Here is a 144179-nt window from a genome sequence, read left to right on the forward strand (position 1 = left end):
CCTGTTTGCCTTCCGGACCCTCCTCAGTCATTATTATGACTGAACCAGAGGTGGACCCAGAGCAGGTCCCAGAGGGCTCCCGTGGGGAAGGGACCCTGACATCGCTTCTGGCTTCCCCTAGCCAGGAGTTTCAGGCCGCTCTGCACACAGATGCGAGCCTAGAGAGTTTGAGTCAACTCTCCGGGACGCGCTTCTCCGAGACTGATACGGAGAAGGTGTTCTGGAAAGGAGGAAGGTTGTACCGGGAGACAGTACCCGGAGAATCACAAAAGGAGTGGTTGAGGGAAAGACAGCTGGTCGTCCCGCAGCAATTCCGGGGTGAGTTGTTGCGGATTGCCCATGAGATCCCGCTAGCTGGACACTTGGGGATCAGCAAAACTAAGGCCCGGCTGTCTCAACACTTCTATTGGCCTAAGATGGGGACAGATGTGTCAAACTACTGCCGCTCCTGTGTCACCTGTCAAAGAGTGGGGAAGGCGGGGCCTGCTCTTAAGGCTCCCCTGATCCCTCTGCCAGTGATAGAGGAGCCTTTCCAGAGGATCGCGGTGGACATTGTGGGCCCGCTGGCCATCTCCAGCAGCTCTGGAAAGCGATATATTCTTACTGTGGTAGACTACGCTACCCGGTACCCAGAGGCAGTAGCTCTGTCGTCAACTAGGGCAGATAAGGTGGCGGATGCCCTGTTGGCTATTTTTGCACGTGTAGGATTTCCCAGGGAGATGCTCACTGATCAAGGCACCCAATTCATGTCTCGCCTAATGGAGGCTCTCTGTAAGAAAATGCAGGTGAAGCACCTGGTATCGAGTGCGTATCACCCACAGACCAATGGCTTGTGTGAACGCTTCAATGGTACCCTCAAACAGATGCTACGCATGCTGGTTGAGACACAAGGGCGCGACTGGGAGCGGTACCTCCCACACCTGCTATTCGCTTACCGAGAGGTTCCGCAGGCCTCAACGGGGTTCTCCCCCTTCAAGCTCCTGTACGGCAGGCGAGTCCGGGGACCCCTTGGGTTGGTAAGAGAATCCTGGGAAGAGGAGCCGAACCCTTCTGAAGTGTCCATAGTGGAGTATGTCATGCGCTTCCGTGACAAGATGCAGACCTTGACGCAGTTGGTGCATGACAACATGACGCAGGCTCAGGCTGATCAGAAGCACTGGTACAACCAGAACGCCCGGGAGCGGACCTACCACGTGGGTCAAAAGGTGTGGGTGCTGGTCCCCGTACCAACGGATAAGCTTCAGGCAGCCTGGGAGGGCCCGTACGTCGTCCACCAACAGCTCAACCCGGTCACCTACGTGGTCACGCTTGACCACGCTGGGGGTAGGCGAAAGGCCTTTCACGTCAACATGATGAAGGCTAATCACGAACGTGAACCTTTCGTCCTACCGGTCTGCAGCGCACCCGAAGACGGGGAGGAAGACACCCTCCTGGACATGCTGGCCCAAGCCAAGGCCAATGGGTCCATCGAGGACGTGGAGGTAAGCGCCTCGCTAGATGAACCACAGTGGTTGCAGTTGCAAACCACACTGGAACCCTTCCAGGTCATGTTCTCCAACCGGCCTGGAAGGACTGAGTTAGCCGTCCACGAGGTGGACACCGGGAATCACGCCCCACTACGGCGAACACCCTATCGAATCTCTGACCAGGTGCAGCAGATTATGCGCCAGGAGATCGATGAGATGTTACAGCTGGGGGTGATTCGACGGTCAAAGAGCGCGTGGGCCTCACCTGTAGTTCTCGTGCCAAAAAAGGACCGGACCACCCGGTTCTGCGTGGACTACAGGGGGCTCAACTCCATTACAGCCTCTGACGCGCACCCAATGCCGCGCATCGAGGAGCTGCTTGAGAAGTTAGCTGGCGCAAAATACCTGACAATAATGGATCTGAGTCGCGGATACTGGCAGATTCCCCTGAGCCCCGAGGCGCAGGAGAAGTCCGCCTTTATCACACCCTTTGGACTGTACGAGTCCACGGTCATGCCCTTCGGCATGAAGAATGCCCCTGCCACTTTCCAGTGGATGGTCAACCTCCTGCTTCAGGGACTAGAGAAGTACGCAGTGGCGTACTTGGATGACATTGCCATCTTCAGTCCCTCCTGGGGGAACACCTGCAGCATCTCGAGGAGGTGCTCAGGCGAATTCACCGAGCAGGACTGACTATCAAGCCGGGAAAGTGCCAGATGGGCATGAGGGAGGTTCACTACCTGGGGCACCAGGTAGGTGGAAACACCCTAAAGCCAGAGCCTGACAAAGTGGGCGCGATCGTGAACTGGCCCACTCCCAGGACCAAGAAACAGGTGATGTCCTTCCTGGGCACTGCCGGGTACTATAGGCGCTTTGTACAGCACTATAGTAGCCTGGCAAAACCTTTGACGGACCTCACCAGGAAGAAGCTACCCCACATCGTCAACTGGACAGATGGCTGTGAGGGGGCCTTCCAGGCGTTGAAAACTGCACTGTGCAACGCCCCTGTGTTGAAAGCAGTCGACAGCAGTCGACCGTTCCTGGTACAGACTGACGCCAGTGAATTTGGCCTCGGTGCTGTGCTCAGCCAGGTTGACTCGGAGGACCAAGAGCACCCCGTGTTGTACCTGAGCCGGAAACTTTTGCCGAGGGAAGTGGCCTACTCCACCATCGAGAAGGAGTGCCTGGCCATAGTCTGGGCCCTGCAGCGCTTGCAGCCCTACTTGTACGGTCGCACCTTCACTGTGGTGACTGACCACAACCCTCTGCTCTGGCTAAACGCCATGTGTGGAACCAACGGCAGGTTGCTACGCTGGAGCCTTGCCCTTCAGCAGTATGACTTCACCATTGAACACAAAACGGCCAGGGAGCATGGGAATGCAGATGGACTTTCCCGCCGGGGTGAACCTGTTGAGGTGCGCATGGAGGAGCACCGAGTGGTCCTGCCTCCGTAGCGCACACCAGAAGGGGGAGGTGTGAGGGAAATGTATGTCACGATAATGTAAAAACCATAGCTGACGGATTTTTGCACTTCTGACCATGGTCCCAAAAACACATGGCAGACACTGGGTAACCTGAAGCTTGTGTGTGAAGCTATTCTTCTCAATGCTCTGTCCTGCCCCCACTCCCAGGAAGGTTCATTATGCTTGCATAGGCAAAAATCCCTTAAACCATGCGGTCCTTTGTTCTGTTATTGTAAGATATTAGGCCAACCATGTAAGATAGGAACACGAAAATCTATATTCTTAATCCCCATCGGAGCATCTATCCATCACTCTAAAGACGAGTTTCTAACTCCATCTGGTAAAGAAGTAGGGATTTCTCTGTCAAAATGCATGACAGATAGGACATATTTGATCCCCTTAGAATGCCCACATTAATCCGAGATGAATGCTGGATGTGGTAGGACTATGACATGTTCTGTAGCGAAGTTACGGGCATCAGATATATTTAATGCACAGTTAGGAGAACTGAAGAGGTAGGAGGGTCTGGAATAGCCAGCCCTTTTTGGTGATGTCACCAAGCTGAGCTATAACTGTGTTGGCCTGAACTGATATGAACTAAGAACATGTGAGTTATCTTTTCTCCTTTAATCCTCTTTATGTTATAATTACCTTGTACATATTTGCAATTGTCTCATTTGTAACATCTTTGTAAAATATTTTGATATAAACACTGCATAAACTTTATGAGTATAATATTTCATACTAGTTCATTCTCCATGCTCTAAACATACCCTGTCTCCTGAAGGGTATTACGCTACTGTTTTGGGTTAGCTTCAGACCCGTTTAATCGAAGCTGGTGGCAGCAATACCGTGCAGGCTTTTGGGTGCTGTTGTAGCGACTGCGGCATTGATAATTATTGTTCCTGCCTGAGTGGGAGTAGTTATCGTGTCGCTGCAGCGTGCCCAATAGCCAGTACATAGCAGGCAGCCTTTCTGGCGACTAATTACCCTAGGTGCAGTACTGTTGTGAATTTACCTTTTGGCTCCCTCTAGTGGCTACTAGTGATTTGACTCTGGGTATGTCATTCATCCCTTGTATGCTCACCTGGGTCGTTAGGTCAGGGGTGTTGCTATATAAGCTCCCTGGACCTTCAGTTCAATGCCTGGCAACGTTGATATCAGAGCTAATCTGTAGTGCTCTTGTCTACTGATCCTGGTTCCTGTGTTGATTAAGCTATGTCCGCTTTCTTGCTTTTTGCTATTTTGTTTTTGTTTGCATTTCTGTCCAGCTTGTATATAATCTGTATCCTGACCTTGCTGGAAGCTCTAGGGTGGCTGGTGTTCTCCCCCCGGGCCGTTAGACGGTTCGGGGGTTCTTGAATCTCCAGTGTGGATTTTTGATAGGGTTTTTGTTGACCATATAAGTTATCTTACTACATTCTGCTATTAGTAAGTGGGCCTCTCTTTGCTAAACCTAGTTCATCCCTGTGTTTGTCATTTCCTCTTACCTCACCGTTATTATTTGTGGGGGGCTTGTATCCTACTTTTGGGGTCCTTTCTCTGGAGGCAAGAGAGGTCTTTGTTTTCCTCTTCTAGGGGTAGTTAGCTCTCCGGCTGGCGCGAGACATATAGCGACCAACGTAGGCATGTTCCCCGGCTACTTCTAGTGTTGGCGTTAGGAGTAGATATATGGTCAACCCAGTTACCACTGCCCTATGAGCTGGATTTTTGTACTTCGCAGACTTGCTGATATTTCTGAGACCCTCGCCATTGGGGTCATAACACAGTACCTAATCTGACCTGACAGTAAGGGGGGCGCCAGAGAGCTGCAAGGTTTAAGTGGAACTGTAAGCGGGATATACACAAATCCCTGCAGTTCATGGTATATTGAAGAGCAGTGGGATACCTAAAATAAGCCCCTGCTGTAAACTAAGAGGTCCCTAGCCTTGTGTGTGTTTCTTTTCTCATCACATTGTGGCAGTGGAGGGATAACTAAGATAAGCCCCCTGCACATGTGATAGCCATCTGTTGGTCTAAAGTCACCCCAGTCCGTGACATATTGGTGACAGTGGTCAGGAATCCCTGTGGATTTCGTGACCAATTGGTGGCAGCGGCTAAGGGATCTTGACAGTCACGGTGTGAATCGTGACACCCCCTATACACTCAGTATATACCCCCCTATACACACAGTATATACCCCCTATACACACAGTATATACCCCCTATACACACAGTGTATACCCCCTATACACACAGTGTATACCCCTATACACAGTATATACCCCCCTATACAAACAGTATATACACCCCCTATACACACAGTATATACCCCCCTATACACCCCCTATACACACAGTATATACCCCCTATACACAGTGTATACCCCCTATACACAGTGTATACCCCCTATACACACAGTGTATACCCCCTATACACAGTATATACCCCCCTATACACAGTGTATACCCCCTATACACACAGTGTATACCCCCTATACACTCAAGATACCCCCTATACACACTGTATACCCCCTATACACACAGTGTATACCCCCTATACACACAGTGTATACCCCCTATACACACAGTGTATACCCCCTATACACAGTGTATACCCCCTATACACACAGTGTATACCCCTGTACACACAGTGTATACCCCCTATACACACAGTATATACCCCCCTATACACACAGTGTATACCCCCTATACAAACAGTGTATACCCCCATACACACAGTATATACCCCCTATACACAGTATATATCCCCTATACACACAGTATATACCCCCTATACACACAGTGTATACCCCCTATACACACAGTATATACCCCCATCCACCTCCCCTATGCCATGGACTATAGCCCCCACCCTGGATCTGCCCCCATCCACCTCCCCTATGCCATGGACTATAGCCCCTACCCTGGATCTGCCCCCATCCACCTCCCCTACAGCTCCTACCCAACATCCCCACAGTCCCTATTCCCATTGCCTTTATACACTTGCTTTGGCAAAACTGATGTGTATTTGGTCCTGCCAATAAAGCTTCTTTGAATTTGAATTTGAATATACCCCCCTATACACAGTGTATACCCCCATACACACAGTATATACCCCTATACACAGTATATACCCCCATATACACACATTATATACCCCCCTATACACACAGTATACCCCCTATACACACAGTATATACCCCCTATATACACCCCTATACACACAGCATATACCCCCTATACACACAGTATATACCCCCCTATACACACAGTATACTCCCTATACACACAGTATATACCCCCTATATACACCCCTATACACACAGCATATACCCCCTATACACACAGTATATACCCCCCTATACACACAGTGTATACCCCTATACACACAGTATATACCCCCCTATACACACAGTATACCCCCATATACACACAGTATATACCCCCCTATACACACAGTATACCCCCATATACACACAGTATATACCCCCTATACACACAGTATATACCCCCTATACACAGTGTATACCCCCTATACACACAGTGTATACCCCCTATGCACACAGTATACCCCTATACACACAGTATGTACCCCCCTATACACACAGTATACCCCCATATACACACAGTATATACCCCCTATACACACAGTATATACCCCCTATACACAGTGTATACCCCCTATACACACAGTGTATACCCCCTATGCACACAGTATACCCCTATACACACAGTATGTACCCCCCTATACACACAGTATACCCCCATATACACACAGTATATACCCCCTATACACACAGTATATACCCCCTATACACAGTGTATACCCCCTATACACACAGTGTATACCCCCTATGCACACAGTATACCCCTATACACACAGTATGTACCCCCCTATACACACAGTATACCCCCATATACACACAGTATATACCCCCTATACACACAGTATATACCCCTATACACAGTGTATACCCCCTATACACACAGTGTATACCCCTTATGCACACAGTATACCCCTATACACACAGTATGTACCCCCCTATACACACAGTATACCCCCATATACACACAGTATATACCCCCTATACACACAGTATATACCCCCTATACACACAGTATATACCCCCTATACACACAGTGTATACCCCCTATGCACACAGTATACCCCCATATACACACAGTATATACCCCCCTATACACACAGTATATATCCCCCTATACACACAGCATATACCCCCTATACACACAGTGTATACCCCCCTATGCACACAGTATACCCCCTATACACACAGTATATACCCCCCTATACACACAGTGTATAGGAGTAAGCAGCACTTAACATGAGCTCCTGAATTTCCATCACTTTATACCTTGTAATGAGGCAACTGTAAGACAGAACCTGGAAAAACTCAACTCCGTGGAACATAAAAGTGATCTGGACTGAACTGAACTTTAAATTTTACGAAAAAAGGAAGAATTGGAGGATTTAAAGGTCAAAACAAGAATCTGAAAAACACCAAAAAAGGAACAATTCAAGAAAACACACCAAAAACAGGCAGAGATGCTTACCTGTCTGAATAGGCCTCAATAGAAATGCACAAGCAGGGTGCAGCGGACCCAAATAAAAGAGCAAATGCACAGGTGCAATACCTAATGAAACAGCCAGCCTTCAATAAAGGATTGGCCGTGTGGTACACCAATGAACACGCCACATACAGTTTTTATCTTAGTGCATTGTGTACCACACGGCCAATCCCTGATTGAAGGCTGGCTGTCTCATTAGGTATTGCACCTGTGCATTTGCTCTTTTATTTGGGTCCGCTGCATCCTGCTTGTGCATTTCTATTGAGGCCTATTCAGACAGGTAAGCATCTCTGCCTGTTTTTGGTGTGTTTTCTTGAATTGTTCCTTTTTTGGTGTTTTTCATGTTAGTGTAGGACTGGCAAAAAGTAAGGACCCTTGACGTGGGTTGCCAGCCTCCATATTATGGCCAGAATATCAACCAATACCTTACATATATTTATATGTTTTGTTTTGCACGTATATTTTTTTGCAGGGTGCAGTTGGGCCCAAATGGTTCTGTATATTGTGGCCTCTGATCACACAGGATGCATTGTAGCACTGGGCAGCCCGCCATAGGGCGTCATTAACCCCTTCATGACCCAGCCTATTTTGGCCTTAATGACCTTGCCGTTTTTTGCAATTCTGACCAGTGTCCCTTTATGAGGTAATAACTCAGGAACGCTTCAACGGATCCTAGCGATTCTGAGATTGTTTTTTCGTGACATATTGGGCTTCATGTTAGTGGTAAATTTAGGTCGATAATTTTTGAGTTTATTTGTGAAAAAAACGGAAATGTGGCAAAAAATTTGAAAATTTCGCAATTTTCACATTTTGAATTTTTATTCTGTTAAACCAGAGAGTTATGTGACACAAAATAGTTAATAAATAACGTTTCCCACATGTCTACTTTACATCAGCACAATTTTGGAAACAATTTTTTTTTTTGCTAGGAAGTTATAAGGGTTAAAATTTGACCAGTGATTTCTCATTTTTACAACAAAATTTACAAAACCATTTTTTTTAGGGACCACCTCACATTTGAAGTCATTTTGAGGGTTCTATATGGCTGAAAATACCCAAAAGTGACACCATTCTAAAAACTGCACCCCTCAAGGTGCTCAAAACCACATTCAAGAAGTTTATTAACCCTTCAGGTGTTTCACAGCAGCAGAAGCAACATGGAAGTAAAAAATGAACATTTAACTTTTTAGTCACAAAAATGATCTTTTAGCAACAATTTTTTTATTTTCCCAAGGGTAAAAGGAGAAACTGGACCAGGGACGTTGTTGTCCAATTTGTCCTGAGTACGCTGATACCTCATATGTGGGGGTAAACCACTGTTTGGGCGCACGGCAGGGCTCGGAAGGGAAGGAGCGCCATTTGACTTTTTTAATGAAAAATTGGCTCCAATCTTTAGCGGACACCATGTCGCGTTTGGAGAGCCCCCGTGTGCCTAAACATTGGAGCTCCCCCACAAGTGACCACATTTTGGAAACTAGACCCCCCAAGGAACTTATCTAGAAGCATAGTGAGCACTTTAAACCCCCAGGTGCTTCACAAATTGATCCGTAAAAATGAAAAAGTACTTTTTTTTCACAAAAATATTATTTTAGCCTCAATTTTTTCATTTTCACATGGGCAACAGGATAAAATGGATCCTAAATTTTGTTGGGCAATTTCTCCTGAGTACACCAATACCTCACATGTGGGGGTAAACCACTGTTTGGGCACATGGTAAGGCTCGGAAGGGAAGGAGCGCCATTTGACTTTTTGAATGGAAAATTATCTCCATCGTTAGCGGACACCATGTCGCGTTTGGAAAGCTCCTGTGTGCCTAAACATTGGAGCTCCTCCACAAGTGACCCCATTTTGGAAACTAGACCCCCCAAGGAACTCATCCAGAGGCATAGTGAGCACTTTAAACCCCCAGGTGCTTCACAAATTGATCCGCAAAAATGAAAAAGTACTTTTTTTTCACACAAAATTTCTTTTAGCCTCAATTCTTTCATTTTCACATGGCAACAGGATAAAATGGATCCTAAAATTTGTTGGGCAATTTCTCCTGAGTATGCCGATACCTCATATGTGGGGGTAAACCACTGTTTGGGTGCACGGCAAGGCTCGGAAGGGGAGGCGTGCCATTTGACTTTTTGAATGGAAAATTAGCTCCAATCGTTAGCGGACACCATGTCGCGTTTGGAGAGCCCCTGTGTGCCTAAACATTGGAGCTCCCCTACAAGTGACCCCATTTTGGAAACTAGACCCCCCAAGAAACTTATCTAGATGCATAGTGAGCACTTATAACCCCCAGGTGCTTCACAGAAGTTTATAACGCAGAGCCGTGAAAATAAAAAAATAATTTTTCTTTCCTCAAAAATGATTTTTAGCCCAGAATTTTTTATTTTCCCAAGGGTAATAGGAGAAATTGGACCCCAAATGTTTTTGTCCAGTTTGTTCTGAGTACGATGATACCCCATATGTGGGGGTAAACCACTGTTTGGGCGCACGGCAGGGCTCGGAAGGGAAGGCACGCCATTTGGCTTTTTGAATGGAAAATTAGCTCCAATCATTAGCGGACACCATGTCGCGTTTGGAGAGCCCCTGTGTGCCTAAACATTGGAGCTCCCGCACAAGTGACCCCATTTTGGAAACTAGACCTCCCAAGGAACTAATCTAGATGTGTGGTGAGCACTTTGAACCCCCAAGTGCTTCACAGAAGTTTATAACGCAGAGCCATGAAAATAAAAAATAATTTTTCTTTTCTCAAAAATGATTTTTTAGCCCACAATTTTTTATTTTCCCAAGGGTAACAGGAGAAATTGGACCCCAAAAGTTGTTGTCCAGTTTCTCCTGAGTACGCTGATACCCCATATGTGGGGGTAAACCACTGTTTTGGCACACGTCAGGGTTCGGAAGGGAAGTAGTGACGTTTTGAAATGCAGACTTTGATGGAATGCTCTGCGGGCGTCAGGTTGCGTTTGCAGAGCCCCTGATGTGCCTAAACAGTAGGAACTCCCGACAATTGACTCCATTTTGGAAACTAGACCCCCAAGGGAACTTATCTAGATGTGTAGTGAGCACTTTGAACCCCCAAGTGCTTCACAGAAGTTTATAACGCAGAGCCGTGAAAATAAAAAATGTGTTTCCTTTCCTCAAAAATATTTTTTTAGCCCAGAATTTTTTTATTTTTGCAAGAGTAACAGGAGAAATTGGACCCCAAAAGTTGTTGTCCAGTTTCTCCTGAGTACGCTGATACCCCATATGTGGGGGTAAACCACTGTTTTGGCACACGTCAGGGTTCGGAAGGGAAGTAGTGACGTTTTGAAATGCAGACTTTGATGGAATGCTCTGCGGGCGTCAGGTTGCGTTTGCAGAGCCCCTGATATGCCTAAACAGTAGAAACCCCCCACAAGTGACCCCATTTTGGAAACTAGACCCCCCAAGGAACTTATCTAGATGTGTGGTGAGCACGTTCAACCCCCAAGTGCTTCACAGAAGTTTACAACGCAGAGCCGTGAAAATAAAAAATCATTTTTCTTTCCTCAAAAAAGATGTTTTAGCAAGCAATTTTTTATTTTCACAAGGGTAACAGGAGAATTTGGACCCCAATATTTGTTGCCCAGTTTGTTGTGAGTACGCTGATACCCCATATGTGGGGGTAAACCACTGTTTTGGCACACGTCGGGGTTCGGAAGGGAAGTAGTGACATTTTGAAATGCAGACTTTGATGGAATGCTCTGCGGGCGTCAGGTTGCGTTTGCAGAGCCCCTGATATGCCTAAACAGTAGAAACCCCCCACAAGTGACCCCATTTTGGAAACTAGACCCCCCAAGGAACTTATCTAGATGTGTGGTGAGCACGTTCAACCCCCAAGTGCTTCACAGAAGTTTACAACGCAGAGCCGTGAAAATAAAAAATCATTTTTCTTTCCTCAAAAAAGATGTTTTAGCAAGCAATTTTTTATTTTCACAAGGGTAACAGGAGAATTTGGACCCCAATATTTGTTGCCCAGTTTGTTGTGAGTACGCTGATACCCCATATGTGGGGGTAAACCACTGTTTGGGCACACGTCAGGGCTTGGAAGGGAAGTAGTGACATTTGAAATGCAGACTTTGATGGAATGGTCTGCGGGCGTCACATTGCATTTGCAGAGCCCCTGATGTACCTAAACAGTAGAAACACCCCACAAGTGACCCCATTTTGGAAACTAGACCCCCGAAGGAACTTATCTAGATGTGTGGTGAGCACTTTCAACCCCCAAGTGCTTCACAGAAGTTTATAACGCAGAGCCGTGAAAATAAAAAATAATTGTTCTTTCCTCAAAAATTATGTTTTAGCAAGTAATTTTTTATTTTTGCAAGGGTAACAGGAGAAATTAGACCCCAGCAGTTGTTGCCCAGTTTGTCCTGAGTACGCTGGTACCCCAAATGTGGGGGTAAACCACTGTTTGGGCGCACGTCGGGGCTTGGAAGGGCGGGAGCACCATTTGACTTTTTGAACGCAAGATTGGCTGGAATCAATGGTGGCGCCATGTTGCGTTTGGAGACCCCTGATGTGCCTAAACAGTGGAAACCCCTCAATTCTAACTTCAACACTAACCCCAACACACCCCTAATCCTAATCCCAACTGTAGCCATAACCCTAATCACAACCTTAACCCCAACACACCCCTAACCACAACCCTAACCGCAACACACCCGTAACCCTAATTCCAACCCTAATCCTAACCCTAATCCCAACCGTAACCCTAATCCCAACCCTAACCACAACTGTAACCCCAACACACCCCTAACCCTATCCGTAACCCTAACCACAAGCCTAATCTTAACCCTATTTCAAACCCTAGCCCTAATTCCAACCCTAACTCTAATTCCAACCCTAACCCTAAGGCTATGTGCCCACGTTGCGGATTCGTGTGAGATTTTTCCTCATGATTTTTGAAAAATCTGCAGGTAAAAGGCACTGCGTTTTACCTGCGGATTTACAGCAGATTTCCAGTGTTTTTTTGTGCAGATTTCACCTGCGGATTCCTATTGAGGAACAGGTGTAAAACGCTGCGGAATCCGCACAAAGAATTGACATGCTGCGGAAAATACAACGCAGCGTTTCTGCACGGAATTTTCCGCACCATGGGCACAGCGGATTTGGTTTTCCTTAGGTGTACAATCCGCTGCGGATCCGCTGCGGATCCGCTGCGGATCCGCTGCGGATCCGCTGCCGATCCGCTGCGGATCCGCGGCCGATCCGCGGCCGATCCGCTGCGGATCCGCGGCCGATCCGTGGCGGATCCGCTGCCGATCCGCTGCCGATCCGCTGCCGATCCGCTGCGGATCCGCGGCCGATCCGCTCTGTGTGCACATGCCATAACCCTACCCCTAACCCTAACCCTACCCGTAACCCTACCCCTAGTTCTAACCCTAGTTCTAACCCTAACCCTAGTGGAAAAAGAAAAAAAAAATATTTTCTTTATTTTATTATTGTCCCTACCTATGGGGGTGATAAAGGGGGGGGTTTATTTATTATTTTTTTATTTTGATCGCTGTGATAGAACCTACCACAGCGATCAAAATGTACCTCTAATGAATCTGCCGGCCGGCGGGCGCACTGAGCATGCGCCCGCCATTTTGGAAGATGGCGGCGCCCATGATGGAGGCGGACGGGGACCGGGAGCCTCGGTAAGTATAAGGGGGGGGAGATCGGGGCACGGGGGGGGCGTCGGAGCACGGGGGGGTGACATAGGAGCAGGGGGGGAGCGGGCAGGAGGACGGGGGAGCGGACAGCAGGACGGGGGAGCCGGCAGGCGGACGGAGGGGACCGGACCCTATAACGGAGCACTGGGGGGGCGATCGGTGGGGTGGGGGGTGGTCACTTCAGGTTTTCCAGCCATGGCCGATGATATTGCAGCATCGGCCATGGCTGGATTGTAATATTTCACCTGTTTTTTAGGTGAAATATTACAAATCGCTCTGATTGGCAGTTTCACTTTCAACAGCCAATCAGAGCGATCGTAGCCACGGGGGGGTGAAGCCACCCCCCCTGGGCTGAAGTACCACTCCCCCTCTCCCTGCAGATCGGGTAAAATAGGAGTTAACCCCTTCACCCGATCTGCAGGGACGCGATCATTCCATGACGCCACATAGGCGTCATGGGTCGGATTGGCACGGGTTTTCATGACGCCTATGTGGCGTCATGGGTCGGGAAGGGGTTAATAGGCTGGAGCCAGACGCTTGCATTCCTTGTGTGAACACGCCACATACAGAGTATATATCTTAGTGCATTGGTGTACCACACGGCCAATCCCTGATTGAAGGCTGGCTGTTTCATTAGGTATTGCACCTGTGCATTTGCTCTTTTATTTGGGTCCGCTGCACCTTGCTTGTGCATTTGTATTGAGGCCTATTCAGACAGGTAAGCATCTCTGCCTGTTTTTGGTGTGTTTTCAAAACAAGAATCCCCTGGAGGAAGCAGACTGGAAACAGCTGGCATCATACATCTGACATCCTGATACCTGGACCTATAAAAGGTAGGAGAATTCTTTAACTACAACACAACCTATAGACTTGTTACAAATTCATCTTCTTAGAAATAAGGATTATGATAAACATATAAGGCTACTTTCACACTAGCGTCGTTAGGCCTCCGTCGCTATGCATGCTTGCAGGATGCGTTTTTTCTCCATTGACTTGCATTAGCGACGCATTGCAATGGATTGCCACACGTCGCATCCGTCGTGCGACGGATGCGTCGTGTTTTGGCGGACCGTCGGCACAAAACAACGCTACAAGTAACATTTTTTTGTGCGTCGTGTCCGCCATTTCCGACCGCGCATGCGTGGCCGGAACTCTGCCCCCTCCTCCCTGGACCTTACAATGGGGCAGCGGATGCGTTGAAAAACTGCTTCCGCTGCCCCCGTTGTGCGGCGCTTTCAACGCTAGCGTCGTTGCGTCGGCACGTCGCATTGCGACGTGCAGTGCACGACGCTAGTGTGAAAGTAGCCTAAATGCAAAATGGAAAACACAAATTTAGAACAAGGAAATGAACAAAGCCCAGAGCCAGAGACACAGGAAGGCTGGGGGCAGGGGTGGATTAAGGGTAGCCAGGGCCCCGGGCTGTTCAGACACTGTGGGCCCCCCCGGTCATGTGACGGGGTCATGTGACAGGGGTCATGTGACGGGGGGGGTGTCATGTGACAGGGGGGGTCATGTGACGGGGGGGGGGGTCATATTATACCCGAACCAGATTATTCCAGAAAAATGGCCGGGCCCTACTCTACTGTAACCTATTAAATATTTGTTAAAATCTGCAACATAATTTAGGTATATTTTGACCAATAATATCACATACAAGGAACAAATACCACCGCACCATGTCAAGACCACATATTACCACCACTTGGTGACCAAATAGCACATTCAAGGGACAAATACCACAACACCATTTCCAGACCACATATTACCACCACATAGTGACTGAATACTACAATACTGATCAGTAATAATAATAAAAAAAAACCACAATACTATCACCATAAGTGCCAGTATTCACAGGAGATCTATACTTAGTATGCAGTGTCTGTGTAGAGGTAATACAGAGATCACTGGTGACATTATACACAGGAGCTCTGTATATAATGTATAGGTAATACCGTGATCACTGGTGACATTGTACACAGGACCTCTGTATATAGTATACAGTGTATAGTGTCAGTGTATAGGTAACACTGACTCACCAGTGACGTCTCTAGGTGAAGTCCTTCATCTTTCATCCAGCACAGACCGCCATCATTTCTTCCAGCCAGGACTCGTTTCTGCAGGAAATAACACAGTTATCTCGAGCTCTGCTTGCAGAACACATTACTTAATTTTTCACAACTTCTACATTACACATGGAGAAAAAAAGGCGACATAGTGTCACTCTGCACAGTAACAGGACCGCCCCCCCATTTAAAACAGTGTCCTCAAAAAATAAAATAAATACATCACTGCAGTAATAATATCCCTTAATTAGCCCCTATGGTAATAATATTCCCCACCCTGGCCCCGTGTGTCTCATTCCTGGCTCCTGCCATATGTTCTTCCATCCTGCACTCATGAGTATCCATTCTACCCCATGTGATCTCCCCATCCTGCCCCATCTGTCTCCATCGTATCCATCCTGCCCCATGATCCAATCCTGCCCCATGTCTTTCATTCTGCCCCGTGTCTACATTCTGCCCATGCCTCCAGTCCTGCCCCCAGTGTGTCCAGCAATCTGCCCCAGTGTGTCCAGCATATTACCCCCAGTATGTCCAGCAATCTGCCCCAGTATGTCCAGCATATTGCCTCAGTAACCAGCAATCTGCCCCAGTGTGTCCAGCATTGCCCCCAGACAGTGTCTCCAGCAATCTGCCCCAGTGTCTGACTCCAGCATATTGCCCCCAGACAGTGTGTTCAACAATCTGCCCCAGTATGTCCAGCATATTGCCCCAGTGTGTCCAGCATATTACCACCAGTGTGTCCTGCAATCTGCCCCAGTATGTCCAATTGTCCAGCATTGCCCCCAGTGTGTCCAGCAATCTGCCCCATTGTCTCCAGCATATTACCCCCAGTGTGTCCAGCAATCTGCCCCAGTATGTCCAGCAATCTGCCCCAGTGTCTCCAGCAATCTGCCCCAGTGTGTCCTCCAGCATTGCTCCAGTGTCTCCAGCAATCTGCCCCAGTGTGTCCTCCTGCATTGCCCCAGTGTGTCCAGCAATCTGCCCCAGTGTGTCCTCGAGCATTGCCCCAGTGTGTCCAGCAATCTGCCCCAGTGTCTCCAGCATTGCCCCAGTGTCTCCAGCATTGCCCCAGTGTCTCCAGCAATCTGCCCCAGTGTCTCCAGCATTGCCCCAGTGTCTACAGCAATCTGCCCCAGTGTCTACAGCAATCTGCCCCAGTGTCTCCAGCAATCTGCCCCAGTGTCTCCAGCAATCTGCCCGTGTCTCCAGCAATCTGTCCCAGTGTCTCCAGCATTGCCCCCAGTGTGTCCAGCAATCTGCCCCAGTGTGTCCAGCATTGCCCCAGTGTCTCCAGCAATCTGCCCCAGTGTCTCCAGCATTGCCCTAGTGTCTCCAGCATTGCCCTAGTGTCTCCAGCAATCTGCCTCAGTGTGTCCAGCAATCTGCCTCAGTGTGTCCAGCAATCTGCCCCAGTGTCTACAGCATTGCCCCAGTGTCTACAGCATTGCCCCAGTGTCTACAGCAATCTGCCCCAGTGTCTCCAGCAATCTGCCCCAGTGTCTCCAGCATTGCCCTAGTGTCTCCAGCAATCTGCCCCAGTGTGTCCAGCAATCTGCCCCAGTGTGTCCAGCAATCTGCCCCAGTGTCTACAGCATTGCCCCAGTGTCTACAGTATTGCCCCAGTGTCTACAGCAATCTGCCCCAGTGTCTCCAGCATTGCCCCAGTGTCTCCAGCAATCTGCCCCAGTGTCTCCAGCAATCTGCCCCAGTGTCTCCAGCAATCTGCCCCAGTGTCTCCAGCATTGCCCCAGTGTGTCCTCCAGCATTGCCCCCAGTGTGTCCACTGTCCACCGTTAGCTTATTAAAACACAAAACAAGAAAAACCAAACAGTCTCCTCACCTGACCAGCGCTCCACACGGCGAGCTCCCTCCAGCAGCGCACACTCGCCGGCGACTGACAATGACGTCAGACGCCGGTGACGTGTGCGCTGCGGCCGACTTCAGCTGCCAGCCTCCAATTGGCTGGCTGGCGGCTGTTGTTAACTATTGAGGTGCGGGCGCGCGCACGCACCTCAATAGGAAAGCGCCGCAGCGCCGGAAGGGGCCCGGTGAGCAGATGAGAAGGGGCCCGATGCAGACCCCCTCTCTCTGCCCACCGGGTCTGGGGGGCGGGGCACATAAATGCCGGCGGGCCGGGCATTCAGTCACACTCCGGCGGATTATCAGAGGGCCAATCTGCGGTGGCCCAGGGCCCCCCCTGGCCACTGGGCCCTGGGCTACCGCCCATATTGACCCTCTGATAATCCGCCCCTGGCTGGGGGTCATATCTGGAGATAACACGGGGCAGTGGGGCAATAAGCCCAAGAAGGACTATATTAGAGAGAATCCAGAGACTCTTTATGCAGATTTCACAAAGGAAGAACCGAAAAGATAAAACAATTTATTATTCTATGCAGACCAACTCTCAGCCTGGCACACTGCCCTGTGCAATCGATATAAACATGTATCTAAATGTAACACTAATAATGCCCAGCGGATTAAAATTAACAGCCAAGCCGATGATGACACCAATGTGCTCACCATAAGCCTGTACAACAATGGCACAGTCATGGTGCAGGGGACGGAGGAGATTCTGCAGCAATTTGAAAATTGTTTTTCTTATATCAAAGAGCAGGCACAAACCTATAAAGGACTACAAGCCCCAGCAGCTACTTCTAATGCTCACATAGCGATTCCCAGACAGAGCCGCCTAACCCCCGACACTTCACACCTCTCACCTGATAACATCAGAGACTTCTTATCTCAATTAGAAAGAGACGGTCCAACTGAAATTAGAATGTGAAAGAAACTCACAAAGGAATGCAAATTACCAAGCAACAAACGACAGGGCCCTACAGAAAATAAGGGAAGAAATGGGTGAACTGAAATGTCAACACAAGGCAGCTCTACAGGAAATGGGTTAACTGAAAAAATGATTCCTGGTACTTTCCTGCACGCAACCTCCGCTCCTCACAAGATCTCCTTCTCTACTCCCCTCTTATCTCCTCTTCCCACAATCGCATACAAGATTTCTCTCGCGCATCCCCCCTACTCTGGAACTCTCTACTACAAGATATCAGACTCTCGCCTACCATGGAAACCTTCAAAAAGAGCCTGAAGACCGTCCTCTTCCAACAAGCCTACAACGTGCAGTAACCACCGATCGACCAAACCACTGCATGACCAGCTCTATCCTCACCTACTGTATCCTCACCCATCCCTTGTAGATTGTGAGCCTTCGCGGGCAGGGTCCTCTCTCCTCCTGTACCAATTATGACTTGTATTGTTTAAGATTATTGTACTTGTTTTTATTATGTATACCCCTCCTCACATGTAAAGCGCCATGGAATAAATGGCGCTATAATAATAAATAATAATAATAATAATAATGATAAACTCAGAAAGGAGATTGCAGAATTAAAAGCCCACAGCCCTGGACATCTGAACCAGCAGGGGGCAATGCAAACAAGCCAGAGAGCAGACAACATGGCCACCACTGAACAGAATGTAGAGACACCAAATAGCATTAAAATAATAACCAACAATATGACTGATCCTGAAACCAGAGAGATGGAAGAGAGAAGAGAACCAGCCGCCAGCATCACAGACCCCCGTCAGCAGCACCGTAGCCCACCCAAGACATCACAAAGTCCTGACATTGTCCTTATAATGGACTCAAATGGGAAGTACCTAAATACACAGCGACTATTCCCAGGAAAACAGGTCCTTACAATCCGCTGTGCGAATATTGAACAGGTGGCAGAGGTCATCAGTAAACCACGGTTTACAAACCCAACGCACATTATTATACACACGGGTACAATCTGCCAGACCAGCACCAGCAGATCACAGAACAACTGATCAAACTGGCAAAGATGGCAAAACTAAAATTCCCGGACAGTAAAATCATTCTGTCATCTCTGCTCCCAAGAAAGGACACATCCAGGCAAACCACCCAAACCATCAATACAGAACTGACTGAAAGGATCAAGACTGTGCCAAACGTGACCCTGGCACAACACCTCTCCATAAACATCAGTCACCTGCACGATAATAAGCACCTCAACAAACAAGGGATCAGCCTCCTGGCCAAAGAGCTGAAGGACATCGTGCTAAACAGAGACCCCAGGCCTGGATCCAACAGTGGCCATAATCACACTGAAAGACCCCCGAGAACGAAAGAGCAGAAAACCCCAACGCTACCTCCTGAAGCTGAAACAAAGCTCTTCACCCAGTGTCAGACCATCAGAGGTGGAGACCTCCACGGAGGAGACCACCGAGCCCGCACAGACACATGCAGAGCAGAGATAGGGATGAGATAAAGAACCTGCTCAATGCACTGTGCAGAATTCTAATGTGACTGGATGGAACCAAGCTCTTCTATAAAACAGTCAGAAATACAGTTTGTCCCACACAGCCATACTCATTACAAGGTATATACACACAAAATACACTGAAGAATGTCTTCACTTACAATCAGCAGCTGGAATATCCAGGGTCTCAACGCCTCAACCTTTGGATCTAAAACAAAGGACCCTGATTTTATACAAGTACTGAAAAATATAGACATTCAGATCCTCCTGGAAACATGGACCAGAGCCGAAAACGAATCCCTGGTGCCTATTGGATACAAGGAATTCTCGGTCCATGCCCAGAAAAATAAAAACATCAAACAGGGCCGGGGCTCAGGAGGAGTATTGATCTGGTATAAAGAGGAGCTCCACCAGTACATCAAACCGGTGAAGAAAGGAGGCAGCCACATATGGATCAGAATCAGCAGCTCCATCCTCACCTGCCAGTCTGATGTCCACCTCTGTGCCACCTATATACCACCGCCAGAGTCCCCCTACTTCAATCCAGACTGCTTCGAGATCTTACAAAGAGAAGCCACCCATTATCAGGCCCTGGGCAAAGTTCTCATCTTTGGAGACCTCAATGCAAGGACAGGGAGAGAGAGAGACTTCCTGACCATGGATGGAAACATCTACATACTTGGAGCAGAGAATGACGGCCAAGACCCTGTACACACTGAGAGAAACAGCTATGACAGTACAGTCAACAAAAGTGGCAGAAAGCTCCTGAACATATGTAGAAGTTTAGGACTTCATATCCTTAATGGACGAAGCTAGGGTGACTCCTTAGGAAGGTATACACTAAACTCCCATGTAGGGAGGAGTGTAGTAGATTACGCCATTACAGATCTGAACCTGGCAGATGTCAGCGCCCTCATAGTCACCCCACAAACGCACCTGTCAGACCACAGCCAACTTCTTCTGTACATGAAATCTAGAGAAACCATCCACTCAGAAGCCACAGCAGAGCGGCCTCTTCACCCGGCCTCCATCCTATAAATGGTCCAAAATGTTGGCACTAAAGTATAAAGCAGCTTCCAGCATACCTGAAATACAGCGGATGCTCCACCACTTCTACAACCTCGAGTACAAGCCAAACCCAGAGGCAGTGAGCCAAGCCGCAAAGGACCTCAACAATATATTCTACGCAATGGCCAGACTGTCCGACCTTAAAAAAGTCGACTACAAGAGACCAAAAGAAACACAGGTCAATGGCTGGTTTGACAGAGAATGTAAAGCTGTATGGAAGACCCTGAGAACAGCCTCCAACAAGAAACACAGAGACCCCAACCACCTGGGTCTGAGGGAAGCCTATGACTCCATACAAAGGCAGTACAAAACCATCCTCAGGAGGAAGAAGCAGAGTTACATCTCTACCAAGCTTAACCAACTCCGAGACGCCCTCCAAGACAACTCCTTCTGGGAACTATGGAACTACATGGGCACCAAAGACAAGAAAAACAACACCCATATCCAAAATGGCAACCTCTGGCTCCAATACTTCAGAGACCTCTATAAAGACATTCCAAAGGAAGAACTAAGCCAAGAACAGGAAAACATAATGGCGAAACTAGAAGCAATGGAGGAAAAAATTAAAAACTTCCAAAACCCGGTGGATACACCTATAACACTACAGAAAGTAGCTGAGAGACTCTCCTCCATAAGATGTAGAAAAGCCAGTGGCCTGGACGGAATCCTACCAGAAATGCTGAAGTACAGCCCACCAGAAATATATGCTGCAATGGTTAAACTCTTCAATATTGTGCTGAGTGCTGGCTACTTCCCTAGTACCTGGAAGCAAGGCCTCATCACACCCATCCACAAGAGTGGGGACAGGTATGACCCAGCCAACTACAGAGGGATATGTGTCAGCAGCAACCTGGGAAAACTGTTCAACAGTATCCTGAACAAGAGGATCCTCCCCTTCCTCACCGAGCACAACGTCCTCAGCAAGAGCCAAGCAGGGTTCATGCCGAACCACCTTCACCACTGACCACATCTACACTCTGCACAGCCTCATTCAGAGACACGTCTACAATACAAAGAATGGGAAGATATACGCCTGCTTTGTGGACTTTAAAAAGGCCTTTGATTCAGTGTGGCACCCGGGCTTATTCCTGAAACTGCTGGAGAGCAGAATAGGAGGAAAGACCTACGATGTCATCAAAAGCTCCTACACCGAGAACCGCTGCAGCGTGAGTGTGAACGGCAGAAGAACGGCTTATTTCCAGCAGAGCCGCGGGGTCAAACAAGGCTGCAGCCTAAGTCCAACGCTTTTCAACATTTACATCAACGAGCTGGCTACCGCCCTGGAATCCTCCACAGCACCAGGTCTCACCCTCCACGACGCTCAGGTGAAATTCCTGCTGTATGCAGATGACCTGCTGCTGCTGTCACCAACCGAGAAAGGCCTCCAGGACAACCTGAAAATCCTAGAGAAATTCAGCTCCACCTGGGCTCTACCGGTCAACCTAAAGAAAACCAACACCATGGTGTTCCAGAGGAGAAAGGTGCTGGTCTGATCTTCTCTATCATTTGTCCTCAACAACTGCGACCTCACAGGAACGGACAAATATACTTACCTGGGCCTAGAGATTCACCGGTCAGGGAGCTTCAAACAAGCCATAGAGACCCTGAAAGACAAGGCCTGCAAAACCTTCTATGCCATCCAAAGGAAACTCTACCATCTGAAGCCACCAGTGAGGGTCTGGCTAAAAATCTTCAACTCAATCATCGCCCCAATCCTCCTGTATGGCAGCGAAGTCTGGGGTCCTCACACATACCCATACTGGTCAAGGTGGGATTCCAGTCCAACAGAAATATTCCACCTGGAATTCTGCAAGCACCTTCTCCAGGTCCATCGGACCACCTCCAACAGTGCTTGTCGGGCCGAGCTGGGCAGAATCCCTCTACACCTAACAGTTCTAAAGAGGACGCTGTCATTCCGGGCTCACCTGCATAGGAGCAATCCAAGCTCCCATCACCATAAAGCCCTGATACATGTAGGTGAAACAGAAAAACCAGAACCCTCGGAACAGCCAAGCCAAACCCAACCGGACCAGAACACCAATCATAACAACCTGACAAAAGTCGGAATCAGGAAGATGGTAGACGAAGGCCAGGAGAGGTATGTCAGTGACTGGAAGAATGATATCAACAACTCACAGAAACTGATTATGTACCGGAGCCTACAGAGAGACTACAGACTGGCCCCATACCTGGAGAAACTCCCGGACCCCAGAGATCGCAAGATCCTGAGCCGATATAGACTCAGTGCCCACAGTCTGGCCATCGAATGTGGCCGACACAGGCAGAACTACAAGCCCAGGGAGGAAAGACTGTGCCAACACTGCGATCAGGAGGCCATAGAGGACAAAACCCACTTCCTGCTACACTGCTCCAAATACTCAGCAGTGAGGGACACTCACTTCAGGAGACTCTCACATCTCTTCCCGGACTTCATAACCATGAAGGAGGAAGAGAAGACATATATCCTGCTGGGAGAAGAAGAGAGAGCAGTGGAGATAGCAGCGCGGTATGTGAGCGAATGTCATAGACTGCGAGAAAGAGAACTATGATGCCATGGACTATAGCCCCCACAATGGATCTGCCCCATCCACCTTCCCTATGCCATGGACTATAGCCTCCACCCTGGATCTGCCCCCATCCACCTCCCCTATGCCATGGACTATAGCCTCCACCCTGGATCTGCCCCCATCCACCTCCCCTACAGCTCCTACCCAACATCCCTACAGTCCCTATCCCCTATTGCCTTTATACACTTGCTTTGGCAAAACTGATGTGTATTTGGTCCTGCCAATAAAGCTTCTTTGAATCTTGAATCTTGTATACCCCCCTATACACACAGTATATACCCCCCTATACACACAGTATATACCCCCCTATACACACAGTGTATACCCCCTATACACACAGTGTATACCCCCCTTTACACACAGTGTATACCCCCTATACACAGTGTATACCCCCCTATACACACAGTATATACCCCCTATACACACAGTGTATACCCCCTATACACACAGTGTATACCCCCCTTTACACACAGTGTATACCCCCTATACACACAGTATATACCCCCTATACACACTGTATACCCCCTATACACACAGTGTATACCCCCTTTACACACAGTGTATACCCCCTATACTCACAGTTCATACCTCCTATACACTCTGTGTATACCCCCTATACACACAGTATATACCCCTATACACACAGTGTATACCCCCTATACACAGTGTATACCACCTATACACAGTGTATACCCCCTATACACAGTGTATACCCCCTATACACACAGTGTATACCCCCTATACCCACAGTATACCCCTTATGCACACAGTATATACCCCCTATACACAGTGTATACCCCCTATACACACAGTATATACCCCCTATACACACAGTGTATACCTCCTATACACACAGTATACCCCCTATGCACACAGTATATACCCCCATACACACAGTATATACCCCCTATACACAGTGTATACCCCCCCTATACACACAGTATATACCCCTATACACACAGTGTATACCCCCTATACACAGTGTATACCCCCCTATACACACAGTATATATCCCCCTATACACACAGTATATACCCCTATACACAGTATATCCCCCTATACACAGTATATCCCCCTATACACACAGTATACCCCCTATACTCTCAGTGTATACCCCATATACACACAGTATACCCCTATATACACAGTATACCCCCTATACACACAGTATATCCCCCTATACACAGTATAGCCCCCTATATATACAGTACACCCCCTATACACAGTATATTCCCCTATACACACAGTATACCCCCTATACACACAGTATATCCCCCTATACACTCCATATCCCCCTATACACACAGTATACCCCTATACACACAGTATACCCCTATACACTCCATATCCCCCTATACACACAGTATACCCCTTATAAACACAGTATATGCCCCTATACATACAGTATATCCCCCTATACACACAGTATATCCCCCTATACACACAGTGTATACCCCTATACACACAGTGTATACCCCCTATACACATAGTATAATCCCCTTATACACAGTATATCCCCTGTACACACAGTATATTCTCCTATACACACAGTATATCCCTCTATATACACAGTTGATCCCCTATACACACAGCATATTCCCCTATATACATAGTATATACCCCTATACACACAGTATATCTTCCTATACACACACTATATACCCCCATACACACAGTATATACCCCCATACACACAGTATATCCCCCTATACACAGTATACCCCTATACACACAGTATATACCCCCTATACACACAGTATATCCCCCTATACACACTATATTCACCTACACACAGTATATCCCCCTATACACACAATATATCCCTCTATACACACAGTATATCCCCCATATACACAGTATATCCCCTATACACATCATATCCCCCTATGCACACAGTATATCCCCTATACACAGTATATCCCCCTATACACACAGTATATCCCTCTATACACACAGTATATCTCCTATACACACAGTATATCCCCATATATACAAACAGTATATGTACATGTACATGAGAAAAGAGGTTACGTAAAGGGTTATAGATATCGTTTACAGTAAACAAATTTACAATGACAGACTGCTGCAGAGGGGGATGACCCTGTCCTTGTGGACTTACATTCTACGGTATATCTCCCCTATACACACAGTATATCCTTTCTATACACACAGTATATCCACTGTTGTGAACTCTATTTTTAGGCTCCCTCTAGTGGTCACAAGCGGTACTGTGTAGTGTTGTCTTTCTGCAGGTTGTCTGCATCAGCTGGTTCGTTATCCTTGGTTGGTTTCCTATTTAGCCCACCTGGATACTCAGTTCCTTGCCTGCTATCAATGTATTCAGTGCTCTTCAGATTCCTTGTGTCTACCTTGCTCCCAGCCTCTCCAAGACAAGCTAAGTTTTTGTCCGTTCATTTTTTGATTATCAGCATTCATCATGTTTCTTGTCCAGCTTGCTAAGATGTGATCTCCTCGCTTGCTGGTTGCTCTAGGGGACTGAGTTTCTCCCCCCACACCGTTAGTTGGTGCGGGGGTTCTTGAAATCTCAGTGTGGATATTTTGTAAGGGTTTTTTACTGACCGCATAGACCCCTTTTCTATTTTCTGCTATCTAGTATTAGTGGGCCTCATTTGCTAAATCTGTTTTCACCCCTGTGTATGTGCCTTCCTCTTACCTCACCGTTATTATTTGTTGGGGGCTTCTATATCTTTGGGGATTATTTCTCTGGAGGCAAGAGAGGTCTTTCTTTCTCTCTAGGGGTAGTTAGTTCCTCAGGCTGGCTCGAGACGTCTAGGATTTTTAGGCACGTTCACCGGCTACTTCTAGTGTGTTTGGATAGGTTCAGATTTGCGGTCAGTCCAGTTTGCCACCTCCCTAGAGCTTGTCCTATGTTTGTTACTTAGCTGGAGTATTCGTGATCCTCAACCACTAAGGATCATAACAGTATAGCAGGCCAAAAGAGTGTTTAATGCATCGCAGAAGTGGGATAAAAAGAAGACCTGAGTACATTTTTTTTTTCCTCCCGCTTTTCCTTTGCTGCAGTCTGTTTAGCTTCTTTCATCCCCTTGAACTCTGGGTGGTTTTGAGCTCAGCTGCAGACATGAATGTTCAGACTCTGACTTCTAGTGTGGATCATCTTACTGCACGGGTGCAAAGTATTCAGGATTTTGTTATTCATAGCCCTATGTCAGAACCAAAGATACCCATTCCTGAGTTGTTTTCTGGAGATAGATCTAGGTTTCAGAATTTTAAGAATAATTGTAAGTTATTTCTGTCTCTGAGACCTCGTTCCTCTGGTGATTCCGCTCAGCAAGTTAAAATTGTTATCTCCTTGTTGCGTGGCGACCCTCAAGATTGGGCTTTCTCTCTGGCGCCAGGAGATCCTGCATTGCTTAATGTAGATGCATTTTTTCTGGCTCTTGGACTGCTTTATGAGGAGCCTAATCTTGAGAATCAGGCAGAAAAAGCGTTGCTGGCTATCTCTCAAGGTCAGGATGAAGCAGAGGTGTATTGTCAAAAATTTCGGAAATGGTCGGTGCTTACTCAATGGAATGAGTGTGCCCTGGCTGCAAATTTCAGAGAAGGTCTTTCTGAGGCCGTTAAGAATGTTATGGTGGGGTTTCCCACCCCTACAAGTCTGAGTGATTCTATGGCTTTAGACATTCAGGTTGATCGGCGTTTGCAGGAGCGCAAATCTGCTCATCCTTTGGCGGTATTTTCTGAACAGAGACCTGAGTCTATGCAATGTGACCGAACTCTGACCAGAATTGAGCGACAAAGTCATAGACGTCAGAATGGGTTGTGCTTTTACTGTGGTGATTCTACTCATGTTATCTCAGCATGCTCTAAACGTTTAAAAAAATTCGCTAAACCTGTCACCATTGGTACTATACAGCCTAAATTTATTTTGTCTGTTACTTTGATTTGTTCTTTGTCGTCCTACCTGGTTATGGCTTTTGTGGATTCAGGTGCTGCCCTGAATCTGATGGATTTGTCGTTTGCCAGGCGCTGTGGTTTTGTCCTGGAGCCTTTGGAATTTCCTATTCCTCTGAGGGGAATTGATGCTACGCCATTGGCTGAGAATAAGTCTCAGTATTGGACGCAAATGACCATGTGCATGACTCCCGTACATCAGGAGGTGATTCGCTTTCTTGTTCTGCATAATTTGCATGATGTTGTCGTTTTGGGTCTGCCATGGCTGCAGGCTCATAATCCAGTTTTAGATTGGAAAGCTATGTCTGTGTCAAGTTGGGGTTGTCAGGGAATTCATGGCGATACTCCGTTGGTGTCTATTGCTTCTTCCACTCCTTCTGAGGTCCCTGAGTTTTTGTCTGACTACCAGGATGTATTTGATGAGCCCAGGTCCAGTGCCCTACCCCCTCATAGGGATTGTGACTGTGCTATAAATTTAATTCCTGGTAGTAAATTCCCTAAGGGACGACTTTTTAATTTGTCTATACCAGAGCATGCCGCGATGCGGAGTTATGTAAAGGAGTCTTTGGAGAAGGGACATATTCGCCCATCCTCTTCCCCTCTTGGTGCAGGTTTTTTTTTTGTGGCCAAGAAGGACGGTTCTTTGAGACCTTGTATAGATTATCGTCTTCTGAATAAAATCACAGTCAAATTTCAGTATCCTTTGCCACTATTGTCTGATTTGTTTGCTCGGATTAAGGGGGCCAGTTGGTTCACTAAGATAGATCTCCGTGGTGCGTATAACCTTGTGCGCATTAAGCAGGGAGATGAATGGAAAACAGCATTTAATACGCCCGAAGGCCATTTTGAGTACTTAGTGATGCCTTTTGGACTCTCTAATGCTCCTTCTGTGTTTCAGTCCTTCATGCATGACATCTTTCGAGAATATCTGGATAAATTTATGATTGTTTATCTGGATGACATTTTGGTCTTTTCTGATGATTGGGAGTCCCATGTGAAGCAGGTCAGGATGGTGTTTCAGGTCCTGCGTGCTAATGCTTTATTTGTGAAGGGCTCAAAATGCCTCTTTGGAGTACAGAAGGTCTCCTTTTTGGGTTTTATTTTTTCTCCTTCTACTGTGGAGATGGACCCAGTCAAGGTCCAGGCTATTCATGACTGGACTCAGCCTATGTCTGTTAAGAGTCTTCAGAAGTTCTTGGGTTTTGCTAATTTTTACCGTCGTTTCATCGCTAATTTTTCTAGCGTGGTTAAACCTTTGACGGATTTGACCAAGAAGGGTTCTGATGTGACTAATTGGTCTCCTGCGGCCATGGAGGCCTTTCGGGAACTGAAGCACCGGTTTTCTTCAGCTCCAGTCTTATGTCAACCAGATGTCTCTCTCCCCTTCCAGGTCGAGGTTGATGCTTCTGAGATTGGAGCAGGGGCTGTTTTGTCGCAGAGAAGCTCTGATGGCTCATTGATGAAGCCATGTGCTTTCTTTTCAAGAAAGTTTTCGCCTGCCGAGCGGAATTATGATGTTGGTAATCGGGAGTTGTTGGCTATGAAGTGGGCATTTGAGGAGTGGCGACATTGGCTCAAAGGAGCTAAACATCGTGTGGTGGTCTTGACTGATCACAAAAACCTGATTTACCTCGAATCTGCCAAGCGCCTGAATTCTAGACAGGCTCGTTGGTCGCTGTTTTTCTCCCGTTTCAACTTCGTGGTCTCATACCTGCCTGGTTCGAACAACGTGAAGGCTGATGCACTTTCTAGGAGTTTTGTGCCTGACTCTCCGGGAGTTTCTGAGCCGGCTGGTATTCTCAGAGAGGGAGTGATTTTGTCTGCCATTTCCCCAGATTTGCGACGAGTGCTGCAGAAATTTCAGGCGGATAGACCTGACCGTTGTCCACCAGAGAGACTGTTTGTCCCGGATAGATGGACCAGCAGAGTTATTTCCGAGGTTCATTCTTCGGTGTTAGTGGGTCATCCTGGGATTTTTGGTACCAGAGATTTGGTGGCTAGGTCCTTCTGGTGGCCTTCCTTGTCGCGGGATGTGCGTTCCTTTGTGCAGTCTTGTGGGATTTGTGCTCGGGCTAAGCCTTGCTGTTCTCGTGCCAGCGGTTTGCTTTTGCTTTTGCCTGTCCCGAAAAGGCCTTGGACGCACATTTCCATGGATTTTATTTCGGATCTTCCAGTATCTCAGAAAATGTCTGTCATCTGGGTGGTGTGTGATCGTTTTTCCAAGATGGTCCATTTGGTGCCCTTGCCTAAGTTGCCTTCCTCCTCCGATTTGGTTCCTCTATTTTTTCAGAATGTTGTTCGCTTGCACGGCATTCCTGAAAATATTGTGTCTGTTAGAGGATCCCAGTTTGTGTCCAGGTTTTGGCGGTCCTTTTTGTGCTAAGATGGGCATTGATTTATCTTTTTCGTCGGCCTTCCATCCTCAGACTAATGGCCAAACCGAGCGAACTAATCAGACGTTGGAAACTTATTTGTGATGTTTTCTTTCTGCTGATCAGGATGATTGGGTGACTTTTTTGCCATTGGCCGAGTTTGCCCTTAATAATCGGGCTAGTTCTGCTACTTTGGTTTCGCCTTTTTTCTGCAATTCTGGTTTCCATCCTCGTTTTTCCTCAGGTCAGGTTGAGTCTTCTGACTGTCCTGGGGTGGATTCTGTGGTGGATAGGTTGTAGCAGATTTGGAACCATGTGGTGGACAACTTGAGGTTGTCACAGGAGAAGGCTCAGCACTTTGCCAACCGCCGCCGCGGTGTGGGTCCCCAACTTCGTGTTGGGGATTTGGTGTGGCTGTCTTCTCGGTATGTTCCTATGAAGGTCTCCTCTCCTAAATTCAAGCCTCGCTTCATCGGTCCTTATAAGATCTTGGAAATCCTTAACCTGGTGTCTTTTCGTTTGGATCTCCCAGCATCGTTTGCCATTCATAATGTGTTCCATAGGTCTTTGTTGCGGAGGTATGTGGTACCTGTGGTTCCTTCTGTTGAGCCTCCTGCTCCGGTGCTGGTCGAGGGAGAATTGGAGTACGTGGTGGAGAAGATTTTGGATTCTCGTATCTCTAGACGGAGGCTTCAGTATTTGGTTAAGTGGAAGGGCTATGGTCAGGAGGATAATTCCTGGGTTGTCGCCTCTGATGTTCATGCGGCCGATTTGGTTCGTGCCTTCCACGCGGCTCATCCTGATCACCCTGGGGGTCTTGATGAGGGTTCGGTTACCCTCCTCAAGGGGGGGGTACTGTTGTGAACTCTATTTTTGGGCTCCCTCTAGTGGTCACAAGTGGTACTGTGTAGTGTTGTCTTTCTGCAGGTTGGCTGCATCAGCTGGTTCGTTATCCTTGGTTGGTTTCCTATTTAGCTCACCTGGATACTCAGTTCCTTGCCTGCTATCAATGTATTCAGTGCTCTTCAGATTCCTTGTGATTACCTTGCTCCCAGCCTCTCCAAGACAAGCTAAGTTTTTGTCCGTTCATTTTTTGATTATCAGCATTCATCATGTTTCTTGTCCAGCTTGCTAAGATGTGATCTCCTCGCTTGCTGGTTGCTCTAGGGGACTGAGTTTCTCCCCCCACACCGTTAGTTGGTGCGGGGGTTCTTGAAATCTCAGTGTGGATATTTTGGTAAGGGTTTTTTACTGACCGCACAGACCCCTTTACTATTTTCTGCTATCTAGTATTAGTGGGCCTCATTTGCTGAATCTGTTTTCACCCCTGTGTATGTGCCTTCCTCTTACCTCACCGTTATTATTTGTTGGGGGCTTCTATATCTTTGGGGATTATTTCTCTGGAGGCAAGAGAGGTCTTTCTTTCTCTCTAGGGGTCGTTAGTTCCTCAGGCTGGCTCGAGACGTCTAGGATTTTTAGGCACGTTCACCGGCTACTTCTAGTGTGTTTGGATAGGTTCAGATTTGCGGTCAGTCCAGTTTGCCACCTCCCTAGAGCTTGTCCTATGTTTGTTACTTAGCTGGAGTATTCGTGATCCTCAACCACTAAGGATCATAACAATCCTCCTATACACTCAGTGTATTCCCCCTATACACACAGTATATCCCCCTGTCAGGAAATAGGAAGAAGTTCTGACTATTTCAATTACACATACAGAGCTCTCAGCTGCAGTTTCCTGTGCCTGCGTGTGTAATCTTAAACCCATAATTTCCCCCTCATGAAGAATTTTTATGGCTTTGAGCTGTGACAGACAGGCTTTCCCTACACTACTCATTCCTCCCTCCCACCTGATACTGGTTAAAACTAGTACATACACATGGGATTCTATTGTTCTTTTAAAGTTGTATTTATTGGCACCGATTAGGGCTAGGGATATAAGGATTATATATTCTGGATGTCCATCGAGAGATCTATAACTCCCTGAAATCGCTAGAAGGTAAACCCAACAAGTGCAAGGAGCGGCTTTCTCCATAAGTGGGTCGTATAACTACACCGTATTTACACTTAAAAGAATCCCCCTGACATGGTGCACCTCCTGATAATTGTGTCGTCCGTATACGAGGTTCATACAGCGAGCTATGTCAAAAAATGGTTTGTCATACCTGTGAGAAAAGAGGAGTGCATTTCCTAACTCAGCCCACTCGGTGATGTCACAATGAGAGGGCATATCTTAACCCTGCTGAGTTGTGAGTGGGTCTTTTGTCCGGGGTCTAGCTGTTATACAGGGGTGATGCATCTGGATATATGCTCGCCCTTCCCCCACAGCACACGGTCAGCCATAAGATGATATGACATAATGAAATGTAAGTGTTCTTTTCAACTTTAATCCCATTTTATTTGCAATTGTACTGTATATACGACTTGTTTTCTTTATAATATCTTTTTACCTTTTGTAAACATTGCCTACCTTTTTTTGGAGTAAAGTATATAAAATTACTAGTTTTGTTTCTCCTCACGTTCTTCCCCCCTGTGTCTTACATACTGCCCTGTGTCTCACATTCTTCCCCTCCATGTCTCTCGTTCTTCCCCCCTGTGTCTCACATTCTGCCACTCTGTGTATCGCATTCTTCCCCTTCGTGTCTCGCATTCTGCCCCCGTATCCCCATTGTGCCCCGTGTTGTTCCCATTCCTGCCCCATGTGTTTCCATTCCTGCCTCCTGTGTTGTTTCCATTCCTGCCCCCTGTATTTCCATTCCTGCCTTTTGTATCTCCATTCCTGTCCCGTGTTTCCATTCCTGGCCCCTGTGTCTCACATTCTGCCTCCTGTGTTGTTTCCATTCCTGCCCCCTGTGTCTCACATTCTGCCCCCTGTGTTATTTCCATCCGACCCTGTCTCACATTCTGCCCCCTGTGTTGTTTCCATTCCTGCCCCCTGTGTCTCACACTCTGCCCCCTGTGTTGTTTCAATCCTACCCCATGTCTCACATTCTGCCCTGTGTTGTTTCCATTCTTGCCCCTTGTGTTGTTTCCATTCCTGCCTCCTGTATCTCACATTCTGCCCCCGGATGGCCGCATTCAGTAAAAATAAAAAAAATCATTTCTCCTTACCTGGCAGCGCTCCAGTGCTGACATCCATCCCAGGCATTTCAGCTCAGACTTGCTGGCGAATGACAATGACGTCATACACTGGCGATGTGCGCGCTGATGTCAGCTGCCAGCCTCCGATTGGCGGCTTTAACTGCGGAAATAGAACCTGTGTCGCGGGACCCGGGCTTGATGGGCAGATGAGACAGTGCCCGATGCGGGCCCCCTCTGTCCACCAGGCCCCATACACCAGTCAGGGCAGTAATGCCCTGATGGCGGCCCTGATGGAGAGGGTGTTTTTTTGGGCCCGCCACATCAACAACATCTTCCTGATCTGGCGTGGCAAAAAACAAGGCACACAGGTACATAAGGAGAGAGGACCCTGCCCGCGAGGGCTCACAGTCAGGATTTGTTTTTCCGTGACCTCAATAACAATGACTTAAATACACATTTATCTTACAATTCCAGTTACCATCAAGTTGAATTTTTGGATGTTTTGGTCAGGAGACACCACGATGGTCTCCTGCGCTCCGATGCTTTCCGTAAGGATACAGCGGTAAATTCGGTCCTTCATGCAAACTCCTCACATCCTCCTCATGTAATTAATTCTGTTCCCATTGGCCAATTCCTTCGTATAAAAAGAATAAGTTCGACTGAGGCAGACTTTGAATTTCGTGCAGAAAAAATGAAAAGCTGCTTTTTGGAGAGAGGATACAACAAAAGGTCCATCAAAAAAAGCGTACAACAGGGCTAGAAATACTGACCGTCAGAAGCTCCTTTACTCATCTAAGAAGCAGGAACCTGATAATCAGCTAAGATTTGTAACCCAATACCACTCTCAATGGAGTATGATGGATGAAATTGTAAAGAAACATTGGCATCGTGTCCGTGCGTGAAAATTTACATTAGTCTGACTACGTGGGCTCTCAAAGTGAGAGTGCGGGAGCATGTAAGAGATGTACTGGCTGCCAAGGACGAAGATGACTTTGATTCCCCGAAAAGCATCCCCAGGCACTTTAAGCAATACCACTCATGTGGCCTCCGTGCTAAGGGAATTGACGCATGGATCTTCGGGGTGGGAACTCAAGTCGCTTTCTGGCACAAAAGGAATCTCGCTGGATATGGAGACTCTGAACCCTACAACCACAAGGTTTTAACGAAACACTTAGTTTTGCTCCCTTTCTTTAAATTGCTTGCCCCTTTGTTGTTTGGCCTCGTTTGTGTCTTTGAATTATTTTTATTTACTTTTTATTGTTATTTTTGTGTATCATTTCTTTGTTCTTACATCTTACTTTTTATTCTAGCTGCCAGTTGTACCTTGCTCTGGTGATGTTAAATGGCCTTTGATGAATTTTATCCACACTATGGCACTATTATAGGATGTTTCCACTAACTTGTTATATTTAATAATTCACATATTCATACATTCATTCATGTGACCATGTGGGCGGTCCTTCATTCCCGCATGCATCCGATGATGTCCTTGGTGACGCAGGCTTCCTGGTGTGCAGCGGTGCATGCGACAGTCCATGGCCGGGTTACTTACTACTTACCTGTTTTGAGACACTTATTCCTACATGACATTTAACCTCACCCAGACTCGGTGATTCCACTCCCCTGGAAGAAGGTACTCCAGCCGAAACGCGCGTAGGGGTGGTGGCACCGCAGGTCTGAAGTAACTGCTTACCATCTTTATATTCTCTTTGCCAGTGGGCACTTTACTGCTTTTGTAATGTCTACTGGTGGTCTTATTTCTCACACCGGTCTAACATCCACCCGGTACGGTATGTAGATGAATACATGTGATTATATGTAGGCATTGTGAACCAACCTCTTTTTTTCCTCTGACCTGCAGTTCCAGTCTTTTGGTATTTCTCACTGTCAAATCACCTTTTGGTTTGGATTATAATACTTTTTGTCATTTTTTTACATAATTTTGTTAATAAAACAATATCCTGGTTATTCCTGGTTCGTTCATGTGCACTGTATACTATGTATAGAGCTCCTGTGTATAATGGTATTAATGGTGCGTCACGATAATGTAAAAATGCCATATTATGAGTTAAGTTCTAGAAGGTTCCATGGCACAGACACACTCTGCAGATTCGACCCCCCTTTCTCCCCCACTGCATTCGCTGATACAAAAACAAAGCCCTATGGCAGACACACTCTGTGCAACTTGATACCAATGTGTAGCAGCCCCCCACTGAGCAGTTTAAGGCCTTTAGCTGCGAAAGCCAGCCTCTGTGTAAATCCCTCATTCCCCCCTCCCACCTGATACCAGCCAAAATTGGTACAGAAACTGCACAGGACTCTATTGTTCTCTCAAAGTTATGTATACTAGAGCCGATCCGGGCAAGAGATATAAGGATTATATATTCCGGATGTCCATCGAGAGATCTATAGCTCACTGAAGTCGCTGGGAGCGAAACCCAATGAGCTGCAAGGAGCGGATTTCTCCGTAAGCGGGTCATGCAACTACCCCGTATTTACACTTGAAAGAATCCCCCCAATGTGGTGCACCTCCTGATCATTGTGTCGTTCGTATACGAGGTTCATACAGCACGCTAGGTATAAAAATGGTTTGTCATAACTCTAAGAAAAGGGGAGGATTCATCCTCTGAGGTCACCACAGGGGGAGTATCTTGGTTTTAGGATGGGAAATAAGTGAGTGAAGCATCAGTCTTCCAGTGTCTTTTGTCCGGGGTCTAGCTGCTAGACAGATGTGTGGTATGCATCTAGATGTGTCCCCTGAGCACATGGACAGCCGGGAGATGAAATGATCTGAACGAAATGTAAGTGTTTTTTCAACTTTAATCCCATTTTATTTGTAATTGTACTGTACATACGACTTGTCTACTTTTATAATACCTTTATATACTTCTGTAAACACTGCCTACCTTTTTTGGAGTAAAATATATAAAATTACTAGCTTTGTCTCTCCTTGCTCTAAAACGAACTGTCACATCCTCTGAAGTGAATTACGCTACTAATTTGGGTTGGCTCCGGACCCGTTACTACATAAAAAATCGGAGCTGGTGGCAGCGGATTTGTCCTGTGCAGTTGGGAGGCTTTGTAGCGACTGGCGGCGTTGATAATTATTGTTCCCACCTGAGTGGGAGTAGCTCTATCGCCCTCGCTGCAGTGTGCCCATTAGCCAGTACAAAGAAAGGCAGCCTTTCTGGCAACTAATCATCCTAGGTGCAGTTCCCTGTCTGACCTGAGGGTAAGGGGGCGCCAGAGAGCTGCAAGTTCCAAACCAGAACTGGGAAGTGGGATATAGATAAATCCTCTTCAGAAAGGAACCAGGGGCAACCAAACAACCCCGGTTCATGACAAATTGGTGAGAGTGGTGGGGATTATAAAGGTATCCTCCCCCTGAACCATGACATATTATTGATGGGATCCCTGACATATTGGTGGCAGCGGTGGGATCATAGAGCATTAGTAATCTGGTTTGAGGAATCATTCCTCTCACTAATAACTTGCACAGTTCTTGCGAGGACTTGGCACAAAAAGGTTTTGGAGAGCGAGCTCAGTGTTTACTAGTCCTGAGACAATAGTATGTACTTGCGATTATCCCCTCCCTTTCCTTTCGTTTTTCTATCCTATCTTTTATTTGGCAATGTTGGCCACAAAAAGAGAAGCCTGTTACACCCAGCAGAAGGACACTTTTGTTGGAGTATGCACGTACCACGGCCTGGACCCCCAGGGCAAAACCAAGGTCCAAATGGTCAATGTGGTGCAATGCCTGATGCAATGTGAAGCAGACCAAGCCTGGCCGCAGAGCCCAGTGGCCGCAGAAGCCAGCACCAGTGAAAATGGTGCTGCAGCAGAGGTCCAACCACTGAATGCCGGACCTACTAGCAACCAGGGCGGATCGGACCCCAACCTGCAGGCGGCCTTGGAACAACTCCCCGCCGGCGACCGTGATGGATGTCTGCAAGTGATCCAGCAATACCAGGAGAGAGCCGAGTGGGAGTACAAGCTGGAGTTAGCCCGACTCCAGGGGCCGAGGTTGTCCCAGTCTGGCGGCGAGCCCAACAGTGCTCCGTCCCCTGAAACCCCGGCCAGACGGAACTCTGGCCGCTGCCCTGTGTGAGGAGCCCTGCACCAGTGGGGTCACGGGATGGGCACACTGATTGGCTGCAGCGGTCATATGAGAGAGTAGAGTCAGGTGTGGCGCTGATTAGCTGTCGTGGTCACCTGACATCCCCAGGTAGAAGGCGGAGACCTGCGGGGACACTAACAGCAGCACACAGGAACATCTGGAGGTCCAGTATGTGTCATTTTATTGTAAGACCAGCATGGATCATTACTGCATTAACAAAATCTAATGGACGACCCGTTCTAGTCTTCATTCTGATCACATGATCATCCCCACCAATCACGTCCCTCTGTAATCTGTGAACGGAGCCAAACAGCGCCGGTCACAAGGAAGTGGCCATTCCCGATACTGCAGCTCAGACCACCATCACTTCTGCAGGCGCAAAACTGCAGTACTGAGAACGTCCACTACACAGAGCGTGGCGCTGTGCTGCCCACGATCAGTGCTGATCACGGGGTGTCAGGTCTCACCAATCCTGAAGGCTCAGGCGAGTCACGTGACCCCACATCATCAGATTTATTTTTCCTGTCTCATACACGGTGGGGATATAACCGTCCGTATTCGGTGTCGGTGTGCTTCCATTATCTATATTCTATGCAGAAAACATGAAGTTAAAAAGAAGCGAGCGAATAAACAAGAAAGGTTTCCATTCACTGACAGCAAGCAGGACTATTGTAAGCGGCGGCACCATGCTGCTCCCGGCACTCCGCAGGCGTCAGAGTCTCAGGTTCTCGTACACGTTACTTTCCGAGATGGTTTTCTTTGGTTTCTGTGGAAGGAAATAATCATTGAGTGATAGAAACATGGCGACCATCAGGCCTGAGCCGTCAGCTGCCACAGATGGTGAAGTATGCCGCTCCGCACTGTATACACCGGTAACGCCGCTCCGCGCTGTATACACCGGTAACGCCGCTCCGCTCTATACACCGGTAACGCCACTCTGCGCTGTATAGACCGGTAACGCCGCTCGGCGCTGTATACACCGGTAACGCCGCTCCACACTGTATAGACCGGTAACGCCACTCTGCGCTGTATACACTGGTAACGCTGCTCCGCACTGTATACATCGGTAACGCCGCTCCGCGCTGTATACACCGGTAACGCCGCTCCGCGCTGTATACACCGGTGATGCCGCTCCGCGCTGTATACACCGGTGACGCCGCTCCGCGCTGTATACACCAGTGACGCCGCTCTGCACTGTATACACCAGTGACGCCGCTCCGCGCTGTATACACCGGTAACGACACTCCGCACTGTATACACCGGTAACGCCGCTCCGCACTGTATACACCGGTAATGCCGCTCTGCGCTGTATAGACCGGTGACGCCGCTCCGCGCTGTATACACCGGTAACGCCGCTCCGCACTGTATACACCGGTAACGACGCTCCACACTGTATACACCGGTGACTCCGCACTGTATACACCGGTAACGCCGCTCTGTGCTGTATACACCAGTACCACCTCCTGTACTGTACTCCGGTCACCGGTACCACCTCCTGTACTGTACCCCGGTCACCGATACCACCTCCTGTACTGTACTCCGGTCACCACCGGTACTACCTCCTGTACTGTGTACTGGTCACCGATACCACCTCCTGTACTGTACTTCGGTCACCGGTACTACCTCCTGTACTGTGTACCGGTCACCGGTACCACCTCCTGTGCTGTACTCCGGTCACCGGTACCACCTCCTGTACTGTACCCCGGTCACCGATACCACCTCCTGTACTGTACTCCGGTCACCACCGGTACTACCTCCTGTACTGTGTACTGGTCACCGGTACCACCTCCTGTACTGTACTCCGGTCACCGGTACTACCTCCTGTACTGTGTACCGGTCACCGGTACCACCTCCTGTGCTGTACTCCAGTCACCGGTACCACCTCCTGTACTGCACTCCGGTCACCGGTACCACCTCCTGTGCTGTACTCCGGTCACCGGTACCACCTCCTGTGCTGTATACTGGTCACCGGTACCACCTCCTGTGCTGTACTCCAGTCACCGGTACCACCTCCTGTGCTGTATACTGGTTGTCACGATATGGTAAGAAATATCATATAAGTTTAGTTTCTCTTGTCAGCCCAGGATGTGGGCTAAGAAACCCCCCCTTCTCTTTTACTTCAGAGTTGAGCTTGCCTTTCCACTGTACATGGGGGAAGAGAGTTTTATTGACAAAAGGTATTTACGACCAGCATTTCCTGTAGTAGAAAGTGCTCAGCTTTAACTGTTAGAGAAGATTCTAGAACCATGCGGTCCTTTGTTCCATTTTTGTAAGATATCAGGCAAACGATTTAAAATATGAACACAAAAATATATCGTCCTAATCCCACTCGGAGGATCTACCCATCACTCTAAGCATCAGCGTCTAACTCCATTGGGTGAAGAAGTAGGGATTGCTCTGTAAATAATAGGACATATTTGATCTCACTAGAATGCCAGCGATAATACGAGATGAATGCTGGTTTTATTACGGCTATGAGATGTTCAGCAGCGGAATTACAAGTCTTAGAAAGATTTAGCTTATACTTAGTCAGAATGTAGAGAGAGGAGGGTCTGGGATAGCCAGCCCTTGTGGTGATGTCACCGAGCTAAGCTATAACTGTTTTGGCCGGACTCCAGCAGTCAGTCTGTTGCTGGAAGAACATGTGGGTCTGACCTGAAGAGCTGTACCTCATGCATTGGGATTTTTGGGAGCCCCTCCCCCTAGCATGGTGGTTGCCTGAACTGATATGAACTAAGAACATGTGAGTTATCTTTTCTTCCTTTAATCCTTTTATTTTCATAATTACCTTGTACATATTTGCAATTGTCTCATTTGTAACATCTTTGTAAAATATTTTAGAAACACTGCCAAAAAATCATTTATGGGGTATAATATTTAATACTAGTTCGTTCTTCCTGCCCTAAACCGTACCCTGTCGCTGAAGGGAATTACGCTACTGTTTTGGGTTAGCTTCGGACCCGTTTAATTGGAGCTGGTGGCGGCACTACCGTGTGCAGGCCTTTGGGTGACATTGCAGCGACTGCGGCTTGATAATTATTGTTCCTGCCTGAGTGGGAGTAGTTATCGCGTCGCTGCAGCTTGCCCAATAGCCAGTACATAGCAGGCAGCCTTTCTGGCGACTAATTACCCTAGGTGCAGTACCTAATCTGACCTGAGAGTAAGGGGGACGCCAGAGAGCTGCCAAGGTTTAAGTGGAACTGTAAGCGGGATATACACAAATCCCTGCAGTTCATGGTATATTGAAGAGCAGTGGGATACCTAACATAAGCCCCTGCTGTAAACTAAGAGGTCAATAACCTTGTGTGTGTTCTTTTCATCACATTGTGGCAGTGTAGGGATAACTAGGATAAGCCCCCTGCACATGTGATAGCCGTCTGCTGGTCTAAAGTCACCCCGATCCGTGACATATTGTGGGCAGCGGCTAAGGGATCGTGACAATTGGTGACAGTCACGGTGTGAATCGTGACACTGGTCACCGGTACCACCTCCTGTGCTGTATACTGGTCACCGGTACCACGTCCTGTGCTGTACTCCGGTCACCGGTACCACCTCCTGTGCTGTACTCCGGTCACCGGTACCACCTCCTGTGCTGTACTCCGGTCACCGGTACCACGTCCTGTGCTGTACTCCGGTCACCGGTACCACCTCCTGTGCTGTACTCCGGTCACCGGTACCACCTCCTGTGCTGTACTCCGGTCACCGGTACCACCTCTTGTGCTGTACACCGGTCACCGGTACTACCTCCTGTGCTGTACTCCGGTCACCGATACCACCTCCTGTGCTGTACTCCGGTCACCGGTACCAACTCCTGTGCTGTACTCCGGTCACCGGTACCACCTCATGTGCTGTACACCGGTCACCGGTACCACCTCCTGTGCTATATGCCGGTCACCGGTACCACCTCCTGTACTGTACACCGGTCACCGGTACTACCTCCTGTGTCATGATCTCAATGGCAAGAGAACATAGCATAAGCATATATAGGAACTAGCTCTTGGAAGATGGGAACTGAGCTGACCATGAACTAAACCTAACGCACAACTAGCAGTGGCCGGGTAGCATGCCTACGTTGGTTCTAGATGCCCAGCCCAGCCGGAGGACTAAATAAAGCTAGCAGAGGAAAATATTAGTCCTAGCTCACCTCTAGAGAAATACCCCGAAAGGAGACAGAGGCCCCCCACATGTATTGGCGGTGAGTTGAGATGAAATAACAAACGTAGTATGAAAATAGGTTTAGCAAATTTGAGGTCCACTTACTACATAGCAGAAGACAGAAAGGACACTTTCATGGTCAGCTGAAAACCCTATCAAAAAACACCATCCAGAAATTACTTTAAAACTCTGGCATTAACTCATAACACCAGAGTGGCAATTCCCGTTCACAAGAGCTTTCCAGACACAGTAACGAAACTACAGCTGTGAACTGGAACAAAATGCAAAAACAAACATGGACAAGAGTCCAACTTATCTAGTAGTTGTCTAGGAGCAGGAACAAGCACAGAGAGGCTTCTGATAACATTGTTGACCGGCAAGCAACTAACAGAGCAGCAAGGTTATATAGCGACTCCCACATCTTGATGGGAACAGGTGAACAGAGAAGATGAAGACACCAGTTCAATTCCACCAGTAGCCACCGGGGGAGCCCAGAATCCAAATTCACAACAGTACCCCCCCCTCAAGGAGGGGGCACCGAACCCTCACCAGAACCACCAGGGCGATCAGGATGGGCCCTATGAAAGGCACGAACCAGATCGGAGGCATGAACATCAGATGCATTCACCCAAGAATTATCCTCCTGGCCGTATCCCTTCCACTTGACCAGATACTGGAGTCTCCGTCTGGAAACACGAGAGTCCAAAATTTTCTCCACAACGTACTCCAACTCACCCTCAACCAACACCGGAGCAGGAGGCTCAACGGAAGGCACAACCGGTACCTCATACCTGCGCAATAATGACCGATGAAAAACGTTATGAATAGAAAAGGATGCAGGGAGGTCCAAACGGAAGGAAACAGGGTTAAGAATCTCCAATATCTTATACGGGCCGATAAACCGAGGCTTAAACTTAGGAGAAGAGACCCTCATAGGGACAAAACGAGAAGACAACCACACCAAATCCCCAACAGAAAGCCGAGGACCAACACGACGGTGGCGGTTGGCAAAAAGCTGAGTCTTCTCCTGGGACAACCTCAAATTGTCCACCACCTGCCCCCAGATCTGATGCAATCTCTCCACCACAGCATCCACTCCAGGACAATCCGAAGATTCCACCTGACCAGAGGAAAATCGAGGATGAAACCCCGAATTACAGAAAAACGGGGACACCAAAGTGGCAGAGCTGGCCCGATTATTGAGAGCGAACTCCGCCAATGGCAAAAAAGCAACCCAATCATCCTGGTCAGCAGACACAAAACACCTCAGATATGTCTCCAGGGTCTGATTAATCCGCTCGGTCTGGCCATTCGTCTGAGGATGGAAAGCGGACGAAAAAGACAAATCTATGCCCATCCTAGCACAGAATGCCCGCCAAAATCTAGACACGAATTGGGTCCCTCTGTCAGAAACGATATTCTCAGGAATACCATGCAAACGAACAACATTTTGAAAAAACAGAGGAACCAACTCGGAAGAAGAAGGTAACTTGGGCAGAGGAACCAAATGGACCATCTTAGAAAAACGGTCACACACCACCCAGATGACAGACATCTTCTGAGAAACAGGCAGATCAGAAATAAAATCCATCGAGATGTGCGTCCAAGGCCTCTTAGGAATAGGCAAGGGCAACAATAATCCACTAGCCCGAGAACAACAAGGCTTGGCCCGAGCACAAACGTCACAAGACTGCACAAAGCCTCGCACATCTCGTGACAGGGAAGGCCACCAGAAGGACCTTGCCACCAAATCCCTGGTACCAAAAATGCCAGGATGACCTGCCAACGCAGAAGAATGAACCTCAGAGATGACTCTACTGGTCCAATCATCTGGAACAAACAGTTTATCAGGTGGGCAACGATCAGGTCTCTCCGCCTGAAACTCCTGCAAGGCCCGCCGCAGGTCTGGAGAAACGGCTGACAATACCACTCCATCCTTAAGGATACCTGTGGGCTCAGAGTTACCAGGCGAGTCAGGCTCAAAACTCCTAGAAAGGGCATCCGCCTTAACATTCTTAGAACCCGGTAGGTATGACACCACAAAATTAAACCGAGAGAAAAATAATGACCAGCGCGCCTGTCTAGGATTCAGGCGCCTGGCGGTCTCAAGATAAATCAAATTTTTGTGGTCAGTCAATACCACCACCTGATGTCTGGCCCCCTCAAGCCAATGGCGCCACTCCTCAAAAGCCCACTTCATGGCCAAAAGCTCCCGATTCCCAACATCATAATTCCGCTCAGCGGGCGAAAATTTACGGGAAAAGAAGGCACAAGGCCTCATCACGGAGCAGTCAGAACTTTTCTGCGACAACACTGCCCCAGCTCCGATCTCAGAAGCGTCGACCTCAACCTGAAAAGGTAGAGCAACATCAGGCTGACGCAACACAGGGGCAGAGGAAAAACGGCGCTTAAGCTCCCGAAAGGCCTCCACAGCATCAGGGGACCAATCAGCAACATCAGCACCCTTCTTAGTCAAATCGGTCAATGGCTTAGCAATATCCGAAAAACCAGCAATAAATCGACGATAAAAGTTAGCAAAGCCCAAAAATTTCTGAAGACTCTTAAGAGAAGAGGGCTGCGTCCAATCACAAATAGCTTGAACCTTGACAGGATCCATTTCAATGGAAGAGGGGGAAAAAATATATCCCAAAAAGGAAATCCTCTGTACCCCAAAAACACACTTAGAACCCTTCACACACAAAGAATTAGACCGCAAAACCTGAAAAACCCTCCTGACTTGCTGGACATGAGAGTCCCAGTCATCCGAAAAAATCAGAATATCATCCAGATACACAATCATAAATTTATCCAAATAATCGCGAAAAATATCATGCATAAAGGACTGGAAAACTGACGGAGCATTAGAAAGACCAAAAGGCATCACTAAATACTCAAAGTGGCCCTCGGGCGTATTAAATGCGGTTTTCCACTCATCCCCCTGCCTGATTCGCACCAAATTATACGCCCCACGAAGGTCAATCTTAGAGAACCACTTGGCCCCCTTTATGCGAGCAAACAAATCAGTCAGCAACGGCAATGGGTATTGATATTTAACAGTGATTTTATTCAAAAGCCGATAATCAATACATGGTCTCAAAGAGCCGTCTTTTTTTGACACAAAGAAAAAACCGGCTCCTAAGGGAGATGACGATGGACGAATATGTCCCTTTTCCAAGGACTCCTTTATATATTCTCGCATAGCAGCATGTTCAGGCACAGACAGATTAAATAAACGACCCTTTGGGTATTTACTACCCGGGATTAAATCTATGGCACAATCGCACTCTCGGTGCGGAGGTAACGAACCAAGCTTGGATTCTTCAAAGACGTCACGATAGTCAGACAGGAACTCAGGAATTTCAGAGGGAATGGATGATGAAATGGAAACCACAGGTACATCCCCATGAGCCCCCTTACATCCCCAGCTCAACACAGACATAGCTCTCCAGTCGAGGACTGGGTTGTGAGATTGCAGCCAAGGCAATCCTAGCACCAAATCATCATGTAGATTATACAGCACCAGAAAGCGAATAATCTCCTGGTGATCCGGATTAATACGCATAGTTACTTGTGTCCAGTATTGTGGTTTATTATTAGCCAATGGGGTGGAGTCAATCCCCTTCAGAGGAATAGGAGTCTCCAAAGGCTCTAAATCATACCCACAGCGTTTGGCAAAGGACCAATCCATAAGACTCAAAGCGGCGCCAGAGTCGACATAGGCGTCCGTGGTAATAGATGACAAAGAGCAAATCAGGGTCACAGATAGAATAAATTTAGACGGTAAGGTGCAAATGGAAACAGATTTACCAAGCTTTTTAGTGCGCTTAGAGCATGCTGATATAACATGAGTAGAATCACCACAATAGAAACACAACCCATTTTTCCGTCTAAAATTCTGCCGCTCGCTTCGGGACAGAATTCTATCACACTGCATACTCTCTGGCGACTTCTCAGTGGACACCGCCAGATGGTGCACTGGTTTGCGCTCCCGCAAACGCCTATCGATCTGAATAGCCATTGTCATGGACTCATTCAGACCCGCAGGCACAGGGAACCCCACCATAACATCCTTAATGGCATCAGAGAGACCCTCTCTGAAAGTCGCCGCCAGGGCGCACTCATTCCACTGAGTAAGCACAGACCATTTACGGAATCTTTGGCAGTAAATTTCCGCTTCATCTTGCCCCTGAGATAGGGACATCAAAGTTTTTTCTGCCTGAAGCTCCAAATGAGGTTCGTCATAAAGCAACCCCAAGGCCAGAAAAAACGCATCCACATTGAGCAACGCAGGATCCCCTGGTGTCAATGAAAAAGCCCAGTCTTGAGGGTCGCCCCGGAGCAAGGAAATCACAATCCTGACCTGCTGTGCAGGGTCTCCGGCAGAGCGAAATTTCAGAGACAAAAATAATTTGCAATTATTTCGAAAATTCTGAAACCCGGATCTATTCCCCGAGAAAAATTCCGGCAAAGGAATTCTCGGCTCAGATACAGGTGCATGACAAACAAAATCTTGCAAATCTTGTACCTTCGTGGCGAGATTATTCAAACCTGCAGTTACACTCTGAAGATCCATTACAAACAGGTGGACACAGAGCCATTCAAGGGTTAAGAGGAGGTAAGAAGCAGCTAGACAGCAATTAAGGGCTAGGCAGCAAAACTCTGAGGGGAAAAAAAAAAAAAATTTCCCTTCAACACTTCTTTTTCTCCTGCTTCAGCCCAAACAATTAACACTTTGCGGGCCGGTCAAACTGTCATGATCTCAATGGCAAGAGAACATAGCATAAGCATATATAGGAACTAGCTCTTGGAAGATGGGAACTGAGCTGACCATGAACTAAACCTAACGCACAACTAGCAGTGGCCGGGTAGCATGCCTACGTTGGTTCTAGATGCCCAGCCCAGCCGGAGGACTAAATAAAGCTAGCAGAGGAAAATATTAGTCCTAGCTCACCTCTAGAGAAATACCCCGAAAGGAGACAGAGGCCCCCCACATGTATTGGCGGTGAGTTGAGATGAAATAACAAACGTAGTATGAAAATAGGTTTAGCAAATTTGAGGTCCACTTACTACATAGCAGAAGACAGAAAGGACACTTTCATGGTCAGCTGAAAACCCTATCAAAAAACACCATCCAGAAATTACTTTAAAACTCTGGCATTAACTCATAACACCAGAGTGGCAATTCCCGTTCACAAGAGCTTTCCAGACACAGTAACGAAACTACAGCTGTGAACTGGAACAAAATGCAAAAACAAACATGGACAAGAGTCCAACTTATCTAGTAGTTGTCTAGGAGCAGGAACAAGCACAGAGAGGCTTCTGATAACATTGTTGACCGGCAAGCAACTAACAGAGCAGCAAGGTTATATAGCGACTCCCACATCTTGATGGGAACAGGTGAACAGAGAAGATGAAGACACCAGTTCAATTCCACCAGTAGCCACCGGGGGAGCCCAGAATCCAAATTCACAACACTCCTGTGCTGTACTCCGGTCACCGATACCACCTCCTGTGCTGTACTCCGGTCACCGGTACCAACTCCTGTGCTGTACTCCGGTCACCGGTACCACCTCATGTGCTGTACACCGGTCACCGGTACCACCTCCTGTGCTATATGCCGGTCACCGGTACCACCTCCTGTACTGTACTTCGGTCACCGGTACCACCTCCTGTGCTGTACTCCGGTCACCGATACCACCTCCTGTGCTGTATACTGGTCACCGGTACCACCTCCTGTGCTGTACTCCGGTCACCGGTACCACCTCCTGTGCTGTACTCCGGTCACTGGTACCACCTCCTGTGCTGTACTCCGGTCACCGGTACCACCTCCTGTACTGTATACTGGTCACCGGTACCACCTCCTGTACTGTATACCGGTCACCGGTACCACCTCCTGTACTGTATACCGGTCACCGGTACCACCTCCTGTGCTGTACTCCAGTCACCGGTACTACCTCCTGTGCTATATGCCGGTCACCGGTATCACCTCCTGTACTATATACCAGTCACCGGTACCACCTCCTGTACTGTACCCCGGTCACTGGTACCACCTCCTGTACTGTACTCCGGTCACCGGTACCACCTCCTGTACTGTATACTGGTCACCGGTACCACCTCCTGTACTGTATACTGGTCACCGGTACCACCTCCTGTACTGTATACCGGTCACCAGTACCACCTCCTGTGCTGTACTCCAGTCACCGGTACTACCTCCTGTGCTATATGCCGGTCACCGGTACCACCTCCTGTACTGTATACCAGTCACCGTTACCACCTCCTGTACTGTACTCCGGTCACCGGTACCACCTCCTCTGCTGTATACTGGTCACCGGTACCACCTCCTGTACTGTATACCAGTCACCAATGCCATCTCTTGTAATGTATTCTGGTCACCAGTTCCAAATCCAGATCCCAGTGCTGTGGACCCATATACACCAGTATATGTGTATATGTTGGGTTACTCACCGGTTTGATTGTCGGTTTTTCCTGGAAGGAAGACGCCTTCTCCTGAAACAGAAAGATCAGAATCACCACAGAGATAGTCCATGTCCGAGACAGTCAGCATGGTCACACCATCCTACCTGCACTCTCGCCCTCCTCACTGGGCTCCTGGAGGCCACTTTATGGATTTCCACTTGGTGTTTCTGTAGATTTAGTGAGAATACTACATTATCTCACCTCTAAGCTGCTGCACAACATCATTTGTCATCCTGAGCACCCCCCTCGCAGGCTCTTACCTTTGGACCTCCCAGTTCCTTGGTTTTGGTATCGTCCTCCAGAACGTCATAGACTTCTTCACTTCTCGGCTCCAAGCTCTGTAAGAACATGTAAGAAACACTGAAGAGAGGGCACGACATGAAGACCCCGACCGGAGGACCAACCTTTTCTACAACTTGTCCTATGGCTGTGTCAGGAGAACAGCCGGGGAGGATCACACCGGTATCCCACTGCTGTTACCAAGTGGTCAGAAACCAGCACTCCACTGCCTCCTATCGTCAGGAGAATTGCACAATTGACCAACAATGGATGGACAAGGCCACGGCTGCTTCCACTACTAGGCCGGTTATTGGGGAACTCATATCCAACGCATGGAATAATATATATATTATATATATATATATAAACACCCCGGTATGGTTCTTTGCCAAACTCCACAATGACAAAATTAACTATCCGCAACCACCAGTCATTTATACAGGGCGAATGGACACCCATTACAGGTAGTATATGGCTTCAAGGGTGCGGCTTACAGAGCAAGAGGAACAGAGCTAATACATTTTATATATTTAATCTGAAAAGTAGGCAGTGTTTATAAAAATATGTTACAAAAGGGTACAAAACAATACAATATATAAAATTCCATGGAATAACAAAAGAAATGTACGGTACTAAACCTGATGTCACGGATATGGCTCAGAGCGTAGCAGAGGGAGGTGCTCCTTTTAGGGAAATGCTACAGAACCACAGCAAACTGTGTTTTCCAGGACTGACAATGATTATCATTCAGAATCTGTATTTATTAGTTAAACGTCATGCCCACATACCTACCCTGGGTGACATCAGATTGGGGCTGGTCAATGGGGATGCAGGTAGGTCAAAAATAATTCTGGGATCCTTGATATTCAGGATATCTTTGCCTCTGGAGGTCCCAGGTGGGAGATATTAATGCCATATTTGCTATCATGATTTTAACTTTTCAAAGATAGGAAGCATGGCATATATATTGTCATCCATCTGCCTGATATTAGTTTGGAGCTGACGCGGTGACCGCCCAGTCATGCAAGTAAATTTGTTACGTTCACTACGATTCCAAAAACATGTCTTCCATAAGTAGAGGACCGACATTCTTCACAAAAAATCCCAATATTCATAACTGTACTTCGGTGCCTAATGTCTGATATTCTTGACCAAATGTGGCTTTGAAGAGAGGAAACGTATTTCACCTCCCTGTCTCTAGTATACACTGAGCCCAGACTCTCGTACACACTGAGCCCAGACTGTGTCTGTTCTTCAGCAGATAACCCACTTCAATTACCTGTTCACCCCAGGAGGTCATAAAGCAGATGAAGTGCTAGCTCTTCTTCCTTTTCCAAGTTATAATTAAGCCATGCTTCAATGCTCAATATGAGGGTGACTCGTCCCCTTTGAACAGATCACTTTGTGGATCTATGACAGACTGCCTTAAAGGGGAGCATCAGCACAACCATGCTCTCACGTGCAAGTAGGATTCCAGCACCCCTATCCTGTTCAGATCGCGGTGTATAAATGAAGAGGTGAAATCCATACATTTATTTCCCACCCCCATTATTAACATAGAGACCCCCGATAAGATTACAGAAGGAAGAGTCACTACAGTAGGTTCCTCACCGTATACAGGGAGCTGCCCGCATCCTCCACCACTGGCCGAGAGCTCGGAGGCTCAGACACCACAGAGATCTGTCCTCTCGTCTGAGCTGGAGACCTGTCCTGCAAGAGAAGAGGTACTGAGGATTACATAGGATTATATAGGAGAGGAGAAGTGCTACTGGGCAGCGCATACAGTGCCTTGAAAAAGTCTTCATACCCCGTGAACTTTTCCACGTTTTTTCACATTACACCCACAAGCTTAAATATATTTATTGGGATTTTCTGTGATACAACACAAAGTAGAAAATATTTGTGATGTGTAAAGGAAATGATACAGGGTTTTCTAATTATTTTAAAACTATAGATCTGAGAATTGTGATGTGCGTTAGTATTCACCCCCTTGTTGTCTGAAGGCCCTAAATAAGATCCTGAGTGACCGATCACCAGAAGTCACATACAGGGCCGCCATAAGGGCAGTACACTTACTGGCACATGGGGCCGGATGAGCAGAGGGGGCCTGGACTGGGCCCCCAGTTTTCTGCTTCCGCTCACCAGGCCACAGCGGCAGGACGCACGTTCAGATGATACCAATGTTAACGAATAGTTAACAACCGCCAGCCAATCGCAGTCTCACAGCTGACGTTGATGTGCACATCACCAGCGCGTCCGTGCCTCAGGTGGATTAGGGCGAAGATGCCGCGGTCAGCTACGGAGAGACTTTTTTTGTTTTATTTTAACTTTTTTGTAAACCCGCACTATAGAGGCAGGATGGAGGCGACATGGGGCAAAGTGGAGACAAATGGGGGCAGAATAGAGAAAACTGGGGGCAGAATGGAGACAAATGGGGCAGAATACAGACATGATGCAAAATAGAGAAAACTGGGGCAGAATAGAGACATGGGGGCAGAATAGAGAAAAATGGGGGCAGAATAGAGACAAATGGAGGCAGAATAGAGACAAATGGAGACAGTATGGAGACAAATGGGGCAGAATGGAGACAAATGGCATAATATAGACAAATGGGTGCAGAATAGAGACTAATGGGGACAGAATGGAGACATGGGGGCAGAATGAACACACATGGGGCAGAATGGAGACATGGGGGCAGAATGGAGACACATAGGGCAGAATGGAGACACATAGGGCAGAATGAAAACAAATGGGGCAGAATAGAGACATGGGGGCAGAATAGAGACATGGGGGCAGAATGGAGACACATCGGGGTAGAATTTAGACACTTCGGGGCAGAACGGAGACTAACAGGACAGAATGGAGACACATGGGGCACAATGGGAGCAGAATGGAGACACATACAGTAGGTGTTGTGAACTCTGTTAGTGGGCTCCCTCTTGTGGTCACAACTGGTACTGTGTGAGTGTTGTCTTTGGGCTCCCTCTGGTGGTTTTGTTTATCTTCCTGCGGGTTTGTGGCTGATCAGCTGTCTCGTTATCCACCAGTGAGGTTTTCTATTTAGCTCAGCTGCAACTTCACTTGTTGCCTGCTGTCAATGTGTTCAGACCTATTCTGATTCCATCTGACTACGTTTGGTCTCAGTCTTTCCAAGACAAGCTAAGTTTTGCTTTCTCATCAGTTATCAATATTTGCTCTGTGTATGATGAGTTTAATCCAGCTTGCTAACATGTGATTTTCTGCTTGCTGGTAGCTCTGGGGTTCAGACTTGCTCCCCTCACACCGTTAGCTGGTGTGAGGGGCTCGCGCATTCTCTGAGTGGATTTTTAGAGGGTTTTTTACTGACCGCATAGATCCCTTTTCTATTTTCTGCTATCTAGTATTAGCGGGCCTCCTTTGCTAAATCTGATTCATCTCTGTGTTTGTATTTTCCCCTTAACTCACCATTATTATCTGTGGGGGGCTTTTCTATATCTTGGGGATCATTTCTCTGAGGCAAGGGAGGTCTTGCTTTCTCTCTAGGAGTAGTCAGTTCCTCAGGCCGTGACGAGACGTCTAGGATTTTAGGCACGTTCCACGGCTACCTATAGTTGTGTGTGGTTAGGATCAGGTATGCGGTCAGTCCAGTTACCACCACCCCAGAGCTGGTCTATTGTTTAGTACTTAGCAGGTCAGGTTTTCGGATCCTCAGCCACTGGGATCATAACAGTACAGCCGGCCAAGTGTTAATGCATTGCAGAAGCGGGATAAAGAGAAGCCTGGAGTTTTTGTTTTTTTTCTCCTCCTCCTCTGCTGCAGTGTGTCTAGCTTGTCTAGCTTCTCTCCTCCCCTTAACCTTTGTGTGGCTTTGAGTTCAGCTGCAGACATGGATATTCAAAGTTTGACTTCTAGTGTTGATCATCTTGCTGCAAGGGTACAAAGTATTCAGGATTTTGTTGTTCACAGTCCTATGTCAGAGCCGAAAATACATATTCCTGAGTTATTTTCTGGAGATAGATCTAAGTTTCTGAATTTTAAGAACAATTGTAAGTTGTTTCTCTCTTTGAAACCTCGTTCCTCTGGTGATTCCGCTCAGCAAGTTAAAATTGTTATTACCTTCTTGCGTGGCGACCCTCAGGATTGGGCCTTCGCACTGGCGCCAGGAGATCCTGCATTGCTTAATGTGGATGCGTTTTTCCTGGCGCTTGGAATGCTCTATGAGGAACCTAATCTTGAGAACCAGGCAGAAAAGGCTTTGCTGGCCCTCTCTCAGGGTCAAGATGAAGCAGAGGTGTACTGCCAGAAATTTCGGAAGTGGTCGGTGCTTACTCAATGGAATGAGTGCGCTCTGGCTGCAAATTTCAGAAAAGGTCTTTCTGAAGCCATTAAAGATGTCATGGTGGGGTTCCCCACGCCTGTTAGTCTGAATGATTCCATGACTTTGGCCGTTCAGATTGATCGGCGTTTGCGGGAGCGCAAACCAGCGCACCATTTGGCGGTGTTTTCTGAGCAGAGACCTGAGTCTCTGCAATGTGATAGAATTCTGACCAGAAATGAACGGCAAAATTATAGACGTCAAAATGGGTTGTGTTTTTACTGTGGTGACTCTACTCATGTTATCTCAGCATGCTCTAAACGCACAAAAAAGATCGATAAATCTGTCACCATCGGTACTTTACAGTCTAAGTTCATTTTGTCTGTTACCTTGATTTGTTCCCTGTCTTCCTACCCGGTTATGTCTTTTGTGGACTCGGGTGCTGCCCTGAGTCTAATGGATTTGTCATTTGCCAAGCGCTGTGGTTTTGTCTTGGAGCCATTAAAATTCCCTATTCCACTGAGGGGAATTGATGCTACACCATTGGCCAAGAGTAAACCTCAGTACTGGACTCAGGTGACCATGTGCATGACTCCTGTTCATCAGGAGGTGATTCGCTTTCTTGTATTGCATAATTTACATGATGTTGTCGTTTTGGGTCTGCCATGGTTACAGACTCATAATCCAGTACTGGGTTGAAAAGCAATGTCTGTGTTAAGTTGGGGTTGCCAGGGTATTCATGATGATGCTCCTTTGGTGTCAATTGCTTCTTCCACTCCTTCAGAAGTCCCTGAGTTTTTGTCGGACTACCAGGATGTATTTGATGAGCCCAAACTCAGTGCCCTACCTCCTCATAGGGATTGTGATTGTGCTATAAATTTGATTCCTGGAAGTAAGTTTCCTAAGGGACGACTTTTTAATTTGTCTGTGCCGGAACATGCTGCCATGTGGAGTTATATAAAGGAGTCTCTTGAGAAGGGACTTATTCGCCCGTCCTCTTCTCCTCTTGGTGCGGGGTTCTTTTTTGTGGCTAAGAAGGATGGTTCGCTGAGACCTTGTATTGATTATCGCCTTCTAAATAAAATCACGGTCAAATTTCAGTATCCTTTGCCTTTGTTATCTGATTTGTTTGCCTGGATTTCTTCTGCTCCAGTCTTGTGTCAGCCAGATGTCTCTCTTCCTTTCCAGGTCGAGGTGGATGCTTCGGAGATTGGAGCAGGAGCTGTTTTGTCGCAGAGAAGCTCTGATGGCTCTGTGATGAAGCCTTGTGCTTTCTTTTCGAGGAAGTTTTCGCCTGCCGAGCGGAATTATGATGTTGGTAATCGGGAGTTGTTGGCAATGAAGTGGGCATTTGAGGAATGGAGACATTGGCTCGAGGGAGCTAAGCATCGTGTGGTGGTCTTGACTGATCACAAGAATCTGATTTATCTTGAGTCTGCCAAGCGCCTGAATCCTAGACAGGCTCGCTGGTCGTTGTTTTTCTCTCGCTTCAATTTTGTGGTCTCGTACCTGCCTGGTTCGAAGAATGTGAAGGCTGATTCTCTTTCTAGGAGTTTTGTGCCTGACTCCCCTGGAGATTCTGAGCCGGCTGGTATTCTCAGAGAGGGGGTGATTGTGTCTGCTATTTCCCCAGATTTACAACGCGTGCTGCAGAAATTTCAGGCAGACAGACCTGACCGGTGCCCACCAGGGAGACTGTTTGTCCCAGATAGATGGACCAGCAGAGTTATCTCCGAGGTTCATTCCTCAGTCTTGGCAGGTCATCCTGGAATTTTTGTTACCAGAGAGTTGGTGGCCAGGTCCTTTTGGTGGCCTTCTTTGTCGCGGGATGTGCGTTCCTTTGTGCAGTCCTGTGGGGTTTGTGCTCGGGCTAAGCCTTGCTGTTCTTGTGCCAGTGGGTTGCTTTTGCCCTTGCCTGTTCCGAAGAGGCCTTGGACGCACATTTCCATGGATTTTATTTCGGACCTTCCTGTCTCTCAGAGAATGACTGTCATCTGGGTTGTTTGTGATCGTTTCTCTAAAATGGTCCATTTGGTGCCCTTGCCTAAGTTGCCTTCATCTTCTGATTTGGTTCCGCTGTTTTTTCAGAATGTGGTTCGTTTGCACAGGATTCCTGAAAACATTGTGTCTGACAGAGGATCCCAGTTTGTGTCCAGGTTTTGGCGGACCTTTTGTGCTAAGATGGGCATTGAGTTGTCTTTTTCGTCGGCCTTCCATCCTCAGACGAATGGCCAAACTGAGCGAACTAATCAGACCTTGGAGACCTATTTGAGATGTTTTGTTTCTGCTGATCAGGATGATTGGGTGACCTTTTTGCCATTGGCCGAGTTTGCCCTTAACAATCGGGCTAGTTCTGCTACTTTGGTTTCGCCTTTTTTTTGTAATTCTGGTTTTCATCCTAGTTTTACCTCGGGTCAGGTGGAGTCTTCTGACTGCCCTGGGGTGGATTCTGTGGTGGATAGGTTGCAGCGGATTTGGAACCATGTGGTGGACAACTTGAAGTTGTCACAAGAGAAGGCTCAGCGCTTTGCCAACCGCCGTCGCTGTGTGGGTCCCCGACTTTGTGTTGGGGATTTGGTGTGCTTGTCTTCTCGTTTTGTCCCGATGAAGGTTTCTTCTCCTAAGTTCAAGCCTCGGTTCATCGGTCCTTATAAGATTTTGGAAGTTATTAACCCTGTGTCATTTCGTTTGGACCTCCCAGTGTTGTTTGCCATTCATAATGTGTTCCATAGGTCATTGTTGCGGAGGTATGTGGTGCCTGTGGTTCCTTCGGTTGAGCCTCCTGCCCCGGTGCTGGTTGAGGGAGAATTGGAATACGTGGTGGAGAAGATCTTGGATTCTCATATTTCAAGACGGAGGCTTCAGTATTTGGTTAAGTGGAAGGGCTATGGTCAGGAAGATAATTCCTGGGTTGTCGCCTCTGATGTTCATGCGGCCGATCTGGTTCGTGCCTTCCATGTAGCTCATCCTGATCGCCCTGGGGGTTTTGATGAGGGTTCGGTGACCCCTCCTCAAGGGGGGGGGGGGTACTGTTGTGAACTCTGTTAATGGGCTCCCACTTGTGGTCACAACTGGTACTGTGTGAGTGTTGTCTTTGGGCTCCCTCTGGTGGTTTTGTTTATCTTCCTGCGAGTTTGAGGCAGGATCAGCTGTCTTGTTATCCACCAGTGAGGTTTTCTATTTAGCTCAGCTGCAACTTCACTTGTTGCCTGCTGTCAATGTGTTCAGACCTATTCTGATTCCATCTGACTACGTTTGGTCTCAGTCTTTCCAAGACAAGCTAAGTTTTGCTTTTCAGTTTTGTTTTCTCATCAGTTATCAATATTTGCTCTGTGTATGATGAGTTTAATCCAGCTTGCTAACATGTGATTTCTTGCTTGCTGGTAGCTCTGGGGTTCAGACTTGCTCCCCTCACACCGTTAGCTGGTGTGAGGGGCTTGCGCATTCTCTGAGTGGATTTTTAGAGGGTTTTTTACTGACCGCATAGATCCCTTTTCTATTTTCTGCTATCTAGTATTAGCGGGCCTCCTTTGCTAAATCTGATTCATCTCTGTGTTTGTACTTTCCCCTTAACTCACCGTTATTATCTGTGGGGGGCTTTTCTATATCTTGGGGATCATTTCTCTGAGGCAAGGGAGGTCTTGCTTTCTCTCTAGGAGTAGTCAGTTCCTCAGGCCGTGACGAGACGTCTAGGATTTTAGGCACGTTCCACAGCTACCTATAGTTGTGTGTGGTTAGGATCAGGTATGCGGTCAGTCCAGTTACCACCACCCCAGAGCTGGTCTATTGTTTAGTACTTAGCAGGTCAGGTTTTCGGATCCTCCGCCACTGGGATCATAACACATAAGGCAGAATGAAGACAAATGGGGGCAGAACAGAGACGTGGGGCAGAATTTAGACAAATGGGATAGAATTTAGATAAACGGGGCAGAATTTAGACACATGGAGCAGAATGGAGACACATGGGGGCAGGATGAAGTCACATGGGGCCCGGAATAAGACATGTGGTATCCAGAATGGAGTATATATGGGAGCAGGATGTGGGACATTATTTCTGTGGGGGCTAATTGAGAAATATTATTACTGCTGTGATGTATTTTATTTTTGAGGATACTATTTTCAGTGAGGGGGAGGTCCTGTTACTGTGCAGAGCGACACTGTCGCTTTTTTTTTTCCTTCATCTGATGTAGTGTAGAAGTTGGGGAAAAACTGGAGATTTTTTCTCGAAACGGTGCTCTAACTTATTTCATGTAGAGACAAGTCATGGCTGGAAGAAGTGATGGCGGTCTGTGCTGGATGGAGAAGAAAAGTGAAGATTAAGGAATTCGACTAGAAACCTCACTGGTAAGTCAGGGTGTTACCTGTACACTGACACTATACACTATATAATGTATACAGAGCTCCTGTGTATAATGTCACTGGTGATCCTTTTATTACCTTTACACTTATACTACAGTATATACAGAGCTTCTGTGTATAATGTCACTGGTGATCACTGTATTACCTGTACACTATATACAGAGCTCCTGTGTATAAGGCCACTGGTGATCACTGTATTATCTGTACACTGACAGTATATACAGAGCTCCTGTGTATAATGTCACTGGTGATCACTGTACTACCTGTCTACTGACACTATATACAGAGCTCCTGAGTTAAAATGTCACTGGTGATCACTGCATTACCTGTAGACTGACACTATATACAGGGCACCTGTGTATAATTTAACTAGTGATCACTATTACCTCTACACTGTACACTATATACAGAGCTCCTGTGTATTATGTCACTTGTGATAACTGTATTACCTGTACACTGACACTATATACAGAGTTCCTCTGTATAATGTCACTGGTGTTCCCTATATTACCTGTACACTATACACTATATACACAGCTCCTGTGTATAATGTCACCAGTAATCACTGTGTTGCATTTATATTATATACAGAGTTCCAAAGTATAATATCACTGGTGATCACTGTATTATCTGTACACTGTACACTATATACAGAACTCCTGTGTATAATGTCACTGGTGATCACTGTTGTCAGGAAATATGACGCAATGTCTTATTGTTCGAACGCACACTGAGCTCTGCTGCATCTGCCTGCGTGTGTAAGTGACATGCGATCCCAGACACACACTGGACTTTTTGACGCCCCCTCCTCACACTGCCTGTCAGCTCTGTGTAGACCGACGCCAGCGAGTTTTGCCTCGGTGCTGTACTCAGCCAGGTTGACTCGGGGAACCAAGAGCACCCCGTGTTGTACCTGAGCCGGAAGCTTCTGCCAAAGGAAGTGGCCTATTTCACCATCAAGAAGGCGTGCTTGGTCATGGCCTGGGCCCTGCAACGTTTGCAGCCCTACCTGTACGGTCGCATCTTCACTGTAGTGACCAACCACAACCCTCTGCACTGGCTACCATCTATGTCTGGAACCAACGGAAGGTTGCTGCGCTGGAGCCTTGCATTCCAGCAGTACGACTTTACTATCAAACACAAAACGGGCAGCGAGCATGGCAATGCAGACGAGTTGTCCCTCCGGGGCGAACCTGCTGGGGTTTGCATGGAGGAGTACCGAGAGGTCTTGCCTCCATGGCACAGTCCAAAAGGGAGAGGTGTCAGGAAATATGATGTAATGTCTTATTGTTTGAATGCACACTGAGCTTTGATGCATCTCACTGTGCTTGTAAGTGACATGCGGCCCCAGACAACGCTGTGGGCTTTTTTACCCCCCTACTCACACTGCCTGTAAGCTCTATGTAAACCTACACTCCTTCCCTGTTATGAACTGGTGGTTTAGGAGCAACATGGGACGAGCTCTGGAGGAGGTGGTACCTGTGCTGACCGCAGTTCCTGAGCTTAACACAACACTAGAAGTAGCTGTGGGATGTTCCTGTCACTCCCTAGACACCTCGTCACAGCCGGAGGACTAACTACCCCTAAAGATAGAAACAGGAAAGCTATCTTGCCTCAGAGAAAATCCCCAAAGGATAGACAGCGCCCCACAAATATTGACTGTGAGTGGAGAGGAAAATGACATACACAGAATGAAACCAGGATGAAGCAAAGGAGGCCACTCTAGCTAGATAGATAGAATAGGACAGAATACTGTGCGGTCAGTATTTAAAAAACTAGAAAAATCCACCACAGAGTTTACAAAAATCTCCACACCTGACTAAAGGTGTGGAGGGTAAATCTGCTTTCCAGAGCTTCCAGCTAAACTAAATAAATCCATACTGACAAGCTGGACTAGAAAAAACATAGAAAGAGCTGAACGATAAAGTCCACAAAATATGGAATGCAAAAGAACAATGCAATGACTTATCTTTGCTGAACTGGTCAGAACATCAGGGAAATCCAAGCAGAGATGTGAATCCCACCAGGAACCATTGACAACTGGCACTGGCTGAAGGATAGAGCCAGGCTTAAATAGCCGAGCCAGAATAGACGATCAGTGGAAGCAGCTGCTGAATGCTAAATCCAAGGAGCAGCCATTCCACTTAAAACCACCAGAGGGAGCCCAAGAGCAGAACTCACAAAAGTGCCACTTACAACCACTGGAGGGAGCCCGAGAGCGGAATTCACAACACTTCCCCCCCTCAGGAATGCTTTTGTTTGCAGCCATGCGTCCTCTGAGTTGCGTGAGAATTATTCATGATGAATAATTTGACCTCAGATGGTGACAGAGATATGAAAGTTATATATTTGGGATGTGTGACAATAGGGCTACACACCAGTGCATTTTCTAAGAGCTGCGTCTAGCAGAAACAGATTTCTGCTTAGCCGGGTCATACAGATACTTCATGTTTGGGCTCAAATTAATGCCCACCTCATGCCTGGAAGAATGGTAGTTACGTGGTCGCTATACGGGGTGCCATCCTTGAGCTACGACGGTTAGGAGTTTTCAGTACGCTTCAGACCCTCTGAGAAAAGAGGGGTGCATTCCATTACTCAGCCCGCTCAGTGATGTCACGACCAGAGGGTATATCTTAAACCTGCTGAGTTATGAGTGAGTATTTTGCCCAGGAAAAGAGCTAATAGCTGCTCTGCAAGCTGCTCTGATGCATTTTGATGTCGCCCATCCCCCACCACATGGTTTGCAATGATCTAAAATGATCTGAAAGAACTGTAAGTGTTTTTTCAACTTTCATCCCTTTTTATTTGTAATCGTTCTGTACATGTATAATTGTCTCATTTTATAATATCTTGTTCCACTTTTGTAAATACTGCCTACCTTTTGGAGCAAAATATATAAATTTACTAGCTTCTTTTCTCCTTGCTCTATAACATACTGTCACGTCCTCTGAAGTAAATTATGCTACTAATTGGGTTGGCTCCTGACTCGTTATTGATTTAGGAATAGGAGCTGGTGGCAGCAGACCGTACTGAGCTTGTTGGGTAAAGCTGTCAGCGACGGAAGGAGATTTATAAATGTACTAGCTGTTTCCAGCCAGCTAACGCTCAGCATGCTCATTGCTATCTAATTACCGCTGCTGGTGATTAAAGTAAAGTAAATAATGACAACAATCCTACGATTTAGTCGATATTGTTGTTGTCGATCAGCTACTGCATCGTTGTCCGGATTTTCTTGCGACCTGTGAGATGGAACTGGCGATTCTTCTTGGCTCATTTTGTTTTGGAGAATGCGGATGCAATTAAATGTACGTTTATCTTGGCTGAAGTGGTTGAATTACATAGAAAGGAAGTGCTGCGTGTGGTAATGTGGGGGGTAGAGCCTCGTGTGGTAATGTGTGGGGACGCAGCCTCGTGTGGTAATGTGTGGGGATGGAGCCTCGTGTGGTAATGTGTGGGGACGGAGCCTCGTGTGGTAATGTATGAGGACGGAGCCTCGTGTGGTAATTTGTGGGGACGAAGCCTCAAGTGGTAGTGTGGAGGGACGGAGCCTCGTGTGTTAATGTGTGAGGATGGAGCCTCGCATGGTAATGTGTGGGGACGGAGCCTTGTGTGGTAATGTGTGAGGACGGAGCCTTGTATGGTAGTGTGTGGGGACAGAGCCTCATCTGGTAATGTGTGGGGACGCAGCCTCATGTGGTAATGTGTGAGGACGGAGCATCGTGTGGTAATGTGTGGGGACAGAGCCTCGTGTGGTAATGTGTGGGGACAGAGCCTCGTGTGGTAATGTGTGGGGACGGAGCCTCGTGTGGTAATGTGTGGGGATGGAGCCTCGTGTGGTAATGTGTGGGGATGGAGCCTCGTGTGGTAATGTGTGGGGATGGAGCCTCGTGTGGTAATGTGGGGGGCAGGATTATGTGTGGTAATGTGGTGGGTGGGCGGGATTATCTGTGATAATGTGGTGGGGGGTTGGATTATGTGTGGTGATGTGGTGGGGAGATGGATTATGTGTGGTAATGTGGTGGGGGGTGGGATTATGTGTGGTAATGTGGTGGGGGGCGGGAATATCTGTGGTAATGTGGTGGGGGGTGGGACTATGTGTGGTAATGTGGGAGGGCGGGATTATGTATGGTAATGTGGTGGGGGGCGGGATTATCTGTGGTAATGTGGTGGGGGCGGGATTATGTGTGGTGATGTGGTGGGGGGCAGGATTATGTGTGGTGGGGGGAGGGGGGAGGGATTATGTGTGGTAATGTGGGGGGTGGTATTGTGTGTGGTAATGTGGTGGGGGGGCGGGATTGTGTGTGGTAATGTGTTGGGAGCGGGGTTGTGTGTGGTAATGGGGTGGGGGGGCGGGATTGTGTGTGGTAATGTGTTGGGAGCGGGGTTGTGTGTGGTAATGGGGTGGGGGGCGGGATTATGTGTGGTGATGTGGTGGGGGGGCGGGATTATGTGTGGTAATGGGGTGGGGGGCGGGATTATGTGTGGTAATGTTGTGGGGGGCGGGATTGTGTGTGGTAATGTGGTGGGGGCGGGATTATGTGTAGTGATGTGGTGGGGGGGTGGGATTATGTGTGGTAATGTGGTGGGGGGCGGGATTGTGTGTGGTAATGTGGTGGGGGCAGGATTATGTGTAGTAATGTGGTGGGGGGCGGGATTATGTGTGGTAAAGTGGTGGGGGGCGGGATTTTGATGTGGTGATGTGGGGGGCGGGATTCTGTGTGGTGATGTGGTGGGGGCGGGATTATGTGTGGTGATGTGGTGGGGGGCAGAGCTACTGTGCAGGGGGCGGGATTAGCGAGTAATCACGATGCCTCTTATATATATAGATTGCTCGGCTGCGGATGGGAATAATATCACCTGCACTGCAGTGTGCCCAATAGCCAGAACATAGCAGGCAGCCTTTCTGGTGACTAATTATCCTAGGTGCAGTTCCCTGACCGACCTGACGGGAAGGGGAGCGCCAAAGAGCTGCAAGTTCCAAACCGCAACTGGGAAGTGGGATATAGATAATCCCCTTCAGAAATGAACCGGGGCAACCAAACAACCCCGGTTCATGGCACTGGTGTCAGCGGTGGGTATGATAAAAATATCCCCCCTGTAATTCATGACAGGTACTGTGCAGTGTGTATATACATACAGGACAGGAGGAGTGGTACTGTGCAGTGTATATATACAGGACAGGAGGAGTGGTACTGTGCAGTGTATATATACAGGACAGGAGGAGCGGTACTGTGCAGTGTATATATACAGGAGGAGTGGTGCTGTGTAGTGTATATATACAGGACAGGAGGAGCGGTACTGTGCAGTGTATATATACAGGAGGAGTGGTACTGTGCAGTGTATATATACAGGACAGGAGGAGCGGTACTGTGCAGTGTATATATACAGGAGGAGTGGTACTGTGCGGTGTATTATATACAGGACAGGAGGAGTGGTACTGTGCAGTGTATATATACAGGACAGGAGGAGCGGTACTGTGCAGTGTATATATACAGGAGGAGTTGTACTGTGCAGTGTATATATACAGGACAGGAGGAGTGGTACTGTGCAGTGTATATATACAGGACAGGAGGAGTGGTACTGTGCAGTATATATATACAGGAGGAGTTGTACTGTGCAGTGTATATATACAGGACAGGAGGAGTGGTACTGTGCAGTGTATATATACAGGACAGGAGGAGTGGTACTGTGCAGTGTATATATACAGGAGGAGTGGTACTGTGCAGTATATATACAGGACAGGAGGAGTGGTACTGTGCAGTGTATATATACAGGAGGAGTGGTACTGTGCAGTATATATACAGGACAGGAGGAGTGGTACTGTGCAGTATATATACAGGACAGGAGGAGTGGTACTGTGCAGTGTATATATACAGGACAGGAGGAGCGGTACGGTGCGGTGTATATATACAGGACAGAAGGAGTGGTACTGTGCAGTGTATATGTACAGGACAGGAGGAGTGGTACTGTGCACTGTATATATACAGGACAGGAGGAGTGGTACTGTGCAGTGTGTATATACAGGACAGGAGGAGCGGTACTGTGCAGTGTATATATACAGGACAAGAGGAGTAGTACTGTGCACTGTATATATACAGGACAGGAGAAGTGGTACTGTGCAGTGTATATATATAGAGGACAGGAGGAGTGGTACTGTGCAGTCTATATATAAAGGAGGAGTGGTACTGTGCAGTGTATATACTGTATACAGGACAGGAGGAGCGGTACTGTGCAGTGTATATATACAGGACAGGAGGAGCGGTACTGTGCGGTGTATATATACAGGAGGAGAGGTACTGTGCAGTGTATATATACAGGAGGAGTGGTACTGTGCAGTGTTGTCACGATATTGTATGAAATATCATAAGTTAGTTTTCTTGCTAGCATGCGGGGGCTAAAAACCCCCCTTCTCTCTCTGGTTCTCTTTGCTTCGTTGTGAGTTTCTGAATGTATGGTAGAAGGGGGTTTTATGGCCCGGGCCATAAATTCCAGGCTCGACAAAAGTTACTCGCCCCCTCCAAACTGCGCTAGCTGAAACTGGTAGAGAAGCTTCCAGAATCGATGAGAGTCTTTGTTATAATATTGAAAGATATTGGGCACACGATGTAGGCTAGCAAAAGGAAAAATACATATTGTTATAGTCCATCGACGGATCTCTGTAATTATGCATCACAAATAGGACATATTTGATCTCATTAGAATGCCAACGTTAATACGAGATGAATGCTGGGTTTGTTATGACTATGACATGTTCTGGAGCAGAGATATAGGCATTAGAAAAACTTGTGTGACATTTACTAAGACTGAAGAAAGAGGAGGGCGATCTTAACTCAACCCTTTTGGTGATGTCACAGGCTGCAGCTATAAGTTTTTTGGCCAGACTCCAGCAGAAGTCTGTCTGCTGGAGCCTAGGTGAGCCTGACGTGAAGAGCTGTTCCTACCCAGAGTCCTAATGCACTGGGACAGATGGAAACTCCACTAGCCTGGTTGCCTCAAATGATCTGACCACATGTAAGTGTTATTTCTTATTGTAATCCCTGTTTTTTTTTATAATTACCTTGTACATATTTCAATTGTCTCTTCTGTAACATCCGTGTAATATTATTTATATAAAAACACTGCCTTCTTTCGGAGTAAAATATTTAAAGTACTAGTTCGTTCTTCATGCTCTAAAACGTACCCTGTCTCCTGAAGGGAATTACGCTACTGTGTTGGGTTAGCTTCGGACCCGTTTAATCGAAGCTGGTGGCAGCAATACCGTGTGCAGGCCTTTGGGTGTCATTGTAGCGACTGCAGCATTGATAATTATTGTTCCTGCCTGAGTGGGAGTAGTTTATCGCGTCGCTACAGCATGCCCAATAGCCAGTACATAGCAGGCAGCCTTTCTGGCGACTAATTACCCTAGGTGCAGTACCTAATCTGACCTGACAGTAAGGGGGCGCCAGAGAGCTGCAACGTTGAAGTGGAACTGTAAGCAGGATATTCATAGATACCTGCAGTTCATGGTACATTGTGTTAGGAGTCGAGTTTCCTCTGCTGCACAGGGGGAATCTCGATCCGTCTCTGCTGCAGTCTCCCATTCCCCATCGGCCGCAGTGGAGCCTGCTCAGCGGAGACGTCGGTCCCAGCGTCTCACTGAGTCTGATTCAGTGCATAGGGTTATTGCTGCCTCTCCAGGCTCTACTATTGTACCCTGCACTGATCTACGGCGAACAGGCTTTCCTGGGACTAAGTCCTGCTTTGCACATACTGAGCATGCCCAGGGTAAGATCTCTCACTGGAGATCAGGGGTCACATGTTTAGCTTCTGCAGCCAAGTCCATTGGTCCTTTCAGGAAGGTCCTATAGGTGCTTGGACTAAGTTCTGCTCTGCACACACTGAGCATGCCCAGGGCAAGATCTCTCAGTGGAGATCTAGGGTCACATGCTCAGGTTTGGCGATCTCTCATTGGTCCTCTTCTTTAAGGTCCTATATGTGCTGCAGCTATTTAAGGCTCGCATGACCGCATGGCCATGCGCTAGTATCTTCATATGTCACTTGCTTTGCGCCGTTGTGGTCACTTGTGTGAATGTGTTCAGGGACCCGGCTGACACAGCCCCTAGAATGCTGGCACCTCCGGCGAGGAGTTTGTGTGTGAGAGTATTCAGGGATCCGGCTGAAACAAGCCACTAGAATGCTGGCACCTCCGGCGAGGAGTGTAGTATGCATGAATGACCACTGACTGCTCTTGTCTGGGTACTTAGCCTGTGTCTCTGTGAGAGTTAACAGGGCACAGAGCTTTGTCTTCTTGGCCACTCTGTGAAGCTAACAGAGCTGGTTATTACCGCCATCTTGTGCCGCCATCCACTTAGCAGCAGGATATTCCTGCACAGTGGATCCCGGGTTGCGAACGCACCAATCATCTCAATAAATATATTCGGTGCGTTCCGCAAACCCTAACACATTGAAGAGCAGTGGGATACCTAAAATAAGCCCCTGCTGTAAACTAAGAGGTCAATAGCCTTGTGTGTGTTTTTTTATCACATTGTAGCAGTGGAGGGATAACTAAGATAAGCCCCCCTGCACATGTGATAGCCGTCTGTTGGCCTAAAGTCACCCCAATCCGTGACGTAGGGGTGACGGTCACGGTGTGAATGGTGACATATTGGTGGCAAGGCGGTGGGATATTAGAGCATTAGTGATTTGGTTTGAGTGATTGTGGCGCCCCTAGGGGTATTTGCCACAAAAATAGTTATTGACACAAAATACAAATGTTAAAATAGCAAGACTGCACTACCATCTCCGGCCAGAAGGGGGAGCTCCAGAGACTCCCCTTGATCTATTCTGGTTTGAGAAAAAGATTGGCAGTTGGGTTGAGGAGCTGAAAGTGTGAGGTCGTATAACTGAGCTCCTAACAGCCCTATGACGGATTATAGGCCCGTAATACCGATAGTAGGAAAAGAGGAATAGAGAAAAAGGACATTGTGAGAACCGGGTAGTAATAACCTCTACCCAGAATAGGCGCAGAGATGGATACCGGATCCGTGGCTATATTCATTACATATAATACAGCAACCGGAAGGGAGGTGATATCAGCTTCACCAGGGTAAGACGCAGCAACAGACACAGAGTTCAGCAGTACTCCCAGAGGGGGTAAGCCGACAAAAAGGGACTCGGGTTGCCCGTCGAACCAGAGCACAGAAGAGACAGATTGGGTCGGCAGCCAGTTCACAAACAGCAGCAGGACCATACAGAAACTGCGCATAATAAGAGGTGGAAATCCTGACAGGGTCAAAGTAATTCAGGGTTCTTATACAGACTCCGGTGACAGCATTGGTTGCAAATCCCTTTTTGTTGAAGTAAATTGGTTAAACGTTTCAACGCCTCAGTCTTTCATTTGGACAATAGCCATCGGTCCAGGATCGGGACCATCACAGCTGAGAAGACCTGCTGCTGACCAAGTAAGTGTCTGTTCCTTCATGATATCCCTTACACTGTGCATCGCCTGAGGCCACAGCACCGGGTCAAGCCACTAGTGACATCCCCCTTAAGAGACAGACCTCATTGATCTGGTGCTGGGTATATCGGTCTCCCGGGCGTCACAACTGGCGTCACGAACAGGATCGAGCCAGCCCGTACACCGGGTATTGTGTGCCGTAATTGGAGTCTGAAACTGTGAAAATTTGGATGAAAAATCTTGGAAATTGACTTTGTTAAAGAAAATCCCGTTCCCCATTGAAAACTATTGAAAGTGACTTTTCTCCAGTGGTTATAATGGGGTAAAAATGGCTGCCATCCCCTGAAGTAATCATCTCATAACCGTTAGGCACAAAACTGTTAATTGAGCTACATCATTACCCAAGCCCCAGTCTAACTGAAAAACTTCAAAATCCACCATCACAGAGCATGCGGCAGTTAGAGGCAGCAGGGGGCATGTCACTGTCATCCTGCTGCACAGAGGAACGAATCTACATTATCTAGATGGAAGCTGGGACCGGAGGGGTCTGGATTAACTAAGGGGGTACAGTATGTCGCAGCACGGAGACGCCGCAGCATCCGGCGACGCTAATGCAGCTGAAAGACAGAGTGTCGATAGAGAGCCTGGCAGCGCAGCAGTGCAAGGAGTGGCGCCCATCATGCCGGTGTTGATACCTTATACCCCGGGTAGCCCGTGGCTTCCAATGTATGAAGGTGAACCTAATACCCTTGACGGTTTCAGGGAAAAGATGCTGGCTCATTTTGATATGTTCCCCGTGGGTGAAGCTCAGCGTGTTAGTCTCCTGATGATGCAGTTAAGTGGCCATGCTAAGCGAGAGGTCACGGCATGGGCAACCGATCTAAAAGGTACTGTAGAACGCATATTTGCTGGATTAAAAGCTACATTTGAAACCACTGCCAGCAGCAAAGCTAAAGTACGATTCTTTAATTGCAAACAAAAAGCTAATGAGGGCGTGAGAGATTTTGCCTTAAACCTGCAGGAAGCCCTTAAATCACTTACACTGGCTGAACCCATTTTTAACACAGGAGCCGATAAACTGCTAAGAGATCAATTTATTGAGGGACTCTACACGCCTTCTCACCTGGGGCATGTGAGTATGCTTGTTTTTAAGAACCCTGAATTGACATTTGCCCAATTAAAGGAGAGTGCTATACGTCTCCAGCTGGCAGAGGCACCTCGGGATCAGGATCTCACACAACCCATGGCAGATGCACTTCAGCAACGGGGAATGCCAGTGACATCAGCTACGTCCGGTGTCAGTGCGAAGTCCCTGGGGCCCATTACTAATGAGGCTCTTCAGCAAAAGCTTGACTCTTTAACTGATGTTGTTGCTTCAATGGCTAAAACCATGCAGGAGATGAGAGAACCCAAGATGGAGTTGGCAAACCGTAGAGAGGATGTTCCATGGATGAGGTCCCGGAGATACCCGACATGGAGAGGACGACCCCGTGACCGCTACCAACCGGATGGACAGCCCATTTGCCTCCGTTGCCAGCAGCCAGGCCACTTCGCACGAAATTGTGATTTAAACGGGAATCCCCTGGGAATGCGGGCCGCTTCGCAGGAATGAATTTTCAAGGCCCAACACCCTGGCACGACAGGTACATCGGAGGACGACCTATCATCCCTATCGTGCTGGACGGAATTCCCATCAACGCTTTGCTGGATAGAGGTTCCCAGATTTCATCTATACCATATATCCTTTATAAGAGGTACTGGGCTGAGGTAGATATTGATAAAGGACCCTCTGATGTTGAACTAGATATATGGGCCAGTAATGGTAAGTTGGTACCGAAACTAGGATTCAGGGAGATGACCATAAAGATTGGTAAAGCAGAATTGAAGAAACAGGGTATAAGGCCATGTGCACACGTTGCGGATTTCTTGCAGAAATTTCCTGAAGAAAACCGGAAATTTTCTGCAAGAAATCCGCATTTTTTTTTTGCGTTTTTTTTCCGTTTTTTTCGCGTTTTTTTAGCATTCTGCAAGCGTAATTAGCTTGCAGAATGCTAAAGTTTTCCAAGCGATCTGTAGCATCGCTTGGAAAACTGACTGACAAGTTGGTCACACTTGTCAAACATACTGTTTGACAAGTGTGACCAACTTTTTACTATAGATGCAGCTTATGCAGCATCTATAGTAAAAGATAGAATGTTTAAAAATAATAAAAAAAATAAAAAAATGCTTATACTTACCCAGACATCTCATCAGCGGCGTCCGTTCGTCTTCCTATAGCTGGTGTGTGCGCACAGGGCCTTCTGTGACGTCACGGTCACGTGAGCGGTCACATGACCGCTCACGACCAATCACAGGACAGTGACGTCATCGGCAAGGTCCTTCGCCGCACATCAGCTACAGGAACCGAACGGCAGCGTGCAGCGGTGAGGCGGGAACACTGCGCGGGACATCGAGGGTGAGTATAGGACTATTTTTTATTTTATTTCTTATTTTTTGACCACTTATATGGTGCCCAGTGCGTGGAGGAGAGTCTCCTCTCCTCCACCCTGGGTACCAACCGCACATAATCTGCTTACTTCCCGCATGGTGTGCACAGCCCCGTGCGGGAAGTAAGCAGATCAATGGACTCCTAGGTGTGCGGAATCCCTGCAATTTCGCATTTTTAATGAACATGTTGCTTTTTTTTCCGCTATGCGATTTTTTCGCGGAAAAAATCGCAACATTTGCACAAAAAATGCGGAATACCTTGTAAATAATAGGAGGCATATGTTAGCGTTTTTTTCGCGTTTTTATCACGTTTTTATAGCGAAAAAACGCGAAAAAAACGCTAAAAATCCTGAACGTGTGCACATGGCCTAATTGTCATTGATGTTGACCGACAGAACTGTGAACCAACTGTATTGATAGGAATGAATGTGTTAGAGAACTGCTTTTCCGAAGTTATTTCTGTCTTACAACAAATTGCTGAAACCGCCCGATCCTGCCAGCAGAGAGTTCTCCGGAGGGAAATAAAAGTATTAATGTTAAGGCAACAGATAGAAGTTGCAGGTGGAGAAATCGGCAGTGTGAGGGTGAGTGATCCAACGTCTATTGTAATCCCACCAAAAACAGAAATGCTGGTATGGTGTAGAGCGGCCAATGGTACTAAAGGACTAGACTATCAAGCCTTAATAGAACCAGCGTACACCGACAGCAGGCCCACTATACTCACGGCACGAGGGGTGGTCGAGGTACACCGGGGACGGGTGCCGGTACGACTTTTGAACTGTGGAGAGGAAGAGGTCACTTTGCCAAGGTACGCTACAGTGGCAAAGTTATATACTGTTGACAACAATGCCATCACAACCGTTGAGCCTTTAGAATCGACCTGTCAGGTGGAAAATAACGGCTCAGATGGAGAATCGGAGGATTGGTGCCAACAGCTAGACGTGGGTGTAGATTCAACACCTACCCATCAAAGACAAGGGGTATATAGATTAGTGACGGAATATGAACAGGTCTTCAGTAAACACCCATTGGACTTCAGACGGATAGAAGGGGTGGAACATACAATCCCCACCGGTGACCATCCCCCGATAAAAGAAAGATATAGGCCCATACCGCCCACTCACTATCAATGTGCGAAGGACATGCTGAGAGAGATGAAACAGGCCGGGGTAATAAGAGATAGTTGTAGCCCCCTCTGGTGATTGTCAAAAAAAAGGACAGAACCATGAGAATGTGCGTAGACTACCGGCGGATTAATAACATCACCCATAAAGACGCCTATCCCTTGCCTAGGACAGAAGAGTCCTCGACTGCTTTGAAATCTGCTAATTATTTTTCCACCTTAAGGTACCGTCACACTAGGCGATATCGCCAGCGATCCGTGACGTTGCAGCGACCTGGATAGCGATATCGCTGTATTTGACACGCAGCAGCGATCTGGATCCCGCTGTGAAATTGCTGGTCGCTGCTAGAAGGTCTGCACTATATTTGGTCGCTAGGTCGCCGTGTATCGCCGTGTTTGACAGCAAAAGCAAGGATACCAGCGATATTTTACACTGGTAACCAGGGTAAACATCGGGTTACTAAGCGCAGGGCCGCGCTTAGTAACCCGATGTTTACCCTGGTTACCAGCGTAAAAGTTAAAACAACAAACAGCACATACTCACCAGCGCGTCCCCCAGCGTCTGCTTCCTGACACTGACTGAGCGCCGGCCCTAAAGTGAAAGTGAAAGCACAGCGGTGACGTCACCGCTGTGCTGTTAGGGCCGGAGCTCAGTCAGTGTCAGGAAGCAGAGGCTGGGGGACGCGCTGGTGAGTATGTGCTGTTTGTTTTTTTAACTTTTACGCTGGTAACCAGGGTAAACATCGGGTAACTAAGCGCAGCCCTGCGCTTAGCAACCCGATGCTTACCCTGGTTACCCGGGGACCTCGGCATTGTTGGTCGCTGGAGAGCGGTCTGTGTGACAGCTCCCCAGCGACCAAACAGCGACGCTGCAGCGATCGGCATCGCTGTCGCTATCGCTGCAGCGTCGCTTAATGTGACGGTACCTTTAGACTTAACAAGCGGGTATTGGCAAGTCCCTGTGGCTGAGAGAGATAAAGAAAAAACGGCATTCACCACACCAATGGGTTTAAGCGAATTTAATCGCATGCCGTTCGGACTCTGCAACGCATCCGGTACTTTCCAGCGACTGATGGAATGTTGCCTCGGACACAAGAACTTCGAGACCGTCCTCCTGTACCTAGATGATGTGATCGTCTACTCAAAGACTTACGAACAGCACTTAACAGACCTGGCAGAGGTGTTCGAAGCCTTATCCAAGTATGGTATGAAAATCAAACCATCCAAATGTCACCTTCTCAAGTCAAAGGTACAATACTTAGGGCACATCGTGAGTTCGGAGGGAGTAGCATCGGATCCCGAGAAAATAACTGCCATAAGGGATTGGCCAAGACCTACCAACGCAAAAGAAGTGAGGCAATTCTTGGGATTAGTGGGTTACTATCGTAGATTTATAAAAGGATTTACCAAATTGGCAGCGCCCTTGCAAGATACTTTGATAGGGCAGACGAAGAAACCTTCAAACCGAAACCCTCCTTTTCAGTGGAACGACGAAAGAGAAGACTCCTTTGAACAACTAAAGAAGGCACTAACCGGAGATGAAGTTCTGGCATACCCGGATTACTATCAACCTTTCATCCTCTACACCGATGCCAGTAATGTGGGATTGGGAGCGGTGCTGTCACAAAAGCAAGAAGGTCGGGAGAAAGTCATCGCCTTTGCAAGTAGAAAACTCCGACCTACTGAAAGAAATTTTGAAAATTATAGTTCCTTCAAATTGGAGCTACTGGCAGTAGTTTGGGCTGTGACTGAACGTTTCAAACACTATTTGACCGGTGCAGAATTTATTGTCTATACTGACAACAATCCATTGACCCACCTAGACACGGCTAAATTAGGTGCGTTAGAACAGCGATGGATAGCCCGGTTATCTAATTACAACTTCATGATCAAGTATCGAGCAGGTCGCAAGAATGGAAATGCCGATGCCCTATCCCGGATGCCACACTTGAGAGATGTAGAAGAAGAAACAGGGGAGCTTGAAGAAATTGAACTACCAGCCTTTCATCAGCCCAAGGCAAAACATCGTCAGTCAAATACCTATCAGAAACAACAAGAAGTGAATTTTAATCCGTTAGCACACCATAGATGGGCTGACACCCAAGATAGCAATCCGGCTGTGAAGATAGTGAAGGAACTATTGATGGAGCAAAGTGCATATCCCGGTGAGGATGCCCCAGAAGAGACGCATCAACTCTGGAAAGAGAGAGGCAAAATGTTCCTGTATCAAGGGAAACTCTGTAGAAGATACACCAATCCGAAAACACATGAATTGGTCTGGCAGATTATCGTGCCTAAACAAGATGTGAGGATGGTCCTTGAGGCTTACCACAATGGTGCTGGTCACTTTGGTTGGAAAAAGCTAGAAGTACTTCTGAGAGAGAGATTTTATTGGGTCGGGATGAGAAAATCAATCGAACAGTGGTGTAGAAACTGTGGCCCGTGCAACCTCAGAAGGAACGATCAAAAGAGCCAAAGAGCACCACTGCAGCCCATAATCACCAAACAACCACTCGAACTGGTAGCCATGGACCACGTGAAGTTGACACCAAGCCGGTCCGGTTACGTCTATGCCTTGACCATCGTGGACCATTATTCGCGCTTCTTGGTAGTAGTACCTGTAAAAGATCTGACTGCAAAAACAGCAGCCAAAGCGTTCCAAACGTACTTTTGTAGACCCCATGGATATCCGGAACAGGTTCTCACTGACCAGGGTACAGCCTTTGAATCAGAGATCTTCAGAGAATTCTGTAATATGTATGGTTGCAAAAAGATCCGGACGAGGGCCTATCATCCGCAAACAAACGGCTTATGTGAGAAGATGAACCATATTGTGATAGACCTACTAAAGACTTTACCTGAAACGGAAAGGAATCAATGGCCAGAGAAATTGCCTGACTTGGTGGATCTGTATAATCATGTCCCGGTGAGCTCTACCAACTGCACCCCAGCTTATCTTATGCGTGCAAGACCCGGCCAATTACCAATCGATCTAGAAATGGGAATACTGAAACCAGACGCAGAAGTTCAAGACTCCAATTGGGATGTCATACGGCAAAAGCAGTATCGCCAAGTGCAAGAGAGTGTGGAAAGAAGCCTCCAGCAAACCAGAGAAAGACAAGAGCGAACTTTCAATCAGAATGCTCTAGCAACTCCATTAAGACCGGGTGACCAAGTACTCAAGAGGAATCGTCGAACCAATAAACTGGATAATCAATGGGAAGCCGTACCCTACACAGTTTTACCAACAAGAATGGATAATCCTAAAATGTGTCTCATTAGCAAAAACGGAGGTTTAACATCTGTACTAGTGTCAAGAGACAATCTTAAATTATGTCCGGAAACGTTGAAAGAGCCAGAAGTTGTCCAGCCAGAATCAGAAGTTATTCAACCTATACAGGTTCAACCAGTAAAGGAAAAAGAGGAGGAAATGTATCACACCTGTATAGGAGACTTTCCTAAAACCTTACTAACATACCATGGTGCAGTAGTGGTTCCCATGGTGGCCTTTTATCCAACACCGAATCCAATATTAGAAGTCCCAAGACAGGAAGAGGCTGGCCCCGTACTACAAGAGGTTCCAGGTCAGGAAGAACAGATTCCTGATCAGAGTGATCCCATTCACGGTGGACTTGCCAACCCCATAGTGGGGGAATTATCTTTAGCAGAGAGGGCAGATACTATATCCGCAGTAGACAGTAGTACACCACATAAAGAGACACCGCTATTACGTAGATCTCAGCGTAGTACCCGGGGTCAATTACCGGCCAGGTATGCGGATTACCAACTATAAGACTACAGTCATTGTTATCGTTCTGTAACGTTTAAGCCCAGTACCTACAGAGACTTACCTGTATGAACTTCTTGCATATTCTTGAACTTTTTATCAGCCCGGAAACACTAAATCAAAGCCCTGGAAAGACTGCTTTGTGAACTTTGCTTCCTAGTGCCTTCAAGGATAGAACTGTATTAATGGACGCTATTTGAAGTGACTTTTTACAGAATTCCATTTTTTTTTTTGTTTCTTTGAGTGGTTTTTGAAACTTTTCATTTTTAAGACTCTGTATATATCAATTGTTATTTCAAAATCTTATCGTCCCACAGTCCCGGAGTACTGTTCTTAACTAAGGGGGAATGTGGTGCCCCTAGGGGTATTTGCCACAAAAATAGTTATTGACACAAAATACAAATGTTAAAATAGCAAGACTGCACTACCATCTCCGGCCAGAAGGGGGAGTGTTGTGAATTCGGTTTGTGGGCTCCCCCGGTGGTCTGTTATGGTAGTGCCTCTTATGTGCCTTCCTCCATCTCTGATTACCTGTCGCCACCCTCTAGGGGAGTTTCCTATTTAAGGCTGCTTGGCTGTTAGTCATATGCCGGCCAACAATGTGCTAGTAGCATTCTGTTGCATTCACCTGCCTCAAGTTCCAGTTCAGCTAAGTTGAATTTTGTTTCTTGTTTTTGCTATTTTTGTCCAGCTATCTGCAATGTGACTCTTCAGTGCTGGAAGCTCTTGTGGACAGAAAATTACTACTCCAGTGGCATGAGTTGTCACTGGAGTTTAAAGTAATTTCTGGATGGTGTTTTTGAATAGTGATTTTTAGGTCGACCGTGAAGTAACACTTTCCTGTCCTTCTGCTATCTAGTAAGCGGACCTCACTGTGCTAAATCTGCTGTTCATCCTACGTATGTCATTTCCTCTGAACTCACCGTCAATATCTGTGGGGGCCTACTATCATCTTTTGGGGTTCCTCACTGGAGGTAAGGCAGGCCTGTATATTCCTCTTATAGGGGTAGTTAGATCTCCGGCTGGCGCGTGGTGTCTAGGGCATCGTAGGTACATCCCCCGGCTACTGTAAGTGTTGGGTCAGGTTCAGGTCACGGTCGACCTTAGTTTCCATCACCCGAGAGCTAGTCCGTTTTGTATTTTTATTCCCCTGGTCATTGGGGTAACCATAACAGTTTGGCCGGCCTGTAAAAAATCTATGTGTTAAAATATGCACTAAAGCAGGAAGGAGGAGAAAAGGTTTTTTTTTTTTTTTTTTTTTTTTGTGTTTGAAAGTGCACCTTAGTTTGATCATTTGTATTCCTTGCTTAAACTGCAGTCTTCAGCCTTTTTTTTTTTCTCCTCTCCTCTTAACCTCTGAATGCTTGGGTTACACCCATTTGAATATGGATCCACAGAGTTTAGTTGCAGGTTTGAATAACCTTGCGACAAAAGTACAGAACCTACAAGATTTTGTTATACGTGCTCCAATGTCTGAACCTAAGATTCCTCTGCCTGAATACTTTACCGGAGACAGATCCCGGTTTTTGAGTTTCAGAGAAAATTGCAAATTGTTTTTGTCTCTGAGATCTCACTCTGCTGGTGATCAGACTCAACAAGTTAAAATTGTTATCTCTCTATTGCGCGGCGACCCACAAAGTTGGGCATTTGCATTATCGCCAGGGGATCCTGCGTTGTTAAATGTAGATGCGTTTTTTCAGGCTTTGGGGTTGCTTTATGAAGAGCCTAATTTGGAGATTTTGGCTGAGAAAGCCTTGATAGCTCTTTCCCAAGGGCAAGATGAAGCTGAGATATACTGCCAGAAATTCCGTAAATGGTCGGTGCTTACTAGATGGAATGAGTGCGCTTTAGCAGCTAATTTCAGAGAAGGTCTCTCTGATGCCGTGAAGGATGTCATGGTGGGGTTCCCTGTGCCTGCAGGTCTGAATGATGCCATGAAATTGGCTATCCAGATTGATCGGCGTTTGCGGAAGCGCAAATCTGTGCACCATATGGCGGGGTCTTCTGAGGAAAAATCTGTGCACCATATGGCGGTATCTTCTGAGCAAAAACCTGTGCACCATATGGCGGTGTCTTCTGAGCAAAGACCTGTGCACCATTTGGCGGTGACCTCTGAAAAGGCATTAGAGCATATGCAATGCGATCGTGTTTTGTCTAGAGGCGAACGTCAAAATTACAGGCGCAAAAATGGATTGTGCTTCTACTGTGGAGATCCAGCTCATGTTATATCAGCATGCTCTAAACGTATAAATAAGGTTGATAAAAAGGTTGATAAATCTTTTTCTACAGGTACCTTGCAGTCAAAATTTCTTTTGTCCGTGACATTGATTTATACCTTATCATCTGTTACTGTGAATGCTTATGTGGATTCTGGCGCCGCTCTGAGTCTCATGGATTGGTCCTTTGCCAAGCGTTGTGGGTTTGATTTGGAGCCATTGGAAGTTTCTATTCCCCTGAAGGGTATTGATTCTACACCTTTGGCTAGCAATAAACCACAATATTGGACACAAGTGACTATGCGTCTTACCCCAGACCATCAGGAGATTATTCGTTTCCTTGTATTATATAACCTACATGATGTCTTAGTGCTTGGATTACCATGGTTACAGATTCATAATCCCGTCTTGGACTGGAAATCTATGTCTGTGTTGAGCTGGGGATGTCGGGGTATTCATGGGGATGCACCTTTGGTTCCTATTTCTTCATCTACTCCCTCTGAGATCCCAGCATTTCTGTCAGATTTTTATGATGTCTTTCAAGAGCCTAAAGTTGATTCTCTCCCTCCTCACAGAGAGTGTGACTGCGCTATTGAATTGATCCCCGGTAGTAAGTTTCCTAAGGGTCGCTTGTTTAATTTGTCTGTGCCCGAACATACTGCTATGCGGGAGTATATCAGAGAATCCTTGGAAAAGGGTCATATTCGCCCCTCGTTGTCTCCACTAGGGGCAGGATTTTTCTTTGTAGGTAAAAAGGATGGTTCATTGAGACCTTGTATCGACTATCGACTTTTGAATAAGATTACAGTTAAATACCAGTACCCGTTACCTTTACTGACTGATCTGTTTGCTCGTATAAAGGGGGCTAAGTGGTTCACTAAGATCGATCTACGTGGTGCGTATAATTTGGTGCGGATTAAGCAGGGGGATGAGTGGAAGACCGCATTTAATACGCCTGAAGGCCATTTTGAGTATTTGGTAATGCCTTTCGGTCTCGCAAATGCCCCTTCCGTTTTTCAGTCCTTTATGCACGATATTTTCCGTGAATATCTGGATAAGTTTATGATTGTGTATTTGGATGATATTCTTGTTTTTTCGGAGGACTGGGAATCTCACGTTCAACAGGTCAGGAGAGTTTTTCAGGTTTTGCGAGCTAATTCTCTTTTTGTAAAGGGCTCAAAGTGTAGTTTTGGAGTTCAGAGAATTTCCTTTTTGGGATATATTTTTTCCCCTTCATCTATGGAGATGGACCCTGTCAAGGTCCAGGCCATTTGTGATTGGATGCAACCTACTTCTTTGAAGAGTCTGCAAAAGTTCTTGGGTTTTGCTAATTTCTATCGCCGATTTATAGCGGGTTTTTCTGCCATTGCTAAACCTTTGACTGATTTGACCAAAAAGGGTGCTGATGTTGCTAATTGGTCCTCTGCGGCTGTGGAGGCCTTTCAAGAGCTTAAGCGCCGCTTTTCTTCCGCTCCTGTGTTGCGCCAACCTGATGTGTTACTTCCGTTCCAGGTTGAGGTGGATGCTTCGGAGATCGGAGCAGGTGCAGTTTTGTCGCAGAGAGATCCTGACTGCTCAGTAATGAGACCATGTGCGTTTTTCTCCCGAAAGTTTTCGCCCGCTGAGCGAAATTATGATGTGGGAAATCGGGAACTTCTGGCCATGAAGTGGGCGTTTGAGGAGTGGCGTCATTGGCTTGAGGGTGCTAGACACCAGGTGGTGGTCCTCACTGACCACAAGAATCTAATTTATCTTGAGTCGGCCAGGCGTCTGAATCCTAGACAGGCGCGCTGGTCGTTGTTTTTCTCCCGATTTAACTTTGTGGTGTCATATCTGCCTGGGTCCAAGAATGTGAAGGCGGATGCCCTCTCTAGGAGTTTTGAGCCTGACTCGCCTGGTGATTCCGAACCTACCGGCATCCTGAAGGATGGGGTGATATTGTCAGCTGTCTCCCCAGACCTGCGGCGTTCTTTGCAGGAGTTTCAGGTGGATAGGCCTGATCGCTGTCCGCCTGGTAGACTGTTTGTCCCTGATGATTGGACCAGTAGAGTTATCTCGGAGGTTCATTCTTCCGCGTTGACAGGTCATCCTGGAATTTTTGGCACCAGGGATTTGGTGTCTAGGTCCTTCTGGTGGCCTTCTTTGTCTCGAGATGTGCGCATGTTTGTGCAGTCTTGTGATGTTTGTGCTCGGGCCAAGCCCTGCTGTTCTAGGGCCAGTGGGTTGTTGTTGCCCTTGCCTATTCCTAAGAGGCCTTGGACGCACATCTCTATGGACTTTATTTCTGACCTTCCGGTTTCTCGTAGGATGTCTGTCATCTGGGTGATTTGTGACCGTTTTTCCAAGATGGTTCATTTGGTACCTTTACCCAAATTGCCCTCCTCCTCTGAGTTGGTTCCTCTATTTTTTCAGAATGTGGTGCGTTTGCATGGTATTCCTGAGAATATAGTGTCTGACAGGGGTACTCAGTTTGTGTCTAGATTTTGGCGGACGTTCTGTGCCAGGATGGGTATCGATTTGTCTTTTTCGTCTGCATTCCATCCTCAGACTAATGGCCAGACTGAGCGTACTAATCAGACCTTGGAGACTTACTTGAGGTGTTTTGTGTCCGCTGATCAGGATGATTGGCTTGACTTTTTGCCATTGGCAGAGTTTGCCCTTAACAATCGGGCCAGTTCTGCCACTTTGGTTTCTCCATTTTTTTGTAATTCAGGGTTTCACCCTCGGTTTTCGTCCGGTCAATTGGAGTCTTCGGATTGTCCTGGAGTGGATGCTGTGGTTGATAGGATGCATCGGATTTGGGGACAGGTTGTGGACAATCTGAAGTTGTCCCAGGAGAAGACTCAACAGTTCACTAATCGTCATCGGCGTATTGGTCCTCGTCTTTGTGTTGGGGACCTGGTGTGGCTGTCTTCTCGATTTGTTCCTATGAAGGTCTCGTCTCCTAAGTTTAAGCCTCGGTTTATCAGCCCTTATAGGATTCTGGAGGTTCTTAATCCTGTGTCCTTTCGTTTGGACCTCCCAGCATCTTTTAATATCCATAATGTTTTCCATCGGTCATTATTGCGGAGGTATGAGGTACCGGTTGTTCCTTCTGCTGATCCACCTGCTCCTGTGTTGGTTGAGGGTGAATTGGAGTATGTGGTGGAAAAGATCTTGGACTCCCGTGTTTCCAGACGGAAACTTCAGTATCTGGTTAAGTGGAAAGGTTATGGCCAGGAGGATAATTCTTGGGTGACAGCATCCGATGTTCATGCTCCTGATTTGGTTCGTGCATTTCATAGTGCTCATCCAGATCGCCCTGGTGGTTCTGGTGAGGGTTCGGTGCCCCCTCCTTAAGGGGGGGGTACTGTTGTGAATTCGGTTTGTGGGCTCCCCCGGTGGTCTGTTATGGTAGTGCCTCTTATGTGCCTTCCTCCATCTCTGATTACCTGTCGCCACCCTCTAGGGGAGTTTCCTATTTAAGGCTGCTTGGCTGTTAGTCATATGCCGGCCAACAATGTGCTAGTAGCATTCTGTTGCATTCACCTGCCTCAAGTTCCAGTTCAGCTAAGTTGAATTTTGTTTCTTGTTTTTGCTATTTTTGTCCAGCTATCTGCAATGTGACTCTTCAGTGCTGGAAGCTCTTGTGGACAGAAAATTACTACTCCAGTGGCATGAGTTGTCACTGGAGTTTAAAGTAATTTCTGGATGGTGTTTTTGAATAGTGATTTTTAGGTCGACCGTGAAGTAACACTTTCCTGTCCTTCTGCTATCTAGTAAGCGGACCTCACTGTGCTAAATCTGCTGTTCATCCTACGTATGTCATTTCCTCTGAACTCACCGTCAATATCTGTGGGGGCCTACTATCATCTTTTGGGGTTCCTCACTGGAGGTAAGGCAGGCCTGTATATTCCTCTTATAGGGGTAGTTAGATCTCCGGCTGGCGCGTGGTGTCTAGGGCATCGTAGGTACATCCCCCGGCTACTGTAAGTGTTGGGTCAGGTTCAGGTCACGGTCGACCTTAGTTTCCATCACCCGAGAGCTAGTCCGTTTTGTATTTTTATTCCCCTGGTCATTGGGGTAACCATAACAGGGGAGCTCCAGAGATTCCCCTTGATCTATTCTGGTCTGAGAAAAAGATTGGCAGTTGGGTTGAGGAGCTGAAAGTGTGAGGTCGTATAACTGAGCTCCTAACAGCCCTATGACGGATTATAGGCCCGTAATACCAATAGTAGGAAAAGAGGAATAGAGAAAAAGGACATTGTGAGAACCGGGTAGTAATAACCTCTACCCAGAATAGGCGCAGAGACGGATACCGGATCCGTGGCTATATTCATTATATATAATACAGCAACCGGAAGGGAGGTGATATCAGCTTCACCAGGGTAAGACGCAGCAACAGACAGAGTTCAGCAGTACTCCCAGAGGGGGTAAGCCGACAAAAAGGGACTCGGGTTGCCCGTCGAACCAGAGCACAGAAGAGACAGATTGGGTCGGCAGCCAGTTCACAAACAGCAGCAGGACCATACAGAAACTGCGCATAATAAGAGGTGGAAATCCTGACAGGGTCAAAGTAATTCAGGGTTCTTATACAGACTCCGGTGACAGTATTGGTGGCAAATCCCTTTTTGTTGAAGTAAATTAGTTAAACATTTCAACGCCTCAGTCTTTCATTTGGACAATAGCCGTCGATCCAAGATCGGGGCCATCACAGCTGAGAAGACCTGCTGCTGACCAAGTAAGTGTCTGTTCCTTCATGATATCCCTTACACTGTGCATCGCCTGAGGCCACAGCACCGGGTCAAGCCACTAGTGACATCCCCCTTAAGAGACAGACCTCATTGATCTGGTGCTGGGTATCTCGGTCTCCCGGGCGTCACATGATCATTCCTCTCGCTAAAAACTTGCAGAAAGTTCTTGCGAGGACTCTGCGCAAATAAGGTTGGAGAACAAACTCAGTGTTTAGTAGTCCTGAGACAATTGTGTGTACTGGTGATTATCCCCTTCCTTTCTCTTCGTTTTTCTGTCCTATCTTTTATTTGGCAACCATGGTTGTGCTGGGAGAAACCTTTTATGAGCAGCAGACCAGAGACACCCTTATTGCCTTATGCAAGTCACAGCACAGTGACTTTGCAGGCAAAAACAAAAGCCAACTGGTCGCAGTTCTGGTGCAATGGGAAGCCGCTCTAGACCACTCACAGAGCCCAGAGGCCGCAGAAGCCAGCACAAGCGAACATGGTGCTGCAGCAGAGGTCCAACCACTGAATACGGGCCCGACTAACAACCAGGGCGAATTGGACCCCCGCCTGCTGGCGGCCTTGAAAGAATTCCCCACTGACGACCATGAGGGACGTCGGCAGCTGATTCAGCAATACCGGCAGGAAGCCGAGGCCCAAGCCAAGCGAGAGGCCTAGCGAGCCGAGCGAGCTGAGCGAGAGGCTCAGGCCCAGCGAGCCGAGCGGCAAGCGGAGTGGGAGTACCAGCTGCAGTTAGCCCAACTGCAAATGCAGAGGTCGTCCCAGTCCAGCCGTGAGCCCAGCAGCGCTCAGATACCGAAGCCCCGGCCCGACCACTTTCCTGTTATGGAAAAGGATGGGGACTTGGACACTTTTCTGCGGGCATTTGAGAAAGCCTGCAGACAGTACCAGCTGCCTACACAAGAATGGGCCCGATACCTGACACCAGTGCTGAGAGGCAAAGCTCTGTAGGCCTTTGCTGCCCTCCCTCAAGAACAAGATGGTGACTATGAGGCCATCAAGCAGGCTCTGAGAGCCAAGTACCAGCTTACACCCGAGGTGTACCGTAGAAAGTTCCGGACCCTCCAACGTGGCCCACACGACAGTTACAGTGATGTGGTGCATGGACTGGGGACCCACTTTGACCAGTGGACCCAAGGACTGTCAGCGACCACCTTTGCACAGCTGCGAGACCTGATGATCAAAGACCAGTTCTTACATCTTTGCCCAGCTGAGGTGCGCCAGTTCGTGATGGACAGAGAACCCAAAGACGTGACGAAAGCAGCGCAGATTGCCGATGCCTATGAGGCCAACCGTAGATCGGAAGTGCGGAAGCCAGTCACCACCAGCTGGAGAGGGGGTAAGCCTGCAACCAACGCCAGTGCCCCTGCCAGCCAACACCCCAGAGGTCCTGTCCCCGCAGCCAACAACACCAGACCTACCACCTAACCCTGCAAGTGTTAGTTCTGCAATCGGACTGGTCATATCAGTCCCCACTGTCCAGACAAGCAGAAGAACCCCTCATCCAAGGCCCCAGGGCCTAATGCAGCAGTTCTTTTGGTGGGTGGTGTGGCTGGGAGGGGGTGTGACAACGTACAGCACGTCACCGTGGGAGGCCATGTTGCTACAGACCTCGAGGACACCGGGGCTGAACGAACCCTCATCCGACCCAAACTGGTGGCCCCTGAAGAAATCATTCTGGGGAAAACCCTAACTGTCACTGGGATTGGGGGCATCAGCTGTCCCTTACCAATGGCCCGGGCTTATATTGATTGGGGTGCCGGGAGCGGGGTGAAGGAAGTGGGGCTGTCTGATAATTTGCCCACTGATGTTTTGTTGGGGACTGATTTGGGGAGGATAGTTGCATACTATGTCCCTGACACCCCTCCCCAATCTACTAATGAGGGTAACGTTAACCCTGATGATGATGATGATGATGGGAAATCGCATGTGTTACCTGACCATGCTTTATCTTATAATGATGCATCTGATAACCATTTTTTCCCTAGGAGTGTTGGTGAAAATGTTGTACCTGTGCCAACTGAACCTGATAATGATTTTTCTGTGCAAGTTGATGTGTCCATAGGTACAGGACTGCTCAGCCACGTCGCTCTGCGGAGTGAGACGGCTGAGGAACCCTTAGCAGGGGCAAGTGTCGGTGCTACAGGACATGGGGAGATACATGGGAACCGTGATCAAGGTGATGCCATGCAATTGACCAGTGCCACCGAGGAAGGTAACTGGCCCATAAGTAGCACTGCCCCTGGAGTGTTGGGGGTGGATGGGGAGGTAGAGCCCATAGCAGCGTCGGCTGATGGGTCGGTAGAAATCCCCGGGGAGACAGCCTACGTAGCTGCTGTCACCCGCAGTCAGAGTGCCCGGAACGCAGATAACTGTCTGCCTCCCGGACCCTCCTCAGTCATCAGTGTGACTGAACCAGAGGTGGACCCAGAGCAGGTTCCAGATGGTTCCTGTGGGGAAGGGACCCTGACATCGCTTCTGGCTTCCCCTATCCAGGAGTTTCAGGCCGCTCTGCACACAGATGCGAGCCTAGAGAGTTTGAGACAACTCACCGGGACGCTCTTCTCCGAGACTGATAAGGAGAGGGTGTTCTGGGAACGAGGAAGGTTGTACCGGGAGACAGTACCCGGAGAATCACAAAAGGAGTGGTTGAGGGAAAGACAGCTGGTCGTCCCGCAGCAATTCCGGGGTGAGTTGTTACGGATTGCCCATGAGATCCCGCTAGCTGGACACTTGGGGATCAGCAAAACTAAGGCCCGGCTGTCTCAACACTTCTATTGGCCTAAGATGGGGACAGATGTGTCAAACTACTGCCGCTCCTGTGTCACCTGTCAAAGAGCGGGGAAGGTGGGGTCTGCTCTTAAGGCTCCCCTGATCCCTTTGCCAGTGATAGAGGAGCCTTTCCAGAGGATCGCGGTGGACATTGTGGGCCCGTTGGCCCTCCCCAGCAGCTCTGGAAAGCGATATATCCTTACTGTGGTAGACTACGCTACCCGGTACCCAGAGGCAGTAGCTCTGTCGTCAACTAGGGCAGATAAGGTGGCGGATGCCCTGTTGGCCATCTTTGCACGTGTAGGATTTCCCAGGGAGATGCTTACTGATCAAGGGACCCAATTCATGTCTCACCTAATGGAGGCTCTCTGTAAGAAAATGCAGGTGAAGCACCTGGTATCGAGTGCGTATCACCCACAGACCAATGGCTTGTGTGAACACTTCAATGGTACCCTCAAACAGATGCTACGCATGCTGGTTGAGACAAGGGCGCGACTGGGAGCGGTACCTCCCACACCTGCTGTTCGCTTACCGAGAGGTTCCGCAGGCCTCGATGGGGTTCTCCCCCTTCGAGCTCCTGTATGGCAGGTGAGTCCGGGGACCCCTTGGGTTGGTAAGAGAATCCTGGGAAGAGGAGCCGAACCCTTCTGAAGTGTCCATAGTGGGTGTCCCTGGACGAAGCTTTCCTCAGCGAAACGCGCGTTGGGTGTCATGAGTCCCTGACTGGAGGCTTACATTTGGTAACTATGGTCCTTCCTCTATATGTACTGTGAACATTTTGGTGACCGTACGGCGGTTGTCCATGATGCTGCGGTTGTCGGTGACATTGCACTTGTTACTAAGATGTATTTATTTCTTATTAGTCTTTTAATATATTAACGATTAACATTAATACATACATATTTCTTATATTTTATTTAAATAATTTTTGTGCATTGTCATCTATGACCGCTGCATTGGGGATACTACTGGCTACACTTGCAGGATTATTTTATTTATTTATTTTTTTCTTTGCGGGTGTGTATATACGCACTATATGATTGATTGGAAGGTTACTCCTTTTATATATATATATATATAGTTTTTTGCCACTGTTCCAGTCATACCTGTCGGTTGTCTCTGTATTTTGGTTGCTCCATAATTTTATGTGTGGTATATGGTTTTAGATATGTTCAAAATAAAGTTTGTACTTTTTCATATCTTATGGCCTGGTGTTCATTCTTGGTGTTAGTAATTATTGTTCCTGCCTGAGTGGGAGTATTTATATCGCCTTGCTGCAGCGTGCCCAATAGCCAGTACATAGCAGGCAGCCTTTCTGGCGACTAATTATCCTAGGTGCAGTACCTAATCTGACCTGAGGGTAAGGGTGGCGCCAGAGAGCTGCAGGTTTCAAGTGGAACGGTAAGCGGGATATACATAAATCCCTGCAGTTCATGGTGTATTGAAGAGCAGTGGGATACCTAAAATAAGCCCCTGCTGTAAACTAAGGGTACGTTCACACAGGACTTTTTTGCTGCTTTTTTTTGCTGCTTTTTTTTATGCTAATTTTCAGCTGCTTATAGGTGCGTTTTTGGTGCGTTTTTTTCATGCGTTTTTTTTTGTGGTATATGGTGAATCAATCATGTTTGATGACTACACCAAAGACACTCAGTTAGTACTCAAGCACGCTCACATAACACGTTATCAGAGCACGTTCACATCACTAGTATTTACCTACTACCTGGTCATTTAATTTGTTAGAAAAGGACATATGTTAAGTTTTTTATTTACCAATCTCCCAGTGGAGCTTAGCATCGCCTTCATCCCAGCGGGGGAACAATTTACGGCAGATTACATGCCATGCATCTGCCTTTTTTTGACGATCACTGTAGTTTGGGCAAGCTAAATCCCAAATTACAGGCATTGTTTCCACCTTGCAAAAATAAATGAAAAAGTAATTACCAAATGCAAGATGAAATGAAGCCAACATTCATGACAAGGAAGATACAAACATACACATGCAGAACACATGAACATGTACATAACAGCACATGAGCATCGCAAAGTGTACCATTGCAAACAATCGGATAGATAAATATATCACAAATTAAAAAAAATATTACCTCCATGATTAGTTGGGAAACATTAATGCCCATCCTCCTATACCAAGACATGGCTAACACCTCACTACCAGAAACTCCCTCACAATAGATCACAATCAGGACACCTCACAATGGCTCTTCACACCTCACAATGGCTCACAATGGCTCTTCACACCTCACTACCAGGAACTCCCTCACAATAGATCACAATCAGGACACCTCAGAATGGCTCTTCACACCTCACTACCAGGAACTCCCTCACAATAGATCACAATCAGGACACCTCACAATGGCTCTTCACACCTCACTACCAGGAACTCCCTCACAATAGATCACAATCAGGACACCTCACAATGGCTCTTCACACCTCACAATGGCTCACAATGGCTCTTCACACCTCACTACCAGGAACTCCCTCACAATAGATCACAATCAGGACACCTCACAATGGCTCTTCACACCTCACAATGACTCACAATGGCTCTTCACACCTCACTAACCACACCCCTAAGCTCTTGGCTGTGAGATCCCTTCCTGCTGGCCATGATTTTCTGCACAAAAAAAGCAGCAAATAATGCTACATGCGGTTTTTGCAGCGTTTTTGCAGCGTTTTTTTCATCACCCATTCAAGTCAATGGGTGAAAAAACGCTGCAAAAACGCACCAAAAACGCTGAAAGAAGTGACATGCCCTATGTCCAAAAAAAGCAGCAAAGCAGAAAAAACTGATCAAACAAAAAACCAACGTGTGTGCATGAGATTTCTGAAATCTCATAGGCTTTACTGGTACTGTAAAAAGCAGCTGAAAATTAGCATAAAAAAAAGCAGCAAAAAAAAGCAGCAAAAAAGTCCTGTGTGAACGTACCCTAAGAGGTCAATAGCCGTGTGTGTGTGTGTTTTCATCACATTGTAGCAGTGGAGGGATAACTAAGATAAGCCCCCTGCACATGTGATAGCCGTCTGTTGGTCTAAAGTCACCCCGATCCGTGACGTAGGGGTGACGGTCACGGTGTGAATCGTGACATATTGGTGGCAGCGGTGTGGATCCATGGCAATTGGTGGCAAGGCGGTGGGATCTTAGAGCATTAGTGATTTGGTTTGAGCAATCATTCCTCTCACTAAAAACTTGCAAAGTTCTTGCAAGGACTCTTCGCAAATACGTTTGGAGAACGAACTCAGTGTTTATTAGTCCTGAGACAATCGTGCGTACTGGTAATTATCCCCTCCCTTTCTCTTCGTTTTTCTGTCCTATCTTTTATTTGGCAACCATGGTTGTACTGGGAGAAGCCTTTTATGAGCAGCAGACCAGAGACACCCTTATTGCCTTATGCAAGTGCAGCGCCCCAGAGTCCTCGTCGTTGCAGTGCTGTCGCTCCGCCGCTAAGGGGAGTGATGGTACGTCTGATGGCACTAAAGGAGTTCGCCTGACCAGGTATCACAGTCACACACTACACTTCACACTCCGGCCACCAGGGGGAGCAAAAGGTTCTATGTATTAGGCCACTCCTCACACTCTGGTAAAACTGGGGGTTGGATAGGAAGTTAGAGAGAAGCTGACTGGGTTTTGCCAAGGCAACATCTAGTGAGAGGAGAGCGTTGCTTGGGAAGATTCAGGGGGGTCCCTGTCAGGGTTGGGATTCTGACAGTGGCCTAGCAAAAGGACAGATCATTACGGAGCCGCGCCTGCACTTCATTGCAGCGGCATCTTAAGAAAGGACACGAAGCGAAGTATATTGTGGAGAAGTAAGAAATGAGATCACAGCACAAAGGAGATAGAACCAGAAGGAGTCGTGCCAATAAGATCATGGCAACATCCTTCTGAGGCGCGTAGCCGGTGGCCGGAACGCCGAGGAAGTAATAGGCTCTACGCATTACTTTGAACTACGGCCGGGCAGTTAACTTTAGGTTGGCTGTCTCACCTTTTCACCTAATGAAGACAACGGAGGCAATTGTGGGAGAGGGGCGTCTCTAGGGTCCCTATAAAATAACTCCAGGCCTACCTGTTATGGTTCTCAATGGCAAGAGAACATAGCCCAGCATACATAGGAACTAGCTCTTGGAAGGATGGAAACTTAAACTGACCATGAACTAAACCTGCCGCACAACTAACAGTAGCCGGGTAGCGTAGCCTGCGTTTTATCCCTAGACGCCCAGCGCCGGCCGGAGGACTAACTAATCCTGGCAGAGGAAAATATAGTCCTGGCTCACCTCTAGAGAAATTTCCCCGAAAGGCAGACAGAGGCCCCCACATATATTGGCGGTGATTTAAGATGAAAATGACAAACGTAGTATGAAAATAGGTTTAGCAAAATCGAGGTCCGCTTACTAGATAGCAGGAAGACAGAAAGGGTACTTTCATGGTCAGCTGAAAACCCTATCAATACACCATCCTGAAATTACTTTAAGACTCTAGTATTAACTCATAACATCAGAGTGGCAATTTCAGATCACAAGAGCTTTCCAGACACAGAAACGAAACTGCAGCTGTGAACTGGAACAAAATGCAAAAAACAAACAAGGACAAAAGTCCGACTTAGCTGGAAGTTGTCTGGTAGCAGGAACATGCACAGAAAGGCTTCTGATTACAATGTTGACCGGCATGGAAGTGACAGAGGAGCAAGGTTAAATAGCGACTCCCACATCCTGATGGGAACAGGTGAACAGAGGGGATGATGCACACAAGTTCAATTCCACCAGTGGCCACCGGGGGAGCCCAAAATCCAATTTCACAACAGTACCCCCCCCTCAAGGAGGGGGCACCGAACCCTCACCAGAACCACCAGGGCGATCAGGATGAGCCCTATGAAAGGCACGGACCAGATCGGAGGCATGAACATCAGAGGCAGTCACCCAAGAATTATCCTCCTGACCGTATCCCTTCCATTTGACCAGATACTGGAGTTTCCGTCTGGAAACACGGGAGTCCAAGATTTTTTCCACAACGTACTCCAACTCGCCCTCAACCAACACCGGAGCAGGAGGCTCAACGGAAGGCACAACCGGTACCTCATACCTGCGCAACAATGACCGATGAAAAACATTATGAATAGAAAAAGATGCAGGGAGGTCCAAACGGAAGGACACAGGGTTAAGAATCTCCAATATCTTGTACGGGCCGATGAACCGAGGCTTAAACTTAGGAGAAGAAACCCTCATAGGGACAAAACGAGAAGACAACCACACCAAGTCCCCGACACAAAGCCGAGGACCAACCCGACGCCGGCGGTTGGCAAAAAGCTGAGTCTTCTCCTGGGACAACTTCAAATTGTCCACCACCTGCCCCCAAATCTGATGCAACCTCTCCACCACAGCATCCACTCCAGGACAATCCGAAGATTCCACCTGACCGGAGGAAAATCGAGGATGAAACCCCGAATTACAGAAAAAAGGAGACACCAAGGTGGCAGAGCTGGCCCGATTATTGAGGGCAAACTCCGCTAAAGGCAAAAAAGCAACCCAATCATCCTGATCTGCAGACACAAAACACCTCAAATATGTCTCCAAGGTCTGATTAATCCGCTCGGTCTGGCCATTAGTCTGAGGATGGAAAGCAGACGAGAAAGACAAATCTATGCCCATCCTAGCACAGAATGCCCGCCAAAATCTAGACACGAATTGGGTTCCTCTGTCAGAAACGATATTCTCCGGAATACCATGCAAACGAACCACATTTTGAAAAAACAGAGGAACCAACTCGGAAGAAGAAGGCAACTTAGGCAGGGGAACCAAATGGACCATCTTAGAGAAACGGTCACACACCACCCAGATGACAGACATCTTCTGAGAAACAGGAAGATCCGAAATAAAATCCATCGAGATGTGCGTCCAAGGCCTCTTCGGGATAGGCAAGGGCAACAACAATCCACTAGCCCGAGAACAACAAGGCTTGGCCCGAGCACAAACGTCACAAGACTGCACAAAGCCTCGTACATCTCGTGACAGGGAAGGCCACCAGAAGGACCTTGCCACCAAATCCCTGGTACCAAAGATTCCAGGATGACCTGCCAACGCAGAAGAATGAACCTCAGAAATGACTTTACTGGTCCAATCATCAGGAACAAACAGTCTACCAGGTGGGCAACGATCAGGTCTATCCGCCTGAAAATCCTGCAAGGCCCGCCGCAGGTCTGGAGAAACGGCAGACAATATCACTCCATCCTTAAGGATACCTGTAGGTTCAGAATTACCAGGGGAGTCAGGCTCAAAACTCCTAGAAAGGGCATCCGCCTTAACATTCTTAGAACCCGGTAGGTATGACACCACAAAATTAAACCGAGAGAAAAACAACGACCAGCGCGCCTGTCTAGGATTCAGGCGTCTGGCGGACTCAAGATAAATCAAATTCTTGTGGTCGGTCAATACCACCACCTGATGTCTAGCCCCCTCAAGCCAATGACGCCACTCCTCAAAAGCCCACTTCATGGCCAAAAGCTCCCGATTCCCAATATCATAATTCCGCTCGGCGGGCGAAAATTTACGAGAAAAAAAAGCACAAGGTTTCATCACGGAGCAGTCGGAAATTCTTTGCGACAAAACCGCCCCAGCTCCGATTTCAGAAGCGTCGACCTCAACCTGAAAAGGAAGAGCAACATCAGGCTGACGCAACACAGGGGCGGAAGAAAAGCGGCGCTTAAGCTCCCGAAAGGCCTCCACAGCAGCAGGGGACCAATCAGCAACATCAGCACCCTTCTTAGTCAAATCAGTCAATGGTTTATTACTAGCCAATGGGGTGGAGTCAATCCCCTTCAGAGGTATAGGAGTTTCAAGAGGCTCTAAATCATACCCACAGCGTTTGGCAAAGGACCAATCCATAAGACTCAAAGCGGCGCCAGAGTCGACATAGGCATCCGCGGTAATAGATGATAAAGAACAAATCAGGGTCACAGATAGAATAAACTTAGACTGAAAAGTGCCAATTGAAACTGACTTATCAAGCTTCTTAGTACGCTTAGAGCATGCTGATATAACATGAGTTGAATCACCACAATAAAAGCACAACCCATTTTTTCGTCTAAAATTCTGCCGTTCGCTTCTGGACAGAATTCTATCACATTGCATATTCTCTGGCGTCTTCTCAGTAGACACCGCCAAATGGTGCACAGGTTTGCGCTCCCGCAGACGTCTATCGATCTGGATAGCCATTGTCATGGACTCATTCAGACCCGCAGGCACAGGGAACCCCACCATAACATCCTTAACGGCATCAGAGAGACCCTCTCTGAAATTCGCCGCCAGGGCGCACTCATTCCACTGAGTAAGCACAGACCATTTACGGAATTTTTGGCAGTATATTTCAACTTCATCTTGCCCCTGAGATAGGGACATCAAGGCCTTTTCCGCCTGAAGCTCTAAATGAGGTTCCTCATAAAGCAACCCCAAGGCCAGAAAAAACGCATCCACATTGAGCAACGCAGGATCCCCTGGAGCCAATGCAAAAGCCCAATCTTGAGGGTCGCCCCGGAGCAAGGAAATCACAATCCTGACCTGCTGAGCAGGATCTCCAGCAGAGCGAGATTTCAGGGACAAAAACAACTTGCAATTATTTTTGAAATTTTGAAAGCAAGATCTATTCCCTGAGAAAAATTCAGGCAAAGGAATTCTAGGTTCAGATATAGGAACATGAACAACAAAATCTTGTAAATTTTGAACTTTCGTGGTGAGATTATTCAAACCTGCAGCTAAACTCTGAATATCCATTTTAAACAGGTGAACACAGAGCCATTCCAGGATTAGAAGGAGAGAGAGAGGAAGGCTGCAATATAGGCAGACTTGCAAGTGATTCAATTGAAAGCACACTCAGAACTGAAGGAAAAAAAAAAAAAAAAAAAAAAATTTTCAGCAGACTTCTTTTTTCTCTCCTTTCTCTGCCAATTAATTTAACCCTTTGTGGGCCGGTCAAACTGTTATGGTTCTCAATGGCAAGAGAACATAGCCCAGCATACATAGGAACTAGCTCTTGGAAGGATGGAAACTTAAACTGACCATGAACTAAACCTGCCGCACAACTAACAGTAGCCGGGTAGCGTAGCCTGCGTTTTATCCCTAGACGCCCAGCGCCGGCCGGAGGACTAACTAATCCTGGCAGAGGAAAATATAGTCCTGGCTCACCTCTAGAGAAATTTCCCCGAAAGGCAGACAGAGGCCCCCACATATATTGGCGGTGATTTAAGATGAAAATGACAAACGTAGTATGAAAATAGGTTTAGCAAAATCGAGGTCCGCTTACTAGATAGCAGGAAGACAGAAAGGGTACTTTCATGGTCAGCTGAAAACCCTATCAATACACCATCCTGAAATTACTTTAAGACTCTAGTATTAACTCATAACATCAGAGTGGCAATTTCAGATCACAAGAGCTTTCCAGACACAGAAACGAAACTGCAGCTGTGAACTGGAACAAAATGCAAAAAACAAACAAGGACAAAAGTCCGACTTAGCTGGAAGTTGTCTGGTAGCAGGAACATGCACAGAAAGGCTTCTGATTACAATGTTGACCGGCATGGAAGTGACAGAGGAGCAAGGTTAAATAGCGACTCCCACATCCTGATGGGAACAGGTGAACAGAGGGGATGATGCACACAAGTTCAATTCCACCAGTGGCCACCGGGGGAGCCCAAAATCCAATTTCACAACACCTACCCCTTCATACGGGTGCGTCCTATCCATACCATCTGGGGGACGGAGAGAAAGAGCAGAAACATACACGACAGTTGTGAGGACTATCCCGTGGTGCTCAGCAGGGAGGTACTACAACACCCAGGCGCTAGTAGGTAGGCTACTGATTTCCACCTGCAAAGGGAACTCTGGATGTGCCTTCGGACCGGCCGGTCTCAGCCAGCCCTGTTAGCAGTGCTCTGGATTGTGGATGCCGAAGCCTTCAGTAAAGAGGTAAAGAGACTGCAACCCTGTGTCCTCGTTATTCATCGCATCCTGCACCACCCACCATCATCTTTAATTGGACGCCCCTTAGCAGGGCCACGGACCGGGTCTAGGCACCGTGACATCCCCAGAACCGAGACAGAGAGACCCGGTACCGAGTACCCCATTGCCCTGCGTCTGGGGGCCGCTCCATAAGTCACAGCACATTGACTTTGCAGGCAAAAACAAAGCCCAACTGGTCGCAGTTCTGGTGCAATGGGAAGCAGCTCTAGACCACTCTCAGAGCCCAGTGGCCGCAGAAGCCAGCACCAGCGAACATGGTGCTGCAGCAGAGGTCCAACCACTGGGCCCTACCAGCAACCAGGGCGGTTTGGACCCCAGTCTGCTGGCGGTCTTGGAACTACTCCCCGCCGATGACCGTGATGGACATCGGCAGCTGATCCAGCAATACCAGGAGCGAGCCGAGCGGGAGACCCAGGCCCAACGAGCTGAGCGCCAAGCCCAGCGAGAATATGAACTGGAGATGCTCCGTCAGGGGATGATGCCCTCCACCGCGCGGAGCCGTGAGCCCAACAGCGCTCCGATACCGAAGCCCTGGCCCGATTATTTCCCTGTTATGGAAAAGGACGGGGACTTGGACACTTTTGTACGGGCCTTTGAGAAAGCCTGCAGACAGTACCAGCTGCCTTCAGACCAATGGGCACGATACCTGACCCCAGGGCTGAGAGGCAAAGCTCTGGAGGCGTTTGCTGCCCTCCCTCAAGAACAAGATGGTAACTATCAGGCCATTAAGCAGGCCCTCATAGGCAAGTACCAGCTTACACCTGAGGTTTACCGTCTCAGTCTACCACCCTACCTGTGCCCTCCGCTCCACTAATGACCTCAGGTTAGCATCCTCAATAATCAGAACCTCCCATTCCCGTCTCCAAGACTTTAGACGTGCTGCTCCGTTTCTTTGGAATGCACTACCCAGGTTAATACGATTAATCCCCAATCCCCACAGTTTTAAGCATGCCCTAAAAACTCATTTGTTCAGATTGGCCTACGGCCTCAACGCATTAACCTAACTATCCCTGTGTAGCCTCAAAAAAATAAATAAATAAATAAATAAATAAATAAAAATAAACATAATCAGGTTCCTCGCATCATGTTCTCATACACTTTATGCAGTTAATAGCCCTCTGTGTCTGTACTGCTACATACTTAGGCTGTTAACTGGTTCATGCAGCTTTACATGAACACCCGAGCCTTACACTATGGCTGGTCCAAATAACTAAAGCAATTGTTACCATCCACCTCTCGTGTCTCCCCTTTTCCTCATAGTTTGTAGCTTGCGAGCAGCAGGGCCCTCACTCCTCTTGGTATCTGTTTTAAACTGTGATTTCTGTTATGCTGTAATATCTATTGTCTGTACAAGTCCCCTCTATAATTTGTAAAGCGCTGCGGAATATGTTGGCGCTATATAAATAAAAATTATTATTATTACCGTAGAAAGTTCCGGAACCTCCAACGTGGCCCACAGGACAGTTACAGCGATGTGGTGCATGAACTCAGGACCCACTTTAACCAGTGGACCCAAGGACTGTCAGTGACCACCTTTGAGCAGCTGGGAGACCTGATGATCAAAGACCAGTTCTTACATCTTTGTCCAGCTGAGGTGCGACAGTTCGTGATGGACAGAGAACCCAAAGGCGTGACAAAAGCAGCGCAGATTGCCAATGCCTATGAGGCCAACCGTAGATCGGAAGTGCGGAAGCCAGTCACCACCAGCTGGAGACGCGGTAAGCCTATAACCAACGCCAGTACCCCTGCCAGCCAACACCCCAGAGGTCCTGTCCCCGTAGCCAACAGCACCAGACCTACCACCGAACCTCGCCAGTGTTACGTCTGCAAGCGGACTGGTCATATCAGTCCCCACTGTCCAGACAAGCAGAAGAACCCCCCATACAAGGCCCCAGGGCCTAATGCAGCAGTTCTTTTGGTGGGTGGTGTGGCTGGGAGGGTGTGTGACAACGTACAGCACGTCACCGTGGGAGGCCATGTTGCTACAGGCCTCAAGGACACCGGGGCCGAACGAACCCTCATCCGACCCGAACTGGCGGCCCCTGAAGAAATCATTCCGGGGAAAACCCTGTCACTGGGATTGGGGGATCAGCTGTCCCTTGCCAATGGCCCGGGTTTATGTTGATTGGGGTGCCGGGAGCGGGGTGAAGGAAGTGGGACTGTCTGATAATTTGCCCACTGATGTTTTGCTGGGGACTGATTTGGGGAGGATGGTTGCATACTATGTCCCTGACACCCCTCCCCAATCTACTAATGAGGGTAACGTTAACCCTGATGATGATGATGAAGGGAAATCGCCTGTGTTACCTGACCATGCTTTACCTTGTAATGATGCATCTGATAACCATTTTTTCTCTAGGAGTGTTGGTGAAAATGTTGTACTTGTGCCAACTGAACCTGATAATGATTTTTCTGTGAAAGTTGATGTGTCCATAGGTACAGGAGTGCTCAGCCATGTCGCTCTGCGGAGTGAGACGGCTGAGGAACCCCTAGCAGGGGCCACTGTCGGGGCTACAGGAAATGGGGAGATACATGGGAACCGTGAGGAAGGTGATGCCATGCAATTGACCAGTGCCACCGAGGAAGGTAACTGGCCCTAAAGTAGCACTGCTCCTGAGGTAATGGAGGTGGATGGGGAGGTAGAGCCCATAGCAGCGCCGGCTGATGGGTCTGTAGAAATCCCCGGGGAGACAGCCTACGTAGCTGCTGTCACCCGCAGTCAGAGTGCCCGGAACGCAGATAACTGTCTGCCTCCCGGACCCTCCTCAGTCATCAGTGTGACTGAACCAGAGGTGGACCCAGAGCAGGTTCCAGATGGTTCCTGTGGGGAAGGGACCCTGACATCGCTTCTGGCTTCCCCTATCCAGGAGTTTCAGGCCGCTCTGCATGCAGATGCGAGCCTAAAGAGTTTGAGACAACTCGCCGAGACGCCCATCTCCAATAATGATAAGGAGAGGGTGTTCTGGGAAAGAAGAAGGTTGTACCGGGAGACAGTACCCAGAAAATCGCAAAAGGAGTGGTTGAGGGAAAGACAGCTGGTCGTTCCGCAGCACTTCGGGGGTGAGTTGTTACGGATTGCCCATGAGATCCCGCTAGCTGGACACTTGGGGATCAGCAAAACAAAGGCCCGGCTGTCTCAACACTTCTATTGGCCTAAGATGGGAACAGATGTGTCAAACTACTGCCGCTCCTGTGTCACCTGTCAAAGAGTGGGGAAGGCAGGGCCTGCTCTTAAGGCTCCCCTGATCCCTTTGCCAGTGATAGAGGAGCCTTTCCAGAGGATCGCGGTGGACATTGTGGGCCCCCTAGCCGTCCCCAGCAGCTCTGGAAAGCAATACGTCCTCACTGTGGTAGACTACGCTACCCGGTACCCAGGGGCAGTAGCTCTGTCGTTAACTAGGGCAGATAAGGTGGCGGATGCCCTGTTGGCTATCTTTTCACGTGTAGGATTTCCCAGGGAGATGCTCACTGATCAAGGGACCCAATTCATGTCTCACCTAATGGAGGCTTTCTGTAAGAGAATGCAGGTGAAGCACCTGGTATCGAGTGCGTATCACCCACAGACCAATGGCTTGTGTGAACGCTTCAATGGTACCCTCAAACAGATGCTACGCATGCTGGTTGAGACACAAGGGCGCGACTGGGAGCGGTACCTCTCACACCTGATGTTCGCTTACCAAGAGGTTCCACAGGCCTCTACGGGGTTCTCCCCCTTCGAGCTCCTGTACGGCTGGCGAGTCCGGGGACCCCTTGGGTTGGTAAGAGAATCCTGGGAAGAGGAGCCAAACCCTTCTGAAGTGTCCATAGTGATGTATGTCATGCGCTTCCGTGACAAGATGCAGACCTTGACGAAGTTGGTGCATGACAACATGACGCAGGCTCAGGCTGACCAGAAGCACTGGTACGACCAGAACGCCCGGGAGCAGACCTACCACATGGGTCAAAACGTGTGGGTGCTGGTCCCCGTGTCAACGGATAAGCTTCAGGCAGCCTGGGAGGGCCCGTACGTCGTCCACCAAAAGCTCAACCCGGTCACCTACGTGGTCACGCTTGACCACGCTCAGGGTAGGCGAAAGGCCTTTCACGTCAACATGATGAAGGCTCATCACGAACGTGAACCTTTCATCCTACCGGTCTGCAGCTTACCTGAAGACGGGGAGGAAGACACCCTCCTGGACATGCTGGCCCAAGCCAAGGCCGGTGGGTCCATTGAAGATGTGGAGGTAAGCGCCTCGCTAACTGAACCACAGCGGTTGCAGTTGCAAACCACACTGTAACCCTTCCGGGTCGTGTTCTCCAACCGACCTAGAAGGACTGAGTTAGCAGTCCATGAGGTGGACACCGGGAATCATGCCCCACTACGGCGAACACCCTATCGAATCTCTGACCAGGTGCAGCAGGTTATGCGCCAGGAAATCGATTAGATGTTACAGCTGGGGGTGATTCGACGGTCAAAGAGCGCGTGGGCCTCACCCGTAGTTCTCGTGCCAAAGAAGGACCGGACCACCCAGTTCTGCGTGGACTACAGGGGGCTCAACTCCATTACAGCCTCTGACGCGCACCCAATGCCGCGCATCGAGGAGCGGCTTGAGAAGTTAGCTGGCGCAAAATACCTGACAATAATGGATCTGAGTCGAGGATACTGGCAGATTCCCCTGAGCCCCGAGACGCAGGAGAAGTCCGCCTTTATCACACCCTTTGGACTGTACGAGTCCACGGTCATGCCCTTAGGCATGAAGAATGCCCCTGCCACTTTCCAGCGGATGGTCAACCTCCTGCTTCAGGGACTGGAGGAGTACGCCATTGCGTACTTGGATGACATTGCCATCTTCAGTCCCTCCTGAAAGGAACACCTGCAGCATCTCGAGGAGGTGCTCAGGCGAATTCACTGAGCAGGACTGACTATCAAGCTGGGAAAGTGCCAGATGGGCATGAGGGAGGTCCACTACCTAGGGCACCGGGTAGGCGGAGACACCCTAAAGCCAGAGCCTGAGAAAGTGGGAGCGACTGTGGACTGGCCCACTCCCAGGACCAAGAAACAGGTGATGTCCTTCCTGGGCATCGCAGGGTACTATAGGCGCTTCGTACAGCACTATAGTAGCCTGGAAAAACCCTTGACGGACCTCACCAGGAAGAAGCTACCCCGCATCATCAACTGGACCGACGGCTGTGAGGGGGCCTTCCAGGCGTTGAAAACAGCACTGTGCAACGCCCCTGTGTTGAAAGCAGTCGACAGCAGTCAACCGTTCTTGGTACAGACTGATGCCAGTGAGTTTGGCCTTGGTGCTGTGCTCAGCCAGGTTGACTCGGAGGATCAAGAGCACCCCGTGTTGTACCTGAGCCGGAAACTTTTGCCGAGGGAAGTGGCCTACTCCACCATTGAGAAGGCATGCCTGGCCATAGTCTGGGCCCTGCAGCGCTTGCAGCCCTACTTGTACGGCCGTGCCTTCACGGTGGTGACTGACCACAACCCTCTGCTCTGGCTAAACGCCATGTGTGGAACCAACGGCAGGTTGCTACGCTGGAGCCTTGCCCTTCAGCAGTTTGACTTCACCATTGAACACAAAACGGGCAGGGAGCATGGAAATGCAGGTGGACTGTCCCACTGGGGTGAACCTACTGAGGTGCGCATGGAGGCATACCAAGAGGTTCTGCCTCCGTAGCGCAGACCAAAAAGGGGAGGTGTCACGATATTGTATGAAATGTAATATGATTTTGTAGCTTTGCTGTGGGCTAAAAAAACCCTTCTCTGTGTGTTTGTGTTTGCTGAGATGTGGATTTGTAGAAAAGGTTTTTTTGCTCTAGTCATAAATTCCAGGCTTTGGGCAACTTACTCATCCCTCCTCCATCTAGAATCAGCTAGAACTGGTCTGATCTCCCTTTTAAAACATGAGGCTCTTTGTTTTGTTATAGTAAGATATTAGGCCAACGGTTTTGTCTAGGAAAATAATATCTCCAGTTTGGGAATCTCCATCGGTGGATCTATCGGCCACGATAAACACGGGCTTCTAGTTCAAACAGGGACAAAATACGGATTTCTCTGGAACTGTCTCTTCTAGCCCGAATTTAGTATCTATAGAGAGCAAATCTTAATACAAGTTGAATGAGGGGTGTGTTATGACTCTGCCAGATTCTCCAGCGAAGATATGACAGTCATAAGAATGGTTGGAGAAAACTGTAAAGCTGAGGAAGGAGGAGGGCGATCCTAACTCAACCCCTTTAGCAATGTTACGAGGCTGGAGGTTAAAAGTCTTTACTCTTAACCCAGCCTGGAGTCTTCGAGAGTCTTACTGGAGGAGCTGTTCCTATCCAGACCTCCTGATGCACTGGGACATTTGGGGTCCTGCCCACCAGCATGGTTTTGCCTGAAATGGACTGAGAGCATGTGAGTTTTACCTTTCTCATTTAATCCCTTTATTTTATAATTACCTTCTACATTTTCAATTTTCTCATATGGTAACATCTTTATATGTCTTTTGTAAACACTGCCTTTTTCGGAGTAAAATATATAAATTACTAGTTTCCGTTCTCCTGTTCTAAAACGTACCTTAAGCCTTCTGAAGGGAATTACGCTACTGTTTTGGGTTAGCTTCGGACCCGTTTAATCGAAGCTGGTGGCAGCATCCCGTGTGCGGGCCTTTGGGTGTCGTTGTAGCGACTGCGGCGTTGATAATTATTGTTCCTGCCTGAGTGGGATTATTTATATCGCCTCGCTGCAGCATGCCCAATAGCCAGTACATAGCAGGCAGCCTTTCTGGCGATTAGTTACTCTAGGTGCAGTACCTAATCTGACCTGAGGGTAAGGGGGGCGCCAGAGAGTTGCAAGTTTCGAGTGGAACTGTAAGCGGGTTATACATAAATCCCTGCAGTTCGTGGTATATTGAAGAGCAGTGGGATACCTAAAATAAGCCCCTGCTGTAAACTAAGAGGTCAATAGCCTTGTGTGTGTTTTTTCATCACATTGTAGCAGTGGAGGGATAACTAAGATAAGCCCCCCTGCACATGTGATAGCCGTCTGTTGGCCTAAAGTCACCCCGATCCGTGACGTAGGGGTGACTCTCACGGTGTGAATCGTGACATATTGGTGGCAGCGGTGTGGATTCATGACAGTATATATACAGGAGGAGCGGTACTGTTCAGTGTATATATACAGGAGGAGTGGTACTGTGCAGTGTTTACCTCTCTCTTCCAGAAAACTGGCAGTATTAAGTAACTTCCAGATCCAGCCAGGAGTAGGAGGAGGATGAACAGCACTATCAGTGCAGAACAAAGCTTATCAGCAGCACTGGAGGGAGCCACATAGAAATAATCTGCAAACATAAAGTTAAAATATCAGAAAAGAAGTATCCCTGCAGGGTGATACAGAGAGGAGGGAGCTGTGACCCCGCCCCCTGCAGGGTGATACAGAGAGGAGGGAGCTGTGACCCCGCCCCCTGCAGGGTGATACAGAGAGGAGGGAGCTGTGACCCACCCCCTGCAGGTCGATACAGAGAGGAGGGAGCTGTGACTCTGCCCCTGCAGGGTGATACAGATACATAGGACCCCGCCCTTCCTCACCTCTTGCATATACATAGGTCCCTTCTCCGTTAATGCTGCAGTCTCCACAGCTCACCCTGCAGTAGTATACACCCGGGCTTCCTGTGACGCTGTGATTATGAGTCACTGTGCGATTCTCCGGTTCTAGTGACAGTGTGTTCTGAGGTTCCTTGGGGTGTTCGGCCCGATACAGAAAGGAAGTTAACTTTTGTGAGGTGCCAGCCATGATTGTAATATCACACTTAATGATAACCAGGTCGCCAGCCATCGAAGCCAAATATGGAGGTTTCTGGGTAACAGACAGCAATGTACAGGCTGAAAGAGATCATTGAGAACACAAACATTAAATATACAATCACCGTGACCTGTATACACACAGTCCAGACACCGCCACACCATGACTTGTATACACACAGTCCAGACACCGCTACACCATGACCTGTATACACACAGTCCTGACACCACTACACCATAACCTGTATACACACAGTCCTGACACCGCTACACCACGACCTGTATACACACAGTGATGACACTGCTACACCGTGACTTGTATACACACAGTCCAGGCACCGCGACACCATGACCTTTATACATACAGTCTGTCACGATAATGTATGAAATGCAATATGATTTTGTAGCTTTGCCTGTTAGCACCCATGCTGTGGGCTAAAATCCCCCTTCTCTCTGTGTTTCTGAGATGTGTATGTGTAGATCCCAAATCCCTCATGCCCCTACCAGAAGAATTTGTATTGCGCTTGGAGCTGTAAGCTGCTCTCCCTACATTGCTCACTCTCCCTCCTCCCCTTTAGAATCAGCTAGAACTGGTATAGAATTTCTCTAAAGACAGGAAGTCCTTTGTTCCATTATAATAAGATATTGGGCCAATGATTTAGGCTAGGAAAATAATAAGTCCATTTTGCGAATCTCCATCGACGGATCTGTCGGCCACAGTAAGTGCGAGACTCTGAGCCCAACGGGTTCAGAGTACGGATTTCTCCGGAACTGGGCCTCTCAACGAGCCCGAATTTAGTACCAATAGAAAGCCAATTGTAAAATAAGAAGAATGAGGGGTGTGCTGTGATTCTGACATGTTCTGGAGTGGAAATACGAGCATTATAAGAATTTGTGTTAAATTTGGTAAGGCTAAGGAGAGGGGAGGGTCTGGGGAAACCAGCCCTGTTAGTGATATCACAGGGCTGCAGTTTTAAGTTTTCTGCCAGGCACCCAGCCTAAGGTCACCCCGATCCGTGATGTAGGGGTGACAGTCACGGTGTGAATCGTGATCCAGTCCATAACCACTACTCCATGACTCATATACACAGTCCTGACACTGCTACACCATGACCTGTATACACTGTTCAGACACCGCTACACCATGACCTGTATACACACAGTCCTGACACCGTTACATCGTGACCTGTATACACACAGTCCTGACACCACTACACTATGAGCTGTATACACACAGTCCTGACATCACTACATTGTGACCTGTATACACACAGTGCTGACACTGCTACACCGTGACCTATATACACACATTGCTGACACCTTTACACCATAACCTGTATATACACAGTCCAGACACCGCTACACCATGTTCTGTATACACAGTCCAGGCACCACTACACCTTGACCTGTATGTACACTGTCCAAACATTACTACACCATGACCCTTATACACACACACACAGTCAGGCATTACTACATCATGACTTGTATACACAGTCCAGACTCTGTTTGGTCTCTAGCTTTTGGTTCTACCAAACATGACACACTTTTCTTCCCTGGCACGTGCTTTTGCCTCTGTTGGTCCCTGGTCTGTCTTTGGATGTGGTCTTTACTTTTGACTGATTCTTTATTAAGGTTTTGACAACAGTCGGCACAGAATGACTGTTCGACCCAAGTAGAGTTCGAGGCATCGTGGCGGCCAATCATTTAAGGTGCACTGAAGTGTTTGGTCACATCAAGGGAGTGTGAGTGCCTGTACGTGGTTTGAACTGTCATTCTGAGCTGACAGACTCTTTTTAACCCTTGCTTTATTCTTAGTTGACCCCTGGTCTGCTATAGGTGGACTCTGGCCTTAGTCATTAGTTATGGGCTACATGACCTCACCCTGGTCCTAGGCTCAGTTGCCTCTCTTGGTCCTGGACTCAGTGGACCCCTTGGTCCTGGGCTCAATGGGACTCTATTGGTCCTGGGCTCAGTGTATGCCCCTGGTCCTGGGGTCTGATCCTGGGGTCGGATGACCCCATAGACCTGGCCACAGTAGATTCCTTGGTCTTGCGCTCAGTGGGCCCTCTTCGGTTTTGGGTCCCCTTGGTTCTGAGTCGAGTGGACTCCCCTGGTCCTGGATTCAGTGGAACCTCATGGTCCTGGGATAACTGGACCCCATGGTCCTGGGCTCAGTGGGATTCCACTGGTACTGGGCTCAATTGCCCCCTTGTCCTGTGTTCGGTGCCTCCCCCCAGTCCTGGACTCTGTGGGCCTTTTATCCAGGGCTCAGTGGGTCCCCATTGTCCTTAGCTCAGTGGCCTGATTGTCATTGGCTCAGTGGGCTCCCTTTGGTTTTGGTCCCCTTGGTTTTGAGCCCAGTGGACTCCCTGGTCCTTGACTCAGTGGACCCCCATGGTCCTGGGCTCAGTAGACCCTAATTGTACTAGGCTGAGTGGACCCCCATGGTCCTGGGCTCAGAAGGATTACCCTGGTACTGGGCTCAATTGCCCCTTGTCCTGGGTGCAGTGCCTCCCCTAAGTTTTGATCACTGTGAGCCCCATATCCTGGAGTCAGCGGGCCCCCATTGTCCTTAGCTCAGTGCCTCCTTGTCCTTGGCTCAGCGGGCCCCCTATAATCCTGAGCTCAGTGGGCCCTCCTTGTTCTTGGCTCATCTGCTTCCTTGTCCTTGGCCCAGTGGGCCCTCTTTGGTTTTGGGTCGCCTTGGTTCTGAACCCAATCGACTCCCCTGGTCCTGGACTCTGTGGACCCCTATGGTCCTGGACTCAGTGGACCCCCATGGTCCTGGACTCAGTGAACCCCCATGGGTCTGGACTCAGTGGACCCCCATGGCCCTGGGTTCAGTGGGCTTTCCCTGGTACTGGGCTCAATTGCCCCCCTGTTCTGAGTTCAGTGCCTCCTCCCCAGTCCTGGACTCTGTAGGCCCCTTATCCTGGGCTCATTGGGCCCCCATTATCCACAGCTCAGTGGCCTTCTTGTCCTGGGCTCATTGGTCCCTCCTGTTTCTCAGCTCAGTTGCTTCCTTGTTCTTGGCTCAGTGGTCCCCCCTGGTCCTAGAATCATTTGCCCCCTTGTCCTGTGCTCAGTGGGCCCCCTAATCCTGGCCTCAGTAGTTCCCCCTGTCCTCAGTTCAGTTGCCCCCTGTCCCTGGTTCAGTGAGCCCGGGCTGCCCGGCTCTGTGTATGTTACCTTGTGTCAGAGAAGGCCCCAGTATCAGGAAGAGTGTGATTACGGCGGTCTCCATCGTCTTCTCATGACTTCTCCTTTCTCAGTCAGGAAGTGTCACAATCCTCTGTCTCTTATAACAGAGGCGACGTCTTCCTGCCTCCATCCTCCCTGATTGACCCGGAAGGGGGACACAGTGGCCGAAAATACTGGGAGCACAAAAGTGAAGCCCCCAACTAACCCATGTCCACTATGTGGGATTACATTCAGCTGGGATCCAACACACTTGTTCAATCCTGACCCAGCCCAGCACTGGCCACCCTGGCCCCCATACTACCATGACCACCAACAATGGGCCACCGCCGGCCATCCCCAACCAGTCATCAAGATGAGGATCAGGAGATATCACCAAGGTGACGCCTGTGGTGATTCTGGTGTGACCCATAATTACTGTCACCACGTGTGTGACTGCCCCCTACTGTCCCACCATCAGTGCCACCAGCCACATAGCACAATGTGCAAGACTGCCCCCTACTGTCCCACCATCAGTGCCACCGGTCACATAGCAATATGTGCAAGACTGCCCCCTACTGTCCCACCATCAGTGCCACCGGCCACATAGCAATATGTGCAAGACTGCCCCCTACTGTCCCACCATCAGTGCCACCGGCCACATAGCAATATGTGCAAGACTGCCTCCTACTGTCCCACCATCAGTGCCACCGGCCACATAGCAATATGTGCAAGACTGCCCCCTACTGTCCCCCCATCAGTGCCACCGGTCACATAGCACTATGTGCAAGACTGCCCACTACTGTCCCCCCATCAGTGCCACCGGTCACATATTACTATGTGCAAGACTGCCCCCTACTGTCCCCCCATCAGTGCCACCGGCCACATAGCAATATGTGCAAGACTGCCCCCTACTTTCCCCCCATCAGTGCCACCGGTCACATAGCACTATGTGCAAGACTGCCCCCTACTGTCCCCCCATCAGTGCCACCGGCCACATAGCAATATGTGCAAGACTGCCCCCTACAGTCCCACCATCAGTGCACCCCCCAGACCTCCTGGTGCCACCGGCCACACAGCACCACGTGTGTGACTGCCCTGTATTATGGTGCAGTATTGTTACAGTGTAACAGTGCAGTATTATAGAGAATTATATTAGTGTTTTCTGGATCCTAGCAGATGTGGGGACATGAATATAAATGCTGTGAAACGCGACGGCTTACATGAGGGGAATCACCATGTGTCAACTTGATGATGTGCAGCATATAACCGGGGTAAAGATCTGCGACCCCCAGAATGAGTGCAGAATAATTATATCACAGAGGAAGCGTAGTACTGAGAAACCAACACAAGATGGCAGAGGAGAGCCAGGCACAGAGACTAAAGTGCTAAGTACAAGAACTGCTGTTGTCCTAGTATGAGAAGCAGGAACAGATCAGAGAGCAGTGACCCACCCTGCCCCATCAGTGACCCACCCTGCCCCATCAGTGTCCTATCCTGCCCCATCAGTGTCCCACCCTGCCCCATCAGTGTCCTATCCTGCCCCATCAGTGACCCACCCTGCCCCATCAGTGTCCTATCCTGCCCCATCAGTGACCTATCCTGCCCCATCAGTGACCTATCCTGCCCCATCAGTGACCCACCCTGCCCCATCAGTGTCCTATCCTGTCCCCATCAGTGTCCTATCCTCTCCCCATCAGTGTCCTATCCTGCCCCATCAGTGTCCTATCCTGCCCCATCAGTGACCTATCCTGCCCCATCAGTGACCCACCCTGCCCCATCAGTGTCCTATCCTGTCCCCATCAGTGTCCTATCCTCTCCCCATCAGTGTCCTATCCTGACCCATCAGTGACCTATCCTGCCCCATCAGTGACCCACCCTGCCCCATCAGTGACCCACCCTGCCCCATCAGTGTCCTATCCTGCCCCATCAGTGACCTATCCTGCCCCATCAGTGTCCTATCCTGTCCCCATCAGTGTCCTATCCTGTCCCCATCAGTGTCCTATCCTCTCCCCATCAGTGACCTATCCTCTCCCCATCAGTGTCCTATCTTGTCCCCATCAGTGTCCTATCTTGTTCCCATCAGTGTCCTATCCTGTCCCCATCAGTGTCCTATCCTGTCCCCATCAGTGTCATATCCTGTCCCCATCAGTGTCCTATCCTGTCTCCATCAGTGTCCTATCCTGCCCCATCAGTGTCCTATTCTGTCCCCATCAGTGACCTATCCTGTCCCCATCAGTGTCCTATCCTGTCCCCATCAATGACCTATCCTGCCCCATCAGTGACCTATCCTCTTCCCATCAGTGTCCTATCTTGTCCCCATCAGTGTCCTATCTTGTTCCCATCAGTGTCCTATCCTGTCCCCATCAGTGTCCTATCCTGTCCCCATCAGTGTCATATCCTGTCCCCATCAGTGTCCTATCCTGTCTCCATCAGTGTCCTATCCTGCCCCATCAGTGTCCTATCCTGTCCCCATCAGTGACCTATCCTGTCCCCATCAGTGTCCTATCCTGTCCCCATCAGTGACCTATCCTGCCCCATCAGTGTCATATCCTCTCCCCATCAGTGTCCTATCCTGCCCCATCAGTGTCCTATCCTGTCCCCATCAGTGTCCTATACTGTCCCCATCAGTGTCCTATCCTGCCCCATCAGTGTCCTATCCTCTCCCCATCAGTGACCTATCCTCTCCCCATCAGTGTCCTATCCTGCCCCATCAGTGTCCTATCCTGCCCCATCAGTGTCCTATCCTCTCCCCATCAGTGTCCTATCCTGCCCCATCAGGGTCCTATCCTGTCCCCATCAGTGTCCTATCCTGCCCCATCAGTGACCTATCCTGCCCCATCACTGACCTATCCTGCCCCATTAGTGACCTATCCTGCCCCATCAGTGTCCTATCCTGTCCCCATCAGTGTCCTATCCTCTCCCCATCAGTGACCTATCCTCTCCCCATCAGTGTCCTATCCTGTCCCCATCAGTGACCTATCCTGTCTCCATCAGTGTCCTATCCTGCCCCCATCAGTGACCTATCTTGTCCCCATCAGTGTCCTATCCTGCCCCATCCGTGTCCTATCCTGTCCCCATCAGTGACCTATCCTGTCTCCATCAGTGTCCTATCCTGTCCCCATCAGTGTCCTATCTTGTCCCCATCAGTGTCCTATCCTGCCCCATCCGTGTCCTATCCTGTCCCCATCAGTGTCTTATCCTGCCCCATCAGTGACCTATCCTGTCCCCATCAGTGACCTATCCTGTCCCCATCAGTGTCCTATCCTGCCCCATCAGTGTCCTATCCTGTCCCCATCAGTGTCATATCCTGTCCCCATCAGTGTCCTATCCTGTCTCCATCAGTGTCCTATCCTGTCCCCATCAGTGTCATATCCTGTCCCCATCAGTGTCCTATCCTGCCCCATCAGTGTCCTATCCTGTCCCCATCAGTGACCTATCCTGTCCCCATCAGTGTCCTATCCTGTCCCCATCAGTGACCTATCCTGCCCCATCAGTGTCCTATCCTCTCCCCATCAGTGTCCTATCCTGCCCCATCAGTGTCCTATCCTCTCCCCATCAGTGTCCTATCCTCTCCCCATCAGTGACCTATCCTCTCCCCATCAGTGTCCTATCCTGTCCCCATCAGTGACCTATCCTGTCTCCATCAGTGTCCTATCCTGCCCCCATCAGTGACCTATCTTGTCCCCATCAGTGTCCTATCCTGCCCCATCCGTGTCCTATCCTGTCCCCATCAGTGACCTATCCTGTCTCCATCAGTGTCCTATCCTGTCCCCATCAGTGTCCTATCTTGTCCCCATCAGTGTCCTATCCTGCCCCATCCGTGTCCTATCCTGTCCCCATCAGTGTCTTATCCTGCCCCATCAGTGACCTATCCTGTCCCCATCAGTGACCTATCCTGTCCCCATCAGTGTCCTATCCTGCCCCATCAGTGTCCTATCCTGTCCCCATCAGTGTCATATCCTGTCCCCATCAGTGTCCTATCCTGTCTCCATCAGTGTCCTATCCTGTCCCCATCAGTGTCATATCCTGTCCCCATCAGTGTCCTATCCTGCCCCATCAGTGTCCTATCCTGTCCCCATCAGTGACCTATCCTGTCCCCATCAGTGTCCTATCCTGTCCCCATCAGTGACCTATCCTGCCCCATCAGTGTCCTATCCTCTCCCCATCAGTGTCCTATCCTGCCCCATCAGTGTCCTATCCTCTCCCCATCAGTGTCCTATCCTCTCCCCATCAGTGACCTATCCTCTCCCCATCAGTGTCCTATCCTGCCCCATCAGTGTCCTATCCTGCCCCATCAGTGTCCTATCCTCTCCCCATCAGTGTCCTATCCTGCCCCATCAGGGTCCTATCCTGTCCCCATCAGTGTCCTATCCTGCCCCATCAGTGACCTATCCTGCCCCATCACTGACCTATCCTGCCCCATTAGTGACCTATCCTGCCCCATCAGTGTCCTATCCTGTCCCCATCAGTGTCCTATCCTCTCCCCATCAGTGACCTATCCTCTCCCCATCAGTGTCCTATCCTGTCCCCATCAGTGACCTATCCTGTCTCCATCAGTGTCCTATCCTGCCCCCATCAGTGACCTATCCTGTCTCCATCAGTGTCCTATCCTGTCCCCATCAGTGTCCTATCTTGTCCCCATCAGTGTCCTATCCTGCCCCATCCGTGTCCTATCCTGTCCCCATCAGTGTCTTATCCTGCCCCGTCAGTGACCTATCCTGTCCCCATCAGTGACCTATCCTGTCCCCATCAGTGTCCTATCCTGCCCCATCAGTGTCCTATCCTGTCCCCATCAGTGTCATATCCTGTCCCCATCAGTGTCCTATCCTGTCTCCATCAGTGTCCTATCCTGTCCCCATCAGTGTCATATCCTGTCCCCATCAGTGTCCTATCCTGTCTCCATCAGTGTCCTATCCTGCCCCATCAGTGTCCTATCCTGTCCCCATCAGTGACCTATCCTGTCCCCATCAGTGTCCTATCCTGTCCCCATCAGTGACCTATCCTGCCCCATCAGTGTCCTATCCTCTCCCCATCAGTGTCCTATCCTGCCCCATCAGTGTCCTATCCTCTCCCCATCAGTGACCTATCCTCTCCCCATCAGTGTCCTATCCTGCCCCATCAGTGTCCTATCCTGCCCCATCAGTGTCCTATCCTCTCCCCATCAGTGTCCTATCCTGCCCCATCAGGGTCCTATCCTGTCCCCATCAGTGTCCTATCCTGCCCCATCAGTGACCTATCCTGCCCCATCACTGACCTATCCTGCCCCATTAGTGACCTATCCTGCCCCATCAGTGTCCTATCCTGTCCCCATCAGTGTCCTATCCTCTCCCCATCAGTGACCTATCCTCTCCCCATCAGTGTCCTATCCTGTCCCTATCAGTGACCTATCCTGTCTCCATCAGTGTCCTATCCTGCCCCCATCAGTGACCTATCTTGTCCCCATCAGTGTCCTATCCTGCCCCATCCGTGTCCTGTCCTGTCCCCATCAGTGACCTATCCTGTCCCCATCAGTGACCTATCCTGTCCCCATCAGTGACCTATCCTGTCCCCATCAGTGTCCTATCCTGCCCCATCAGTGTCCTATCCTTCCCCATAAGTGGGTGAGGGAGGGCCAGGGCCATAGTCGTGGCTGAGACTATCTGTTTACACGCGCCCTGGCCTCCCGCTACATGTAAACAATGGCCCCCTTTTTGCTCACCTTCAGCCGCATCATCTGCACCGTCAGAGCCCCCTCTGAGAGGCCGAATTTCTGCTGCTAGTGTTGTTGTACAAAACGAAACAGCGTTCACGTTCAATTTTAAACAAATAACTTTACTTTCTTCTCTTCACAGCACATCCTTATTACAAACGTCAGCATAGGGTTCCAAGCAGTCCTCTTTCTCTACTTTCCCTGCACTTCTTCCTACGGCATTCAGTACGTGCCAAGGGCCTACCGCCTCTTGCGGTATTGCAACGTCCTCCCTGTTAAGACTCACTGCACCTAGGAGTTCCCTTGTTCGTTTCGCACCGGATCTGAGGGCATCAGCCCATGCGGTGAAGTGCTACATGATGAGACACCTGCGCCCCCATACTGCCTGGACCTTCACTGTAGCCTCCACTCCACCACTGCTGTCACACTGCTGCTGGGCTGTACTTCTGTCCCACTGGGCCCTGGATGGCTGGGTTCCTTGTCTTAGAACGTTTCAGGGCCCAGTGTGTTTCCCCGGGCCTAATGCCCTCCGGCCCGTCCTGAGCTGTTTCAGCTCCCTGGCTTGTCTCACCAAAAAGCGGGAAATCCTCCTATCTTATCCAACAGTGGCCCCTCCTAAATTAACTATTTACTCTCCTGAGATACCCCATCTAGTGTCCTAATTGAGTTACTGCACTTTCCCTAAATCACTATATGCATAAAGACAATATATATGTACTTAGCAGCACTAGATATGGCATATTAAATACAGCAATATATAACCAGTTAACCGGGACGTGTTTAAATGGGTGGGGCACCAGTCATCCTGCCCCATCAGTGACCAATCCTGCCCCCTGCCTCCATAGCACTTCTCCTTCATTTTAAATGGTGATCATGCCTTTTGGCAGAACGGGTTTATCAGCCATATTGGATAGCTCTGTGCTCTAAGCTGAGTTCAGTTAGCCACTCCCTTCCCCTTTATAATCTGAGCTCTGATGCAAAATTGCAAATCTTTGTCAGAGCTAGTGGATCGCCCTGTCAGGGCTGTGGGGTACTCGGCACCGGGTCCTGCGGTTCACAGGGGGATGTCACGGTGGCTGACCTGGTCCGTGGCCCTGGGACTTCCGTATAAAAAGGGAAAGGTCTTTGAAGGGATAAAGTTTATGTTCGTGACGCCACCTGTGGTATTCGGTCAGGGTGACCGACGCTGCTTTAAGGGGTCCGCTGGGTGATGTTATGGCAGCTAGATGGTGTACCTTCCCACAGGTGAAGTATATCCACAGGGCTTCCCAGTATGTAGATGGTGGTATGGTGAAAGGCGCAGAGAAGAACGAGGACACAAGTTTGCAGTCTCTTTACCTTTACTGAAGACTTCAGCATCCACAGTCCAGGGCACCAGATCACAGGGCAGGCAGAGTCCGGCCGGTTTGGAGGCAAGTCCAGAGTTCCCTTGTCCAGGTGGAAATCAATAGCCTTCCCTTGCGCTGCAGTGGTGTAGTCCCTTACTGCCTATGGCTTCACATAAGCGTCTCACAGATGTGGTGTTTCGCTCTCTCTGTCCCCCATATAGGATAAGACAAAACCCGTATGACTGGTGACCTGAGCCTGTTTATAGGGTCTCTTAGATAACCCGGCTTTGTAGGTGTCACCGTGCCTCCTGGGTGAAGGTGCGGACAGGTAACCTGCAAATAGCTGTCCTGCCGGTCTCTGAAATAAGGCGTAGAGGTCCTTACTCCCTCGGTGTTCTGGCTACCAGGATTCTGCGCCCCAGAAGGAGGCAGCCTGGTCGGGGCTGGTCCCCCTCTGGTATCCTCTCATTTGCTTCAACTTCCTTCATGCTCGCTGCAATACAATTCTGCCTTTCAATATCCCTTTTCTGGGAGCTGCAGCTCTGAGGGCATGCACAGCTCCGTTGACCCTCTGTCCTCCTCAGACTACTGTCTGGAACTGACTTAAGCTGAGCTCAGCCAGCAACTAACTCCTGTCTGGAACTGACTAACTTTCCCTACAGACTACCAGTTATATATGTGTGGGGAGTGACCTAATAAATAGGAGCAGGAGCTCCCCCTGGTGGCCTGGAGTGTGAATGTGTTGCATGTTTGTGATACCTGGATGCAGTTATCCTTTCTTGCCTCCAAATGTGGCATCACTCTCCCCTGGAGGAAAGCAATACCACTGTGACGACCAGGACCCTGGGGCGCTACACTAGCATTTTCTGCATGGCTTCAGGAGGAAGAGGTGTTTATATGAGAAGGAGAGTTGGAGGAGCTATCTGTGACTGTTGCATGGTTTGTAAGTGTGGTTGTCACGATATGGTATGAAATACATAAGTTTAGTTTCTCTGCCAGCACACATAGGGTGGGCGCTGACCCCCCCTTCACTGTGTTTTAGCTTGTCTTGTCAATGAGTGTAGAGATTTTATGGCCTCTAGCTCTGAGAGCCAAGGTATTTACGACCGGCATTTCCTGTAGTAGAAAGTGACCAGCTTTAACTGGATGGGAAACTTCCAGAATCATGAAAGTTCTTTGTTCTGTTTTTGTAAGATATTAGGCCAACCATTTAAGATAGGACCACGAAAAAATATAATTTTAATCTCCATCGGAGCATCTATCCATCACTCTAAAGACAAGTTTCTAACTCCATCTGGTAAAGAAGTAGGGATTTCTCTGTAAATATACATTCCAAATAGGACATATTTGGTCTCCCTAGAATGCTAGCGATAATACGAGATGAATGCTGGGTGTGGTATGATTATTACATGCTCTGTAGCGAAGTTACGGGCATCAGATATATTTAATGCACAGTTAGTAAAACTGAAAAGGTAGGAGGGTCTGGGATAGCCAGCCCTTTTTGGTGATGTCACCAAACTGAGCTATAACTGTTTTGGCCGGACTCCAGCAGTCAGTCTGTTGCTGGAAGAACATGTGAGTCTGATCTGAAGAGCTGTACCTCATGCATTGGGATTTTTGGGAGCTCCGCCCACCAGCATGGTTTTTGCCTGAACTGATATGAACTAAGAACACGTGAGTGTTATCTTTTCTCCTTTAATCCTCTTTATGTTATAATTACCTTGTACATATTTGCAACTGTCTCATTTGTAACATCTTTGTAAAATATTTTGATATAAACACTGCATAAACTTTATGAGTATATTTCATACTAGTCAACTATATATGAGTTGGTTACTTTAGGTTCAGCACCTGTTCACACTTAGTCTATGTATGGATGTGACGGTCAGTTTTTTCACATATATTATTTAGCCTTCTGACTGAGCACTCCGCCTCCTAGCCCAGGTGTTTTAATCGCAGCGGGTCCAGTACCCCTCCACAGAGAGAGAGAGAATATGAGTCTAGGAAGAGGTTTTCACAGGTACCCATTCACATGGAGACGTTTATTCTCAGCGAGGTAGGCAAGCATAGGACCTGATATACGAGAGATGCCGTAAAGGGGCTATCAGGTACACATAAAATTGGCCATTTTTATGCGCTAAACGCTCTCATTTTTCATATTTCTAGTGCAGTATTGCAGTTCAGTTTTCATGTTTCATGTTTGCATGTCTTAGCGCTGCAGTGTGCTGCCTTTTTTTCTTGACTATATATGAGTTGGTTACTTTAGGTTCAGCACCTGTTCACACTTAGTCTATGTATGGATGTGACGGTCAGTTTTTTCAAATATATTATTTAGCCTTCTGACTGAGCACTCCGCCTCCTAGCCCAGGTGTTTTAATCGCAGCGGGTCCAGTACCCCTCCACAGAGAGAGAGAATATGAGTCTAGGAAGAGGTTTTCACAGGTACCCATTCACATGGAGACGTTTATTCTCAGCGAGGTAGGCAAGCGTAGGACCTGATATACGAGAGATGCCGTAAAGGGGCTATCAGGTACACATAAAATTGGCCATTTTTATGCGCTAAACGCTCTCATTTTTCATATTTCTAGTGCAGTATTGCAGTTCAGTTTTCATGTTTCATGTTTGCATGTCTTAGCGCTGCAATGTGCTGCCTTTTTTTCTTGACTATATATGAGTTTGTTACTTTAGGTTCAGCACCTGTTCAGACTTAGTCTATGTATGGATGTGACGGTCAGTTTTTTCAAATATATATTTCATACTAGTTCATTCTCCATGCTCTAAACGTACCCTGTCTCCTGAAGGGAATTACGCTACTGTGTTGGGTTAGCTTCGGACCCGTTTAATCGAAGCTGGTGGCAGCTTACCGTGCAGGCTTTTGGGCGCTGTTTGTTATGATCCTTAGTGGCTGAGGATCACAGATCTGACCAGCTAAGTAACTGAACATAGAACAAGGTCTAGGGAGGTGGTAACTGGACTGACCGCAATCCTGATCCTATCCAATACACACTAAAAGTAGCCGTGGAACGTTTCCTGAAATCCTAGACGTCTCTTCACGGCCTGAGGAACTAGCTACCCCTAAAGAGAGAAAGCAAGACCTCACTTGCCTCAGAGAAAATACCCCAAAGATATAGAAAGCCCCCCACACATAATAACGGTGAGTTAAGGGGAAAATACAAACGTAGGAATGAAACAGATTTAGCAAATGAGGCCCGCTAATCACTAGATAGCAGAAGATAGATAGGAAACTGTGCGGTCAGTAAAAAACCCTTATACAAAAATATCCACGCTAAGAGTGCAAGAACCCCCACACCAACTAACGGTGTGAGGGGAGAAACTCAGCCCCCTGGAGCTCCCAGCAAGCGAGGAATCACATATTAGCAAGCTGGACAGAACTCATCATAAACAAAGAAACATATAGAATGCAGATGAGCAAAATATGAACAAACAGAAACTTAGCTTCTCTTGGAGAGACTGATAACGAATGAGTCAGGAGGAATCAGAATAGCACTGAATACATTGACAGCAGGCAGCAACTGAAGGTCCAGCTGAGCTAAATAGGGAACCAACTAGAGATGATGAGACAGCTGATCCCAGCCACAGACCCGCAAAAAGACAAAAAGAGCCACCAGAGGGAGCCCAAAGACAGCACTTACTCAGTACCACTCGTGACCACAAGAGGGAGCCCAAAAACAGAGTTCACAACAGTACCCCCCCTTGAGGAGGGGTCACCGAACCCTCATCAAAACCCCCAGGGCGATCAGGATGAGCCACATGGAAGGCACGAACCAAATCGGCCGCATGAACATCAGAGGCGACCACCCAGGAATTATCCTCCTGACCATAGCCCTTCCACTTAACCAAATACTGAAGCCTCCGTCTAGAAATACGAGAATCCAAGATCTTCTCCACCACATACTCCAATTCTCCCTCAACCAGCACCGGAGCAGGAGGCTCAACAGAAGGAACCATGGGCACCACATACCTCCGCAACAAAGACCTATGGAACACATTATGAATGGCAAACGATGCTGGGAGGTCCAAACGAAATGACACAGGGTTAAGGATTTCCAAAATCTTATAAGGACTGATGAAACGAGGCTTGAACTTAGGAGAGGAGACCTTCATAGGAACATAACGAGAAGACAGCCACACCAAATCCCCAACACGAAGTCGGGGACCCACACAGCGACAGCGGTTGGCAAAGCGCTGAGCCTTCTCCTGTGACAACTTCAAATTGTCCACCACATGGTTCCAAATCTGCTGCAACCTATCCACCACAGAATCCACCCCAGGACAGTCAGAAGACTCCACTTGACCCGAGGAAAAACGAGGATGAAAACCAGAATTACAAAAAAACGGCGAAACCAAGGTAGCAGAACTAGCCAGATTATTATGGGCAAACTCGGCCAGTGGTAAAAAAGTAACCCAATCATCCTGATCAGCAGAAACAAAACATCTCAAATAAGTTTCCAAGGTCTGATTAGTTCGCTCGGTTTGGCCATTCGTCTGAGGATGGAAGGCCGACGAAAAAGACAAATCAATGCCCATCTTAGCACAGAAGGTCCGCCAAAATCTGGACACAAACTGGGATCCTCTGTCAGACACAATGTTTTCCGGGATGCCGTGCAAACGAACCACATTCTGAAAAAACAGAGGAACCAAATCGGAGGAGGAAGGCAACTTAGGCAAGGGCACCAAATGGACCATTTTAGAAAAACGATATCACACCACCCAGATGACAGACATTCTCTGAGAGACTGGAAGATCCGAAATAAAATCCATGGAAATGTGCGTCCAAGGCCTCTTCGGGACAGGCAAAGGCAAAAGCAATCCACTGGCACGAGAACAGCAAGGCTTAGCCCGAGCACAAATCCCACAGGAGTGCACAAAGGAACGCACATCCCGCGACAAGGAAGGCCACCAGAAGGACCTAGCCACCAAATCTCTGGTACCAAAAATCCCAGGATGACCCGCTAACACCGAAGAATGAACCTCGGAAATAACTCTGCTGGTCCATCTATCTGGGACAAACAGTCTCTCTGGTGGACAACAGTCAGGTCTATCCACCTGAAACTCCTGCAGCACTCGTCGCAAATCTGGGGAAATAGCTGACAAAATCACTCCCTCTCTGAGGATACCAGCCGGCTCTGAAACTCCAGGAGAGTCAGGCACAAAACTCCTAGAAAGAGCATCAGCCTTCACGTTCTTCGAACCAGGCAGGTACGAGACCACGAAATCGAAACGGGAGAAAAACAACGACCAACAAGCCTGTCTAGGATTCAGCCGCTTGGCAGACTCGAGATAAATCAGATTTTTGTGATCAGTCAAGACCACCACACGATGCTTAGCCCCCTCGAGCCAATGTCGCCACTCCTCAAATGCCCACTTCATTTCCAACAACTCCCGATTACAAACATCATAATTCCGCTTCGCAGGCTAAAACTTCCTCGAGAAGAAAGCACAAGGCTTCATCACAGAGCCATCAGAGCTTCTCTGCGACAAAACAGCCCCTGCTCCAATCTCAGAAGCATCAACCTCGACCTGAAAAGGAAGAGAGATATCTGGCTGACATAAGACTGGAGCCGAAGAAAACCCCCACCTGTTGGCGGTCTTGGAACTACTCCCCGCCGATGACCGTGAGGGACGTCGGCAGCTGATCCAGCAATACCAGGAGAGAGCCGAGCGGCAAGCGGAGCGGGAGTACCAGCTGCAGATGGCCCGACTGCAAATGCAGGGGTCGTCCCAGGTCGGCCGTGAGCCCAGCAGTGCTCAGACACTGAAGCCCCAGCCCGACCACTTTCCTGCGATGGAAAAGGATGGGGACTTGGACACTTTTCTGCGGGCCTTTGAGAAAGCCTGCAGACAGTACCGGCTGCCTACAGAAGAATGGGCCCGATACCTGACACCAGGGCTGAGAGGCAAAGCTCTGGAGGCGTTTGCTGCACTCCCTCAAGAACAAGATGGTGACTATGAGGCTATCAAGCAGGCCCTCATAGCCAAGTACCAACTTACACCCGAGGTGTACCGTAAAAAGTTCCGGACCCTCCAACGTGGCCCACACGACAGTTACAGTGATGTGGTGCATGGACTGGGGACCCACTTTGACCAGTGGACCCAAGGACTGTCAGTGACCACCTTTGCACAGCTGCGAGACCTGATGATCAATGACCAGTTCTTCCATCTTTGCCCAGCTGAGGTGCGACAGTTCGTAATGGACAGAGAACCCAAAGACGTGACGAAAGCAGCGCAGATTGCCGATGCCTATGAGGCCAACCGTAGATCGGAAGTGCGGAAGCCAGTCACCACCAGCTGGAGAGGGGGTAAGCCTGCAGCCAACGCCAGTACCCCTGCCAGCCAACACACCAGAGGTCCTGTCCCCGTGGCCAACAGCACGAGACCTACCACCGACTCTCGCCTGTGTTACCACTGCAGGCAGGCTGGTCATCTCAGTCCCCACTGTCCAGACAAGCAGAAGAACCCCTCATCCAAGGCCCCAGGGCCTAATGCAGCAGTTCTTTTGGTGGGTGGTGTGGTTGGGAGGGTGTGTGACAACGTACAGCACGTCACTGTGGGAGGTCATGTTGCTACAGGCCTCAAAGACACCGGGGCTGAACGAACCCTCATCCGACCCGAACTGGCGGCCCCTGAAGAAATCATTCCGGGGAAAACCCTAACTGTCACTGGGATTGGGGGCATCAGTTGTCCCTTGCCAATGGCCCGGGTTTATATTGATTGGGGTGCTGGGAGCGGGGTGAAGGAAGTGGGGCTGTCTGATAATTTGCCCACTGATGTTTTGTTGGGGACTGATTTGGGGAGGATGGTTGCATACTACGTCGTTGACACCCCTCCCCAATCTACTAATGAGGGTAAAGTTAACCCTGATGATGATGATGATGATGATGATGGGAAATCGCATGTGTTACCTGACCATGCTTTATCTTGTAATGATGCATCTGATAACCATTTTTTCCCTAGGATTGATGGTGAAAATGTTGTACCTGTGCCAACTGTACCTGATAATGATGTTTCTGTGAAAGTTGATGTGTCCATAGGTACAGGAGTGCTCAGCCACGTCTCTCTGCAGAGTGAGACGGCTGAGGAACCCCTAGCAGGGGCAAGTGTCGGTGCTACCGGAAATGGGGAGATACATGGGAACCGTGAGGAAGGTGATGCCATGCATTTGACCAGTGCCACCGAGGAAGGTAACTGGCCCATAAGTAGCAATGCTCCTGAGGTAATGGGGGTGGATGGGGAGGTAGAGCCCATAGCAGTGTCAGCTGATGGGTCTGTAGAAACCCCCGGGGAGACAGCCTACGTAGCTGCTGTCACCCGCAGTCAGAGTGCCCGGAACGCAGATACCTGTTTGCCTTCCGGACCCTCCTCATTCATCATTGTGACTGAACCAGAGGTGGACCCAGAGCAGGTCCCAGAGGGCTCCTGTGGGGATGGGACCCTGACATCGCTTCTGGCTTCCCATAGCCAGGAGTTTCAGGCTGCTCTGCACACAGATGCGAGCCTAGAGAGTTTGAGACAACTCGCCGGGACGCGCTTCTCCGAGACTGATGAGGAGAAGGTGTTCTTGGAAGGAGGAAGGTTGTACTGGGAGACAGTACCCGGAGAATCACAAAAGGAGTGGTTGAGGGAAAGACAGCTGGTCGTCCCGCAGCAATTCCGGGGTGAGTTGTTGCGGATTGCCCATGAGATCCCGCTAGCTGGACACTTGGGGATCAGCAAAACAAAGGCCCGGCTGTCTCAACACTTCTATTGGCCTAAGATGGGGACAGATGTGTCAAACTACTGCCGCTCCTGTGTCACCTGTCAAAGAGTGGAGAAGGCGGGGCCTGCTCTTAAGGCTCCCCTGATCCCTTTGCCAGTGATAGAGGAGCCTTTCCAGAGGATCGCGGTGGACATTGTGGGCCCGCTGGCCGTCCCCAGCAGCTCTGGAAAGCAATACATCCTTACTGTGGTAGACTACGCTACCCGATACCCAGAGGCAGTAGCTCTGTCGTCAACTAGGGCAGATAAGGTGGCGGATGCCCTGTTGGCTATCTTCGCACGTGTAGGATTTCCCAGGGAGATGCTTACCGATCAAGGAACCCAATTCATGTCTCGCCTAATGGAGGCTCTCTGTAAGAAAATGCAGGTGAAGCACCTGGTATCGAGTGCGTATCACCCACAGACCAATGGCTTGTGTGAACGCTTCAATGGTACCCTCAAACAGATGCTACGCATGCTGGTTGAGACACAAGGGCGCGACTGGGAGCGGTACCTCCCACACCTGCTGTTTGCTTACCAAGAGGTTCCGCAGGCCTTGACGGGGTTCTCTCTGAAAGCAGTCGACAGCAGTCGACCATTCTTGGTACAGACCGACGCCAGCGAGTTTGGCCTCGGTGCTGTGCTCAGCCAGGTTGACTCAGAGGACCAAGAGCACCCCGTGTTGTACCTGAGCCGGAAACTTTTGCCGAGGGAAGTGGCCTACTCCACCATCGAGAAGGAGTGTCTGGCCATAGTCTGGGCCCTGCAGCGCTTGCAGCCCTACTTGTACGGTCGCACCTTCACCGTGGTGACCGACCACGACCCTCTGCGCTGTCTAAGCACCATGTGTGGAACCAACGGCAGGTTGCTACGCTGGAGCCCTTCAGCAATTTGACTTCACCATTGAACACAAAGTGGGCAGGGAGCATGGGAATGCAGATGGACTGTCCCGCCAGGGTGAACCTACTGAGGTGCGCATGGAGGCATACCGTGGGGTTCTACCTCCCTAGCGCACGCCAAAAGGGGGAGATGTCACTGTTGCATGGTTTGTAAGTGTGGTTGTCACGATATGGTATGAAATACATAAGTTTAGTTTCTCTGCCAGCACACATAGGGTGGGCGCTGACCCCCCCTTCACTGTGTTTTAGCTTGTCTTGTCAATGAGTGTAGAGATTTTATGGCCTCTAGCTCTGAGAGCCAAGGTATTTACGACCGGCATTTCCTGTAGTGGAAAGTGACCAGCTTTAACTGGATGGGAAACTTCCAGAATCATGAAAGTTCTTTGTTCTGTTTTTGTAAGATATTAGGCCAACCATTTAAGATAGGACCACAAAAAAATATAATTTTAATCTGCATCGGAGCATCTATCCATCACTCTAAAGACGAGTTTCTAACTCCATCTGGTAAAGAAGTAGGGATTTCTCTGTAAATATACATCCCAAATAGGACATATTTGATCTCCCTAGAATGCTAGCGATAATACGAGATGAATGCTGGGTGTGGTATGATTATTACATGCTCTGTAGCGAAGTTACGGGCATCAGATATATTTAATGCACAGTTAGTAAAACTGAAAAGGTAGGAAGGAGGGTCTGGGATAGCCAGCCCTTTTTGGTGATGTCACCAAGCTGAGCTATAACTGTTTTGGCCGGACTCCAGCAGTCAGTCTGTTGCTGGAAGAACATGTGAGTCTGATCTGAAGAGCTGTACCTCATGCATTGGGATTTTTGGGAGCTCCGCCCACCAGCATGGTTTTTGCCTGAACTGATATGAACTAAGAACACGTGAGTGTTATCTTTTCTCCTTTAATCCTCTTTATGTTATAATTACCTTGTACATATTTGCAACTGTCTCATTTGTAACATCTTTGTAAAATATTTTGATATAAACACTGCATAAACTTTATGAGTATAATATTTCATACTAGTTCATTCTCCATGCTCTAAACGTACCCTGTCTCCTGAAGGGAATTACGCTACTGTTTTGGGTTAGCTTCGGACCCGTTTAATCGAAGCTGGTGGCAGCTTACCGTGCAGGCTTTTGGACGCTGTTGTAGCGACTGCGGCGTTGATAATTATTGTTCCTGCCTGAGTGGGAGTAGTTATCGCGTCGCTGCAGTGTGCCCAATAGCCAGTACATAGCAGGCAGCCTTTCTGGGGACTAATTACCCTAGGTGCAGTATGTAATCTGACCTGACCGTAAGGGGGGCACCAGAGAGCTGCAAGGTTTAAGTGGAACTGTAAGCGGGATACACAAATCCCTGCAGTTCATGGTATATTGAAGAGCAGTGGGATACCTAAAATAAGCCCCTGCTGTAAACTAAGAGGTCCCTAGCCTTGTGTGTGTTTCTTTTTCATCACATTGTGGCAGTGGAGGGATAACTAAGATAAGCCCCCTGCACATGTGATAGCCATCTGTTGGTCTAAAGTTACCCAATCCGTGACATATTGGTGACAGTGGTCAGGAATCCCTGTGGATTTCGTGACCAATTGGTGGCAGCGGCTAAGGGATCGTGACAGTGGTAATTCCCTTCTTTTCTCTGTTTTTTTGGTTTTCCCCTACCTCCACTGGGCTATGCTCAACGTGAAAAGTGAAATCTTGGAGGCCTAAGAACCACCAAGTCACCACCTGAGAGGGGCATGGTCAGATACCAGCGTAAACCTACGGCCTAGCAGGTAATATCTCAGGGTATCTACCTCCATTTTATGGCCAAGCACTCCTTCTCGACGATGGTATAGTTTCTCTCACATGCAGAGAGCTTCTGGCTTAGATACAGGATGGGATGCTCCTCCCCATTCACTTCCTGACACAGCATGGCTCCCAAGCCGACTTCTGACGCATCTGTCTGGACCACAAACTCCTTGCCTCCTTGCTGAAGTCTGGTGCAACCAGAACCGGATGTTTACACAGAGCCTGCTTCAGCTCCTGGAGCGCCATCTCTGTGTCAACAGACCATTTAATCATCGATGATGTTGTGCCTTGAAGGAGGTCCTTCAGCAGTGCGGAATTTATGGCGAAACTTGGGATAAACCGCCGGTAGTAACCCACAATGCCAAGAAACACCCTCACTTGCTTCTTGGAAAACGGTTGTGGCCACTTCTGGATTGCCGCAATCTTGTTTATCTGAGGCTTGATTTTGCCACTCCCGAAGACATAGCTCAGGTATTTGGCCTCTTCCTTCCCTATGGCACATTTTTTGGGATTTACGGTGAACCCCGCATTCCTCAATGCATCCAGGTTTGCCTGTACCTTTGGTAGATGACTACCTCAGTTAGGGCTGAAGACCACAATGTCATCTAGGTAGGCCGCAGCGTACTTCTTATGCAGAGCCAGGACATGATCTATAGCCCTCTGGAAGGTGGCCGGGGCCCCCTGCAGACAGAAGGGCATTCTGGTTTATTGAAAACACCCATCAGCCGTCAGGAACGCTGTCTTCTTGTTACCACTCCGGGACATGGGGATCTTGCCAGTAGCCCTTCGTTAGCTCGAGGGTTGTGATGAACCTCGCGGGTCCTAGTCTCTCAATGAGTTCGTCCACATGGGGCACCAGATAAACATCACAATTGGAGACCTCATTCAGATTGCGGTAGTCATTACAAAACCGCCACTCATCATCGGGCTTCAGCACGAGGATGTTGGGACTCGACCATCCACTTTTCGACTCCTCAATCACCCTGAGGTCTTATATTTTCTTCACCTCGTTTGCTATTATCTCCTAACATGCTTTGGGAATTCTATATGGCCTGAGGTTCACCCTTACATGTGGTTCTGTCAACACGTCATACTCCACCACCTGTGTGTGCCCTGGCAACTCAGAGAACAGGTCAAAGTTCTGCTGCAACAGTTCCTGACACCGTTTTCTCTGGGTTGGTGTTAAAGACTCTGCAATGGTGACATCATCCACTGTGGCTTTGGAACTGGCTCCCAGGCAAGGGGTTTCCAGCAATTCCCAATCTCGCCATGGCTTGAGCAAGTTCACATGATATATTTGGTGCAGCTTTCTTCTACCTTGCTGGTGTATCTTGTTCCTTAGGGACCTCTTGACCACCTGGTACCTTTCTACTAGGCCCAACAGGTCAGCCGCCTTTCGGGGAACTCCCTGGGCAACCCATGTCTGTACTGGCCTTGGAAGGGAGTGGATAAATCTGTCCATTACATCCCACTCCACCATCTGGGCTTGGGTGGATGACTCTGGTTGCAACCATTTCTGCACCAGATGCAACAAGTCCAACATTTGGGAGTGTCACGGAAAAGCCAACACACGGCTATCACATGTGCATGAGCTTATCTTAGTTATCCCACCACTGCTACAATGTAATGAAAACACAAGCAAGGCTATTGACCTACCAATTTACCGCAGGGCCTTATTTTAGTTATCCCACTGCTGCTACAACATGTCATGAACTGCAGGGATTTATGTATATCCCTAGATGGCTCTGTATACTGTGGCCTCTGTTCGCACAGGATGCATTATGGTTAGCCCGCTATATGGCATCATTAATAGGTTTGAGCCATATACTTTGCATTTCTGTGTGAACACGCCACATACAGACTATTTGTTTGCACAGGTGCACCAAGCGGCCAATTCCTGATTGTAGTCTGGCTGCCTTATCGGTATTATTGCACCTGTGTATCTGCTATCTTAACTTGGGTCTGCTGCACCTTGGTTAGTGCAATTGTTTGGAGGCCTTGGACAGGTAAGCATCTCTTCCTGTGTATTGGTGTTTATTTATGTATACCCCGTTTTCCAGTTCCGCTTCGGAGCTTGCAGCTCTCCAGCGCCCCCCTTACCCTCAGGTCAGTCAGGGAACTACACCTAGGATAATTAGTCGCAGGATGGGCCGCTTCACTGTGGACTGGCTAGCAGGCACACTGCAGTGAAAGAATTATAAATGCTCAGGCCGCAGCCAGACAATAGCTTATTAAACCCTGTTCTGTCGCTGCCAGCTTTACCCACCTAGCCCATAACACACTTCGCTGCCACCACCTCAGATTCCTCAACAGAGGGGTTCGAGCCAACCCAAATAAGTAGCGTAATTAACTTCAGGCACGTAAAAATTAGCAATTAAAAAAAACAGGGATTAAAGAAGATAAACACTCACATGTTGTTTAGATCATCCTAGCTAACCATGCTGGTGGGAGGAGCCAGACATTCCCAATTCTTCAGAGGGTCCTGGTGCAACAGCTTCTCAGGCAAGACTGAAGGCTGGGCTGACTGGCTGTAACTTATACTTGTAGGTTTGTGACATCACTAAAGGGGCTGGTTTACCTGCACCCTACCCTAGCTGCCAGGGTGCACATTTTGGTACGAAAACTTATAATACTCATGTGCTTGAGAACCTAGCAGAATAACGGCAGACCCATCACTCATACTGAAATTAGCTCTCTAATGAGTCTAAACTCGGGCTAGCTATTCCACTCTGTTTAGGAGAAATTGGCACTTTGCACTTGTTGCGTTTAGCTGCTAGCGCTTACAGTGATTGACAGATCTACCGATGGACATTCATAATATGTACTCCTTATATATCTAGCCCAAATCGGTGGCCCAATATATCACTATAATAGAACAAAGAAATCCCTGCCATGTGGAAGGGCCTTTTTCACGATTCACACTGTGACCGTCTCCCCTACGTCACGGATCGGGGTGACTTTAGGCCAACAGACGGCTATCACATGTGCAGGGGGGCTTATCTTAGTTATCCCTCCACTGCACGATGTGATGAAAAAACACACACAAGGCTATTGACCTCTTAGTTTACAGCAGGGGCTTATCCTAGGTATCCCACTGCTCTTCAATATACCACGAACTGCAGGGATTTATGTATATCCCGCTTACAGTTCCACTTAACACTTGCAGCTCTCTGGCACCCCCCTTACTCTCAGGTCAGATTAGGTACTGCACCCTGGGTAATTAGTCGCCAGAAATGCTGCCTTCTATGTACTGGCTATTGGGCACGCTGCAGTGATGCCATAAACTACTCCCGCTCAGGCAGGAACAATAATTATCAACGCCACAGTCGCTACAACAACACCCAAAAGCCTGCACGGTATTGCTGCCACCAGCTTCGATTAAACGGATCCGAAGCTAACCCAAAACAGTAGCGTAATTCCCTTCAGAAGACTTAGGGTACATTTTAGGACAGGAAGAACGAACTAGTAATTTATATATTTTACTCCGAAAAAGGGGCAGTGTTTACATAAAAATATTACAAGGATGTTACAATATGAGACAATTGCAAATATGTACAAGGGTAATTATAACATAAAGGGATTAAAGGAGAAAAGATAACACTCACATGTTCTCAGAGCATTGCAGGCAACCAGGCTAGTGGAGTTCCCATACGTCCCAGTGCATTAGGACTTGCTCAGGGCTCTTCAGGAGAAAAAACTAACTGCTGGAAGCCTGCAAAAAACTTATAACCTGCAGCCTGTGACATCACAGAAAGGGCTGGCTTATCCAGACCCTCCTCTCTCTTCAGTCTGAGTAATTCAACCTTAAATTTGTCTAATTTCTATAACTCCGCTTCAAAACATTTCATAGTCATAACAAACCCAGCATTCATCTCGTATTAACGTTGGCATTCTAATGAGATCAAATATGTCCTATGTGATGCCTGATTACAGAGAAATCCCTACTTCTTTACCAGATGGAGTTAGAAGCCCGTGTTTAGAGTGGCGGATAGATCCACCGAGGGAGATTAAGAATATATATTTTCCTGTTCCTAACTTAAATGGTTTGCCTAATATCTTACAAAAACAGAATACAGGACTTTCATGGATTCTGGAAGCTTCTCTACCAGTTTATGCTGGTCACTTTCCACTGCAGGGATGCCGGTCGTAAATACCTTGGCGAGGGGGATGAGGGGCTTGGGAGCTGAAAGTCAGGAATTTGCAGCTACAAGCAATAAAAGCTGTTGCAGAATCACTCCAAGAAGGGGGGCTTAGCCCACAGCATGCTAGCAAGAGAAACTAAATTTATATGATATTTCATACCATATCGTGACACCTCCCCCATTTGGCGTGTGTTACGGAGGCAGAACCTCTCGGTATGCCTCCATGCGCACCTCAGTAGGTTCACCCTGGCGGGACAGTCCATCTGCATTCCCATGCTTTCTGCCCGTTTTGTGTTCAATGGTGAAGTCAAACTGCTGAAGGGCAAGGCTCCAGCGTAGCAACCTGCTGTTGGTTCCACACATGGAATTTAGCCAGCGCAGAGGGTGGTGGTCGGTCACCTGTTGTGAATTCTGCTCTTGGGCTCCCTCCAGTGGTTATAAGTGGTAGCGCTGCTGTCTTCAATCACAGCATTTCATCAGGTGGGTCCACTTAATTCATTCCACTGGGCTATTTAGTTTTGCTGAACCCTTTAGTCAGTGCTAGTTGTCCATTGTTTTTGGAGGATTCACATCTCAGCCTGGTTTCTTCTGCTATGCTGTTCAGATCTACAAAGATAAGTTCTGGCCTTGTTTTTGCAGTCCACATGCTGTGGGCTTTATACTTCAGTGCATTTCTATGTTTTTTCTTGTCCAGCTTTTTCTGTGTAAGGATTTATTCAGCTAAGTTGGAATCTCTGGAGATGCAGAAATACCCTCCATACCTTTAGTTAGATGTGGAGATTTTGTATCTTCTGTGGTGGATATTTTCTAGTCTTTTAATACTGACCGCATAGTACTCTGTCCTGTCCTTTCTATTTTAGCTAGAGTGGCCTCTGTTATGATCCTAGTGGGAGAGGATCTCTGGTATTCCGGCTAAGTCTTCAAAAACATAGAACAGCTCTAGGGAGGTGGAAACTGGGCTGACCGCATACCTGATCCTAACACACAACTAGAAGTAGCCGGTGAACGTGCCTACGTTGTTTCTAGACATCTCGAGACAGCCGGATAACTGACTACCCCTAAAGGGAAAATAAGACCTCACTTGCCTCTAGGGAAATTAACCCCAAAGATATAGAAAGCCCCCAACAAATAATAACGGTGCGGTAAGAGGAAAACACAAACGTAGAGATGAACTAGATTCAGCAAAGTGAGGCCCACTAATATAGATAGGCAGAAAATAGAAAGTGAACTATGCGGTCAGCAGAAAACCCTGCAAAAACATCCACGCTGAATATTCAAGAACCCCCGCACCGACTAACGGTGTGAGGAGAGAATATCAGCGCCCTAGAGCTTCCAGCGAGCTAGAAAATCACATTTTGAGCATGCTGGACAAAAAACACTGATAATGCAAATGATCCAAAGTATGCAAACAGAACTTAGCTTTTCTTGCATGAGACAGATGGCAAGGAATCAGGAGGAGACCAATTTGGACTGAATACATCGATACCAGGCAAGAGACTGAGTCCTAAGGAGAACTAAATAGGGAACACCCACAGCTTAATGAAACAGCTGACGCCCAGGCCTGCAGAAAGACATGACTCATACAATACCGTTCGTGACCACAAGAGGGAGCCCAGAAACACAGTTCACAACAGTACCCCCCCCTTGAGGAGGGGTCACCGAACCCTCACCAAGACCCCCAGGGCGATCAGGATGAGCAGCGTGAAAGGCATGAACCAAATCAGCCGCATGAACATCAGAGGCGACAACCCAGGAATTATCCTCCTGACCATAGCCCTTCCACTTAACCAAATACTGAAGTCTCCGTCTAGAGATACGAGAATCCAAGATCTTCTCCACCACGTACTCCAACTCACCCTCAACCAAAACCGGGGCAGGAGGCTCAACAGCAGGAACCACAGGCACCACGTACCGCCGCAACAAGGATCTATGGAACACATTATGAATAGCAAATGACGCTGGAAGGTTCAAACGAAAAGACACCGGGTTAAGGATTTCCAAAATCTTATAAGGACCGATAAAGCGAGGCTTGAACTTAGGAGAGGAGACCTTCAAAGGAACATGCCGAGAAGACAACCAAACCAAATCCCCAACACGAAGTCGGGGACCCACACCGCGGCGGCGGTTGGCAAAACGCTGAGCCTTCTCCTGTGACAATTTCAAATTGTCCACCACATGGTTCCAAATCCGCTTCAACCTATCCACCACAGAATCAACCCCAGGACAGTCAGAAGGTTCAACCTGGCCCGAGGAAAAACGAGGATGAAAACCAGAATTGCAGAAAAAGGGCGAAACCAAAGTGGCAGAACTAGCCCTATTATTAAGGGCAAACTCGGCCAGTGGCAAAAAGGTCACCCAATCATCCTGATCAGCAGAAACAAAACATCTTAAATAAGTTTTCAACGTCTGATTAATTCGCTTGGTTTGGCCATTAGTCTGAGGATGAAAAGTCGACAAAAAAGACAAATCAGAACCCATCTTAGCACAAAAGGATCGCCAGAATCTGGACACAAACTGGGATCCTCTGTCAGACACAATATTCTCAGGGATGCCGTGCAAACGAACCACATTCTGAAAGAACAAAGGAACCAAATCGGAGGAGGAAGGCAACTTAGGTAAGGGCACCAAATGGATCATTTTAGAAAAACGATCACACACCACCCAGATGACAGACATTTTCTGAGATACTGGAAGATCCGAAATGAAATCCATGGAAATGTGCGTCCAAGGCCTCTTCGGGATAGGCAAGGGCAAAAAGCAACTCGCTGGCACGAGAACAGCAAGGCTTAGCCCGAGCACAAATCCCACAGGACTGCACAAAGGAACGCACATCCCGCGACAAGGAAGGCCACCAAAAGGACCTAGCCACCAAATCTCTGGTACCAAAAATCCCAGGATGCCCCGCCAACACCGAAGAATGAACCTCGGAAATAACTCTGCTGGTCCATCTATCAGGGACAAACAGTCTCTCTGGTGGGCAACGATCAGGCCTATCAGCCTGAAATTTCTGCAGCACTCGTCGCAAATCTGCGGAAATGGCAGACAAAATCACTCCCTCTCTGAGAATACCAGCCGGTTCTGAGACTCCCAGAGAGTCAGGCACAAAACTCCTAGAAAGCGCATCAGCCTTCACGTTCTTCGAACCAGGCAGGTATGAGACCACAAAGTCAAAACGGGAGAAAAACAACGACCAACGAGCCTGTCTAGGATTCAGGCGCTTGGCAGACTCGAGATAAATCAGATTTTTATGATCAGTCAAGACCACCACACGATGCTTAGCTCCCTCGAGCCAATGTCGCCACTCCTCAAATGCCCACTTCATAGCCAACAACTCCCGATTACCAACATCATAGTTCCTCTCAGCAGGCGAAAATTTTCTTGAAAAGAAAGCACATGGCTTCATCACGGAGCCATCAGAGCTTCTCTGCGACAAAACGGCCCCCGCACCAATCTCAGAAGCATCAACTTCAACCTGGAAGGGAAGAGAGACATCCGGCTGGCACAAGACTGGCGCTGAAGTAAACCGGCGCTTCAGCTCCCGAAAGGCCTCCACGGCCGCAGGAGACCAATTAGCAACATCAGAACCTTTCTTGGTCATATCCGTCAAAGGTTTAACTACGCTAGAAAAATTAGCGATAAAACGACGGTAAAAATTAGCAAAGCCCAAGAACTTCTGAAGGCTCTTAACAGACGTGGGCTGAGTCCAGTCATGAATGTCACGGACCTTGACTGGGTCCATCTCCACAGTAGAAGGGGAAAAAATAAAACCCAAAAAAGAAACCTTCTGTACTCCAAAGAGACATTTTGAGCCCTTCACAAATAAAGCATCACGCAGAACCTGAAACACCATCCTGACCTGGTTCACATGGGACTCCCAATCATCAGAAAAAACCAAAATATCATCCAGATAAACAATCATAAATTTATCCAGATATTTCCGGAAGATGTCATGCATGAAGGACTGAAACACAGAAGGAGCATTAGAGAGTCCAAAAGGCATCACCAAGTACTCAAAATGACCCTCGGACGTATTAAATGCTGTTTTCCATTCATCTCCCTGCTTAATGCGCACAAGGTTATACGCACCACGAAGATCTATCTTGGTGAACCAACTGGCACCCTTAATCCGAGCAAACAAATCAGACAACAATGGCAAAGGATACTGAAATTTGACCGTGATCTTATTCAGAAGACGATAATCTATACAAGGTCTCAAAGACCCGTCTTTCTTGGCCACAAAAAAGAATCCTGCACCAAGAGGGGAAGAGGATGGGCGAATATGTCCCTTCTCCAAAGACTCCTTTATATAACTCCACATCGCGGCATGCTCTGGTACAGATAAATTAAAGAGTCGACCCTTAGGAAATTTACTACCAGGAATCAAATTTATAGCACAATCACAGTCCCTATGAGGAGGAAAGGCACTGGACCTGGGCTCACTAAATACATCCTGGTAATCCGACAAAAACTCAGGGGTCTCAGAAGGAGTGGAAGAAGCAATAGACACCAACGGAGTATCGCCATGAACCCCCCGACAACCCCAACTTGACACAGTCATAGCTTTCCAATCCAAAACTGGATTGTGGGTCTGTAGCCATGGCAGACCCAAAACGACAACATCATGCAAATTATGCAGAACAAGGAAACGAATCACCTCCTGATGTACAGGAGTCATGCACATGGTCACCTGCGTCCAATACTGAGGTTTATTCTCCGCCAATGGCGTAGCATCAATTCCTCTAAGAGGAATAGGAAATTCCAAAGGCTCCAGGACAAAACCACAGCGCCTGGCAAACGACAAATCCATCAGACTCAGAGCAGCACCAGAATCCACAAAAACCATGACTGAGTAAGAAGACAATGAACAAATTAAGGTCACAGGCAAAATAAATTTAGGCTGTAAAGTACTAATGGCGACAGGATTAACAACTTTTTTTAAGCGTTTAGAGCATGCTGAGATAACATGCGTTGAATTACCACAGTAAAAACACAACCCATTTTGACGTCTATGATTTTGCCGTTCGGCTCTGCTCAGAATTCTGTCACATTGCATAGAGTCAGGTGTCCGTTCAGACAGCACCGCCAAAGGATTAGCAGATTTGCGCTCCCGCAAACGCCGATCAATTTGAATGGCCAGAGCCATTGAATCATTCAGACTTGTAGGGATAGGAAACCCCACCATCACATTCTTAATGGCTTCAGAAAGACCATTTCTGAAATTTGCGGCCAGGGCACACTCATTCCATTGAGTAAGCACGGACCATTTCCGAAATTTTTGACAATACACCTCAGCTTCGTCCTGACCTTGAGAGATAGCTAGCAACGCCTTTTCAGACTGATTTTCAAGATTAGGCTCCTCATAAAGCAAACCAAGCGCCAGAAAAAACGCATCAACATTCACCAATGCAGGATCTCCTGGCGCCAGAGAGAAAGCCCAATCTTGAGGGTTGCCACGCAAGAAGGAGATAACAATTTTAACTTGCTGAGCGGAATCACCAGAGGAACGAGGTCTCAGAGACAGAAACAATTTACAATTATTCCTAAAATTCAGGAACTTAGATCTATCTCCAAAAAACAGCTCAGGGATAGGTATTTTTGGTTCAGACATAGGACTATGAGTGACAAAATCCTGAATGCTTTGCACCCTAGCAGCAAGCTGATCCACACTAGAAGTCAGAGTCTGAAAATTCATGTCTGCAGCAGAGCTCAAAGCCACTCAGAGTATAAGGGGATAAAAGAAGCTAAACAGACTGCAGCAAGGAAAAACAACAACAACAAAAAAAAAAATACTCAGAGCTTCTTTTTAATCCCGCTTCTGCGATGCATTAAACATTTCCTTTTGGCCTGGTATACTGTTATGATCCTAGTGGGAGAGGATCTCTGGTATTCCGGCTAAGTCTGCAAAAACATAGAACAGCTCTAGGGAGGTGGAAACTGGGCTGACCGCATACCTGATCCTAACACACAACTAGAAGTAGCCGGTGAACGTGCCTACGTTGTTTCTAGACGTCTCGAGCCAGCCGGAGACCTGACTACCCCTAAAGGGAAAATAAGACCTCACTTGCCCCTAGGGAAATTAACCCCAAAGATATAGAAAGCCCCCAACAAATAATAACGGTGAGGTAAGAGGAAAACACAAACGTAGAGATGAACTAGATTCAGCAAAGTGAGGCCCACTAATATAGATAGGCAGAAAATAGAAAGTGAACTATGCGGTCAGCAGAAAACCCTGCAAAAACATCCACGCTGAATATTCAAGAACCCCCGCACCGACTAACGGTGTGAGGGGAGAATATCAGCGCCCTAGAGCTTCCAGCGAGCTAGAAAATCACATTTTGAGCATGCTGGACAAAAAACACTGATAATGCAAATGATCCAAAGTATGCAAACAGAACTTAGCTTTTCTTGCATGAGACAGATGGCAAGGAATCAGGAGGAGACCAATTTGGACTGAATACATCGATACCAGGCAAGAGACTGAGTCCTAAGGAGAACTAAATAGGGAACACCCACAGCTTAATGAAACAGCTGAAGCCCAGGCCTGCAGAAAGACATGACTCATACAATACCGTTCGTGACCACAAGAGGGAGCCCAGAAACACAGTTCACAACAGGCCTCCTTTGCTAAATTCTGTTTTCAGTCTGCGTATGTTATTTCACTCTCCTCTCACAGTCAATATTTGTGGGGGGCTGTCTATCCTTTGGGAATTTTCACTGAGGCAAGATAGTTTTCCTGTTTCTATCTTTAGGGGTATTTTAGTCCTCCGGCTGTGTCGAGGTGTCTAGGCCGTGTTAGGTACATCCCACGGCTACTTCTAGTTGCGGTGTTAAGTTCAGGGCCTGCGGTCAGTACAGGTACCACCTTCTCCAGAGTACGTCTCATGCTGCTCCTAGGCCACCAGTTAATAACAGTACAACTGTGTTATGACCCCAGTGGACAGGGTCTCAGAGGAACGTGTAAGTCTGCGAGATTCAAAAAATCCAGCTCATAGGGCTGTGGTAACTGGGTTGACCAAATAGCTACTCCTAACGCCAACACTAGAAGTAGCCGGGGATCATGCCTATGGTGATCGCTAGATGACTCGCGCCAGCTGGAGAATCTAACTACCCCTAGGAGAAGAAAACAAAGACCTCTCTTGCCTCCAGAGAAAGGGACCCCAAAGCAAGATACAAGCCCCCCACAAATAATAACGGTGAGGTAAGAGGAAATGACAAACACAGAAATGAACCAGGTTCAGCAAAGAGAGGCCAGCTTACTAATAGCAGAATAAAGCAAGATAACTTATCTGGTCAACAAAAACCCTATAAAAATCCACGCTGGAGATTCAAGAAACCCCGAACCGTCTAACGGTCCGGGGGGAGAACACCAGCCCCCTAGAGCTTCCAGCAAAGGTCAGGATACAGATAGGAACAAGCTGGACAAAAATACCAAACAAAACAAAAGCAAAAAGCAAAGAAGCAGACTTAGCTTGAAAAACAGGAACCAGGATCAGAGGACAAGAGCACAACAGATTAGCTCTGATTTCAACGATGCCAGGCATTGAACTGAAGGTCCAGGGAGCTTATATAGCAACGCCCCTGAACTAACGGCCCAGGTGAGGATATAGGAAAAGACAGACGCTCCAGAGTCAAATCACTAATGACCACTAGAGGGAGCAAAAAGCAAAATCACAACAGTACCCCCCCCTTAGTGAGGGGTCACCGAACCCTCACCACGACCACCAGGGCGATCAGGATGAGCGGCGTGAAAGGCACGAACTAAATCGGCCGCATGAACATCAGAGGCGACCACCCAGGAATTATCTTCCTGACCATAGCCCTTCCACTTGACCAGGTACTGAAGCCTCCGCCTGGAGAGACGAGAATCCAAGATCTTCTCCACCACGTACTCCAACTCGCCCTCAACCAACACCGGAGCAGGAGGCTCAGCAGAAGGAACCACAGGCACAACGTACCGCCGCAACAAGGACCTATGAAACACGTTGTGGATAGCAAACGACACAGGAAGATCCAGGCGAAAGGACACAGGATTAAGAATTTCCAATATCTTGTAAGGACCAATAAAACGAGGTTTAAATTTGGGAGAGGAAACCTTCATAGGAACAAAGCGGGAAGAAAGCCACACCAAATCCCCAACACGTAGTCGGGTGTTGTGAAATTGGATTCTGGGCTCCCCCGGTGGCCACTCTTGGAATTTAACTTGTGTGCATCATCCCCTCTGTTCACCTGCTCCTATCAGGATGTGGGAGTCGCTATATAACCTTGCTCCTCTGTCAGTTTCATGCCGGTCAACAATGTAATCAGTAGCCTTTCTGTGCATGTTCCTGCTACTAGACAACTCCCAGCTAAGTTGGACTTTTGTCCTTGTGTGTTTTTGCATTTTGTTCCTGTTCACAGCTGCTGTTTCGTTACTGTGTCTGGAAAGCTCTTGTGAGCGGAAATTGCCACTCTGGTGTTATGAGTTAATGCTAGAGTCTTAAAGTAATTTCTGGATGGTGTTTTGATAGGGTTTTCTGCTGACCATGAAAGTGCCCTTTCTGTCTTCATGCTATCTAGTAAGCGGACCTCGATTTTGCTAAACCTATTTTCATACTACGTTTGTCATTTCATCTATAATCACCGCCAATATATGTGGGGGCCTCTGTCTGCCTTTTGGGAAAATTTCTCTAGAGGTGAGCCAGGACTGTCTTTTCCTCTGCTAGGATTAGGTAGTTCTCCGGCTGGCGCTGGGCATCTAGGGATAAAAAAACGTAGGCATGCTACCCGGCCACTTCTAGTTGTGCGGCAGGTTTAGTTCATGGTCAGTATAGTTTCCATCTTCCAAGAGCTAGTTCTCATATATGCTGGGCTATGTTCTCTCGCCATTGAGAATCATGACAGTTTGACCGGCCCAAAAAAGGGTTAAATTACTGGCTGAGAAAGGAGAGAAAAAAGAAGTCTGCTACTATTTTTTTTTTTTTTTCCCTCTAGTTCTGAGTGTGCTCTTAATTGAATCACTTGCTAGTCTGCCTATACTGCAGCCTTCCTCTCTTCCTCTCCTTCTAATCCTTGAATGGCTCTGTGTTCACCTGTTTCAAATGGATCTTCAGAGTGTAGCTACAGGTTTGAATAATCTCGCCACAAAGGTACAAAATTTGCAAGATTTTGTTGTTCATGCACCTATGTCTGAGCCTAGAATTCCTTTGCCTGAATTCTTCTCGGGGAATAGATCTCACTTTCAAAATTTTAAAAATAATTGCAAATTGTTTTTGTCCCTGAAGTCTCGCTCTGCCGGAGACCCTGCACAGCAGGTCAGGATTGTAATTTCCTTGCTCCGGGGCGACCCTCAAGACTGGGCTTTTGCATTGGCACCAGGGGATCCTGCGTTGCTCAATGTGGATGCGTTTTTTCTGGCCTTGGGGTTGCTTTATGAGGAACCTCATTTAGAGCTTCAGGCGGAAAAGGCCTTGATGTCCTTGTCTCAGGGGCAAGATGAAGCTGAAATATACTGCCAAAAATTCCGCAAATGGTCTGTGCTTACTCAGTGGAATGAGTGCGCCCTGGCGGCGATTTTCAGAGAAGGTCTCTCTGATGCCATTAAGGATGTTATTGTGGGGTTCCCTGTGCCTGCGAGTCTGAATGAGTCCATGACGATGGCTATTCAGATCGATAGGCGTCTGCGGGAGCGCAAACCTGTGCACCATTTGGCGGTGTCTACTGAGAAAACGCCAGAAAATATGCAATGTGATAGAACTCTGTCCAGAAGCGAGCGGCAGAATTTTAGACGAAAAAATGGGTTGTGCTTCTATTGTGGTGATTCAACTCATGTTATATCAGCATGCTTTAAGCGTACTAAGAAGCCTGACAAGTCTGTTTCAATTAGCACTTTACAGTCTAAGTTTATTCTATCTGTGACCCTGATTTGTTCTTTGTCATCTATTACCGCGGACGCCTATGTCGACTCTGGCGCTGCTTTGAGTCTTATGGATTGGTCCTTTGCCAAACGCTGTGGGTATGATTTGGAGCCATTGGAGGCTCCGATACCTCTGAAAGGGATTGACTCCACCCCATTGGCTAGTAATAAACCACAATACTGGACACAAGTGACTATGCGTGTTAATCCGGATCACCAGGAGGTTATTCGCTTTCTGGTGCTGTATAATCTACATGATGTTTTGGTGCTGGGATTGCCATGGCTGCAATCTCATAACCCAGTCCTCGACTGGAGAGCTATGTCTGTGTTAAGCTGGGGATGTAAAGGAACTCATGGGGACGTACCTTTGATTTCCATTTCATCATCTATTCCCTCTGAGATTCCTGAATTCTTGTCTGACTTTCGTGACGTTTTTGAAGAACCCAAGGTTGGTTCACTACCTCCGCACCGGGAGTGCGATTGTGCCATAGACTTGATCCCGGGTAGTAAATACCCTAAGGGTCGTTTATTTAATCTGTCTGTGCCTGAACACGCTGCTATGCGAGAATATATAAAGGAGTCCTTGGAAAAGGGACATATTCGTCCTTCGTCATCTCCCTTAGGAGCCGGTTTTTTCTTTGTGTCTAAGAAAGACGGCTCTTTGAGGCCGTGTATTGATTATCGACTTTTGAATAAAATCACGGTTAAATATCAATATCCGTTACCACTGCTTACTGATTTGTTTGCTCGTATAAAGGGGGCCAAGTGGTTCTCTAAGATTGATCTCCGTGGGGCGTATAATTTGGTGCGAATCAAGCAGGGGGATGAGTGGAAAACCGCATTTAATACGCCCGAGGGCCATTTTGAGTATTTGGTGATGCCTTTTGGTCTTTCAAATGCCCCTTCAGTCTTCCAGTCCTTTATGCATGACATTTTCCGCGATTATTTGGATAAATTTATGATTGTGTATCTGGATGATATTCTGATTTTTTCGGATGACTGGGACTCTCATGTCCAGCAGGTCAGGAGGGTTTTTCAGGTTTTGCGGTCTAATTCCTTGTGTGTGAAGGGTTCTAAGTGTGTTTTTGGGGTTCAGAAGATTTCCTTCTTGGGATACATTTTTTCCCCCTCTTCCATCGAGATGGATCCTGTCAAGGTTCAGGCTATTGGTGATTGGACGCAACCCTCTTCTCTTAAGAGTCTTCAGAAATTTTTGGGCTTTGCTAACTTTTATCGTCGATTTATTGCTGGTTTTTCTGATGTTGTAAAACCATTGACTGATTTGACTAAGAAGGGTGCTGATGTTGCTGATTGGTCCCCTGATGCTGTGGAGGCCTTTCGGGAGCTCAAGCGCCGCTTTTCTTCCGCCCCAGTGTTGCGTCAGCCTGATGTTGCTCTTCCTTTTCAGGTTGAGGTCGACGCTTCTGAAATCGGAGCTGGGGCAGTGTTGTCGCAGAGAAGTTCCGACTGCTCCGTGATGAGACCTTGTGCTTTTTTTTCCCGTAAATTTTCGCCCGCCGAGCGGAATTATGATATTGGTAATCGGGAGCTTTTGGCCATGAAGTGGGCTTTTGAGGAGGGGCGTCACTGGCTTGAGGGGGCCAGACATCAGGTGGTGGTATTGACTGACCACAAAAATTTAATTTACCTTGAGTCTGCCAGGCGCCTGAATCCTAGACAAGCGCGCTGGTCGTTGTTTTTCTCTCGGTTTAATTTTGTGGTGTCTTACCTACCGGGTTCTAAGAATGTTAAGGCGGATGCCCTTTCTAGGAGTTTTGAGCCTGACTCCCCTGGTAATTCTGAGCCCACAGGTATCCTTAAAGATGGAGTGATATTGTCTGCCGTTTCTCCAGACCTGCGGCGGGCCTTGCAGGAGTTTCAGGCGGATAGACCTGATCGTTGCCCACCTGGTAGACTGTTTGTTCCTGATGATTGGACCAGTAGAGTCATCTCTGAGGTTCATTCTTCTGCGTTGGCAGGTCATCCTGGAATCTTTGGTACCAGGGATTTGGTGGCAAGGTCCTTCTGGTGGCCTTCCCTGTCACGAGATGTGCGAGGCTTTGTGCAGTCTTGTGACGTTTGTGCTCGGGCCAAGCCTTGTTGTTCTCGGGCTAGTGGATTGTTGTTACCCTTGCCTATCCCGAAGAGGCCTTGGACGCACATCTTGATGGATTTTATTTCGGATCTGCCTGTTTCTCAGAAGATGTCTGTCATCTGGGTGGTGTGTGACCGTTTCTCTAAGATGGTCCATCTGGTTCCCTTGCCTAAGTTGCCTTCTTCTTCCGAGTTGGTTCCTCTGTTTTTTCAAAATGTTGTTCGTTTGCATGGTATTCCGGAGAATATCGTTTCTGACAGAGGGACCCAATTCGTGTCTAGATTTTGGCGGGCATTCTGTGCTAGGATGGGCATAGATTTGTCTTTTTCGTCTGCTTTCCATCCTCAGACTAATGGCCAGACCGAGCGGACTAATCAGACCTTGGAGACATATTTGAGGTGTTTTGTGTCTGCGGATCAGGATGATTGGGTTGCTTTTTTGCCTTTGGCGGAGTTCGCCCTCAATAATCGGGCCAGCTCTGCCACCTTGGTGTCCCCGTTTTTCTGTAATTCGGGGTTTCATCCTCGATTTTCCTCCGGTCAAGTGGAATCTTCGGATTGTCCTGGAGTGGATGCTGTGGTGGAGAGGTTGCATCAGATTTGGGGGCAGGTGGTGGACAATTTGAAGTTGTCCCAGGAGAAGACTCAGCTTTTTGCCAACCGCCGTCGTCGTGTTGGTCCTCGGCTTTGTGTTGGGGACTTGGTGTGGTTGTCTTCTCGTTTTGTCCCTATGAGGGTTTCTTCTCCTAAGTTTAAGCCTCGGTTCATCGGCCCGTACAAGATATTGGAGATTCTTAACCCTGTGTCCTTCCGTTTGGACCTCCCTGCATCCTTTTCGATTCATAATGTTTTTCATCGGTCATTGTTGCGCAGGTATGAGGTACCAGCTGTGCCTTCCGTTGAGCCTCCTGCTCCGGTGTTGGTTGAGGGTGAGTTGGAGTACGTTGTGGAAAAGATCTTGGACTCTCGTGTTTCCAGACGGAAACTCCAGTATCTGGTCAAATGGAAGGGATACGGTCAGGAGGATAATTCTTGGGTCACTGCCTCTGATGTTCATGCCTCCGATCTTGTCCGTGCCTTTCATAGGGCTCATCCTGATCGCCCTGGTGGTTCTGGTGAGGGTTCGGTGCCCCCTCCTTGAGGGGGGGGTACTGTTGTGAAATTGGATTCTGGGCTCCCCCGGTGGCCACTCTTGGAATTTAACTTGTGTGCATCATCCCCTCTGTTCACCTGCTCCTATCAGGATGTGGGAGTCGCTATATAACCTTGCTCCTCTGTCAGTTTCATGCCGGTCAACAATGTAATCAGTAGCCTTTCTGTGCATGTTCCTGCTACTAGACAACTCCCAGCTAAGTTGGACTTTTGTCCTTGTGTGTTTTTGCATTTTGTTCCTGTTCACAGCTGCTGTTTCGTTACTGTGTCTGGAAAGCTCTTGTGAGCGGAAATTGCCACTCTGGTGTTATGAGTTAATGCTAGAGTCTTAAAGTAATTTCTGGATGGTGTTTTGATAGGGTTTTCTGCTGACCATGAAAGTGCCCTTTCTGTCTTCATGCTATCTAGTAAGCGGACCTCGATTTTGCTAAACCTATTTTCATACTACGTTTGTCATTTCATCTATAATCACCGCCAATATATGTGGGGGCCTCTGTCTGCCTTTTGGGAAAATTTCTCTAGAGGTGAGCCAGGACTGTCTTTTCCTCTGCTAGGATTAGGTAGTTCTCCGGCTGGCGCTGGGCATCTAGGGATAAAAAAACGTAGGCATGCTACCCGGCCACTTCTAGTTGTGCGGCAGGTTTAGTTCATGGTCAGTATAGTTTCCATCTTCCAAGAGCTAGTTCTCATATATGCTGGGCTATGTTCTCTCGCCATTGAGAATCATGACAGTCGGGGACCCACACCGCGGCGGCGGTTGGCAAAGCGCTGAGCCCTCTCCTGTGACAACTTCAAGTTGTCCACCACAAGATTCCAGATCCGCTGCAACCTATCCACCACAGAATCCACCCCAGGGCAGTCAGAAGGTTCCACATGACCCGAAGAAAAACGAGGGTGGAAACCAGAGTTGCAGGAAAACGGCGAAACCAAGGTGGCGGAACTAGCCCGATTATTAAGGGCAAACTCAGCTAACGGCAAGAAGGTCACCCAATCATCCTGATCAGCAGAGACAAAACACCTCAAATAAGCCTCCAAAGTCTGATTAGTTCGCTCCGTCTGTCCATTAGTCTGAGGATGGAAAGCAGACGAAAACGACAAGTCAATGCCCATCCTACTACAAAAGGATCGCCAGAATCTGGAAACGAACTGGGATCCTCTGTCTGACACAATATTCTCAGGGATGCCGTGCAAACGAACCACGTTCTGGAAAAACACAGGAACCAGATCGGAAGAGGAAGGCAGTTTAGGCAAAGGAACCAAATGGACCATTTTGGAGAAGCGATCACATATCACCCAGATAACAGACATGCCCTGAGACACCGGAAGATCAGAAATGAAATCCATGGAGATATGTGTCCAAGGTCTCTTAGGGACAGGCAAGGGCAAGAGCAACCCGCTGGCACGAGAACAGCAAGGCTTAGCTCGAGCACAAGTCCCACAGGACTGTACAAATGACCGCACATCCCTAGACAAGGAAGGCCACCAAAAGGATCTGGCCACCAGATCTCTGGTGCCAAAAATTCCTGGGTGACCTGCCAACACCGAGGAATGAACCTCGGAAATGACTCTGCTGGTCCACTTATCAGGCACAAACAGTCTGTCAGGTGGACAAGAATCAGGCCTATCAGCCTGAAATCTCTGCAACACACGTCGCAGATCTGGAGAAATAGCTGACAAGATAATACCATCCTTAAGAATACCAACAGGTTCAGCGACTCCAGGAGCATCAGGCACAAAGCTCCTGGAAAGAGCATCGGCCTTCACATTCTTTGAACCTGGTAAATACGAGACAACAAAGTCAAAACGGGAGAAAAACAATGACCAGCGGGCCTGTCTAGGATTCAGGCGTTTAGCAGACTCGAGATACATCAGATTTTTGTGATCAGTCAAGACCACCACACGATGCTTAGCACCCTCGAGCCAATGACGCCACTCCTCAAATGCCCATTTCATGGCCAACAACTCCCGATTGCCCACATCATAATTTCGCTCCGCAGGCGAAAACTTCCTAGAGAAAAAGGCGCAAGGTCTCATAACAGAGCAACCAGGGCCTCTCTGCGACAAAACGGCCCCTGCTCCAATCTCTGAAGCATCCACCTCAACTTGAAAGGGAAGCGAGACATCAGGCTGGCACAAAACAGGCGCCCAAGTAAACCGACGTTTCAACTCCTGTAAAGCCTCCACGGCAGCAGGAGCCCAATTAACCACATCGGAGCCCTTCTTGGTCATATCCGTCAAAGGTTTCACAATGCTAGAAAAGTTAGCGATAAAATGACGGTAGAAGTTAGCGAAACCCAAGAACTTCTGAAGACTCTTAACTGACGAGGGCTGAGTCCAATCAAGAATAGCTCGGACCTTGACTGGGTCCATCTCCACAGCAGAAGGGGAAAAAATGAACCCCAAAAAGGGAACCTTCTGTACACCAAAGAGACACTTTGAGCCCTTGACAAACAAAGAATTTTCACGCAAAATTTTAAAGACCATCCTGACCTGCTCCACATGCGAGTCCCAATTATCAGAAAAAAACAGAATATCATCCAGATAAACGATCAAAAATTTATCCAGATAGTTCCGGAAAATGTCATGCATAAAGGACTGAAAAACTGAAGGGGCATTAGAGAGCCCAAAAGGCATCACCAAGTACTCAAAATGACCTTCGGGCGTATTGAATGCGGTTTTCCATTCATCCCCTTGCTTAATGCGCACAAGGTTGTACGCACCACGAAGGTCTATCTTGGTAAACCACTTGGCACCTTTAATCCGGGCAAACAAGTCAGACAACAGGGGCAAAGGATACTGAAATTTGACAGTGATCTTATTTAAAAGCCGATAGTCAATACAAGGCCTCAAAGATCCGTCCTTTTTAGCCACAAAAAAGAATCCCGCACCAAGAGGGGAAGAAGACGGACGGATGTGTCCTTTCTCCAGAGACTCCTTGATATATGAACGCATAGCGGTATGTTCAGGTATCGACAGATTAAACAGTCTTCCCTTAGGAAACTTACTGCCTGGAATCAAATCTATTGCACAGTCACATTCCCTATGAGGAGGCAATGCACTGGACCTGGACTCGCTAAAGACATCCTGATAATCAGACAAGTACTCCGGAACTTCCGAAGGCGTGGAAGAAGCAATAGACACAGGCAGGGAATCCTCATGAATACCACGACAGCCCCAACTAGACACTGACATAGCCTTCCAGTCAAGGACTGGATTATGGGTCTGTAACCATGGCAAACCCAAAACAACCAAATCATGCATTTTATGTAGAACGAGAAAACGTATCACCTCGCGGTGTTCAGGAGTCATGCACATGGTAACCTGTGTCCAATACTGCGGCTTATTTTCTGCCAATGGCGTAGCATCAATACCCCTAAGAGGGATAGGATTTTCTAATGGTTCAAGAATAAAACCACAGCGCTTAGCAAATGAGAGATCCATAAGACTCAGGGCAGCACCTGAATCTACAAACGCCATGACAGGATAAGATGACAGTGAGCAAATCAAAGTTACAGACAGAATAAACTTAGGATGCAAATTACCAACGGTGACAGGACTAACAACCTTAGTTAGACGTTTAGAGCATGCTGAGATAACATGTGTAGAATCACCACAGTAGTAGCACAAGCCATTCCGGCGTCTATGAATTTTCCTCTCATTTCTAGTCAGGATTCTATCACATTGCATCAAATCAGGTGTCCGTTCAGACAACACCATGAGGGAATTTGCGGTTTTTCTATCACATTGCATCACATCAGGTGTCTGTTCAGACAACAACATGAGGGAATTTGCGGTTTTGGGCTCCCGCAACCGCCGGTCAATTTGAATAGCCAGGGACATGGTATCATTCAGACCTGTGGGAATGGGAAAACCCACCATAACATTCTTAATGGCCTCAGAAAGGCCATTTCTAAAATTAGCGGCCAGTGCACACTCGTTCCAATGTGTCAGCACGGACCATTTCCGAAATTTTTGGCAATACACCTCAGCCTCGTCCTGGCCCTGAGACATAGCCAGCAAGGCTTTCTCTGCCTGAATCTCAAGATTGGGTTCCTCATAAAGTAAACCGAGCGCCAGAAAAAACGCATCAATATCAGCCAATGCCGGATCTCCTGGCGCCAAGGAAAAAGCCCAATCCTGAGGGTCACCCCGTAAGAATGAAATAACAATTTTTACTTGTTGAGCAGAGTCTCCAGACGAACAAGGTTTCAGGGACAAAAATAATTTACAATTATTCCTGAAATTCCTAAACTTAAATCGGTCTCCTGAAAACAGTTCAGGAATAGGAATCTTGGGTTCAGACCTAGGATTTCTGGTAACATAATCTTGTATACCCTGCACACGAGCGGCAAGCTGGTCCACACTTGTAATCAAGGTCTGGACATTCATGTCTGCAGCAAGCTTAAGCCACTCTGAGGTAAAGGGGAAAAGAAAAAAAAAAAAAAAAAAAATGAGAGAGGGAAAAAAAAAACTCAAAATTTTCTTTCTTATAATCCCACTTCTGCAATGCATTAAACATTTAATACTGGCCTGGCATACTGTTATGACCCCAGTGGACAGGGTCTCAGAGGAATGTGTAAGTCTGCGAGATTAAAAAAATCCAGCTCATAGGGCTGTGGTAACTGGGTTGACCAAATAGCTACTCCTAACGCCAACACTAGAAGTAGCCGGGGATCATGCCTACGGTGATCGCTAGATGACTCGCGCCAGCCGGAGAATCTAACTACCCCTAGGAGAAGAAAACAAAGACCTCTCTTGCCTCCAGAGAAAGGGACCCCAAAGCAAGATACAAGCCCCCCACAAATAATAACGGTGAGGTAAGAGGAAATGACAAACACAGAAATGAACCAGGTTCAGCAAAGAGAGGCCAGCTTACTAATAGCAGAATAAAGCAAGATAACTTATCTGGTCAACAAAAACCCTATAAAAATCCACGCTGGAGATTCAAGAACCCCCGAACCGTCTAACGGTCCGGGGGGAGAACACCAGCCCCCTAGAGCTTCCAGCAAAGGTCAGGATACAGATAGGAACAAGCTGGACAAAAATACCAAACAAAACAAAAGCAAAAAGCAAAGAAGCAGACTTAGCTTGAAAAACAGGAACCAGGATCAGAGGACAAGAGCACAACAGATTAGCTCTGATTTCAACGATGCCAGGCATTGAACTGAAGGTCCAGGGAGCTTATATAGCAACGCCCCTGAACTAACGGCCCAGGTGAGGATATAGGAAAAGACAGACGCTCCAGAGTCAAATCACTAATGACCACTAGAGGGAGCAAAAAGCAAAATCACAACACAACTGGCCCACAAAGAGTTAAATGCATCTCAAAAGAAGGGAAGAAAAGTGCTGAGCCATTTTTTTTTCTGTAGCCTGTTTTGCTTTTCTTCCCTCTTTGCCTCTGGGTGGCGCAGGAGTTTGGCGCTGGCATGGATGTTCAGGGATTGGCTTCTCATGGGGATCAACTTGCTGCAAGAATACAGGGTATTTCCGATTATATTGTTCAGACTCCGGTTTTAGAGCCTAGAATTCCAACTCCTGATTTGTTTTTTGGGGACAGGTCCAAATTTTTGAGCTTTAAAAATAACTGTAAACTGTTTTTTGCTCTGAAACCACGTTCCTCTGGTGATCCCATACAGCAGGTTAAAATTGTCATTTCTCTGCTGCGCGGTGATCCTCAGGATTGGGCATTTTCCCTGGAATCTGGGAATCCGGCTTTGCTTAATGTAGACACCTTTTTTCAGGCGCTAGGGTTATTGTATGATGAACCTAATTCAGTGGATCATGCTGAGAAGACCTTGTTGGCCCTGTGTCAGGGTCAAGAAGCGGCAGAATCTTATTGCCAGAAATTTAGAAAATGGTCTGTGCTGACTAAATGGAATGAGGATGCCTTGGCGGCAATTTTCAGAAAGGGTCTTTCTGAGTCCGTTAAAGATGTTATGGTGGGGTTCCCCACGCCTGCTGGTCTGTGTGATTCTATGTCTCTGGCCATTCAGATTGATCGGCGCTTGCGCCAGCGCAGAGTTGTGCACACTATGGCGTTGTCCTCCGAGCGGAGTACTGAGCCTATGCAGTGTGATAGGATTGTGTCTAGAGCTGAACGACAAGGATTCAGACGTCAGAATAGGTTGTGTTTTTACTGCGGCGATTCTGCTCATGTTATTTCTGATTGCCCTAAGCGTACAAAGAGAATCGCTAGTTCTGTTACCATCAGTACTGTACAACCTAAATTTCTGTTATGTGACCCTGATCTGCTCATTATCGTCATTTTCTGTCATGGCATTTGTGGATTCAGGCGCCGCTTTGAACTTAATGGACTTAGAATTTGCCAAATGTTGTGGTTTCCCCTTGCAGCCTTTGCAGAACCCTATTCCGTTGAGGGGTATTGATGCTACACCGTTGGCTAAAAATAAACCTCAGTTTTGGACACAGCTGACCATGTGCATGGCGCCAGCCCATCAGGAAGATTGTCGCTTTCTGGTGTTGCAGAATTTGCATGATGCTATTGTGCTGGGTTTCCCATGGTTACAGGTACATAATCCGATGTTAGATTGGAAATCTATGTCTGTGACTAGTTGGGGTTGTGTCAGTATTACGGGTTTTCCAAGTTACCTTGTGAGTGATTTTGCCCTTTGTTAAGATGGAGTTTGCTGTTTTTGTCTGCCCTACTTCCTGTTCATTT

General features: G+C 48.1%; 1 protein-coding gene across 2 annotated transcripts; it reads right to left on the minus strand.

The window, feature by feature from the left end:
• Positions 1–36818: 36818 nt before the first annotated feature.
• NFAM1 (NFAT activating protein with ITAM motif 1) lies at positions 36819–102845 on the minus strand. Of its 2 annotated transcripts, XM_077261572.1 has the most exons (8): positions 102767–102845; positions 99362–99655; positions 98984–99114; positions 49182–49280; positions 47552–47629; positions 47396–47458; positions 47280–47321; positions 36819–37425 (listed from the first exon to the last, which is right to left on the minus strand). In XM_077261572.1, the coding sequence occupies exons 1-8, from the start codon at positions 102819–102821 to the stop codon at positions 37372–37374; spliced, it is 816 nt and encodes a 271-aa protein (XP_077117687.1). In that variant the 5' UTR covers positions 102822–102845; the 3' UTR covers positions 36819–37371. The 2 variants fall into 2 exon arrangements, with proteins under 2 accessions (XP_077117687.1, XP_077117688.1); XM_077261573.1 differs by lacking the exon at positions 47396–47458 and having other exon boundaries at positions 37225–37425; positions 102767–102841.
• Between the last annotated feature and the right edge of the window lie 41334 nt (positions 102846–144179).

Source organism: Ranitomeya variabilis, chromosome 5 (genome assembly GCF_051348905.1).
Source record: "Ranitomeya variabilis isolate aRanVar5 chromosome 5, aRanVar5.hap1, whole genome shotgun sequence".
In the NCBI taxonomy this organism is placed as follows: Eukaryota; Metazoa; Chordata; class Amphibia; order Anura; family Dendrobatidae; genus Ranitomeya; species Ranitomeya variabilis.

Bases quoted from the DNA above. Each gene is read 5' to 3' on its own strand.
- NFAM1 (XM_077261572.1), bottom strand. From the start codon at position 102,821: ATGGAGACCGCCGTAATCACACTCTTCCTGATACTGGGGCCTTCTCTG. The intron at 49,281-98,983 runs GTAAACACTGCA...CTTCTCTTGCAG, and splicing joins CAGTTTTCTGGAAGAGAGAG to GACAGGTCTCCAGCTCAGAC. The intron at 47,322-47,395 runs GTAGGATGGTGT...TTTCTGTTTCAG, and splicing joins TGAGGAGGGCGAGAGTGCAG to GAGAAGGCGTCTTCCTTCCA.